The sequence below is a fragment of the Macaca fascicularis genome, chromosome 6, assembly GCF_037993035.2.
Source record: "Macaca fascicularis isolate 582-1 chromosome 6, T2T-MFA8v1.1".
Lineage (NCBI taxonomy): Eukaryota > Metazoa > Chordata > Mammalia > Primates > Cercopithecidae > Macaca > Macaca fascicularis.
Genome location: NC_088380.1, coordinates 35678706 through 35822884, shown reverse-complemented (window position 1 = coordinate 35822884; position 144179 = coordinate 35678706). Strand labels below are relative to the sequence as shown.

Sequence of the window (144179 nt, the reverse complement as noted above, 5' to 3'; positions counted from 1 at the left end):
TTCTGAAAATGACATCATGCCACAACTTCCTTCAAAGCAAAATGTTTTCCCAAAAATTATAACAAAAACGTATTTTTCATGAAAGCAGGCCAACTATTTTCAACTATTAACTTGTGCTGAACTCTACCACATGGATAAAGGGATTTCTAATTTGAAATTAAAGTTCGTTGCTAAAGTGGCAGGCTAGTTTCAGGTTGCAACTGGGAATTCTCGACTTAAATCATGACTGAATCAAGAATCAGAAGACTTCAAATATTTTGTGCCATTTTTTGCTAGAGTCCAAATCTATCCTTCCTACCCCTGCAAACTGGCTTCATCTATCTACTACACTATCTAACTATAGGACATACTAGAGGCTTATAATCTAAAATTATTTTTCCTTTTGGTCCTCACCTAAACCACATTTAGGCATATTTTAATTATATATTTTTTAACCTTAATCTATTAGTTTCATTTTACTTTAACATAAGTCTATTATGGGAGGAAACCAATTAAAACTACCAAAAGGTGTTCATATATGAATTGATGGCAGAAGAACAGGTGTATGTAATCATACATATAACAGGAAAAAAACAAAAATGAAAGAACAGTACAGTCTTTTTAATGAATGTGATCTATGTTTGTTTGTTTTTTTAGGGAAACAGGATTTTTTTAAAAAAATTTATTCCCATAGGTTTTTGGGGAACAGGTGGTAGTTACATGAGTAAGTTCTTTAATGGTGATTTGTGAGACTTTCTTGTACCCATCACCTGAGCAGTATACATGGAATCCAATTTGTAATCTTTTATCCCTCACCCTGCACCACCTTTTCCCTTGGGCCCTCAAAGTCCATTGTATCATTCTTATATTTAGAAACATTCTTAAGTAGGGCTTCGGCATTCTGGGTTTATACTGCATGGGAGCAGCTAATGAGTGCTCACATGATTTCTGCTGGCTTGTAAAGTGGTGATTTTCTCATGAGAGATAGCCCTATTGCCCATGAAATTCTTGCTGCTGCTTTCCCCAGGAGTGGCTCTGAGAATAATTGGACTGTATCCTGCAGGGGGAGGGTTAAAGGCAGAGGTATTGCCTTGTTGAGAACTGAGCTTGGTAGAAGGCAAATAGATTCCCAGAAGCATAACTCATAGCAGTGTGCCATAGTTACTACTGAGAAATTGCAGCGCTTTTGAAGAAAAGAGAAAAAAAGATTAGCTCAATTAAGACACCATCTTCACATCAATGAGACAGAAATAGAGAGGCAAAGAGTGAACCTAATATAGGTGACAGGTATATTCAACATGTAAAAACACTCTTCATTTAAAATTACCTTAGTCAGGTTCAGATGCCAACCATTAAATATGACTACCACTAAAGCAACAATGAAAAGAAACGTAAGAAGTAACATAATAGAATGATAAAACAATCCAATTATCTAAATATGTTTTGATTCCCTGATATTTATAATATAGATAATAATCATTAAACCTTGAATTTTATGGTGTCTCCATTTCTCCAACTGAGGCTTCTTTGAAGTAGTGATTTCAAATTAAATACTATAAATGGGCAAAGTAATTGATAACTTATACTCTGCAGAATGAGAATATTTGCCCCATCTTAGATTATTCACAGGCCCACTTGTGCTTATAGAATTAAATTATATTTCATCTTATCAACTTTTCTAACTATTCCTTGTAAATACTCACTTTTTTAACCTTAAGAGTAATGATTGTAATTTATTCAGTGCATACCTGGCTACAGATTACACTACAAGGCTATAGTAATCAAAATAATATGACACTGGTATAAAAGTAAATGCATAAACCAGTGAAACAGAATAGAGAATCCAGGAATAAAGCAAAATACCTACAACAAACAGATCTTTGAGAAAGCAGACAGAGATGTGCACTGAGGAAAGGATACCCTATTCAATAAATGGTGCTTGGAAAATTGGATAGCCACATGCAGAAAAGTGAAACTGGATCTCTATCTCTCAACGTATACAAAAAAAATAACACAAGATGGATGGAAGACTTAAATGTAAGACCTGAAACCATGAGAATTCTAGAAGAAAACCTAGGAGAAACTTTTCTGGGCAGTGGGCTAGGCAAAGAATTTATGACTAAGCAAATACAACAAAAGCAACTACAACAAATAAGAATAAATATATGGTACTTAATTATTATTTAATCAATTACTCTTATTAATTAATGGTACTTAATTAAATACTATCTTTTGTGCTTTTGTGTTTTACAGTGCTTTCTCATCAAACTTCTCCCTTCCTCAATCCTTCCATGACTATATTTTCCCTTTAGCATGTTCAAAGAATGAATATCCTTACCTGAAACAGAGGAGGACTTAATTTCAATGATCACATCATTCACATTTGTTCACATGGCCAGTTCTCATGCTGGTGAAGTTGTTAACTGGTATCTTGATTCAAGGGAAGTGTGCTGTGGAAGGTTATCTGAACATCTTCTGCCTCCTACCATTAGTGGTGGTAGCATCGTGCCAGGATTGAAGTTGGCTACATGCTCAACCACAAAGACTGAGGAGAAAGGGAGTATGGGCAATAATGTTTCCTGGTTTTCCCAAAGTTAAGGGTGGAGGTAGGAGAAGCCTAAGAATTTAAGAAGATGGGACAGATGTGTTATAATTCAGTTCATCTGCAGCTCTGGTTGGTAGAGCTTCCCAAAATGTACCTTGCAAATGACTTAGACTTTATATAAAATGTCTTACTTGGGAACAAGATAAAATAGGATGCAGGGCAAGATTTCAGAAGAGATTAGACTGCGTTCTCAGGGAAAGTTTGAGTTAGGTCCTTCCTCTGCCATTCACTAGCTTTGAATTTGGGCAAAGAATTTTTACTTTCGGCCCTCTGCTCGTATATCATAATGTTCATCCAACAACCATGCCACACTCTTAATTTTGTGTAGCTATTTTGAAACTGTGTTCAAAGTTTAGGTGCAGCAGAGGTTCTTTTTTGACCCAAAGATCACACAGACTTGGTCCAAATAGATGATGGTAATTGCATGCCTCCTACTGGAGACTGTTTTGAAGATGGACATGTTACCCATTTCTGGCCAATAAGACATAGAGGAGATCAACCTGGAAGAATTATGAGGAAATCTTCCTTGTTCTTGAAGAGATCCATTGGTAGAAATAGCCTTTTCTGCCAGTGCTCATCACTATAGGAGGATGTGATTTTTTGAACTGTGGCAGCCATCTTGTGATCAGGAAGGGTCAAGCTAGAATAATCAAAGCCTGCATCCCAAAGGAAGGACAGTAGAAGGAAGTGATGCTATTATGTTGACCCCTGGCAACATAACGAGTTGTTTCATTAACAGAGCTTGAGACTTTCTTATGGGAAATATTCAATTCTTCTCATTAGATAAGTCTGTTGAATTAGGTTTCCTATGGGACTTGACACCAAAGGCCTTTAATAGATAGACCAATTCTATAAAATGAGAAATCAATTATCTCTATCAGGGTTTTTTGAAAAAAGAACATGAGACATACGTATAAATAAAGATTTCATGAAGTGCTTTTCACATTGTATGTGCCCAATAAATATCATCAATGTTAGAATTAACAGCATTATAATTCTTACTTCCTAATGTTCCAAAGTAAGAAAGTTCAAACTATGAAGGTTAAGTGACTTGCCCAAGGTTACACAGTGAGCAAGTAATAAAGCAAGGAAGAGAACGTAAATTTCTAAACTTCCACAAGACAAGATGCTTTTCATCTAATGATGCTTTTCATTCTATGTCAGAGATGTACTTTTATGTGATTGCTGCCACTTTCCCAAACTCTAAATTTTTTAGAGAGTTTATTTTCTATTTTCTAAGGCTTCATGAGCTCTGTATTTTCTAGATTTCATTTTTTTTATTTTCTAAAAGGAAAAATGTAAAAGAACAAACACCATATAGGAGTACAAAGGGCATATGTAATTGCTCCTTCTTTGCAAGAAATTTGTTTTACTTTTCAGATTCTTTCATTTATCTTCATATTTTCTCCCAAAGAAGTCAAAAACAAAACAAAACCCAAAAAACTTCATTTTAAGTTCTGGAAAATTGAAAGCAAAAAAGAATCCCATTTATCATTTTTTTTTATATAATAAATACTTCATCTTATCTCCTTGGTTGTCAGCTGGCTTTTCTTTTTCACTTCATTATATTTTCTTATAATGAGAGGAGAACCAGAAAATATGCAGCTATATCCCAATGGTGGATATAGCTTGGAATATGGAGAGGGGTAAATCAAAGAATATTCAAGAAGAAACTATTCCGTATCACCCCATTTGCTTCCATTTCCTAACTTCTCCACAAATTGAAGCAGCAGATAATATTTATTGCTCCTGGTGATGTCATAGTTTTCTGGAAAAATTTATTTTAGAAGAGTTTTGTTTCTAATGAGTTGAAGAGCTTTGATTTGTGTGTTTTGCCCTGACCTTCTGGTTTCAGGACAAGGCTGGTTTTTAAGTCTCACAGTATTTCCTAGCAGATTTGCACTCAGCAAAGAATTGAAGCTTTCTTTGTCAACTTTGAAGCTCTATGTGTCATTGTGCAGTGAAAATAATGAAATACAGCATTATTGTTTTGTAGAGTTATCTTCCAAAGAAGTAATGTTTTCCCACTGAAGTTGAAAAAATAACTTTAGAGATTTATGGCATTGGCATTGCCTGAGAATTAGATGAGCTGGAAATACATTATTTCTCTTAGGTTATCAATAGCTTATATGGTTACTCAAATAATTTAATGTGTGCTTATTCCAGTTCCCTGCACTTTCAGAATCAGGCTGGTGGAACCAACACATGAGTTGATTTACCAGTGCCCCACGGCAAGAAAACCATGGGAAGAATAAAAATCTCCAACAGAGCAGATCACACCCATTAATATTTGCAGTGGTTTCAGTGATTGATTCTTCCACATCCACTCCATTCCAGATGTCTAAAGGAATAACAGTAATGCCACTTCTCTAACTAGTCATTGGTCTAGGCAAGGATATAGGTATATCCTTAGATCTACATTAATATACATGAATATAAATCTATATATATGGATGTAAATCTATATGATATGAATCATATATATGGATACAAATATAGATATAGAGATATATATGAATTCTATATATGTGTATGAATATAGATATATCTCTACATTTATATCCATAGTCACATCCATATATCTTAGATTAGAATTGGTTTGGATATGCATATAGATATAGAGACCTATCTATATTCTAGATACAGAGATATATCTATATTCATATCCATATATATCTCTGTATCAATATTCATGCCTACACCAATTATATCTATCTATCTATATCTATGCCTAAACCATTCATACACACACACACACACACACACACACACACACACACACACACACGAATTTCTAGCAAATGAGGCAAGAGGGAAAGTCAGTTGGTGATGGACAAGAGAGGATTCTTGGATGAATGAGACCTAGAGAGAGTATCTTAGGCTGGATTCCCTAAAGAAAAGCCTGAGATGTGGATTATTGTGCAAGATATTTGCTGAGGGTGTATTCCTTGGAGAAGAAGAGTGAGGGAAGCAGAATAGAGTGCAGGAAGAAGGCTAAGCAAGAGTATGTTCTCCGGTGGAGTATGGCTTCAGCCTGGTCCTACAGAAAGCTCTGGGACAAACACCTCACCATGGAGATGGTCCCATGTTGCGGCAAAGGACTGATCTTTTGTAACCCCGTGCTGGTCAGTCACTAGTCATTGGTTGGCTCCCTCTTTTCCCAACCCTGATAAGGAAGGGCATTGCCTCTCAGGCAAGGTGGGTCCTGTTTTGCCAAATGCAATTCTCACAACAGCTTAGGGACAAGTGTGCTGGCCCAGTAAGTGGAATCTGGACAAGGCACCAATAACATCCCTTACTGATGATATGTCTGAAGCTACCAGGTGTCTGAACACGGTGCCCACACATAGAAGAGGGCAGGTCAAACTAATCAGAGAGAAATAGAGTCAGAACCCTGACACACTCAGCATACTCTAGATTTCTTCTTATATGAGATAAATCGCAGAAGTTACTCCGACTCAAGAATTGTGTTATTGCCACCAAAATACCCTGACATGATACTTACAAAGAGGTGATATTTCGTATATCACTATTGTAATAGGCAAGCTGAAAAATAGAACATTCACACAGCACAGATAGATGATAAAATCAAAATATGTCTTCTCCCTGTCTTCCACACCTGTCTCCTCACATAGCTTAACTATTTTCTTTTTATGATTTCCTTCATAATACTAAATGATATGCTTTTATTTATATTTTTATCTCTAAGTAATATATATTGACTTTTTGCCTTAAAACTTGAGAAATTTAGCTTATTTATGTTACCTCTGCTTCCCTGCTTTTCTGCTAATATTTACTAGTTATATATAGGTTAATGTGTTTATTTTATCAGGTTAGGGTTTCAGAAATGCATTCATATCTTTTTTATGGATTCACCACCTTTGCATGATTTCTGACTCCCTAGATATAAGGTGAGAGAACATGCATCTCTGCACCTCCTTCCTGACCTCTCTCCTTGCCGATAGCTCAGAAATTTTCTCAGCTCTACCATCTTCATGTTGTTAAGATTTATCACAGTAATGTTTCCCAATGCTTTATTTCACCATTAGCCTTAGAACAGACCTTATTTAAGTTCACTACTCCAGGTCATCCTAAGGTGTAGGCTCCCAAACCCAGTGTATCATAGCAGTGGTGGCTCCCACCTGTAATCCCAGCACTTTGGGAGGTTGAGGCAAATGAATTGCTTGAGATCAGGAGTTCGAAACCAGCCTGAGCAATGTGGTGAAACCTTTATCGACCCAAAATACAAAAATTAGGTGGGCATGCTGGGGTGCACCTGTGGTCCCAGTAACTCTGGCAGCAGAGGTGGGAAGATCACTGGAGCCCAGGAAGTCAAGGCTGCAGTGAGCTGTGATCATGCCACTGCCCTCCAGCCTGGGTAACAGAGAGAGACCCTGTCTCAAAACAATAAATGAATAAATAAAAATAGTAAATAAAACATAATTTAAAAGTTAAAAGAAAAAGGAAAAAAAGAAAGAAATAGAAAAATACCCAAAACAGTTACAGAGCAAGAATCTTCCATGGGCATACCAAGCTTTCCCTCCCTTTCCTCATCACATCAAGCACTTCCTTTCCTGGGTACAAAGTCCAGTAAATAAACTTTGCCCATGCATGTCAATGTCGCTTTTCCTTGGGGTGGAAGGAACAGATGAAAGGCAGAAAGGAGCATAAGTCTTACCCAGAGAAATCAACATCTCCTTGTCTTGGTAATTTCAGGAATTCCTAGCACTTTTTATTTTAAATCTGTTAGCAATTTTAATCATAAAATTAAAAATGTGTTTGTTGTAAAATTACTCATTTACAAACATTTTATTTATTGTTTGTGTTCTCCATTACACTGTCAGCAACTCAAGGGTTGAAACATTATACTCTTAGAACGGTCTTCCATAATACACATACAATAATTAGAAACGTACAGGGTAGTAGAAAGAGCACTAGCAAATCTGAGGGTCAATGGTTCCCAGTTCTGCCACTTAAGTGCCTATTCATTAAAAGTACATTTTGCATTTCTCCTCTGTGCCAGAGAATTTGCTGGGTACTGAAGAATAGCTTATGTAACCCAAACATACAGTCTAAGTTTCACATGGCGAGTATAAGTACATTAGAAAAACCAATGTGTATTACTTTGGAATATACCAGTATTTTGGCTTATTGAAGCATAAAGCATGAGGCAATGGCTAAAGGGAGATGAGCTTGGAGAGACAGAGAGGGTCCAGATCATGGAAGGCCTAGAGTGCCAAACCAAAGAGCCTGAGTGTTATCCTGTAGTTGTATGGGAGTCATTAAAGATTTTAAACAGGATAGACATAGTTATTAAACAGAGTCCTGTATTGCAGATAGGAGAATGGCTTTAAGGGGAGGTGACCAGTGTCGGACAGACTGGAAACATTTCATTGTCCAGGTTTGAAGTGAGGAGAAACTGATCTAGGATGTAGCACGAGGAATAAAGAGAAGGAGAGAGATTTGAGGAACTGCCAGGAAGTGAAATTAGCAAAATACGAGACGGATTAATACATAGTGGTAAGTGAAGAATGGGAAAGTAAGAGTAAAAGAGTGAAAAAGTAACATCCCAAGGCTTCTAGCATGGTGACTGTTGTGACCACTAACCAATAAGACAGGGAGGTGATAAGCAGAAGAAGACAAGAGGATTAGAGTCAGGGAAAAACCTGTGATGACAAAGATAAGAGTGAAAGAGAAAGTAAGCGATTGAAAGATGGTACGCTGCTAGCTTTGATGATGGAGGAAAAGGAAACAGCCAAGGAATGCATGGGGTCCCAGGAAGCTGAATAAGGCGAGGAAACAAGTTATCCCCTCAGAGCCTCCAGAAGGAGTCAGCCCTGCCAACACCTTACTTTTAGCCCAGCGAGACTGATTTTGGACTTGCGACCTCTAGAACCATATGATAATAAATCTGTGTTGACTTAAGCAACAAAATTTGTGGTAATTCGTTACAGCAGCAATGCAAACTGAAACTTCCAAAAGTATGTATTGAATACCTACCATGTGCCAATGTGTATCTTTTAGAAACCATCATACTCATGGAAGAGAAAGAAACAGGAGGAAATTATTATAACTATACTGTGAGAGGGGCTGAAATAAACAGAAGTTTGTACAGTCAACTGTGGGGACAAAAAAGGCAAACCAGTCAATTCTCCCAAGGATAAGGGGCAGGAAGGGCTTCACTGTGGTGGTGAATCTCAGCTGAGTCTCAAAGGATGAATGTAAAAATTACTAGATGATTTCTGAGACTCCTTTAAAAAGCAGCACTCTGAGATCAGTGAACTCTTTTTACATGGAGTAATTAACTTGCAAGATATCTTGGGAAACAGGCAGCCATTCTGGGTTGAAGTAATGAATTTCCTCAATTACTTTTCTGAGCTCTTGTTAGCATGACTCCCATTTCTCTCCTCCAGATGATCCCTCTGGGTGATGACATTTGATATACCCTGTCATTCTGAACAACCCCAATAATTATAATTCCATTTTTAGTTCTTTGTTTTTCATTATTTATTAATGCATTAGTTTTCTACCAAAAACTGGGTAGCTCAAAACAACAGAATGCATTGTCTTAGAGTTTTGGAGGCCAGAAGTGCATAATTAAGGTGTTGTCAGGGGCATGCTCTCTCTGACAACTCTAGAGGAGAATCCTTCCTTGCTGCTTCTAGCTTCTGCAGCTTGCTGGCAATGCTTGGTGTTCCTTGGCTGGTAGATGTGTGACTGCAGTCACATGGCTGTCTTCTGCTTGTGTGTCTTCACCTCATCTCTCTCTGTGTGTGTCTGTCTCTGTGTGCAAATGTCCACTTTTCATAATGACACCAGTCATTGTGTATTAGGGCTCACCCTAACGACCTCATCGTAACTCCATTACATCTGTAAATATTCTATTTCCATATAAGGTTAAATTCTGAGGTAAGGTGGATTAGGAGCATAATGTATCATTTTTGGAAGACACAATTCAACACATAATAATTGATTACCTCAGTTTATTTATACTTATGAATGGATTAGAAAGAGCAAGAATATCAAAAAGCTACTTTGTTCTTTCCTAGGCAAAAGAGAAAATATAGAGTGGAAATTTGCCAGTAAATAGGTTAATACTAAAAACAAGAAGACAATAAATAGGATAAGATTAAGAACAAGAAGATAATGAAAAAATATGTAAGTAGTAACAAAATTACTCTGTTTTAAAACTCATGATAAATTTTCTATTTAAATGTTTTAAAGATTTTTTAGGCTCTTTTAGAAAATAGTTTATGATATCACCTGAGATTTTTATAAATGTAAGTTATTTCAGAAAGGAATTTGAATCTGGAATAATATAAATGCATATAGAATTGTTTTTATGTAAAGAAGTTAAAAAATTGATCATGAAGTGCAGAAGTTGTAGCAAAAAAGAGGAAGAGAAGACAGTCGGTGACATCAGGATATTCAGTTGCCTTTCTTCTCTTAAGTTCTACTACATGGAAGGAGGGATCAATAATTCAGAAAAGCAGGAAGTTAAAACTTTTGGAAACTTTATTCTTTCGGCAGGAAGTTATGAAAAAGGCTGCTAGTATGACACCCTGTGGTAAGTTATTCATCATCACAGCTGCAAGGAGCTCCAAGGAACTGCCAAGCTGAGCTGCTTAAGCGTTAAACCACCCTGACCACCCTGAAGCACCAGATCACAGCCAAGAAGGGAAAGATGATAACTCTACGTACATAAAATAGGGTGAGTTACAGGCATATGCTTATTGAGTATGTTTCAGGAATTAAGAATGGATGAGAAAGACACATTTTAATTTTCTTCCCCTAATCTGCTTTCTAGGGCCATGCATTTTCACTATTCAATGTGTATGCCTTTGTTTTATTTTAAAATAATGACTGGAATTATAGAAACATGGAGTCAACTTGAAAAAAGTTGTCAGACTATTTAAAAGCTGATATCACCACCGAAATGCTTTTTTTCCTTCTATTTTTAGTAGATCCTAATTGTCAGTGAAATAGCAGATGGTCTCTTGAATACTGGTTTCCTATGGCTCCTGACATTCCTTGACTCATGGCAACATCACTGAAATCTCTGCTTCCATCTTTACATCTCTTCTTTGCCTTTACTCAATCTCCCTCTGCCTTCCTCTTAAAATGATACATGTGACTGCATTTAGGTCCCATATGAATAGTCTGGGATAATTTCCTCATCTCAAAATCCTTAGCTTAATCACACCTGCAAAGAGTCTGTTTCCAAATAAGGTAATATGTACAGGTTCCAAAGATAAGGACTTGATGTGTTTCGGAAGCACAACAGCCTGGTATAAACATAGAGTTTGCAAAACTAAAACTTTGACATAATGATAATAAACATGCAGTACTGCGTGGTGGTTAATAAGGTCAGTTCTAAAGTCAACCAACCTGGGTTCAAGTCCCTGCTGTGCCATGTATTACTTGTGTGACTTCGAGCAGGTGAGTCAACATTTCTGTACTTCGCTGTCCTAATCTTTAAAATGGGGCCAGGCCGGGCGCGGTGACTCAAGCCTGTAATCCCAGCACTTTGGGAGGCCGAGACGGGTGGATCACGAGGTCAGGAGATCGAGACCATCCTGGCTAACACGGTGAAACCCCGTCTCTACTAAAAATACAAAAAACTAGCCGGGCGAGGTGGCGGGCGCCTGTAGTCCCAGCTACTCGGGAGGCTGAGGCAGGAGAATGGCGTAGACCCGGGAGGCGGAGCTTGCAGTGAGCTGAGATCTGGCCACTGCACTCCAGCCTGGGCGACAGAGCGAGACTCCGCCTAAAAAAAAATAAAATAAAATAAAATAAAATGGGGCCAATGTTCTCACCTCTATTAAAGGCATGTGAAAAGGAATAAACCAGACGATTCACTTAAAAGATTTAGCATGTGATTTTCACATGGCAAGGTTTCAGTATTGCCTATTGATAAAACTAGTAAGAACACTGGCAGAAGAGCAGAACTTTGTGAAACTGCCAAGATGATTCTCAATTATTCTCTTTAACTCTTAAAATTTTCCTCTTGGATCACAGAAAATGTCTGAGATCAGATGAGTACTTTTATTTGACAGAAAAGACATCAAAATAGCCTTTTTAAAATAAAAGAATTAATACACCAGGAGCAAGAGGGGCCACCGGCAGAAATATTAAATAGAAACAAATGGGGATTTCAGTCTAAATAGTTTCCCTTGTGGCAATACAAATACAGAATTGATTTCCAAGAAAGACACAAAAGCAAATAGCAGAAATGCTTTTAAATGGGCAGGCATTATTTGCTTAAAGGATGACTAAAGAGAAGCCGTAATTTCAGATTAAAATAGACTATAAGTGGGTGGATTATTAGTCTAAGCAGCTCTTTTTTAGTGTCCAGAGGTATGTTTCAAAAATTTAGAAAAAAATACTATCCTGGAAGCATAGGGTACTCTAGAATTCTGTCACGTCTTAAAAGAAACAATTTGTGGATCTACTTTGAATGGAAGACATTCTCACCAGCAGGCAGAGTGTGTGGTCCTTTCATTTAGGTAAAAATGGTTGCATGTGCATTCCTTTATTTTAAATTTGGAGTTGAAGAAAAATTGCGAGGACATCTAGGGGTTCAAATCTACTTCATATCAACCATAAATCTGATTTCGGAGAACTAGTCTCTAGGTGACGAGTAGTTGAGTATAGAGGAAGTCAATTCTAGAGGAAGAATTCTCTGGAACCACAAAATAGATACTCAGAATGATTGAATCAGCTAAATATCTCTCCTTGTCAATTTTATATACAAAAGGCTTGCATTCAAAATGAAGTTTAGTTTTTGCCTCCCTGCAATTATATATGAATAACAATTTTTATTGGAGAACAGCATCGACATGTGAAGCTTTATTTACTCTTTGCTGATACAGGAAGGAGTATTATTATCCCTTTCCAGAATTATCTTTAGCAGTTTCTATCAATTTCCTTGTCATTTTGAGTCTACCAAAATCATTTCTCTGGCACCAAATTCTAATGGGATTCTTCTTTATTGCTTTCCTATAATAGGATTGTTAACAAGCCTCCTGTAGTAACCATCAGCACACCTTTTTATTATAATCAACATTATTATTCATCCTAACAGGGGATGTCAGGTTGTGAAAAAGCCTTGTAATAACTTCCCATGTTGGCAGAGTCTGATTCAGTAGGTTTGGCATAAGGCTTAGGAATTTGGGTTTCTTAAAATCTCTCCAGTAGCTTCAGTGTTTTCTGGTGGTTTAATTACATTAATGTACAGGTTAGTAGGAGAACCTTCTCTCTAGAAAAGTGATGTGTACGACTCCTTAAGGAGACACTCTAATTCTGCCTCTTGTGACCTCTAGTGCCCTGGTGTGTCAATATTTATACCTATGTGCATGTGTGCTTGTGTGTACGCACGTGTGTGTTTTACAGTGCATGAAATAATGCCTATTTACTTCCAAACATTTGGAAAAATCTTGATTTAGACTAGAAGTGGAAAGAAGAAAGTGAAAAGTCCCCTAATAATCAAAACTTTAAAATTATTTGAGTATTGACTATAATTTCAATAACAAAGATTCTTATAACTAACAATGGAGTGATAGTCTAGAATATCATAGCTATCAATATTCTTAACCTTTTTTACTTCCTTCCAATTATGGGATTTATGAATTTCATGTATCTTTGAGGATGTTTTAAATTTTTTTGAGCAAACTTGCTAGTAACTACCAACAACAATAACAATAATCACAATAGCTGACACCAGTAAGTTTCAGGGACTATAGCAAGCATTTTACATATAGTTTATGTAAATTTACAACTACCTTATCAGAGCAAAATTATTACTATTTCTGTTTTATTGAGGAGGAGATTGAGGTGTTAAGTAACAAAGAAGTTAAATCATACAACTGAAAACTGGTTAGGTTAGGATGATCCCATGAAATCTAATTTTAAAGCTTAACACCTCCATTAAATAAATAAAACTATTAATATTTAAAGAAGTGGCATTTTAGAGCACAGGCTTATTTAAAACTTTGCAAATTTTTGCCTCAGGACATGAGGCCCTGAGACCAGATTGTTATTTCTTCATTCATCGATTTTTTTATACAGTGTTTACTTCCCAAGGGATTTCAAGTTGGCTTATGAGAGCAGACACGTATGCTAGAGATAAACAATCTAAGAACTGGAAGTTTGATCAGCAGCAGGGAGTATCAATAGCTGCCAGTAGAAGACCTAGCTGAAATGAAGCCACTGTGATTCAAAGCAAAGTTGTGACAACTCAGGCAGGAAAGAAAACAGCCTGAGTGTAGAGATTAACATTTGTGTTCTGAGTATAGGGGAAAGAGTTCTTGAGATACTAATCTTAGAGATTTTGCTTTCTTGCTGCTCTTTCCAATCTTTTCTTTCTTCATCAGTCTGGGGTACCCCGTGGCCTCCAGGAGAACTAGGGTTGTTGTAGCAGAAATGTAAGGAGAAAAGCAGTTATTTTCAGTAGTCATTTAGTCATTTTAAGTTCCACACTAGATTTCTAAGAATCAAAAAGAAAGTCTTGCTGGAGAAGTTTTCACATGGAAGTTATTAGAGATGCGTAGACATTGGGCTTCATCTCTGTGAGACCCCATAAGGCTCCTTGTCTAGGGGGGTGAATATCATGAACATGGAAGAGTTCACTGGTCTAAGGGAGAAGGTCCTGCCCCAACGGATCCTGGAGGAAGCACGACGAGGGTGACTTCTCCATCCTCTTAGACAAAGGAGTCATAACCTCATTCTTCAAAACTCTTTAAGTTTTGAAGGCCTCTTTAAGGCCTTTCATCTACAGCTGCTGGCATGTCTTCTGTGGCCCACCCGGCAAGAAGGACCCCTGCTCATGCTGCTGGAAACTGCCCCGTGAGAACAATATCCTAGTCATCAGCCAGGACACGGGGCAAGGTCCTCAATCCTTAGAGTGGGAAGGAGTGGCGCGGAATAAAAACTCTTAGCACAAAAGCTAAGGAAACCAACCCCACACTAGCACTGACATAGGAGAAATGCAGTGCTTCGATCTGATACACACCTACATGCACAGAGTAATACTGGAAAGACATTGAATATTACTATAAAAACAATGCATCCATTAATATTGCATTTTTCACTTAAAAATCACTTTCACATGGAGTAAGTAGGAGTCTTTTAAAAAGATGCAGACACACTTTTTAACACAAAAAAATTGTATTCCCTATTTATTGACCTTCTTCTCACAATAGGATATAAACTCATGAGAGGGGATATCTTATTAACTGAGTGTCTTATTCACTACCATGCTTGAATGTGATGATAGAATTATGTCTGGCACTTAATAATTATTTCCTGTGAACAGACTCTGTGACTAACCCTGCTATTAACTGAATGAATTAATGTGGGTTTGAAATGATGCCCTTAGGGTGGAAAAGAGTAATCCCTTGAACGTCAACTCTGGTCAACTGGTATTGTTTCCAGGGAATACAAAACAGAGAACTTTAAGCATGGATTTTAATGGTTATCTAATTGAACTTTAAACAATTTGAAATTGGCACCTGGCATAGCTGGATTCTGATAACACAGTTATCATAACAGGCACATTAGCTGGCACGGATCAGAAAATGGACCTCAGGTAACTGAAAGACTCAGTGATCTGAAGTATTTAGCATTGTCCATCTAAATGCCCAGAAATGTCTGCCTACCTCGAAATCATGGTTTCAGTTTTACCTACTGGATGTTGTGCTGCTCTTTCTGACAGTAATTTGTAGTTAAAGTTCAACTCTTTCTGCAACTTTTGGAAAATAAAGAAGGGTACTTGTATTAGTCTACTCTCACATTGTTTTTAAGAGCATATGTAAATATACGTGACACTGTATATTTATAAAGAAAAGAGGTTTAATTGACTCACAGTTCTGCAGGCTGTAGAGGACACATGGCTGGGAGGCCTGAGGAAACTTAAAACCATGGTGGAAGGGGAGGCAGACATGTCTTATACAGTTGGAGAAAGAGGAAGAGAGAGTGAAGGAGGAGGTGCTACAGACTTTTAACCAACCAGGTCTCATGAGAACCCACTCACTATCACAAGAACAGTAAGGGGGAAACATGCCCCCATGATTCAATCACCTCCCACCAGGCCCCTCCTCCAACACTGGGGATTACAATTCCGCGTGAGATTTTGGCAAGGACACAAATCCACACCATCAGTATTCATCTTCCTGTTTGCTGCTGAAGCAGAGAATGTGCATGCTGTTTGTTCAAAAATGATACATATTTATGGTAAAAAAAAATGCATAAATCTCAAAAGAGAAAAATTACCCAGAGAAAAACAGTACTGATAATATAGTACAAAACTTTCTAGAATACTTTCATGCACACAGATGCATCGTTTTCACAGAAAATAGTTATCTTATGCACACTGCTTTATAACTTGCTTTCCTCCTAAAATATATTGTGTGCATTTCCCCATACATACCCTTCTCCAGCCATACTGTTGTTCTTCAGTCATGCTCTTTTAAGAGCTATACCATTTTTCATCATAACGATGCACCTAATAATGGACTTAATTCTTTTCCTATTGGTGGATTTATAGGTATTTTCATTTTTAAATATAATATATAGATCTTGAATATATATATATATATATATATATATTTGAGACAGATTCTTGCTCTGTTACCCAGGCTGGAGTGCAATGGTGTGATCTTGGCTCACTGCAACCTCTGCCTCCTGGGTTCAAGCTATTCTCCTGCCTCAGCCTCCCAAGTAGCTGGGATTACAGGCATGCACCACCACACCCAGCTAATTTTTGTATTTTTAGTAGAGATAGGGTTTCGGCCAAGTTGGTCAGGCTGGTCTCGAACTCCTGACCTCAGGCGATCCACCTGCTTCAGTCTCACAAAGTGCTGGGATTACAGGCGTGAGTCACAGCTCCCGGCCGAATGTACATTCTTTTAATGATGTTTGTACAAATGTATACTTACATAGTTTGGATATGTTATTTATGGAGCAATTGCTGTCTTCTTCATCAATAATTTTTGTAATTTTGATTGAGTTGTGCATCCACATTAAAATAACTCATTTTTTAAAATTAGCTTTAGTGTACTATGCCCTTACTTCAAAAACATTATTTCTTCACTCATGAGCTTAATTTCATTTTATTGCTGTATCATTGGATGTGTTTCTTCAAGTTACTGAAGAATGATACATAAATGGGTGATGTACTTTATGAGTCCTTCCAAATATAAGTGTGAATTTTTATTGCCTTTATACATGATAATCTGTTTGGCCTGAGACAATGTTTGGTTATATCCTCCCCACCCTCCAACTATGTAAATATTGCCCTAAATTTTCTTGCAAATGTTTCTGAGAAGAAAAGTCTTAGCCCAATCTGAATTTTGGTTATTTATTGGTTATAGATATAGATGTAGATAAATAGACATAGACACAGACTGGTATATCTAGATATAGATATAAACATATATATAAAGATATGTTTTTTACCTAGAGGTTTTACAGATGTTAAAAAAAACTCCTGTAAATAAAAATATTGTCAGATGTACTTAGGTGTAGATTTCCTTTGATTAAGTTTGCCTAGAAGATAGTTGACTCTTAAAACTGAGTATCTGGATATTTTTTAGTTCTGAAAAGTTTCTTAACGTTGTTTCATATTTTTGCCCTCCCTTATAAATAATAATTGTCTTTTTGTTGTATTTCCCTCTCTCTATTTTGTATCTATCATTTATCCAGCCTTTGCGTTTCAAGAAAGTCACTCAAATTAGATCTCAACACCCTATTTTAGTTTTTTCATGGCATCATTTTGGTCTCTATTTCCTACAATGTGAGTTTTAATTTTTTATAATGCTTTAGTTTCTTGAAGATATTTTACTATATTATTCTTCTCTTTTTAAATATTGAACTGTTCCTTCTTATCTCATTCCATTCTCTTCTTATGTCTTTTTATTTCTGTTTCAAAGAAGCCACATCTAATTTAATTTGATAAAAGTGCCAAAATCTTCTTAAAATGTTCCTCTAAGATAATTAGATCACGATTTTCCACCAATGTGCTCCTCTTCTGAGTCTTCAGAATACGATTTCTTTTCTTTTTTCTCCCTCATTTGACCAAGGATATAGGTTTTTCTTTATTTTCTTTTGACCTTTGTACTAGTCAAATTCCACTCTCAGATTTGTACCTAGAGGGTAAGATATAGACAAGCCCCCGTCCAATTGCTATGGTTTGGATGTGAGTCCCCACCCAAATCTCATGTTGAATTGTAACACCCAATGTTGGAGGCAGGGCCAGGTGGGAGGTGATTGAATCATGGGGGCAGATTTCTCACAAATGGTTTAGTACCGTACCCTTGATACTGTCCTTGTCATAGTGTGTGAGCTCTCATGCAATCTGGTCATTTAAAAGTCTGTGGCATCTCACCCATCTCTCTCGGGCTCCTGCTTTCCACCATGTGATATGCCTGCTCTCCTTCAACTTGTGCCATAATTTTAAGTTTCCTGAGGCCTCTCCAGAAGCCAAGCAGATGCCAGCATCATGCTTCCTGTACAGCCTGCAGTAATGTGAGCCACTTAAACCTCTTTTCTTTATAAATGGCCAACTCTCAGGTATTTCTTTATAGCAATATAAGAACAAACTAATACATCAACTACCAACTACCAATTTTTGGTAGACTTTTTTTTTTTTTTTTCAGTTTTGTACTATTCTTCTCATCCCACAAATGACTGATAGTCTGAAAAATTGGAATACATGAGACATTATGTAGAGTTACTGGGAATTCTCCTGTCTTTACCCTAATGTATAAGCATTTGCACATAGAGACTATAATACATTTGGAGTTACTGCATTTAAATGGGCCTAGAATAAAAGAGGGACAGAAGCAAGACACACTTCTCTGTCTCCTAAAAAGCAAAGCCTAGGTTGGGTATGGTGGCTCATGTCTGTAATCCCGGCACTTTGGGAGGCCAAGGTGGGCGGATCACTTGAGGTCAGGGGTTTGAGACCAGCCTGGACAACATGGCAAAACCTCATCTCTACTAAAAAAAAAAAAATAATAAATAAATATATATATATATATATAAATACACACACACACACACACACACACACACACACACACACACACACACATACAAAAATTAGCTGGATGTGGTGGTGCGCGCCTGTAGTACCAACTATACGGGAGAGTGAGGCAAGAGAATCGCTTGAACCCGGGAGGCGGAAGTTACGGTGAGCCAAGATCTCGCCACTGCACTCCAGCCTGGGTGACAAAGAGTGAAACTCCACCTCGAACAACAGCAACAACAAAACAAACAAACAAAGAAAGAAAAACCAAGCCCTATGTGAAAGAGAGACCAACCCTGCCCTAGTCATCTGGTTAAAGCATTCATTCCCTGGCGACCTGAGTCAAAGGGCACACAATGGGACAGGTTAAAAATGTCCTGGTTTTGTTTCACTTAGTCTATATTTCAAGAGGAAAAGCTGGGCATGCCATGAAGTAAAGTCTATATAGGTTTTATCAACCTAAATCCATCTATCTTATTATTTTATGTAAGTTCTGACAATTTCTGTTTTCAGGGTGTGCATTGAACAATGTTCAACAGACATTCATCAAGTCATTGCAATAGGCTGGTGTATGATGACTTTGCAGTGGAGTGATAAATTGTGAGATGCTGCAGGACTAGGGCTAGAAGAGGGCGGGAAGTGATATTTCTTAAAGTCTCGTTTGAACTTTAACTTTTTTTTTTTTTTTTTTTTTTTTTTTTTTTTTTTGAGACGGAGTCTCACGCTGTTGCCCAGGCTGGAGTGCAGTGGCGCGATCTCGGCTCACTGCAAGCTCCGCCTCCCGGGTTCCCGCCATTCTCCTGCCTCAGCCTCCTGAGTAGCTGGGACTACAGGCGCCCGCCACCGCGCCCGGCTAATTTTTTGTATTTTTAGTAGAGACGGGGTTTCACTGTGGTCTCGATCTCCTGACCTTGTGATCCGCCCGCCTCGGCCTCCCAAAGTGCTGGGATTACAGGCTTGAGCCACCGCGCCCGGCCGAACTTTAACTTTTTATACAATCTGCAAATCTGCAGTCTTAAACCCTTGGTTTTGCCAGTGCAAAATGTGGATTCCAATGCCATAATATACAGAGATAATTATATAAAATTAAGTGAGATGCTAACCAAAAAACTCTATTGGTTTTCTATTGTTGCCATAACAAATTACCACAAAGTAGTTTACAAGAACACAAACTTGTTCTTATACAGTTCTAGATGTAAAAGTCCAACATCAGTTTCACCAGGATGAAATCATGGTGTTAGCAGAGTTGCATTCCGTGTGCAGGTTCTAGAGGAAAATCCATTTCCTTGCTTTCTCCAGCTTCTGGAGGTCTCTTGCATTCCTTGATGCATAACTTTTTCTTCCTCTTTAAAGCACATTACTTCAACCTCTCCTTTCATTGTCACATCTTGTTTTCTGATGCTGACCCTCCTGTCTCAATTTTATAATGACCATTGTGATTACATTGCCCACTGGACAAGCCAGGATAATCTTCCCATGTTGAGATCCTTAACTAAATTACGTCTGCCAAGTCCTTTTACCATGCAAAGTATCATATTCACAGGTTCCATGGATTAGATTGTGGACATCTGGGGCGGGTTGGGCAATTTTCTGTACCTCAGCCCTTTGCCTTACTTTTGTAGGTAGATCATAAATAGAATATTATTAAATACCATAGTCTCCTATTATCCATGCTTTCCTTTTCTGTAGTTTTAGCTACCTGCAGTCAACTGTGGTCCAAAAATATTAAACAGAAAATTCCACAAAGAAACAATTTTAAAGTTCTAAATTTTGCACTCTTCTGAGCACCATGATAAAATCTTGCACTGTCCTCCTCCATTATGCACATGACATGAATCATTCCTTTGTTCAGCATCTCCATGCTGTAGACACTACCTGCCTATTAGTTACTTAGTAGCCATCTCAGTTATCAGGCAGACTATCTCAGTATTGCAGAGTCTGTGTTCAAGTAACTCTTTAGTTAACAATGGCTCCAAAGTACAATAGTAATAATGCTGGAAATTCGAATATGCCAAAGAGAAACCATAAAGTGCTTCCTTTAACCGAAAAGGTGACCTTGGTGTTCTTCAGCTAGGGTTTGTTACTCTGCATGGTTTTAGGCGTTCACTGGGTTCTTGGAACACATTCTCCCATGGATGAGGGGAGACTACTGTATGCCTTCTCCCAACATTTCAATGTTGCTGGTACACATGTATTAGCTATCTATCACTGCATAACAAATTATCCCAAATTTAGTAGTTTACAATGACAAATATTCATCATCTCATGGTTTCTGTGAGTCAAAAATATAGGTACAGGTACAAATTAACAGTATACCTCTGGCTCAAGGTACCTCATGAGGTAGCAGCAGTCAAGGTATCAGTTAGGGCAATAATCTCATCTAAAGGTTGGATTGGAGATGAGATCTACTTCCAAGCTCATGTATATGGCTGTTGGAAGGCTTCAGTTCTTCATTTTTGGGCCTCTCCACAGGGATGCCTCCCAACATGACAACTGGATTTTGTCAGATGAGCAATCCAAGAGAGAAAAAGTGAGTATGCACAAGATGAAAGCCAAAGTCTTCATCTAACACATAATCTTAGAAGTGATATCATGTCACTTTGCCATATTCTAGTCATTAGAAATGAGTTGATATCTGTAGTGCCCATTCAAGAGAGTGGATATTGCACAAACGTCAGCAAGTAGGGATCATTGAGAGCCAGCTGAGAAGCTGTGTATCACTGGTACTCTAATATTTTGAACTGCCTGGATTTCCAGTGCCAAAATTACACAAATTATCTCTTCCTCTCTTTCCACTTGAGTATTTTTTTTATTTCACATATTAAATAATAATTCTAGGAAATTTTAAAATATATTTCAATGGAAAATGTTAACAATCTGTGCAATTGTGGAATTCATTTGTGAAGAATAATGTAATAATTATGGATTTTCAAGCCATCCTAAGAGTGTTTTTAAAAAAACACTATTTGATAATAATGGCTGGAAGGCAAAATACTAGAATTCAAGTTATTACCCTAAATTGAAATACGCTGGTGGATATTTTCTAATAATAGATAAATAAAAGTCAAATTGGAGAAATATGTCTCTTGCACCCTAAATAACAACTACAAAAAAGTCTTATGATAAAAAGTACCCCTGTATTTCCATCCTCAGTTGAAAGAACTACTTGATTATTTTAAATAATGGATAACACATAATGTACACTTCTCCCATCTCTTAATATGCTCAATTACAAAAAAAGAAATTCAACTAAAAATAAAGATATTTTAAAAGTTAAAAAGCTTTCTAAGAACTCAACACTCAGAAATAACAACTTTGATAGTTTTTGCTACAGTTTTTATCTCAGCATTTTTAATAGATGAAATTGTGCTACATAACTGATTTCTAAGTAAGTAAATACATATCATAATTCAAAAATAATATGAAAGTGGCTTAGTAATGGATTATACTTCACGAATATCTTACCCTTCAATATTCACTTTCTAATTCTACTGTCTGTGCTTTCTCACTTACTTCCAATTCATGTTTAGAGACCAGGGATGCTGCTACATATTCTACAGTGCATACGACAGCCCTCCTTGGCACCCACAACAAATCTTGTCTGATCCCTAATGGCATTACTGCTGAAAAATTCTAGTTTCATGTTATTCTGGATGTGGTACCCAATACAATTAGGAAAGAGAAAGAAATGAAAAATACAAATGTTAAAAAGACACACTTATTATTTGTAGGTGAAATGAACATATACTAGTCAACCCCCAAAAAACTATTTAAAATACTATTGATCAGGGAAGGAATAATTAATTCTATTAAAAATAGCCTAAGAGAAAATTGACATGTATTACAACTTGTGATATTTTAAGATGTATCAACTGCAACCTAATGTATTCAAAAAATGAGAAAAAATGTAAGCATTTATTTCTTTTATAACTTGTTACTTTTTATAATCATTTTCATTTTTAATTGTCTATTTTTTTGTCAACAAGTGTGATTTGGAGTGTAAGTTCTATACAGGAGGTTGATTTGGTGATGCAGCTGTAATGACAGGAAAACATTTCAGGTTAAAAGGCTATGCTAGGATATACATCAACATATTGCTTCCTTCACTGAGAAAGTCTTGCTGTGAAAAATGCCAGCTGACCTAATCAGTATGCTTACTGATGCAGTAAAAATTATGAATTATGTAAAAATTTACCATGGTTGTTGATCGTAAATGTTATTGCATAATGACACACGTGGTTATCAAGGGGAAGAAATTGTTTACAATTTTAATACTTCCATGTGACAAAAAATGCAATTTTTCAATTGGAGATAAAACATAAGAGCAAAAATGAAAGCTAGAAGCTTGGAAGAATCGTTTCTAAAGATCATTGTTACAAGTTCCATAATCTAATAATAAGTAACCATGAAGTACGTTAGTGATCTGAATACTGTACACTTGCAAGAAGTTATACTAAATACCTTCCAAATTTGATAAGATGTTTTGAATTTTCCTTTTGGTCAAAAGAAGATCCATTCTAGGTAATGGATTAGTTTTGAATCTATGTCTTTCCTCAAGTGATATTATAGGCTGGACACAGTGGTTCATTCCTATAATCCCAATACTTTGGGATGCCAAGGCAGGAAGATCACTTGATTTCAAGACTAGCCTGGGCAAGCACATGGTGAGGTTTTGGCTCAAAAAAAAAATTTAAACATTTTTAAAAAGAAGTGTTATCAAATGTATAACCTTAAAGAATAAGTTGTTAGAATTGAATACCAATGAAAAAAATTGAAGATAGATTGTGAAAATATAGCTTTATTTTCATCCTTTTGGAAAAGTTAAAAATTAATACCAAGAACTTGATGAAATTGCTTTAACATCTCATTTCCATTACCATGAACATACTTTTGAGAGACATGTTTCTCTACTATGAATCAGTAAAACAGTTTAGGCATACTTTGTCCCCATATGAGTAGTAGTATTGTGAATCTCACCCAGAAAAGACAGTGGGCAAGAAGAAAGCCAACTGGTCACATTAAAACCTTTAAATTAAATACTGATATATATATATATATCATGTGCATTCAATGTATGTATATAGATTTTTCATATGAAAAACTGTAGTGACAGACTAGATTTTCTAAAATTTTATTTCAAAGGAAGCACGGATCTTAAAAGACCTAAAAAGAGGGAAAAAATTAAGAAAATTCTCAAATAAATTCTCCCTCAAAATTTGCCAAGCCCTAGTGGTTTTAAAGATTAGTTCTTTTAAATTCTTAAACAACAGATAACTAGTATAACTAGTGAATAGTTCCGGAACATAGAGAGAAAGGATTAATTCCAACGACAAACAAGAAAACTTAATAAACAAGACAAATAGGTTAATTACAAAAAAAGTAAGTGTAATAACGCCAAAAAGGCATTTGATGATGTTGAACATCCATTACTGATTTAAAAAAATAGAAAATAGGATAAATGAATATTTTAATGTGCACATATTAACAGGGAAGTCAGATATGTGCGCACGCGTGCACGCGTGCACACCCACACACACACACACTTCAAGTCAAAAAGTCAGCATTATGCTGAATGAGGAAATGCTAGAGCTATTCTCGTAAGTCAGGAACAAATTAAGTTCTTCGCTCACCGTTGTTGAAGCTCTAATATAGATGCTATTATGGTAAATTAAATAACAAGCCCCCCTACTGTATGTTCATGCTCATGTATTACTCCCTGGAAGCTATGGGTATTTTATATTATATGGCAAAAGGGAAATTGCAGATGTGATTAAGGCTACAGACCTTAAATAGGGAGATAATCCTGGTTCATATAGGTGGGCCCAATCTAATCATGTGATCCCTTAAAAACATAAACACATAAACAAGAAATCAAAGAGATTCCAAGCATGAGAAGGCTTTGATGAACTGTTGCTTGTTCCAATGCGGAGGATCCACATGCAAGGACCTGATAGAGACCTGTAGAAGCCAAGAGTGGCCCTCGGATTACAACCAGCAAGGAAACAGTGGACCATAACTACAAGGAATTGGGTTTTTCAACAACCTGGCTGGGCTGGAAAATACATGCCAAAGCTTCTTGATAACAGCCCAGCAAGACAGTGCCATGATTTCATCTTTGTGAAACCCCAAGCAGAGACACCAACCTGGATGAGCCAGTCCAGACTTCTGACTCACAGAACTGTGAGATAAAATTTTGTGTTTTTTTAAGATGCTAAGTTTGTGTAAATTTTTATGGCAGCATTATAGACTGAATTGTGTCCTTACAAAATTCACATATTAAATCTGTAACCTCCAAAGTGACTGTTTTTGGAGAAAAGGCCATGTAAGGAAACAGCAAGAAGGGAGCTGTCTCCAAAACAAGAAGAGAGGCCTCACCAGAAATCAACTCTACTGGCTCCTGGATCTTGGACTTCCAGCCTCCAGAACTGTGAGAAAGTGAACTTCCATTGTTTAAACCACCTAGTCTGTGATATGGCGGTAGCCTTGGCAAATGAATACAGGCAGTGATAGAAAACTAACAGAGTTAGTAAGAGCTATCAACAGGAGAATGACCCTTACAATGTGAAATGTGTGTTTGTTTGTTACACTTAGTTGACAGTATACTTTTTCAACATAGAAATTTTATCTATGAATCAAATGTTTCAGTTCTTTCCTGACTTCTGAATTCTATGTCTTACTTAGAAGGCTTTAAATCACTACACTAGCCATCAATTTCTCCCTCACTCAGTCTAGCATCATGTTATTTATTTGTTTCAATAGGTTTTTGGGGAACAGGTAGTGTTTGGTTACATGGATAAGTTATTTAGTAGTGATTTCTGAGAGTTTGGGGCACTCATCACCCGAGCAGTGTACACTGTACCCAATGTGTCGTCTTTTATCCCTCACCCACCTCCCACCCTTTCCCCAGAGTCCACAAAGTCTATTGTATCATTTTTATGCCTTTGAGTCCTCATAGCTTAGCTCCCACTTATGAGTGAGAACATACAGTGTTTGGTTTTCCATTCCATTCCTGAGTTACTTCACTTAAAATAATAGTCTTTAGTTCCATCCAGGTTGCTGTGAATGCTATTATTTCATTGCTTTTTATGGCTGGGTAGTATTCCATGGCATGAATATATATACACACATATAATCTAGAGATTATATATATACACAACATCTTTGTTATCCACTCATTAATTGATGGGCCTTTGGGCTGGTTCCATATTTTTGCAGTTCTGGATTTTGCTGCTATAGATATGCATGTACAAATATCTTTTTTGTATAATGACTTCGTTTCTTCTGGGTGGATATCCAGTAGTGGGATTGCTGGATCAAATGATAGCTCTACTTTTAGTTATTTAAGGAATCTCCACACTATTTTTAATAGTGGTTGTACTAGTTTACATTCCCACTAGTAGTATAAAAATGTTCCTTTTTCATCACATCAATGCCAACATCTATTTTTTTTAATGTTTTGATTATACCCATTCTTGCAGGAGTAAGGTGGTATCACATTATGGTTTTGATTTGCATTTCCCTAATAATTAGTGATGTTGAGCATTTTTTCATACATTTGTTAGCTATTTGTATATCTTTTTTTGAGAATTGTCTATTCATGTCCTTAGTCCACTTTTTGATGGGATTATTGTTTTTTTCTTGCTGAATTGTTTGAGTTCCTTGTAAATTCTGGAAATTAGTCCTTTGTTGGATGCATAATTTGTGAAGATTTTCTCCCACTCTGCGGGTTGTCTGTTTACTCTGCTGATTATTTCTTTTGCTGTGCAGAAGTTTTTCAGTTTAATTAAGTCCCATCTATTTATCTTCATTTTGTTACATTTGCTTTTGGGTTCTTGGTCATGAAGTCTTTGCTTAAGTCAATATCTGGAAGGGTTTTTTTGATAGCATCATATTTTCATGGGAAGGTGCTAAACGAGTATTCTTCCCCTTCCCAAACCTGCTTTACTTTTCAAGGCTCTCTTCTATTAACTTGCTCTTTCTTGATTACCAGTTTCCCCGAACACCAAGAACAGCCCTTGGTATATGGTATTCACAAAATAAATTTGTCTCGACTAAAGGCAGTTAGTCTGGAGAAACACTCTATTCAATTGCCTTGTCTCAATTTCTGTTTTGTGTGTGGGGTTGGGGGTGGCATTATTTCTTCTCTCTGCTGACTGTCACAGGCATGAAGAAGGGAAATTCCACAATATACGTATTTCCTCTATAACCCATGATTATTGTATTGATAGAAAATTAAAACTGACATGTTGAGTGGGAAGCTCAAGCACTCATGTATCATGTGACCGATTAGAACAAAAAGGCACTCTTTGGACACTCCACTCCTGTTCAAAGCAATACCCAAGGAGTTTCTTCATTTCAATTTACCAATGAAAATTATTTCAAATCTCCATTCTGCTCCTTTTTTATTATTATTTTATTTTCTATTTTAAACAAGCACTCATTCATGGTCCATTTGGTTCTTTTTCCTGCTTTTCCTTGTGAACCACCTTTGCAAAATTAAAACAGTAAGAATAGTCTGACATCATTGACTCCATCTTGCTTCTAACCTCCAAGCTGTCCTTGTCAATCCTGTGTATAGGCCAAACTAACTTTTGGAGAAACTTAGTTTATAGTTTAACCTTAAAGCAAGGATAATAATAGCTCTTCCTAAAATTAAACCATCTTTGTAAAACTAATGAAAAGCCACAAAGTTAGGATTAGGACAGGAGCGTGCTAAGATGTAGGCATAGTTAAACGACAAAATAACCAGCCTTTGTTCTGGAATTCACAAGATTTATAACTTCCCCAATTACTGCTGTAGATAACATCACTATGACAGAACCTAAGATTGGCCTTTTGAGTTGTGGTTTCAGACTTTTACATTTCTGAAGATCAGCTGACCCCCACCTGGACTCCTGGTTCATGATTCAACCAGTCTTGTGGCCCCAGTCAGAGGTGGACCCAGCACAGGAGGACTGTTTCTCACATCCCTGTGATGACATCCTTGACTAATCAACAGCACCCATTCCTACTCTCTGGTTCACCAACTATCCTTGAAAACCTCAGTGATAACTCCAGTTCTCCAGCACAGGCTGGCCTTGCGTCAATTAAACTCTTCCTCTACTGCAATACCATTATCCCAGTGAGTTGATTTTGTCTGTGCAGTGGTCAGAAAGAACCCATCAGGTGATTACACTTGCTGTCTTCCCTCTGGACCCCAGGAAGGGATATGTTGTAGGCATCTTGCAGCCACTCTTAAGAGCTAATTTTGCATCTTGTCTCAATTCTATGTTCAGTGACTTCAAGTTGGTCACGGGAAATCAGTCATGGTGGGAGTCATGGTGCAAATGCTACAAATCCGAATCTTGTTTTCCCAGAGAGTACTGGCTCTAGGACTCAACCTGCAGCATGGGTTAGCCTTCTTCATGCCCTAGCCAGACACTCCTTTCCCTGTGAGAGAGGGAGAGAAAAGCAACCAAGAAAATCTGCTTGTCCTGTCACTAAGCAGTATTTACAAAGATTACTCAGAGGAAGCCATGAATGGCTTCTGGAAGTCCTTTATTGATCTGTGGGTTATTGCACTTTTGTGTTGGAAAAATTATTAGCAATGTTGGGTTTTTTTTTTTGATAAAATGAAGATTCAAAAGAATGATGTTAATTTTGGTAAAATAAAGAAAACTCTCAGCTTAAAATTTCATACAAGATCAATTTAATAGACTAAATATCTGTTAATAAGGCAATATTACTTATATTAAGTCCATAAGGAAAATTATACAGTGGTGTAACAAGTATATATATTCTTGGCATGAAAATCTTAAGTGGAAAAAGTAAATGGCACAAAAATGTGTACCTTATTATTGGATTTATATATAAAAATTATATATAAATAGAAAGGAAACATTTGGGGGCCTTTGAGGTACTGATAATGTTCTGTTTCTTGATTTGGGTGATTATTATATTGGTGTTCACTTTGTAAAAATCCATTGAGCTATAAATTATGATATGTATACTTTTGTATACGTATGTTCTACTTTAATACAAACGTTCACTTAAATAGTATCTAAAGATATGTGTGTGTGATTTCTTAGAAAAAAATCTAAAAGCATTCATTTAATAGTGCTTTCCTCCGGTGAGAGGAGTAGGATTTGGGAAATGGTGCAGGGGAATTTCCTTTGTTACCGTGTAAATTTTGTATTGTCTGTATGTTTTATCATGATTATGCATTTTTTTACAGGGATAAAATATGCCCCCAAAGAACTATTAAACTATCAGCTACCCATCCATTCACATTACTTTTAACATTGATTTTTACTCTACGCTTTCAGCTGTTTCTCATGTTCTACTTAAAGTTCCAGATGGAGGGAGGATTGCATTTTCCCCCCTGTTTTGAAAACACATTAGCAAAGGCAACACCTCTAAAATGTGAAGTCTATGTGATAGCCTCTTTCAAGGGAGTCTCTTTTGCAGTTGAAAGCAAGTAAATTACCCAAGATAATGCAAATTCCATTTTGTGAAATCTTTGTTGAGAGGTAAATGAATAACTGATCAAGGCACTATAAGCCTATACCTTGGTCCTTACTCTCCTCCTCCACAGACTTGGATAAATATTTTTTAAAGTTCTTGAAGGTTAGTGTGAGAAATTATTTGAGGACTAGAGATACAGTTATTAAGTAACATGTCCAAGGCTGGCATTGATGAAGGCTTCTGCAGAACCAAGAGAGTTCTTCACAAACCAAGTTGTACATATTTCTTGAGACTTCACACCTAAGTTTCACCCACTCAGGAGTAAGTTCCTAACCTACTTTAACTTAACCAGAGCTGTTACATATTGCTATGCAACAGTGCATGAGGCCAAATGAGGAGCTGAAACCAGCTTCTGCTGCCCATCATCAGCTGAGTGCCACATGGGCTGCCTTCACCCACAGGGGACATTATTTTCTAATTCCCAGAAAGCCACTATGTAGGTTAATGGTGGCTCTGACTGAACCATTCTTATAGAAAGTAGGACAATGTATTTGGCATTGATCATTTCAAATACCCTTTAAAATAAAAGTTATTTGAGAATATTACTTATTACTACATTGTATTAAGTTCATTTCCAACTCTGACACTTTCAGAGCCTTCCTAAGACTTTCAGTTACTTAATGTATATCAGGTTGGTGCAAAAACACACATGGAAATACCTAAAAACATTCTTCATTTCAGCATTGTTAATTTTTAAAGCTTTCCCCAGGGTTGCCTTTTTATATCTTTGATGCCTGAATTGGCAAAGCGAGACTTATTATATATTGTACTCTTTTCCCTTAAGGCAAGTCAATAATAAATGTATTTTTAATTAGACCTGGCAGATCTGGGCTAGGAGTCTGAAATTTGCATTTTCATTCTGCCTGTAGCCCTGACTAGAAGCTTGGAAAAATTTTCACTCTCCAAATTCTGTGCAATACGGCACTACACTCTGGGTATTGGGAACCTTTTCACAACTAACCTCTTGGTCAAATCCTAATCTGTGGAGATCATCATAGAATTTATGTCCACTCCAAACTCTGTACAAATTCCTAGGCTTTTACTTGTGGCTTAAGGAGGCAGAAAGAAGCAGAGAGACCTTATGGAGTCCTCTTCAGGAGCAGCTGATAAAACTAGAGTTACAAAAAAATTGGGGGTGGATTGTTGCCTGTAAAACTCTCCGATCTCTCAAGATCCCTGAGATAAAGCAAGGGGTGGCCAATGCAATACCCACTCTGGGAGAAGAATGCAAAAATGTGGTGCTGTGTTAAGATTCAGGAAACCGACCCTATTTCTCCAGGCATGGAGGTAGGGTCAGTCAAGAAAAGCAATTGCTCTTCAGTTTCTCAGACATTCCATCCTCCTCCTCCTGTCTGAGAAACATGTTTGGGGGGTGTTAGGAGTTAGGGCTCTAGGACATCTCACAGTTTTCATCTCCCTACTTTTGGTGTGTGATTGCAAAAAATCTCCTTTGTGTGATCGTCATGGACCAGAAAATTTGTGACCCATTCAGAAAAGGCCTGGGCTGCTGCTCCAACAATGACCCTGCTGCTGCCTCTGTGCCTGGGTCATCCCTAGCTTCCTCCATCTGGGGCAGGGCACTGGGCATCGATAGGTGCCTCAGGAAGATGATCAACTGCATTGTATGGTAGGCAGGAATGTGGGTATTCATGCTGCATTGACTGTAGCTACTTTGCTCTCACCCCCTACCTCCACCTCAGATTTATGTTGACTCAACCACTAGGCTGGGTCTAGGTCTTTAGCTGTGTAGGGCAGCAGTCCCCGACCTTTATGGCACCAGGGGCCAGTTTTATGGGAGCCAGTTTTTCCACGGAAGGTTGGGAGGGTTGGTTTTGGGATGAAACTGTTCTACCTCAGATCATTAGGCATTAGTTTGATTCTCATAAGGAACACACAACCTAGACCCCTTGCGTGCACAATTCACAATAGAGTTTGTGCTCCTGTGAGAATTGAATGCCCCCACTGATCTGACAGGAGGTGGAGCTCAGGCAGTAATGTTCATTCACCCATCGCCACTCACCTCCTGCTGTGGGGCCTAATTCCTAACAGGCCATGGACCAGTCCACAGCTCAGGGGTTGGAGATTTCTGGTATAAGGTACTTTTATCCATATCTCCTCCCCATCCCCCACCCCCAATTCACCTCAGGCAGCCTTTCTTTTATTTCTTTTCTCACCTAATTAAAGCAATCTACTTCCAGTCTGTCAAACCAGCTAAGATCAGCCTTTAATTCATCCCATCACCCCTGAAAATCAACCCACCCGGCTTCCAGTTCCTGCCAACTACCTCAAGATTTCTTTTAAGTTTTGTGCAGTTCTTTAAACCTTTCACTGCAGTATCAAAAGTCCAAAACGTGAGGGCTTGAAAATGAAAATGTAGTAGTCCTAAATATTAGTATTTCAATAAACCTGACAAACAAACACATAAATGTTTACATGCAGCATTCATGGATACTTGTTGTTTCCATATTTTCTCTATTCGTTTTTTAAATGGCAGCATTCTATGAAGGTAATAAACTCTATGGTAATAAAAATTGGGTTTGAAACCCTGTTCTTACCCTTACTTTCTTCTGTTCAATTAGGAGCACCATTTGCTGATCTTAGAGTTTGTTTCCTATATGTAAAATTGTTACCTATAAGAACAATTGTGGCGAATCGGCAAATCCATACTGGTCTGCAGCAACCTCAGTTTTTACCTCCTCAGAAGAAAGAATTCAACCAAGAGGCATAAGGCAGAGTAGGAGAGTGAGGCAAGTTTTAGAGCAGGAATCAAAGTTCGTTAAAAAGCTTTAGAGCAGAAACAAAAGGAAGTAAAGCACACTTGGAATTGGGGCAAGCAGGCAACCTGAGAGATCAGGTGCACAGTTTGACCTTTTGACTTGAGGTTTCATATGTTGGCATGCTTCCAGGGTCTTGCATTCCTTCTCCCATGATTCTTCCCTTGGGGTGGGCTGTCCGCCTGCTCAGTGGACTGCCAGCACTCGGGAGGGCTACACATGCAGTGTCTTTACTGGACTTGTACACATGCTCACTTGAGGTGTTCTTCCCTTGCCAGTCAAACATCCCTAAAAGGTCATATACCAGTGAAACTCTGCCATTTTCCCTCTTAATGCACATGTTTGAATCCACTTGCTGAACTCCTAAAATCTTATCAGGAAGCTGCTAACCACCAGTTTTAGTTTTTCTCTATCTATTGGGAGACTGCTTTTCCCTGGAGTTGGCTGCAACCAATTATTATTTTAGAGAAAAAGTTAACAACCATCACTTGATGGTCACCTGACGTTCCTGGTTGCAGGGCGGTGGGGAAGGGGGTGCTCTCTTGCCTTGTTCATGTCTGCCTGACTACCTATAGTAATAAGAGGAGGTTGTAATATTTACCTTGAAGATTTAGGGGGCTTTCTCTTAGAAAAAAAAATTCCTAAATACAATACCGGAACACAATACACAGAGATTTTTATTTTTCCAATTGAATTGCAATATTTTACTTTTGCAAATGTTGCGAAAATCTAGGACCATATGATGTGGTTAGGCTTTATGCCCCACCCAAATCTCATCTTGTGTTGTAATTCCCAGGTGTTTAGGGAGAGACTTGGTGGGAAGTGACTGGATTGGGTGGTGGTTTCCTCCATGCTGTTTTCGTGATAGTGAATTCTCATGAGGTCTGATGATTTTATAATGGTAGTTTTTCCTGTGCTGACACACACTCTCTCCTGCTGCCATGTAAAGAAGGTCCTAGCTTCCCCTTTACCTTATGCTATGATTGTAAGTTTCCCAAGGCCTCCCCAGTCATATGGAACTGTGAGTCAACTAAACTTCTTTTCTTTATAAATTACCCAGTCTCGGGTATTTCTTTACAGCAGTGTGAAAGCTGACGAATACACCATATGACCATGTAAACCTACTGCTGTGAGTGTTGGCTGCTACCTAGCCCCACAACTAACCTCCACATCTGGTGCCTGTAGTGGAATGACTTAAATGTTAGGCTCCATTGAAGCTGTCTTCCAGAGAGCATGCATATAGCCTCTTCACAAGTCCTGGCTTTTGTACAGCATGTGGTCTCAGTGGATTCTGAGTGCTCTAGAGGGCCCATCCCCTTGAACAAGGAAGACGCAGCAGGGTCTTTATGACCTAACCTCAGAAAGCTTCTAGTGTCCTGTCATCATACTTTGCTGGTAAAGCAGACACATACCCACTCATATTCTAAGGAAAGAAACACAGACCCCACTTCTCAATGGGAGGAGTGTCAAATTATTTGTGGTCATATGTTCAAATAGCCATAGGGGGCCAATTAGGAACAAATTATACAAAAGGATATACAAGTTGTAGAAAAACTTTTTATTGTTTTTCTATGACCTGCTCTGAATCATCACCATGTAGGTCCTTGCAAATCTCTGTTCTCTGTGAAATAATCTCTAATTTACAGATTCTGCTTTGGAGATGCTGAGGTTATTGTATAGTCTTGGAATTGCATTGGAAATGAAATAAATGAGAAGTCATTACAAAGTCTGAATCAGCAGTCCTTGGACAAAGGTCAAGTCTATTTTTCTACAAGCAATATTGAAAGCCTAAATGGCTAAATTATTGATGCCAAAGTGCTTCACTCTTACTAACACTAATAGTCTTTTAACAGATTTCTGTAACACAGAAATCTGTTAAATCTCCCCCAGAGAAGCAAAAAGACTTGCTACACTGAAATGTCAAGTCCATTGGTAAGGGGATGAAGAAAGTGGCTTAAAAATGTTAAAAATGTTTTTGTTGTTTATTTGTTTTTAACTTTTATTTTGGGTTTGGGGGTACATGTGAAGGTTTGTTACACAGGTTTGTTAAACCTGTGTCACAGGGTGGTTTGTACATAGTATTTCATCACCCAGGTATTAAGCCCAGTATCCAATAGTTATCTTTTCTGCTCCTTTCCCTCCTTCCACCCTCCACCCTCAAGTAGATCCCAGTGTCTGTTGTTTCCTTCTTCGTGTTCATAGTTCTTATCATTCAGGTCCTACTTATAAGTGAGAACATGTGGTATTTGGTTTTCTGTTTCTGTGTTCATTTGCTAAGGATAATAGTGTCCAGCTCCATTCATGTTCCCACAAAAGACACGAACTCATTTGTTTTTATGGCTGCTTAGTGTTCTATGGTGTGTATGTACCACATTCTGTTTATCCAATTTGTCATTGATGGGCATTTAGGTTGATGTTCGTGTCTTTGCTATTGTGAATAGTTTTGCATTGAACACTCATGTGCATGTGTCTTTATGGTAGAATGATTTATATTCCTCCAGGTATATAGTTAGTAATGAGATTGCTGGGTCAAATGGTAGTTCTACCTTTAGCTCTTTGAAAAATCACCATACTGCTTTCCACAATAGTTGAAATAATTTACACCCCCCCCCACAACAGTGTACAAGTGTTCCCTTTTCTCTGCAATCTCACCAGCATCTGTTATTTTTGGACTTTTTAATAGTAGCCATTCTGACTGGTATAAGATGATATCTCACTGTTAAAATTTTGAATAGATAGATAGATACAGAGTCAGACAGAAAGATAAACAAAAACAGGGAGACCAGAAAGACAGAGATAAAGTTTACATGCATGCATATACCAAAGCATTAAATTACTCAAAGTAAATATTTAAAATAAAAAATAATTTTTATTCACAATGTCTAATTTTATTTATTTATTTATTTATTTTTGCTGTGGTAGAAAACACATAATTTAAATTTTACTGTAATAATTATTTTTAATTATTTTAATTACTAGGCCATATGGTAGTTCTATTTTTAATTTTTTAGAAACCTCCATACTGTTTTATGATGGCAGTGTTAACTATATGGACACTGTTGTGCAACAAATTGCTAGAAATTACTCAAATTACAAAACTGAAATTCTATACACATTGAACAATAACTCTTCCTTTCCTCTTTCCCCTAGTCCTGTCAAGCACCATTTTACTTGCTGCTTCTAAGAGTTTGACTATTTTAGATACTTCATGTAGCGGGATTACGCAGTATTTGTCTTTTTTTGTAACTGGCTTATTAACTTAGCATAATGTCTTCAAGACTCATCCATGTTGTAGCATATGATAGGACTTTCTCGTTTTATAGGGCTGAATAATATTTTATTGTAGATATATACCAGTTTCTTTATCCTTTCATCTGTTGATGTACGTTTAGGTTTTGTGTTTTTGTTTTATTTTGATGAAATGACTTCACTCTAATACATGTAATAGATTTTGTTTTGTCTTTAAATTATTTTATTATGTATTTAAGGTGTACAATATGATGTTTTGTTATACATTTACATAGTGAAATGATTGCTACTGTCAAATTAACATGTTCATCACCTTCCATAGTCACTTTTGCTGTGGTAGGAGCACCTAAAATCTACTCTTAGCAAATTTTCAGTGTACAATACAATATTATTAACTATAGTCCTCATGCTGTACATTACTTCTCTAGACTTACTCATCCTACATAACTGCAACTTTGTACCCTTTGACCTACTTCTTCCTATTTCCTTCCCCCTTGCACCTAGTAATCACTGTTCTACTATCTATTCCTATAGATTTAACTTCTTTTTTTCGATTCTCCATGTAAATGACATCATAGAGTATTTTTGTTTCCATGTCTGGCTCATTTCATGTAGCATAATGTTCTCCTGATTCATCTATGTTGTTGCAATTGGCAATACTCCTTTTGTAAGGCTGAATAAAATTTTATTATATATATATGTGTGTGTATATATAATGTGTGTATGTATATATATAGATAGATAGATATACAGATTGTGTGTGTGTGTGTGATTAGTTCCCTTGTAAAAGATATCCCAGAGAGATCACTCATCCTTTTTGCCACATGACATTACAGTGAAAATGAGACCATCTAGGAAGGGGACCCTAGCACAGCAAAGAAAACAAACAACAAGATGAAATGTGTGGATGCATGTGTGTGTGTATATGTGTGTGTGTGTGTGTGTGACAATTTCTTCATTTATTCATTCACCACTTAGGTTGTTTCCATATCTTGACTATTGTGAATAATGTTTCAATGAATGTATAAGTACAGATATCTCTAAGAGGTGCTGATTTCATTTCTTTGGGGTATATACCTAACAGAGAAATGGCTATGCCATATGGTAGGTCTATTTTTAATTTTTTGAGACACCTCCATACTGTTTTATGATGGCGACACCAATTTACATTCCTACCAACAGTGTCCAAGAGTTCTCCTTTCTCTATACCCTTGACATCACTTGTTATCTTTTGTCTTTTTGATAATAGCCATCCTAACAAGTGTTAGGTAATAGCTCATTGCAGTTTTCATTTGCATTTTCCTGATGATTAGTGATAATGGGCACTTTGTCATACACCTGTTGGCCATATTTATGTCCTTTCTGGAAAAGATGTCTATTTAAGTCCTTTGCTCATTTTTTAATTAAGTTTTTTGTTTTCTCTTGTTTTGTTTTACTATTGAGTCATATGAGTCCCTTACATATTTTGAGTATAAACTTCTTATAAACTTATACAAAGTGGAAGGCAAATATTTTCTCCCAATTCATGGGATGCCTTTTCACCTTCTTGCTTGTTTTCTTTGCTGTGCTACAGCTGACTTCCAAGATGATCATATTTTCACTATAATCTTTTGTGGCAGAAGGGATGAGTGCTCTTGCTGGGATATCTTTTATTATAAGGGCACTAATCCCATTAGTAAGGTTATTAATCCCATTTGTAAGGGATTTGTAATCCTGTATATCACCTCCCAGAGGCCCCATCTCCTAATATTACCTAATACTCCCTAACATCTTGAAAGTTAGGGCTTCAACACAAATTTTTGGGGACACAAACATTCAGACCATAGCAAGCCTGGAGAATCTTCTGTGTATGCTTAAGAATGTATTCTACTGCTATTCTTATATATGAAAAACAGTCAAGCCAAGAGCCAAATCAGGAACAAACTCCCATTCACAATTATGACAAAAAGAATAAAATGCCTAGGAATACATATAACTAGGGAGATAAAAGATCTCTACAAGGAGAACTACTAAACACTGCTCAAAGAAGTCAGAGATGACATAAACAAACAGAAAAACATTCCATGCTCTTGGTTAGGAAGAAGCAGTATTGTTAAAAGCCCTATTGCCCAAAGCAATGTATAGATTAAATGCTATTCCCATTAAACTACTATTGAGATTCTTCGGAGAACTAGAAAACACTATTTTCAAATTCATATGGACAAAAAAAAAACAAAAACAAAAACAAACAAACAAACAAAAAACCTGGATAGGCAAGGCAATCATAAGCAAAAGGAACAAAGCTGGAGACATCATGCTACCAGACTACTAACTACACTAGAGGACTACAGTAACCAAAACAGCATGGTAGTGGTACAAAACAGACATGTTGACCAATGAAACAGAATAGAGAACTCCAAAATAAGGCTGCACACCTACAGCTGTCTAATCTTCAACAAATCTGACAAAAACAAGCAATAAAGAAAGGATTACCTATCAATAAGTGGTGCTGGGATAACTGGCTAGCCATATGGAGAAGATTGAAACTGGGTCCCTTCCTTACACTATATACAAAAATTAACTCAAGATGGATTAAAGACTTAAATATAATACCCAGAACTATAGAAGCCCTGGAAGACAACCTAGGCAATATCATTTAGGACATAGGCATGGGCAAAGATTTCATTACGAAGACACCAAAAGCAATTGCAACAAATCCAAAAATTGACAAATGGGATCTAATTAAACTAAAGAGCTCCTGCACAGCAAAAGAAACTATCAAAAGAATAAACAGGCAACCTACAGAATGGGAGAAAATGTTTGCAAACTATGCATTTGACAAAGGCCTAATATCCAGCATCTGTAAGAAACTTAAATTGACAAGAAAATAAAGAACTAAACAACCCCATTAAAAAGTGGGCAAAGGATATGAAGAGACACTTAGAAGACATACATGTCACCAATAATCATATGAAAAAAAAGCTCAATATCACTGATCATTTTGTTACAGGTGGGTCTTTGTTCTTAGAGCTCCCAAGATGGTGGTGGGCTGCTCCCAAGATGGTGGCAGCCACTCCCAAGATGGCAGCAAGCCCTTTTTTCTCTCACCTGAGGTTCGTGGCCTCATGGATTCCAAGGAAAGGAACCTTGGGCCATGTGGTGAGTGTTATAGCTCTATTAGAAGCCATGGGTCAAGGAAGAGAACCATGGAACCCAGCGACTAGTGTTCAGCTCAATTAGGATGAACCTGGGCACTTAGCCACGCAGGAACAATGGCAAACCTCTAGTCCAAATGGGAGTGGCAATGGGCACCTCACTGGATCAGAAACACAGCAGACACCTTGCTGGATCCAGAGGGGTGGAAGTCAACAGAGGGTCTACGACGGTGGCGAACAGCAGTGGTGGACAGTGAGCGAAAGCTCAGCTCAAGCTGGAACAAACACAGACCAGAGGAGTGTTCAGTTGCAAGATTTAATAGAGTGAAAACAGAGCTCCCATACAAAGGGAAGGGACCCAAAGGGGGTTGCCTACTCCCGGCTTGAATGCCTGGGGTTTATATCCCAATCATTGTCCCTCCCGCTGTGCTCTCAGATGATAGATGATTTGACTACTTCATTACCTTCCGCTTTTAGCCTAATTGATATTTTAGTGAGCCCACTTTACTACCTGACTGGTTGGGTGTGAGCTGAGTTACAAGCCCCGTGTTTAAAGGTGGGTGCAGTCACCTTCCCCAGCTAGGCTTAGGAATTCTTAGTTGGCCTAGGAAATCCAGCTAGTCCTTTCTCTCAATTTGAGACATGCAAATCAAAACCATAATGAGATACCATCTCACACCAGTCAGAATGGCTATTAGTAAAAAGTCAAAAAAAAAAAAAAAAAGATGCTGGTGAGGTCATGAATAAAAAAGTGCTTATACACTGTTGGTGGAAATATAAATTAGTTCAACCATCGTGGAAGACAGTGTGGCAATTCCTCAAAGACATAAAGACAGAACTACCATTCAACCCAGCAATCCCATTACTGGGTATATACCCAAAGGAATATGAACTGATCTATTATGAATAAGACACATGCATGTGTATGTTCATTGCGGCACTATTCACAATAGTAAAGACATGGAATCAACCTAAATGCCCATCACTGATAAACTGGATAAAGAAAATATTCTATATATATACCATGGAATACTATGCAGCCATAAAAAAAGAAAGATCATGTCTTTTGCAGGGGGGACATGAATGGAGCTGGAGGCTGTTATCCTTAGCAAACTAACACAGGACCAGAAAACCAAATACTGCATGTTCTCACTTATAAGTGGGAGCTAAATGATGAGAACACATGGGCACATAGAGGGGAACGACACACACAGAGGCCTTTTGGAGAGTGGAGGGTGGGAAGAGGAGAGGATCAGGAAAAATAACTAATGGGTACCAGGCTTAACACCTGGGTGATGAAATAATTTGTACAACAAAATCTCATGGCACAAGTTTACCCATATAACAAACCTGTACATGTACCCCTGAACTTAAAATAAAAGTTAAAAAAAAGAACATATCCCACTGTTGTTGGGTGGAGTGTTCTGTTTATGCCTGTCATATCCAATTAGTCTATAGTATTGTTCAAGTCCTTGATTTCCTTATTGATTTTCTGTCTTGCTGCTCTATTCATTATTGAAAGTGGGGTATTAAAATTTACTATCATTGCGTTACTCTCTATTTCTACTTTTAATTGTGTCAGTGTTTGCTTCATGTACCAATCTTATGGTGTGCTGCTTAGTTCATACATATTTATATCATCCTAGCAAATGGACTTTTATCATTATAAAATGTCCTTTGTCTCTTGTGACAGTTTTGGAGTTAATGTCTATTTGTCTGGCATAAGTATGGCCACCTTGCTCTCTTTTGGTTACCATTTTCATAGAATATCTTTTGCCATATTTTCACTGTGAGCCTGTGTATATCCTTAAGTCTAAAGTAAGTCTCTTGTAATCAGCATGTATTTGATTCTTCTTGTTGTTGTTTTGTAACACATTCAACTATTCCATTTTATTTTGAATGGGGAATTTAATCTATTTACATTTAGTGATTACTGATATGAAAGAATTTACTATTGCTATTTTTAAAATTGTTTTCTTTATGTCTTGTAGTTATTTCATATATGTTTTCTTCTCTTGCTGCCTTCTTTTGTGTTTCATTGTTTCTTGTAGTGACATGCTTTGATTCCTTTCTTATTTTCTTTTGTGCATCTTCTATAGATATTTTCTTTGTGGCTACCATGAGGATTGCATACAACATCTATTCAACTGCATACAAAAACTTTACTCCATTACATTTCCCTGCAACATACATTTTATGTTATCATAAATTGCATATCACAAATTGCATCTTTTTATATTTCATAGCCATTAACACAGTTTTATAGTTATATAATTTCTATGTTTTAATCTTTTAAACTCTATACTTGAATTAAAAGTGATTCATATGCTATCATTGCATTTTTTACAGGATTCTGTCTTTGTTTATGTATTTACTTTTACTAGAGAGCTTTATAATTTTATATGTCTTTTTTTTTTTTTTGAGACAAAATCTCTCTCTGTCACCCAGACTGGAGTGCAATGGTGCAATCTCAGCTCACTGCAACCTCTGCCTCCCAGATTCAAGAAATTCTCCTGCCTCAGCCTCTTGAGTAGCTGGGATTACAGGCACATGCCACCATGACTGGCTAATTTTTGTATTTTTAGTAGAGACAGGGTTTCACCATGTTGACCAGGCTGGTCTTGAACTCCTGACTTCAGGTGATCCACCCACCTCAGCCTCCCAAAGTGGTGAGATTACAGGTGTGAGCCAACATGCCCAGCCTATATGTCTTTATGCTTATGTTGTTGACTAGCATTGTTTTGTGTCAACTTGGAGGATTCTCTTTAACAATTCTTGTGAGACAGGTCAACTGGTGATGAACTTTCTCAGCTTTTATACTGGAAAGTCTTTATTTCTTCTTCATTTCTGAAGGACAATTTTGCTGGATATAGTACCTTTAGTTGTCAGGGTTTTTTTCCCCAGAAGTTTAAACATATCATCCCACTCCTTTGTGGCCTGTAATATTTTGGCTGAGAAAGTCACTGGTAAACTTGCAGTAGCTTCTTTGTATATCATGAGTTACTTTTTATTATTATTATTATTATTATTCTTTCAAGGTTTTTTTTTGTTTGACTTTTCAGTTTTGTTATAGTTTGTCTTGATGTGGGGCTCTGATTTCATTAGAGTCCTTTCAGATTTTTGAATTTCACTGTCATCTTATTTTCAAGATTCAGAAAATTTTGGAGCATTATTTCTTCACCTGAGTTCTCTACTTGTTTATATCAATGCCCTGCATCCAGAACTCCCATAATGGATATATTGGTTTGCTTGATGGTAAGTTTCTTCAGGTTTCCATAAGCTTATCCTATGCAAAGTTTTATGGGCTGGCTTTGATTAGGAAACTTTCCATAAGTTTCTTCAGCTATCTTTACTTTCTTTCATTCTTTTCTCTCTTTGCTCCTCTAACTCAATAATTTCAAATGACCTGTCTTTGAGTTTGCTAATTCTTCCTTCTGCTTGATCAAGTCAGCTATGGAACCCCTCTGATATATTTTTCTTTCAATTTAGTTACTGTATTCTTCAGATCCAGAATTTCTGGGTTTTAAAAAATAGTTTCTGTCTCTGTGTTGATATTCTGATTTCATTTATGCATAGTTTTATTGATTTTATTTGGCTGTCTTCATTCTCTTGTAGTGCATTATGTTTTAAGATGGTTATTTTGAATTCTTTGTCCAGTAATTTATAGATCTCCTTTTTTTTTTTTCTTGAGACAGAGTGTTGCACTGTTGCCCAGGCTGGAGTTCCATGGCATGGTCTCGACTCACTGTAACCTCTGCCTCCCAAGTTCAAGCAATTATCCTGCCTCAGTCTCCTGAGTAGCTGGGATTACAGGTGCCTGCCACCATGCTCCACTAATTTTTTATATTTTTAGTAGAGACAGGATTTAACCATGTTGGCCAAGCTGGTCTCGAACTCCTGACCTCATGATCCACCCACCTCCGCCTCCCAAAGTGCTGGGATTACAGGTATGAGCCATCACATCTGACAGAACTCTAGTTTTTTAGAGTTGGTTACTGGAATTTTATTTTGTTCCTTTGATTAGACCACATTTACTCGTGTGTGTGTGTGTGTGTGTGTGTGCATATACATGTGTGTGTATGCATGCGCTTTGTTATTTTTCTTGTGTGATTGGTGCATTTGAAAAAACAGCCATCTCTCCCAATTATATGGGCTGGCTTCGTATAGGATAAGAACTTCACCAATGAGCCTGGCTACAGAATCTGGGAACATCTCAACCTTTTTATGGGGATGTGTCTTCATTGGGGTTATGCATCCAACTTTCCAATTAGAAAGGTTTGTCCATTTCTTTTTTCAGGAGCTTGTAACATCTTTCTTTCTCTAGTGTTTGTCTGGGGTGCTACAGGATTTCTGGTGCTACGAAAAGCTGCTTAGCTCTCTTTTGTTCTCTATGACCCTAGGCACCTAAAATATGTCAACTCCATCAGGGATGCATATCAGGCTAGGTAGAAATCAGTCTCTCAGACAACACCCTGAAAAAAACAAATTTAACCTGTGTTCCATTCTTTTATTTTTCTGCCAAAGGAGTAAGTGTGAATTACATTTTTTTCTCCTAATTGTGTTGAGTCATGTGGCTTGGAGAAAGGAATGATGCAGTTGAAATCAAACAGCTTCTCTTACACATTTCAATGGGTGTGTCCTTGGCTTTGAGCTTACCCGGGTGTACTGTTACCTCTTAACTGGAATCTGAAGATCTCATAAAGACTTTTTGGACTATATATTTTTGTTCAGTTGGTGTGTCTGTAGGAGAGTAAAGTCTGAGGCTTCCTATTCAGTCATCTTGCTGTCAATCCTCTAATTTTATTTCTATCTTTCTACCAAATAGATAGGTAATTGTCCTACAGGCACTTGTAAGTTTATCTTTATATCTTTTTTCCACTGACTTTTAATGCTACTTTTGTAAATTCCCAGAGATGCACAGGCCTTTTCAAGGTCAATTAATTCAATTCCTTTCATCTATTTGCCTATTCCTTAACCAATATCACACTGTTTCAGTTACTAAAGCAGAATACTTAGTCATGATCTCTGTTAGAGTATATACTCCTACTTTATTTTTTATGCTGTCTTAAGTCTTTGTTGTATAACCATTTAAAATCACTAGGTAAAATTCTCCAAAAAGATTTCTTGAAATTCAGATAGAAATGGCACTGAATTAGTTAATTAATTTTGGTGAGTATTGTCATATTTACAATAACGAGTTTTTCCATCCCATGTGTCCGTGTACTCAGATCTTTTTCTTTTTGCCCTTCAAAAGTTATTTGTAATTGTCTCCATTCAGGTTTTACACATCTTTTGTTCAATTTATTTCTGAGTAATATATAATTCTTGTTGCTACTGCCAAAGATATCTAATTTTTATGACAGATATTAAGTGGCTTTACTAATGTGTGAAAGTACTATTAATGTGTTAACTGATTTTAAATCAAACCAACCAAAATTTTGCTCATTTTTGTAACCCTGTTTTAATATCATTATTTTTAATATTCTGGGATCTCAAAACCTGGAAGTGACTTGGGCATCTTCTGATTTCTGAGAGGACTTGGATAAGCATATCACAGAACAAAGTGCCAAAGCAAGTCAATGGTAAAGAAATGAGATCCGAATGTTCTTGTTTAGTTACCTATTCATTGCTGAGGTCCTCAAACTTTAGCTTACTTCAGAACCACCCACAGAGGTGCTGATGCAGTACCACCCATAGAGGTGCTGGTTAGGTCATATAATCTGCATTTTTAAGTCAACTAAGAGATTCTCATTAAGATAATCCTTAGGCCACATTTGAATAAACAGGGATCTATGGCATCTGCTGGCCAGAGGAGTCAGTTGCAATATAACTGATGGCATCTTGGTTATGACTTTTGCTAAGGATTTTTACTTAGTATACTGCCCTATTAACTTTTGCCAAGAATTAGGAAAGTCTATCTTTTTAGATTAAAAACATTTCCCCAATTATGGTCAGTTTGTTTGTTTTGTCATCCTGCCAACTGGGTCCTCCTTATTCTCAGTGTTAGCAGCTGTAGTCAATGCATTTCAGAGTTTCTTGTTTCTTGCTAAAATTGTTGGCCATGAACTAACTAATTAGTTGCCTTGCAGGGACAGGAGCTACAGTAGTATAATTACAGTCCTTAGCAAGAACATTAAGCCTGGTGTATTTATAAGTTCAACTTTGATATTAGTGTTGTGGTGAGCCTCATGTGTATTATAGGGGTAAGCCAAGATGAAGGGAAAAACAGAGAAATCCAAATGGATATACAGCTGATCCTTGAACAATATGGGTTTGAACTGTGTGGATCCACTTATGCATGGATGTTTTCCAGTGAATATACTAGAAATTTGTATGGAGATTTGCATTGGAAAAAACTTACAGATGAACTGCTTACCCTAGAAATATTGAAAAAAATAAGAAAAAGTTAAGTATGTCATGAATGCACAAAATATATGTAGATACTAGTCTATTTTACCATTTACTACCATAAAATGCACACAATACTATTATTTAAAGTTGAAATTCACTAAAAGTACTTATAGACCATTCATGGTGCCACTAGCAGTCAAGAGAAATATAAACAGAAAGATATAGTATTAAATCATAACTGCACAAAATTAAGTACATACTGTACTATCCTAATAACTTCATAGTTACCTCCTGTTGCTATTGCAATGAGCTCAACTGTGGCAAGTGTCCACTGAAAATGCCATGTGATGCTAATCATCTCTGTGTGAGCAATCACTCTAGTAAATTGTGAATCACAGTAAAAAGTGATTGCTTGCTGTTCTCACATATTTTTCATTATGGTTAGTGCAATACCATAAACTTTGAATAACACCAAGTGAACACACAAAATGTCATTGGTGATGCTGGAAGTACTCCCAGGAAGCATAGAGAAGTCGTGACATTACAATACAGGGTTGAATTTCTTGATATGTACCTTAGACTGAGGTCTGCAGCTGTGGTTTGCTGCCATTAAAGATACATGAATCCAGCACAAGGACCACTGCAAAACAAGATAAATTCATAAAGCCTTTGCTGTAGCTATGCCAGGAGGCATGAAAATGTTGTACTTTTTGGGAAATATGTTTTTATCTCATATTGAAATTGTCATTTTTATATAAGTATGGATTGATATCAGAAAGGCATACCTAGACACTAATATGCTTTGAAAAAGTAAAGTCACTATATGACAATTTAAAGCAAATGGAAGGTGAAGGATCTAAAGCTAGAGAATCTAATGCCAGCAAAGGATGGTTTAATAATTTTAGAAAAAATTTGGCTTTAAAAATGTCAGATAACTGGAGAAGCAGCTTCTTCTGAAAAAGAGGCAGCAGGCAGGTACCCAGATACCATTAAGAAAATTACTGAGAAGAAAGGATATCCACATGAACAGGTTTTAAATGCAGATGGAAGTGCTCTATTCTGGATATAAATGCCATAAAGGACATTAATTAATAAGGAAGAGGAGCAAGCACCAAGATTTAAGGCAGAAAGGGATATGCTAACTCTACCATTTTGTGCAAATGTAGTAATATTTATGATTAAGACTTCCCTTACCTATAAAGCTGCACACCTAAAAGCCTTGAAGGGAAAAGATAAACACCAACTCCAAGTTTTTTTTTTTTTTTTTTTTTTTTTTTTTTATGGACAACAGGAAGGCCTGGACAGTGACAACCCTTTTTCTGGATGAGTTCCATTGTTGCTTTGTCCCTGAAGTCAGAAAGCCCTTTGTCAGTAAGAGATTGCCTTTTAAAGATTTTTTGATAAGTTCAATAGCACAGTTGTGGAAGTGGTCTGCTTGCCCCCAAAACTAATGTCCATAATTCAGCCTCAAGATCAGGGTCCATAACGACCTTTAAGTCTCACTCATCACACGTGATACTTTACGGAAAGGATTGTCAACACTATTGAAGAAATCCCCAGTAGAGAGAATGTCATAAAAGTCTGGAAGGATTAAACCATTGAAGATACTATCATTGTTATAGAAAAAGCTATGAAAACCATCAATAAATAAAACAATACATTTCTGCTAAAGAAAACTGTTTCTTTGGCCGGGCGCGGTGGCTCAAGCCTGTAATCCCAGCACTTTGGGAGGCCGAGACGGGTGGATCACGAGGTCAGGAGATCGAGACCATCCTGGCTAACACGGTGAAACCCAGTCTCTACTAAAAAATACAAAAAACTAGCCGGGCGATGTGGCGGACGCCTGTAGTCCCAGCTACTCGGGAGGCTGAGGCAGGAGAATGGCGTGAACCCGGGAGGTGGAGCTTGCAGTGAGCTGAGATCCGGCCACTGCACTCCAGCCTGGGCGACAGAGCGAGACTCCGTCTCAAAAAAAAAAAAAAAGAAAAAAGAAAAAGAAAACTGTTTCTTGATATCGTACATGACTTTACCAGATTTATAACAGAACCAATCAAGGAAACCATAAAAAGATTGTGGATATGGCAAAAAAGGTAGGGGGTAAAGGGTTTCAAGATATGAATCTTGGAGAAATTAAGGAGCTAATAGACTTAACACCAGAGGAATTAAGAGCAGATAAGTTGATGGAGATGAGTGCTTCTGAGCAAGTGCCAGATGATGAGAAAGATGTAGAAGACGCAGTGTCAGAAAACAAACTGACATTAGACAATCCAGCAGAAGGGTTCCAATTATTCAAGACTGCTTTTGACTTCTTTTACAAGGACCCTTCTATGACACAGGCACTGAAACTAAAGCAAACAGTTGAAGAAGGATTGATACCATATAGAAATATTTTTAGGAAAATGAAGAAGCAAAAGGTAAGAGAAAATACAATATATTTCCATAAATTTACACAGTTTGTGCCTGCGTCTCTTGCTTACCCTTCTACCTCCTCCACTCTTCAATCAGAGACAGCAAAATCAACCCCTCCTCCTCCTCAGTCTACTCAACGTGAAGATGAAGAGGATAAAGACCTTTATGATGATCCACTTCCACTTAATAAATAGTAAATATATTTTCTCTTCCTTATGATTTTCTATAACATTTTCTTTTTCCTAGCTTACGTTATTGTAAGACTGTAGTATATAATACACACAGAATAAAAATATATATTAATCAACTGTTTATGTTATTGATAAGGCTTCCAGTAACAGTGGGCTATTAGTAGTTAAGTCTTTGGGGAATCAAAAGTTATACACAAAGTTTTGACCACACAAGGGTTGCCACCCATAAGCCCTCCATACACACATAAACACACACACTCACACACATATATACACTTCTATAATATGCACTCAACAGACAGAAATACACACACACATATAAGATGTATATCTTTCTATGGTTTTTGAAAATAAAAATATTTTATTTTTTAAACTTTTTCTTCACAAAATGACTTCAGGGAAAAATACTGGCATGTCTAAAAGCTGTGAACCAAATATCCCCCAATCATTCAAAGTGATGAGTAATGTCGTTCTTACTTGACAGTGACCAAAGAAGAGCGTAAACTGGGTATTTACAAATCCATGCTGATTTAATTGAACTGTGAATCTCCATTCAGTATCTTATTAAGTAAGATTGTTCATCTGGGCATTTTTGCTTCTTGGCACATATTGGAGTAAGCAGAGTCATCTGTTATTTTGTGATGTTCTTACCTCTGGTTTCTAAAGTTCTGAGAAAAAAACACAAGGAGGAGAATCTAATATTTATTGAGTTCCTAAAACATGCCAGACTCTATGTTAGGCATAATCCCATACTTTATCACTGATTTAATCTTCATAATAACCCAATGGAATAATATATTATTATAATCTCCATGAGATTATAAGATTGAAAAGATCGAGGTTAAGCAATTCACTCTGCTTGTACAAGGCCACATAGGTAGCAAATTATTGGGCCACCAACTGAATCTAAGACCATCTAACATAAGGCTCAGGTTCTTCATGTATTTCATCTCATTATCTTTTATATTAGGATACAAATCAGATTAGGGAACATTTATGGAGAGACTTGATCCAAAAATATAGTTCTCTTCATGTAAGAAGAACTCCTTGAACTGATGAATGAATGTATGTTCCCCTGTGTGTGGGAGTGTGTATTCCTTTGGGCTATTTCTATAGACTTACCACACATTAGTTAATTCTCCTCTGTGTTTAAAAGTGCTTGGGTGAAAGCCTGTGATAAGTACTGTGCTAAACTATTCTCTAGGTTGTCAAATAAAACCCAGATACTCTAAGAAACTATAGCAAGAACACAGATGGGACCACTGAAATAGGTTTCACCCCTCTGGAGGGTCTCGAAAATGCAAATAACTCATTTAAACAACAGCTCGTGAACTGACTTATGCCAGTTCTTCTCTAATTAGATGTGTACTTTCATTTAATGGGAGTCAACGGGAAGGAATAATATTTGGTGAGATCTGCCCTCAAGAATAAAAGAAGGCAGCAGAAGTTAAAGGGCAGTTTCTAGCTACCAATGTGCATGGGATAAAAAATAATTATAAGAGTTGTGTAAAGTGGATTAGTTTTGTAACTTCTTCATCCTTGAGACCTTGCTTTCCTCTACTTCTCCACAGTGATTAGTATGAAAACGTTAAAAACAAAAGACCTGTGGACTGGTGTAGCTTGTAGCCTGTACTATAGTGGCTTCAACTAAATTCTGACCATCACAGCCCTGACCTTCTGCTCAAAGGGAATGTCTAATGATGCTCTCCTTACAAACAGCTCAGCTTCTAGTTCTGCCCAAAGGCCTCAGGAGGAAACATAAGCTGTACTCTTGATAAAAAGAATATACTTTTGAATTAGTGCAGAGCAAAAACCTAAGAACATTTTGCAAGTGATTACAAAGGCCTGAAATAAGGAACAACATGCTGGTTCAGACTGCTGGTAAGAGAATATTGGGAACCCAAAAGATCAATAAGACTTGGAGGAAAAACTGAATCCAAAAATTACGAGACAATTTTCATAATAATTGTTTTTTAAACCATTTTCTTATACGAGAGGGAAATAGAAACTAATATCAAATGACACTGGTTCTATGAAGAATATAGTTATTCAGCATAAATTAAATATAAAGATAGAAAATATAGAGCTTTATTTTTGTTGTATTCAACTGTTTTGAGTTGAAGAATTCCTCCAGGTATCACTATAAGTGATTTGACCTGCTTCTGTTACTAATACAAAGAGCAAATCATGACAAGCAGTAATCCCTTAAAGCATTGGTTTCATGGAATTATTTTTGCCTGAATATGTTGTACTTTTCTTCAAGGGAGAAAGGAAATGAGGAGTTCTGATAAGTGTGTCTATACCCAATATTCCAGATTAGAGTAGGGATAAGAATCCCAAAGGATAGAATGGCTCAAATCAGTAGTAAGGACAGTAGGAAATCAGGCTGTCTCTGAGATGAGATTTCAGAGAGGAAAATAAATCCCTAGGAGTTGTCCTGGATCTAAAAATTGACCTCAGGGACCTAACAATAGAATGCTGACTGGGTGGGTCTGGATGCATTAAAGCCACCCAAATAAACACTGAGGTATTCTGACAGACAAATTTGAGTGAGTCAAATATTATGACACTTTTTACAATATTGAAAGAAGAATTCATAGAATGGAGAATCATAGAGGTCACCTTATGTCCATTCTTACTAGTGAGTTCAGTTTTTCCTTTACTCACTGACAAAAGGTAGGTAGTCAATCAAAAATTCCTTCACTCAGCAAACACTGAGTAAGAAACTTATTACCTACTTAGCTCATCTCGGGTCAAGTGCCCATCTCTGAACCATTCAATTGTAATGAGAAAGGTAAGGGTCATGATGTATGAACTTAGCTTTGATCATCGCAATTAGGATGAGGATGAGGGGAGGGGAGGGGACATTTCTTAGGTGTTGCTAAGAAGCAGTTCCATAGGTATCCAATGTAGCACACATGGTGATTTTTTTTTCAGATATCCAGATGGATGAATTTTCTATAAGGTTTCAAAGATAACATTTGTATTCTCTGTCTGGTCTTGCATTTGTAGTGGGTTCTCAAAAACAATAGCATTGTCTTCTCTCTAGTCTTCCTTCCCTTAATGATCTCATCCATTATCATGACAACAGAAATTGTAACTCCTCCATGTATTTCTTGGGGAAGATCTCTTTTCCTGGGCATGAAAGCATGATGAAAAGTATATAGATGAGGGTGTGAGAAGTGAAGATTGGCAAAGGACAAAGTTCTGGGGAAGAACAATATTTGGTGCACCTTTTGTCAATTGGTGATAGCTGCCCAGATCATTTTATTGTGAAGAATTCTCATTCTATATCTAGCCTCTGGATCAGTTGTAGGGGAAAGGGAGAGAGATGAAGATCAGTTGTGCCATATATTTGAACCACTTAATTGTCATCTCAAATGAAAAAGCTGTGTCGAGGGAGACAAGCTAGTAAAGGAGATGGATATAGAAAAATTAGGTAGAACAGAATTAAAATAAGGCCGGGTCAAGGAAAAACACTCTTATGGCATGAAGGAAGTTAATGATATAACACCTAAAAGTCTAAAAGTGATCAAGCATGATAATGTCAAATAATATGTCTTTTTGTATTGGCAAGTAAGTCATTGAAAATAGCTTTTGTGGAGTATTGATTGTGCAAACCTACTACAAGAGGATTGAGAAGCTAATGGATGATAAGAAAATGTAGACAACAATTGTAGTCTATTAAAGGAGCTGCCTGTAAGTGAGAAGGAGAGGCAGTGGCTAGACTGGTGTACAAAGTTCAGAAAGTTGTAATTTTTAGCAAGACAGAGGCAAGCTAGAGATGTTTCACATCTGCTGAGTGAAAAATGAACTATAATCTTTATTATGAGATTGTAATAGCTAAAAAATTGGAAATGACATACATAACCATCAATTTTTTTAAAGATAAATTTTGTATAATTATATAAGGAAAGTGGATTAATAATACTTTTTAAGTTAGTTGGGAAGTATTCATTATACCAGGTAAATCTTTATTCCTTTTGTTTGTCTGAAATAGTTTGCTATGAATTAAAACAATTATTTTTTGTTTTTAAAATAAGATAAAATAAATCAAGTATTTATAATTCTTATAAGAAGAGAAGCAGTGAGCCACCTCTATTCCTACCTGGAATTCTACTTCTTAGATGTCAACGTGTGCAAGTCTTAGTCTTGTTCTTTTAGAATTTACCCCATTTAAAAAAAAGAAAAAGATGCTGAGTACGTGATCCCATATAGAATTGCACACAATGAGAACATCACCTAATCATGAGTGTAGATTCCGCTTAAGAAAAGGAGTCCCTTTATAGTGTAGAGTTGTGGCTCAAATTCATCACTGGCTAAATTTCAGACCAATACTAGCCCTAGGAATGCAAATTGAGTGGCATATGCAACAAACTTCCACTAGATTTCAAAGATCAGATCAGGCCATATATGGGAGTGAAGAAGAAGGAACCTGCTGGTTTGATAGTGATGAGAGGGACAGGAAGCACAGCAATGTTTGAGAAGCACCAAAACATTGAGTCAGACAGAGACAATTCTAATAAAGATAAACACATGCAAAAAAGTGGCTTATATTATTACCAAATTTTGCTCTATAGATGTCCATCTCCATCCACTTAATGAGAACATGTGTTTGTTGTGTTCATTAATTCCTAATTGTCTACATAAGAGGCACTCAATAAGTATTTGTCAAATTAATGAATACATGCAAGAGTAGATGGAGCGTGGCAAATGCAACAGAATAATATGTTGCAATGCTATGGTTGGTTTTCCCTGAAAGGTTCCTTCATGAATATAAATTGAAAATAATTATTTCTCATCCAGGTTGGAGAGCTACAGAAAAATGCAGTATGTGCTTCCAGCAACTTCCCGTTGGTCTCAGTGGAAGTCAGACAGTATTTTTGTCAACCACGTGACGTCACCTCTCTTAGGAAGTTGCAGTCAGAATAATTCATTTCCCAAAGTGCTTACTGAGAAGAATTCCTTCAAAGTTAGAGGGTGAAGGGGCTTCATTCGGGGAAAACAGGATTATCTAGGGTATATGTTTTTAAAAGCTGTTACTTCAATCTTCTCCTGTTTTATCTCCCTTGAAGAGTCTATTTGTTTTGTCTCTTCCTTTTCCCTTACTCCACACACAATTTGGCTGATAGTTTCACACACAAGACTTTTTAATTATTTACAGAAAGGTCTAATGCTGAGACACGGGCATAGCTACTCATAACTTTTTCATTTGCAGATTAGTTTTATGTGTTTATGAGTTACTTCCTGAGAGTTCTCATCATATTTTGCAAGGTTTTTTATTCAGTCCCCCACCATTCATGCCAAGGTTTGAATTAGCAAATGTCTTCTTTAGTTTAATCTTGGTGGTTTTTTCTTTACCCTCTTTTTTTTACTGTGCTTAATTCTGAAGAGCAAATGTGTCCTAGTGCTTTATTCTTCTGGTTCTAATCCAACAACATGGCTATAAAGATCCGAGAAATTCTTGTTTGTGCTTTTTCTGGTGGTGGTATTCTATTATTTCATTAAATTACATCACTACAGTGGGTTGTGGAGAAAGCAGGGGTTAGAAGCCCTGTTTTTTATCCAAGTTCTGCAATTTACCAGTTCTATGAGTTTAGGCTAATCACTCAAGCCCACTATGCCTTAGTTTATTTATCCACCCAGTGAGTAAAATAATACTGTTCTTATACAGTTGTTGCCAAGTCAACTGAGACAGAAGGCTAGTAATGTCTTCTGAAAAGCACAAAGCACATAAATCAATCTAAAGTACTATGATGAGATGTACCTTTCCAATGAGGTTGCCCTGATCACCAGCTTACTTGTGCCAGCCCAGTCATCATTTCTCAGCACAGCCAGAATTATCTGCTGTTCGAGTCAAGCAGAATCACAGCCAACCCCTTCTTAGAATCCAATTATAAAGTCATTACTTAAAACATTATTGAACACACATATGTGCTCAACTCTTCTTGAGGAGTTGTAAATACAGTGGTTAGTCAAATATATGGATAAGTCATGAGCTTACATTCCAGCTTCCCTCATGAGCTTACATTTGAGTCAGCATAAGACGATAGGAAAAGGTAATTTATGTAGTCTATAATACACGCAGGCATATTTATATTTATACTGCAGAAGTGATGGTGTATCATTATCATTGCAAATTGTACATATAAATCAATTCTCCCTAAAAAATCTCCCATTCTCATTGTGTGCGTGCACACCTTATAAAACTCAGGGGCATTAAAAAAACAAACAAAAAAAACACAACATGGTGTTTAGGGTGGAGGTAGGGGGAATTTTTACTCCTTCAGCCAGAACCCAGCCTAAGTGATTTCATTAATAACCCTTTTATAGAAAGGCCACTCTCATCTGAGACACAGCTGCTATCTTCTCTCCATCCTGATCTCTTTCAATTGTTTTTTTGTGAAAGAAAATATGTTGCCTCTCATCCATGAATTCCTTTTCCTCCACAATCTCCATCACCCAAACAAGGTAATTATCTGTGTTATACTGTAAACATTTCCTTTACCTCTCATTCCACACTGGAGACAATATGTATGCCTCCAAACGATCCACTTTGGGTTTATTTAATCCTTTTGGTAGGATGCTTCATCCTTTTAACGTGGATATTGGTGGAAGACACATGGGTGGAAAGTTCAGGTCCTACAGATACCTCCTAGCAGCTGCATGAGTTTGGACAAGAGACACTTCTTCTGCGCCTCAGTTTCTTCACCTGAAAAATGAGATAATAGCGGCCGGGCGCGGTGGCTCAAGCCTGTAATCCCAGCACTTTGGGAGGCCGAGATGGGCGGATCACGAGGTCAGGAGATCGAGACCATCCTGGCTAACACGGTGAAACCCCGTCTCTACTAAGAAATACAAAAAATAGCCGGGCGAGGTGGCAGCGCCTGTAGTCCCAGCTACTCGGGAGGCTGAGGCCGGAGAATGGCGTGAACCCGGGAGGCGGAGCTTGCAGTGAGCTGAGATCCGGCCACTGCACTCCAGCCTGGGCTACAGAGCGAGACTCCGTCTCAAAAAAAAAAAAAGAAAAAAAAGAAAAATGAGATAATGAAATTATTCATCTGATAACATTCTTGTGAAAGTTAAATTAGCTAATGCATGTAATAAACTACCTGGTAAAGGATGGTCATTCAGTCAATATTAGATAGTAGTAGTATTTTTGATAAGGTAATTGCAACTGCCCAATGGGTTCCTCTTCTCTCTATCCCAGATAGAGCCAAATTATCAAGCCAGGGGAAATGCAATAAAGTGTTTTACACATACATGGCTAAATAAGAGACTGGGGTTCTATTATTACTCAAATCAGCTTCCCTGAAAATTCAGAGGATAGGGATTTTCAAGGATAGTTTGGGGGAAGCGGGGGGGTGGCTTGGCAATGGGAGCTTACTGCTGATTGGTTGGGGGTACAATCATAGGGCTGTGGGAAACGGTCCTTATGTGCACTGAGTCACTTCTGGGTGGGGCCAAAGAAGCAGTAGACGGGTCCAAATGGAGCCATGGTTGGCAGGTCCAGGTGGAGCCATCGGTAGTCAACATACAAAACAACCTGAAAAGACACCTCAAAAGACCAATCTCAGATTCTGCAATTGTTATCTGCAGGAGTAATTGGGGAAGTTGCGTAGCTTGTGACCTCCCAAATAATGGCTGGCAATAATTTATGTCTACACCTTGGTAAAATTCAGGCTTCTCTTATCCTCCTAGCCTGGTGGTCTCTCATTAACTTTACAAAAGCAGTTGAGTTTTGGGCAAGGACTATTATCATTTAAACTATAAACTAAATGTCTCCCAGAGCTTGACCCAAGCTCAGGTATAATTAAGGCCAGTCTGAAGACTAAAGGAAAGATCAGGAGTTGTTTAAATCAAATCTCTTTGACTGCCATTATTTTCTCAGTATTTTAATTTTTGCAAAGGTGGTTTCATAATTCATCTTAATTTGTATCGTATTCTTTTAACAGACTGCTTGGTGGCTCTAAGAGAATTAATAAAGGCTTGTTGGATAAATATAGACTCAGATTGGATCATTATTTTATCAATAGGAAGCCACATGATAGATGCAACATTTTGGACTCTACTATTTGTGATTTCAGGCAATTTACTTAATTTCTCTGGAGGACCTTTTCTTTGCTCATCAACAACACAAAGTGTTGGCCTCAATTTATTTCAAGTTCAAAATCATCTGAGAAGGAAAAGAAAAATAAACAAAAGTAAATATTTAAAATTATTCAGAGGAGAAACATGAATAAGAATAAAATAGAAGAGGTTTTGAGTTTATGTGGATAAGAGGAATAAGATGATCTCTTGAGTCATGTAAATAGACAAGAGCAATGGTCTAAACAACAATGATAGTTTGTAAGGTGTCTGGGTCATGGGAACCATGAAGGATGAAACAATTAGCACTAAGTGTCAATTTATTGGATTGTTGAGTGGATAAAATGACAATTTTAAAGTGCCTTGAAAAAGATAAAAGTGCTTTAAAAATGCGAAGCCATTTAACTCCTTCAATGTCTTCTTGGTTTTGTTTTAAGTTATGAGGCGTATAGTCACCCAACCTTTGTTTATTGTAAATTTAGTATCCAAAATAACTTACTTTGTTTAAACAGAATTTTTGACCTTTGCCATTGTTACAGAATTTAAAAAGCATTTTTCAGAACCAAACGGGGAAGACTAGCAAAGAGTTCTAAGTGCCACACAGTATTTGTGGGAGGCACCTTCCAACATGGCCCCCAATAATCCCACCTCCTGGTATTCATATCCTGTGTTATCCCCTTCAAATTGTACCACTGTTGGTCTACGTGACTGGTAGGACATGACGGGGTGATGGTGAATCACTTCAGAAATTAGGTTACAGAAGAATATGTGGCCTCCGTCTTGGTCCCTCATTCTCTTTTTCCCCTTAGAATATAAGTCAGATACTGTGTTGTCAGCCACACTATAGAGAAGCTCACAGGTGAAAAACTAAAACCTCTGGTCAACAGCGGGCGAGGAACTGAGAACTACAGCCAATAGCCACAGGAGTGAACTTGGAAAAGGATCCTGCAGACAGGTAACCTTTAGAAAGCCTTAGCCTCAGCCAACATCTTGATGGCAACCTCTTGTACTCTGAGCAGGAATTACCAGCCCTCAAAAATTGTATGAGGTAACAAATGTTTATATTGTTTCAAGCTCTAGGTTTGTGGCAATTTGTTATGCAGCCATGCATAACAAATGCAGTGTTCTTCAGACTAACACTGCTCTCAAAATTAAGAAAAGGAAGAGGTCAGTGAGGTCTCAGCTCATGTGGACAGGCAGATGCATTTCAGAGAGAATAGGCCTTGGTCTTGTTTCCTGCCTGCAGTCACATACTATAGTTCTTCTCTCCAGAGAAGCTTCTGTTGTGAGTTTCTTGTTATCTTTCCAGCATTTTCTGAGCATTTCTGATATTGATTTTGAACACTTTCAATACATATTAAATACTAATAATTTCTCCTTAGTATATATGGGGGAAGGAAGCATGTAAACTTGTGAAAAACTTTGTCCTACGTTATAAATGCATCTGCAAAGTGGATTTGTTTTTCGATCCTAAAGATGCATTTCTAATTTGTAACATCTATTGCTTGAACTTGTTCTTGTCATTCTGCTTTTCTATTTTGTCCAGATCCATAGACTCTTCAAAGTTGCATTTGGACTTGGGACTATTTCAAAATCACTTGAGCAATACACTTCTCTAAATGACCACTGTTCATTTGTTCAGCAGACTAGCTCTCATGAGTTAGTCTTTCCTCTCTTTCTGGAAGATATTTAGCTTTCATTGATAATTCATTAACTGTTTTTAACAAATGTGTAGTTAGCTTTCATTAATAATTCATTATTTGTTTTAATAGTTGTGAGCAGCCGAGGGTCCCTGAACACTGACTTTACCTTTTAGAGTTGAAAAGACCTTCAGCCTTTTTGAGTTGCAGAAAGTTTAATCAATTTAATTACTAAGGTTTTATTCTTGACTATTAGCCTCACAAGCTTCTGAGACTTTTTAAGCAGAGACTGTTAAGTTGTGACAGTTTTCTTTTTGGGAACTTATTTGTATCATACCTTAGCTTATTTATTTCCTTTTTTATTTTAACTTTTAAAAACATAAAAGACCATTTGCGTTAACACTCTAAGACTCAACAAAAATGTATTTCAGTCTCCGATATACAAAAGGAAATTTCTTTATTTTTACTTGCTAATAAATTTTTCTTTCAAATATGTTTCCACATTCCTTTGTCATAGTTCCCATGGTTATGTTTATGTCTTTTTTGTAGCCACTGTTTTCTGTTTAGCATGTGTTTCACTTCATTTTAAAGTTTACTACTAACTTTATTTTTAACCCCAGACCACAAAGCACATTTACATGATTTAAAACATTTACACACAATAATTTCAAAATTCTAACAGTCATAAAAGTCATGGCAGTCATGCTGTTTTACTTAATACACAGGGTGTACTTGTTTTTATTTGGATTTTTTAGAAGGTTATTTTTTTTTTGCCTTTAGCTATGTGTTTCTGAACTTTTATTTTTAATAGTATAATTAATTTTGCACATAGCTTTGCAGAACGTGCAACAAGTTACACAATTAAAAGAGATTTTCTCCAGCTTGCTTTCATTTCCTTTGCCCTGGTCTAATACTAACATTTCCTCCCAGGCTCTACCAATTTCCTCCATCCTAACTCAGATGACTTTATTTTTTGTTTCTGGCCCTTACTCCATGGAACCAACCACTAATAGGTTACTATCTATTATTTTCCAGGTTTTCTAATTTTATTTTTTCCATCTTAACATTCATCACTGGTCAATTTTGATCTATCTACCTAACACACAGTGCCAGTCTATCTTTCTCTGTGAAAACTGCCTGTGTGGCACATAATTTAGGGCTTGTATTAGTCACGGTTCTCCAGAGAAGCAGAACCAGTAGGAAGATACATCTATATATCTATATTGATATCCATATCATCTATATCTAATTCATCTATATATATATACACACACACACACACATATGCACACACACATATATAAAACAGCAAGAGTGAGAGAGGGAGATACTGAGTATGAGGAATTGGCTCATGTGATTAAGGAGGCTGAGAATTACCATGATCTCAATCTGCAAGCTGAAGAACCAGGAAAGCCAAGGGTGCTGTAATTCACCCAAGGCTGAAGGACTGAGAACCAGGAAAGCCAATGATGTAAATACCAGTCTGAGGCCTGGAGAGGATGAGATAAAATATCCCATCAAGCAGTGAGGCCGGAGGAAAAAAAAGGAGAAAATTCCTCCTTCCTCCAATTCTTGTTCTATTTAGGTCTTCAGTGGATTGGTTGATGCATAGCCACATAGGAGAGGGCAGTGCACTTCATGGGGTTCACCTATTCAAATGCTAATCTTATCAGGAAACACCTCCGTGGACACACCCAGAAGTGCTTAATCTGGGCATCCCTGACCAGTCAAGTTGACATATAAAATTAATCGTCACAGAGGTTGATAAATTAAAATCTTAACAAAAATAATAAACAGCAAGGAAAGGCCAATCTTCTGATAAGAAAACACTACATCAGTATAAAACATAGAAACAGGTACTGCTCCTAGACTCCTGGAGGCTATAACAAAGGTGGCAGCTCATGGTGAGAAAGCTTACATTTTGTAGTTCTCCCATTTGAATGTACTCAGGAAAATATAATACCACCTACCACCTGGAATGCTTGTAAGCGTTGCTAATACCTATTTTTTTTTGGGTGGCGGGACAGAGTCTGTCTCTGTCACCCAGGCTGGAGAGCAATGACACAATCACTACAACCTCTGCCTCCTGGGTTCAAGTGATTCTCCTGCCTCAGCCTCCTGACTAGCTGGGATTACAGGTGTGCGCCACCATGCCTGGCTCATTTTTGTATTATTAGTAAAGACAGGGTTTCACCATGTTGGCCAGGCTGGTCTCAAACTCCTGACCTCAAGTGATCCACCTGCCTCAGCCTCCCAAAGTGCTGGGACTATGGGCATGAGCCACCATGCCTAGCCAATGTTGCTAATTTCCAGGTCCAACCCCTAAAGACTCATTCAGTAATCCTGGAGTGTAATCCAAGAATCAGCACCCTGCAAGAAACCAGGTTTAGTCCCATGCTTTGAGGAAAGGACATTGTGATGAGAAACACAGAAAGCTCTTGTAATACGTGTATGCTTATAGTATTGAAACAAGGAGAAAGATAAATGTATGTCTTTCCTGCATGAGAAACGTAACCATCCCTCCTCCAGATTTTCTAGTAGATTCTACAATGAAGGTGAAATTAAAGGAACCATTTAAGTAACCAAGAGGAACGTATTTATGGAAAACTGTCTCGTAGAGAGTGTAAAGAAACTATTTGAATTTGCTTTGAAACATAGAAAGAAGCATCTAAAGAAAGTAAGCCTTGTTGACAAGGTGGAAGAATCTGAAATAGCTAAGAGCAAGGCCAACGTAAACCTTCCAAGGGCCATTCATTCTAATAATTGTGTCTGCTTTGGATATATAGCTGACTCTCATTTAATCTAGGAAGATATTTGAATTAGGCCTTTGCCTGTAGAACTGTGATTCTCATTATCAGCTACACATTAGAGTTATCTGGGAGCTTTAATAAATACAAATGTCTGAATCTCACTGACTGGATAGTGGGTTTTAATTGGTGTGAAGTATGATCTGATTACCAGGATTGCTGAAAGCATTTCAGAGATTTTTAATGTGCAGCTAGATTAATAACCACTGCTCTAGTTAACTTAGCAAGTACTGCAGCAGTATGAAATTAACCTAAGATTGACAGTAGAGTAATTCACAATACTTTGCATTTGCAGTTCATCATTAGCTGAAAGCTCAATATTTTCAGTGTTTCCCAGGCCCCTAAATAAACAAAGCTCTTATTTTGAGGATTTGTCACCACACTGTTAAGAGAGTTTTTATTTTTTTTAAGTGTCACTTTTGCAATCAGCCCTGTGTACATTCATTGTTCAGGGACAATTGCCTGATCTTTCACAGAGAAGCTTTTACTTCTGAAATTCCCAGATCCTTTCCCCAAAGTCCCTGTTCTGTGCACAGAACTTCCCTCCCCGCTCTAGCCTTGATAATATACACTACGAGATCAGTACAAACAAGACATTCTGAGTCTTGACGGAAGGATAGAATGTGAGAGAGGAATAAAAGTTTCCTTTGTGCAGAGCATTGGTGGTGGTGAAGGGATTCAATTTCCCGGTTGCATAATATCTGTGTAGTTTCATTTTCATTTTCACTTTTCCCTTGTTCATTCAACAAATATTTGAATCATTACCATATGCTACTTACTTTGTTGAGCATTAGGGATACAATGATGAATAGGACAGACAGGGCCCCATCTCTCCTGGAACTTAACCTCTAGTGGAGGATACAGGACAGAAAACAGAAAAATTGCACTACTGTGTAATTAATTTGTTTATTCACCCACTAATTCTTCATACAGTATTTAAACTGAGCCAGTGCCTAGAAAAGATGGGTGAGATTCAAGGATGCATTTTAGATACTGAAAGGAGGGTGGTGGAGAGTCCTTTCTCCTCAAATTTAATTTTATTAGAATAGATTTAAACATGCAGAGATTGTATAAAGCTGATTGACATTAGCCATCAAGTTTGATTGTGAAGTGGGTTGTACGTCTGTTTGGCTCTTTCTAAAACTTTGGCAGGGACCACTCAGTACTTGAGCTTTTGGTGCTGAGGTACTTCTAAGCCATGGACTTAAGTCTGTCTCTATTTGGAGGCTTTTTTTTTTTTTTTTTCCCTAAAACATGAAATTGTTTCCCAAAGAAATGAATCAAAATCCAAGCTGATTTTGCAAGTAAGAAACCTTAGAAGAAGGGGATTTTTGTCAGCCACTAATATAAAATCATCTGGGAATACAAGATTCATACTGAACTAGAATCTCAGGGACTGACAGGGGAACCTGCATTTTTAACATGGACCCCAGGACTAAAGTACCATAACGGTGGCCTCAGAGAATCTGGTCTGTCTCTCATTGACATTTTTCTTCAATCAATCCCAATCAGTGAGTCCTTATGGATTTTTTTCCAACTTGATTATCAAGTCGATAGGTTTCCACAAGGATTTTGAATAAGGTTATCTTCTTAAACTAGTATTAATAAATCCCATATATGATACATGGGACACCATCTGGTGAAGTAACAAAGGAACTTGTCTATAAATGTTTGAACTGAGGAGAGGGGAACATTCAAGGTCAGCCATCCAAAGCGAGTGAGGAGCAATTCAGGTGGGCCAGACTAGAATATGTTAGTAATCAAAACATTGAAGCCTACTCAGTGACATTGTAGTAGGGCTGAGAAAAGCCTGTGAACAGAAGTCTATTTATTCCTTCTCTCTAGTTTTAGACTTTATGGTGTCTAAAACAAACAAACAAACAAACAAAAAATCCTGTTATTGTTACTAAGCATTGACTGTCCAGGAGAGAAATAGAGGGAGAGAAAATAAACACCTGATAAAAAGATAAAGCCTTTTTTCTCCGAGTCAGAGAGGAGCCACCAGGCTTCATCATGAACAGGAGGAAGTCTTCTGAAGACTATCTCAAGACTTGGCTCGAGGTCCATAATCATTGCTCAGTTTTCTTACTGTAATCTGACGTTCCCCTGAGATTTCAATACTAAGAGCGTGCACTGGCCAGAACATCTGTGCATCCCAGTGCCCTTAGTGTTTATTTTTCTGACTGTGAATTCATATGCTGGCATGTGGTTTCTCCTTTTTTCTCTATTGAGCCTGGAGAGTATTGGTTGAGCCCCTGGCTCCATCAACCTCTCTAATTATGGTGGCAAAACAGAAAACAGAAACAGTTTCCTGACTTCAAACTTGAGCATTAAGACTCTATGGGACTACACTTACGTGAGCAGCTGGACTCATTCAATAACATGTCTAGGTTGTTTCTCAACAACCGTAACACATATGATAGACTTTTTAGAGCTCTTAGGAGACAAGTGTTTATTTTACAAAGAAGGAAACAGATTCAAAGAGGTGAAGTGGTGAGCTAAGGCCAGAAAGCAAGAACATGGATGGATAAGGACAGAAAACTTTTCATTCTAAGAGTAATGTTTCTTCTACAGCATGACAGCACCTCTCACAAACTGTGCTTGCCACAATGACTTTGTTTTCATCCAGTGATATGTCCACTGAGCTTTTGACGACAGTATACCTTTGTTAGTATGCAAATAGATAAAATGACTTCATAATTATAGAAGCTTAACTTACAGCAATTTTGTCCAAGGCCCTATAGCTTCCAAAACCAATATATATCAATGTATACTGATATACTTCTTAAGCCTAGCACAGATTTCTTCTTTTCCTTTTAGTCACCTAGAAATGTCCCTATCTAAGCATATTAAAAATCAGATGGAAGACAAACAAAACTCCTTTGCTTGAAAATGTGATCTCCCTCCTTTTAAAAATAATAAAAACTGACAAAATATTTATGTTCTATTAAAAGACACAGTCAACCTTTAAACTTGGTCTTTTCCTTAAAAAACACATCACCAAGTACTAAAAGGCTAGTTCCTATGAAACTGTCTCCAGCTAGAAAGGGAGGTCAAGATGCCCCACAAATGTGATTTACTTCCTTAAGGATGTTTAGACAGACCTCTTGCACACAGAATTGCCTTTAAATAAATAGCCATATAAAATTCATTTTGTCTGTTTTGCCTCAAGTTTGTTGTGCTTGAGGTTTATTTGCCTGCTGTTTACAGGGCTGGGGTATAACAGAAACCAGACCAGAAATCAACACATTTTTGTCTGAGCTCTCAATGTCATGTGTCAGAACAGTCACTGGCCTCCCACCAGTCTGTTGATTGGATTCAGATTATGACCTGCCTATTCGTTCCATTTAAATTACCCTGAAGGTATGAGCTCAACAGTGCTCTGAGACAGTGTTGGAATAAGCTTTGCAAACAGCCCAAGCTAGGAATTCAAAAAGGCCTCAGCAGTAGCCTAAGAAAATCTTTATTACAAAACGACTTATAGATTTGATGTAAAACATGCTTACAATCACTTTGGGAACAGCGTTTTCATGATGTATAACAGTTTATATGAACTGGAAAGAGAAAACTTCTTACAAATGATTATCCAAAACAGTTTTAAACCAAGGGTATCTCTGAAACAGTAAGTTGGTATAAACAATTATTAGGGATTTTAAAATGTAGACTGTTCTCCTTCATTTCACCTCTGATTTTGTGGTAGCTGCATAGCTCCCAGGCTAACATCTTCCTTTGTATAGTTGATACTACAATTTGTGTCTGTGTGTACCTGGCTCATGCATCTGCAGTGAAATTAATTGCCAGGGTAGGGACCACAGAAGCAAAAAGAGACTAACAGGAAAAGACATTAGTGCTTCAGAAGATAAAGGGCTTAGAATTCTACAAATATGACTCCCTCTGATTACAAAATGGTAACTTCCTACTTTTAGAACAACCAAAAAGACAGAACACAGAAATGTTAATAACAGTTGGCCTCATATTACCCAACATCCACATATGTTAGAAAATATCCATGTAATTAGAATTGAAGTCTCTGAATTGCAACAGCGCATCCCAACCAAAAATAGATGTGGCCAGAAGTCTACTAAATGGGGACCACCCATCCTTCCAGGTTCTACATGAAACTGAGTGGGAGTTTGGCCCAGAAAAAGTAAAGTTCCCTTTTAAAATTGGGGGAAAAAATTAGTCTGTAAAAAATTAACAACTGTTACAGAAGTTTTAACTATTCAACACAGAGATTGCATCTATAATACCTACATCTTGGTTTCTAATGCCATTCCCAGAAATGGAAACAAACAAGCTAAAAAACAGGGCTCCTTAGAGAAATGGCTGATCCAGGACTGGGATAGGAAATATACCGTATGAACCTGGAACATCTCTTAGTACCTGAAAAGTGAGGACATGCTCAACAAAAACCGAAACCCATTGATAGGAACATAACAGAGGGGAATGGGATCCAATGGAAAGAGCTCCCAATGATCAAATTTGAAACAACTTGAGCAAACAAAATACATAAAGTAGTATTGGATTATAAACCAAAATGTCAAATAAATATTCATGAATCTGTACTTACATGAATATGAATCCCAAATAATTTATGTACTCTACTCTCAAGAAAGTAGATCATAACTCTCCTCTCCATAAGTGTGTGCTGCATATATTAACTCCCTTCTCAAGAGTGCATTATGGTGGCCAGGAGTGGTGGTGCATGCCTGTGATCCCAGCACTTTGGAGGCCGAGGCGGGCGGATCACCCGAGGTCAGGAGTTCGAGACCAGCCTGACCAACATGGAGAAACCCCATCTCTACTAAAAATATAAAATTAGCCGGGCATGGTGGCACATGCCTATAATCCCAGCTACTAGGGAGGCTGAGGCAGGAGAATCGCTTGAACCTGGGAGGCGGAGGTTGCGGTGACCCGAGATTGTGCCATTGCACTCCAGCCTGGACAACAAAAGTGAAACGCCATCTCAAAAAAAAAAAAAAAAAAAAGGCATTATGGAGAGGAGTGGAGAGTACCTTTACAGTGGAGAAGCCCGACAACCGTACCACGGCCAGGTGATCAAGGCTAACATCATCAGTGATAAGTCGTACTGATAGTATACATCTTTGATATGATGCAGTGTGAGCTACATTTTACCTCTGTGTCTTCCTCTGCTGAACCCACACTCCTGAGAAAACAACAGACAAATTCTACAAAATACCTGGTCCATACTCCTTAAAATAAAAAGAGTCTAAGAAACTGCCACATCCAAGAGGAGCCAAAATATAATATGGTATCCTACATGGGATCCTGGAACAGAAAAAGCAGTACACATACACACACGCACGCACACATCCCTCCTAAGCCAACCTGAATAAAGTATGGGACTTAGTTTACAATACTATATCAATATTGGTTCATTGTTTGTGACAAATATACCATTTTAATGTAAAATGTTAATCATAGGGGAAGCTGGATGTGGGGTATATGAGGACCCTCTGCATTACCTTCATAACTTTTCTGTAAATCTAAAACTATTCTAAAATGAGAAGCTGATCAAAACTAGCATTTACTAAAAAGCAGAATACAGTAAGATAGGTGCGCAATGGGTAAGGAAAAGAAGGAATAAAGGGATATGATCAGGTAATGTGCTTGAGTTTGTTGTGAAGTTATAGAAACCTGGGGAATATTTCTTAGGGACAATCCCTGTCCTGGGTGTGTGCAGCACACTGATAGTCAATCTAAGGACATTTCAGCCTAAGGGCCATGAGGGCTCATGCATATATTTGCATGTTAGAAGACAGGAAGAGATGAATGCCTGGAATAGAATGCCTAGGAGTTCTAAGAGGGAAGAGTTGTGCTTTCTGATGTTAAGATTACAGGAAAAGGGTTTCTCTTCAATGCAGTTATGGAGGACTTTCAAGCCCCCAGTTCTCATTTCTGCAGGCTTGCTCTATTCTAGGGCTGAGAGTCTAATTCCAGGAGAAAGCTTTTCAGGGATCCTTTTCATAATCAATAAACATCTGTTGAGCATCTGTTGTGAAGCAGGAACTGGAAATACAGAAATGAACAGGCAGTGACTGTGCTTGCTCGGAAATAGGCAAGGGTGTTCTTTTGAATCCTCAGATTTCGATTGTCTGTGACAGAACACGGAGTTGCATTCAAGTTTTATCATCTGAGTAAGAGGATACTGTGTGCGGAGGCAGGGTTTTATGAGACCTAAATTACTATGAACACTTACTACACATGTAATAAAATTTTTACCTCAAATCTTCAAAAAAACAAAAGAAAGAAATGATCACTATGATGTCCTTCATGTCAGGAATCTCACTGAATAGTGGAGTGGGTCCATAGGGCAGCATGAGAATTGCTAAAATGGAATTAAAAATGGGCTGCTAAGGGGCCATAGAAAAGAAGTATCTAGATTGAACTTGGGGTCAGTGAAGACTTGAGCTGAGTGTAGAAGGATAACTTAGAAATAGGCTAGGTGAAGGGCTGGGCCTTGAGGCAAGAGGAAGCAGCTGAACAAAGTTTGGAGGCATAAAACAATACATCCTGGCCACATGCCGGAGCTCATGCCTGTAATCCCAGCACTTTGGGAGGCCAAGTCAGGAGGATCAGAAGGTCAGGAGATTGAGACCATCTTGGCTAACACGGTGAAACCCCATCTCTACTAAAAATAAAAAAAAAAATTAGCTAGGTGTGGTGGCCCTCACCTGTAATCTCAGCTACTTGGGAGGCTGAGGCAGGAGAATCGCTTGAACCCGGGAGGCGGAGGTTGCAGTGAGCCGAGATTGTGCCATTGCAGTCCATCCTGGGTGACAGAGTGAGACTCCGTCTCCAAAACAACAACAACATGCCCCACCTGAAGAAGTGCAATGAATTCTGCACAGCTGGAGTGAAGGGTGTCTGTGGGCAAGGGCAAGAGTTAAGTCAAAGGTGGAGATAAGGTCAAAGGTGGAGATAAGGTCAAAGGGTAAAGAGTGGGCAGAAGAATAAGGGCCTCAGAAGTGACCTAGGGACTTGAACTATTTCTAGAACATTATAATCATCCTCCTTATAGTCTCTTATATCCTATTTCTGTGTCTCCACTGGTGCTTCACAGTAATGTACTGAATGAAGTTCTACAAGACAAATGGAAGATGAACGTGAACTTGACTGTCAGAGGACAGACCACAGACTGATGTTTCACTGTCATTTTTATTGTACTATATAACTCAATTCTATCATAAAGATTATATTTTAAAGAAAATAAAACTCAAGTGATGAATGTGTGAAATTTCCACCTTATGAAAATAAAACAGTGTGTAGGAGGGACTTCCTAAACCAGGCAAGTTGTTCCATAGAACACTTTAAAAAATCCCTACCCCTAACTTTTGACATCCTCAGGATGAAGATCTGGCTATTCATATAATCGTAGGTTTAATTTCTCCCACAGATTGTGCATATTAATTTCTATTAATTTCTCCCACAGATTGTGCATATTCTTTGAGTGCCTTCAGGGTACAGAAAACTACTGTAACTCCAGCATTCCCTTAGCAACAACAGAAATGTTCTAAGAACTGAGACTGTTCTGCTTAAGGAAGAGAAGGCTAAGGGGTGATGTTTGAAGAAGGACTCGTGACTGGGGTCTGTCGTGGTTGGCCTGGAGAACACATGGCTGACGAGGGCTAAGCAGGAGCCCTGTTGGTCTAGTTTCCCTCACATCCCCAGTGCCTAGCAGATGGCCTGGCAAGAGTAGGCACTCAGTGAGGACTGCTGGATGGCTGAAGGATGTGGGACAGAGGAATGGAGGAAGGGACAGGTGGGGGCATTTGGGAAATGACGGTGCCAACTACACAAAGCCGGCCGTCTTAGGAGAGGTGGTGAAGGTCCACTGTCGAAAACCTAAATGGTGGCACAGCACAGATTAGCTCTGAGACCATGGGCTCTGAAACTTGGCTCTGTGGAGTTGCTTCCTGTCTCTGTCACTTTCTACCCTGGTATGGGTAAGAAACATACGTTTCCTCATCAGAAAATGAGGAATAATAAAATATATTATAATAATGTTTATATATTATGATTGTTGTGAGGATTAAATGATACATATACCTCTTAATTTGTATGTAATATATATAAATATAAGTATACATATTTTTTCAGCCTCTAACAATTCTAACAGTACCTGGCACACAGAAGTTATTAAAATACCATTTATATATTCGTTTTGAGGTGCCTTTCCTCTTCGAAACTTAGACTCTTGAACACTAATAGCAAGAAGAAAGGTGAGACAAGACAGGAAAATATAATTTTCCATCTTTTTTCACTCTTATTCTGAGTAAGGAGAAATTGAATGGGAACCATGGAAAATAATGATTACAGAAGTAAAATGCCAACAAAAAGTCAAAATGAACCTAGAAAAACCTGAAAGCCATGATGTAGCAAACCTCATAAACTAACGAGATTTTGGGTTTGGCCAGATGGGTTGATAAAAAGTTGAATTCACATGAACATGAAATGGAAGGATGGTAAGAGATGGCAGATTTTCAGCACATACCAGGGTGAGAAAAATAGTTTCTCACCTAAAAATGAATCTTCCTTGGCTTTAATCTTTGGAGAGAAGGAGAGATGCATAGAACTGAAAACCCTGTGCAGGGGCTGCTCTGTGCTTTGCTCTTGTGGTTGAATTCCCAGTGGTTTACTCATTCTGCTCTGGGAATTGTCCTCACTTCACACAGGTTCCAGGAACTTCTCATCGTCCCTAGAGAGGGAGCAGATTATCTGCAGCAGGTGGTGGTTGACTCCACAATGACACTCAGTTCTAGACTAATGAGGACCATTTCTCTCTTTATCATCCCACTCCTCACTCAGGCCGCCTGTGCCTTGCTCTCATTACATCCAGCTAACTTTGCCTGTGCTGAGAGGAGGTCTCTCAAGGCCAGAAGTAAGAATACTGTGATCCCGACTTGCTGACAAATCGCTAGTTCTTGGAATTGTTTGCCAGGTGTATTTGTCAAACCACTAATTTACCCTAAATTGAAAGTAAGATGGGGAAAGAGGAACAGCTGAGATACCTGATGTCCGTGGCTTCCTCTCCTCCTGTATTCCTACTCACAGTGTGGCAGAGTTGTGCATCTCAAAGAACACGGCTGCCATGGTCAGTGCAGATTGACCTCCGGTGCGCAGTATTTACATTCAGGCACTTGTAGTGCATACTGAGGTTGTCTCCCACATATCCAAACCATACCTCTCCACTGAATATTATGTTGCATTTGGGAGAATTGGAGAATTGACCTTAGTTTAAGAGAGGGCCTGCTCAGTTACAAGGTCTTTTATAGGCCTTTAATAGGAATTAGCACAGCCATGAACATACGACCCAATCTGGCACAAGAAGCGTTTGTTAGAGGCTGTGGCTTCACGGGACATGAAAAAGTCAGCCATCCTATAACCAAAGTTGAGAGGAATCAACTGATGCTGTGGATGGATGTATAGCAGAGGGGAAGCCCAGCCTTGATGACATTTATGAACTGTTGGATTAAACCTGAACTGCGCCATACCATAGAATATCCTTCTATGAGACCCAGTAAATGTCTTTGTTATTTCAGACCATTCAGTTTTCTTACTTGCTACTTAAAACATTCTAAAAATACAGAAATTGACTTAAAATGTATAATTTGTCTAGATGGCTTTTAAATTGTTACATTTTAATATAAACACATAGGATAAATTTTCTAAGACATACAGAGTTTCACATGAATGAGTGAATACATGAATGAATGAATGAATGAATAAAAGTTGGCCAAATCATCAAATTTTATTCCTTCATTCTATGAGCCTTAGTTGGTTGCCCGCTTTGGGCCTAGACTTGACCCTGAGGGTAAGTGGATCTATAACAACCTGCACTCAAATTGTTTACATCTGCTAGAAGATACAGATGCACAAAAATAACATGGAAATACAATGTGACAAATGTGATAAGAGAGCTATGCACAAATATTCCTGGATTTCAAAAATGTATTGGTGCCAGATTGTATCTTACAAGATAACCAGGGACTAAGTCAGTCAAAAAGAAAGCAAATGAGTGTTCCCAGCATTGGAGACACAAAACAAAGGCAGGGCATCCATCACTCCAGCTACAACATGAATGGCAATCCTTGGAGTTGTCCATTGCACAACCTGCACTGCTGTGTGCAGCAGCCCCCGGTAAAGACGAAGGAATACAGAAACCAGCGTGAGAACTCCTGGAACTACAAACTGTCATTCCTGCTGCAATGGTAGCCAGATCCTCCCAGGAGATTAGGTTGGAGAAGCACTTGAAAATATGCATTTTTCTTATAGAGTTATCTTATATAGCATGTTAAGGAAACTAAAGTTTAGTGTTTCTCTTAAAGTATTTGCATTAGAATCACCTGGTGAACATCTTAAAAATGCAGACTTGTAGGTCCAACACTTGGAGATTGATTTTATAAGTCTGGTGTAGGACCAGGCACCTGTATCTTTAAGTGGATCTCCAACAGAATCTTCTACTTCTCCAAATTGAAGAAACGGCGGTGACGGTGATGTGGTGTTGCTAAAGGGAATCATTCATGTGGTCAAATTTGTTTCAGAAAAGGTCCATTCCGTCTGAGAAATGGGTTGGGAGCCGACCGACTGGAGGCGGTTAGGAAGATGTTCAGTAATTCAGATAAAACATGAGGAGACCAATATGGTAGGAATGGAGAGGAGGTGACAGATTTGTACAGCTTCCTAACCAGGCCAGGTGGCCTCAGGGCCAGAGGAGCAGTATGACCCTCGCTTGTTCTGTGGATGAAGAGCTTTACCCTGCCCCCTGTGAGTGGACAGAGGATGCCAGAGGCCTGCGTGGCATCTCCTTAAACTGTTGCAGCAGTTGCCTTCATGGTGCCTGCAAAGGAGACACCTAGTCCAGGATTTGAGGCTGATGGCATCATAAAACACTGTGGTCCCAAGCACGATAGCACTATAAGCCACCCCAGGGGACCAAGAACAGGCAAAGCTCCTTGTCCTCAGGAATTCTTCATTTGAAGAAGGAGATATGATATATGGATGCTAAATAAACAGTTAGAATGCTAAGTAAATAGTTCCAGTGACTCTTAGCATTGTTGAAAGTGCCCGATGCTTTCACTTTCCATGGGTTTCCAGCCTCTTCTTCGTGTGTGTGTTGTTGTTGTTTGTTTGTTTTGTTTTGAAATGGACTCTCACTCTGTTCCCCAGGCTGGAGTGCAGTGGTACAATCTCAACTCGCTGCAGCCTCTGCCTCCTGCTTTCAAGGGATTCGCCTGCCTCAGCCTCCCAAGTAGCTGGGACTACAGGCGCCTGCCACCACGCCCAGCTAATTTTTGTATTTTTAGTAGAGACAGGGTTTCACCAGGTTGGCCAGGCTGGTCTCCATCTCTTGACCTCATGATCTGCTCTCCTCGGCCTCCCAAAGTGCTGGGATTACAGGTGTGAGCACCGCGCCTGGCCGGCCTCTTTTAACTCACAGATTTCAGCCTTTGCCCCACTCACTTATTTCTAAAGATACAGGAAAAAATACTGGTCAATGCACTCGTTATTTTAACCTCTAAAATAAGCTTTTCCATTCTTCTTTCCAGAATGATATTTCTATAAAAAACTACTAACATTATATTTGTTTATGGTTCTACCCAAAGGATAATAGAGTCTCATTGATGCATGTGAGGCCTTGTAACACTGTTAGAAGAAAAAGCTGCCTGGTAGACAAAATGAGGAGCTCAATTCAAAAGTTTAATTCTCAATTCCATTCCAAAGAACTATGAGCTGGATCGACATTAATTCCCACATCTCAGAGGGAGAGTTGGACGTTATGACACTGTTCAAGCAACTACACTTAATGAATGTATTTTATTACAACAAAGAAACATCAGCTGGAGCTATCTTCTCTAACTCCTATTCAGGCTGAAACACATTTTCATAGAAGAAGGTTTCTCAAAGTGTGGCCTTTGGATACACGTACGTAGGAAACTCCAAAGGCATTTATTGAAATTTCCAAGGCATTTATTCCAATTTCCTGTACTGCAGGCCTAAGAAAGCTACATTCTAGGGGTAGATCCAAAGCAGCCAGTCTCCAGATTTCTCCGCTGATTCTGTGCATACTAAAGCTTGTGAACGTACTAATGAAGATTCCAACACTGTTTACCCTCATAGCTCTGACACTTACACTGAGGAAACTCATTAACAAAGGCCAAGTTTCAGAAATGAGGATAATCTTAGAACAAGAAAACCTCTATACCTAAGATATTGGTGTATAAATAAATGTTAACTTTAAGGAACTTATAACCCAAGAAAAAGGATACAGAATGTGCTTTATTAGAAGGCAGATCCATAACAAGTTATGGACAATTTGAGAGCTGAGCCATATAACCTTTGAGGTCACGTTCCCCACATAATGTTCCTTGGAGAGTCTATGAGAAGCAGATCCTAAGGATGCTCAGATTTGATATTTTGAGGATATATCAAACTTGACGCTATGTATTTCCCTGTGAGACTGTACATTCCTGAAATACAGAAACTGTGGCTTTTGCATTTTTGTATCTTTGGAAACTTAACACAGTGCTTGTTAATAATAGATAATAGTGGACATCAGCAAATACTGAGCACATATCTGCCATTCAGTGAATATTTGCTGACATGAACTGGGGGGAAGAATCACTGTTGAAGAAGTCCACCATAAATGAGAACTTCACAAAAATGTGAAGTTCAATGAGATATGAGAGTGAGTTTACAAAATTGCATGCATTGTTGTTACTCAACGCATCCTTAACATTTCACCAAAAATATTTATCAATGTCACATTTTTACATTCTATCGCAAGTATTGCACACAATTCTATTCTCAGAGATTTCTCACTGTGGTGTCACTGTGGTGACTGTGCCTGGTGTCCTTGGTCATGTCCTCTTAGGCTACTCAGCTAATTACTAATTTAGTCATACTTATTTATATTGACTCTTCATAATACTGAACTCTGTTTTAAAAAGTGAACTTTAAATAAGCTTCTTACTCTTGATTTACTTTGCTCTCTCTCTTTTTTTTTTTTTTTTTTTTTGGTTTGTTTTAAAATGACTACGGCTTAAAAATATTTCTTTGAAAAAGTTCTACTGGAATATTAAGATACAAAAAAAAAAAATCTTCCATTGGTTATAGCAAAGCCTCTGCTATTTGGCATGCTGAGATAGAGGAAAAATGGCTTGAGAAAGAGAAATTGCTTTGACCACCTCTGAAAATCACATGTGTTAAAGAAAAGAGAAAACAGATTTTGGCAAGTTTTATCTCCCATTGTATTTGATCCTTTTGAGAGAGTATAGAAGTTGGAAGAGGATTTGAGTTAATTACTCTCACAAAATTTTTACTTTGGTTTCTAAATCAGAATTATGTAAAACACCCTTTACACATTGAAAGAGATTTGTACATTATTATGAATTATATAATAATATGAGCTAAAGACAAATAAATGAAAAACACATGGATTAACAGTCCTGTTGACTATGCATGTGTTAAAAAATTACAAGAAAAAATGTTGTGATACAATACATATAGAGATTTTACTAAGCAAAAACCCTATCTGGTATATAATTCGGAGTGTTGAAGAAACCCTTGGGATAAAGACTTTGAACACTTTTTCCACAGCTGTAATTTTTACAGAAACACAACATGGGCCTTTTTGTATATTCCATATAAAAATACAAAATATGGTTATTTGTGTGCAAAGTCTAAACAGAACAAACTTACTTAGAGTTATTGAACAGGCCTTCCAAAGTGAAATGGATAATGGAATTATAAACTGCCATGGCTAGAAAAGATCCTAGAAATGATTGATCCTCTCATATTGACCCAGGGCTGGAGATAATGGGCCTTGCATGAGATTATACAGCAGGTAAAAGTCAGAATTGGGGCTGGTTTGAAACTTCTAATTTTAGTTCCAGACAGAAAAGAATTATTGGTAATAAAAATGTCAAAAATGATTGCTATTACTCCAACTTGTATCTCCGTGAACCAAAAATTTACTTGTCATAGTTCGTAAAATCAGCTAAATTAAAATCTTCTATTTATGCAAAGTAACTATATGATGCAAATAGATTTTTAAATTTAGTGTGTTGTAAAATAACTTTGACTATTTAGTATTTCAGAACTTGATACTGGGCCAACAGCCACGTTGAAATGAAAGCGCTTGAATTGATTACACAAGACTGACTATAAAATGAATTCTAATCTAAAATAGAAATATGGAACATGGAGGCTGAGATGAGAAGTGACCAGGCTGCCACTTAATAAAAGTAGCCTTAGACAAATTATTGCTTTGAGCCTCCAATTTTTCATGCCACCTCCTAGGACTTAAACAATCCAAAGAAAGCATTGCATGGGAAACCACTCCAAAAATCATTAGTGTAACACAAATGCAATGTTAGTGCCACCGTTATATGAAGTAGATGCACAATATATATATCATACCAATTAATATCAGAGAGAAAGAGATGACATTTTAAGAAATTGGCTCACATGATTGTGGGGACTGATAAGTGCAGGCAAGTGTTGATGCTGTCAACCAAATAACAGAAAGAGATTCTCCAAAGCTAATGAGTTTGTTCAGTGTTGCACAGAAGATTTGCAAATCTGTAATATGCAGGCTATGGAAATCATAAGCATATCCAAAGAGGCTGAGACAAGGAAAAGCTTTTAAAGGCAAAAGAGAGAAAGTATGCAATAAGTTGTTTTAAAACAAAGAGAATATTGGTTCCAGGGGCTTATCACAGGAGTTGATGCCAGTTCATTAATGAAGACAGTAGATCAGGCAAGTGTCCTTATGCATCTGGCTAGCTGTCCTTGTGACTCATGTAGCAAGCTGTAGTTTAAAAAGTACTTGGCAAAAGTTCTTGTAAGGGCATTTGTGCATAAGGGCCCTGCAGAGAGTCTCTGTAACAGTTCTTACCATAGGTAGGTGTGCATAAGTGCCTTCCCACCTTAGTCTCCTGGCTTTATTTATTTTTTTGTTAGGGTTTGACATAAGTGACTCCATTTTGATTCTGACAACTTTCACAATGGAATCTTGAGTTTAAATTCTGCAGGCCAAAAGACTGGAAACTCAGGATTTCCATGTTGCAGTCTTGAGGAGAGTTCTTACTCCTTTGGGAATCCTCAGTCTTTGATCTTAAGGCCTTCAGCTAACAGAATGAAATCCATCTATCCACAGTATCCTGATTTAAATGTTAATCACGTTGACAAAATTCCTTCACAGAAACATCTAGACTAGTGTTTGACCAGATAACTGGGCACCATAGTTTAGCTACATTGACACATAAAATTAACCATCACGTCTATCTAAGAATAGAATTGTGGGATCATGTGGTAATTTTATGTTTAACTTCTTGAGAAACTGTCTAACTGTTTTACACAGTGGTTGTACCAATTTACACCTTCACTAGCATGTACCAGTGTCCAATTTCTCCACATCCTCTCCAACATTTGTTATTTTCTGTGTTTTATTAAAGACATCCTAGTAGGTATGAGGTGGTCTGATTATTTTTTAATACACCTTTGGAGTCACTAAATATTTGTTGTTGGAGTGCCAGTAAGATAGAAGAGGAGGTGCACACCTGTTATCCCAGCTACTTGGGAGGCTGAGGCAGGAGAATCCCTTGAATCCAGGAGGCAGAGGTTGTGATGAGCCAAGATTGCACCATTGCACTCCAGCCAGGGCGACAGAACAAGACTCTGTCTCAAAAAAATAAGATAGAATAGGTGCCTTTCACATGACATAGAAAGTAGGGACCTGGACTAGATGAACTATTTGGGTTGATGATTTAGGCATCATGTAGTAAGATTATATTTCAAAAATTATTGCAGTGTATATACTGTGAGCAGGGAAACACTTTTTCCTAAATTCTGGTGTTTCCTTCCACATCACACAGTTTAACATTCCTAACCAATCTGTCCTCTTTCAGATAGAAATAATGATTGAGCTTGAAAGAAAGTCACAGTCATGGGTCACTGAGATCTTGCCTTTCCTTTTTTTTTTTTCTTAAGAGCTAACTGCCTGTAAAGAGTTAATCTTGGCTCTGCTCCTCCAGGGACATGCCCCTCCTCTGCAGGTAGGGATGTCTCCTCAGTTTCAGGCTGACCAGTAGGTCTGCCTAATCTTGGGATTCAGTACGAGGAATCTCACATGCCAGCAGATGAATGCCAGATTTTCTAAAACAATCTTTTTACCAAAGGAGTTATTGGGGTCTCTGTCTGCTGTTCCTTTTGTCTTACCTTGAGTATTTTAGACTTTAGGTTGGAAAGCAGGAAATTTTTTATTGTATCCATTACTTGAAGACATCTCTATAATTCATACTATTATATTAATTTTCCTTTTATGATTAATCTGATCTTGCTAACAAGACAACACTCCATGCATTTATTAAATGCATTTTATGAACGTTAGAGATTCACTTTATTGATGGATACTATTGAATGGGTAATTAATTTCTAGGGGTTTAACATGTTTGATTATACTTCGTATCACACCAAAAGATGGATCAGATGTAAAATTTGCTTAAGTATTATAGTTGTTATTATATAATTTTTAAAAACTATTTTTGTAGGATTGGAGAAATGGCCTGGTATGAGATTTTCTTTTCAAAATTAAAATGGTTGCCTTTCTGAAACAAAATAAAACATTTTGATGACATAAGATAAAATTATGAGATTAAAAAACATAAAAAGACCAAAGGATGTATGAAATTTGTAGGGAGGTGGAAGAAATCTTGAAGAGAGAAGTGGGTTTGAGCAAGTAAATCTTACATTTATTCAGTTTGAATTGATCCTTCATACTGTTCTTTCTCAAAGCTATTGCCATTTTATTTGAACTGTCCTTTCTCTCATTCCCTTATATTATTTTTTCAGTTGCCACGGATTATACTTTTCTTGGTCTTTTATGATCCTTCCAGGTTGATAAGTAAGTGGGAATCTTTCCTCTTTGTCAATTTTTCCATTGTGACTGGCTCTTTACTTAACTAAGCTAATTTATTCTCTAGATAGATCATTAATAATGTGTGATGGCTATGTGTGTTTCAGAATATCCAGATAGTCAAGTATCCCATTGTGACTGTTTTCGCAAAACTTCAACTTTAGGTTTCTAAACAAATAAACATTTTTCAGAGTCAGGCAGTCTTCATAGTCATGTCACCTATGGATATGCCTGTCATACATCAAGTTCTTATATTTCAAGACCATTATAATTTTTTCACCATGGGTTATCCAAAGCATGAGATTATAGTAATTTTGTTCTAGGAACACTGTCAACTTAGGAATTAATTATAAGCAAAACAAAACAAATCAAAAACAAAATGAAACTCTCCACTTAGAGTTTTGTATAGTAAGGCTATGTATATTGAATCTAAACTGTGACTGTAAAAGAGTATTTCAACTTGAGCAATTAATTGTTCCCTATTGTTTGCTTTGAGGTTTGAAGTTCATCTTTTTTAGCTTTATTTTATTTCATTTTTTAAAGACAGAATCTCACTCTGTCACTCAGGCTGGAGTGCAGTGTCACGGTCATAGTTCACTATAGCCCCAACCTCCTGGGTCAAGTGATCCTCCCACCTCAGCCTCCCAAGTAGCTGGGACTACAAGTGGACAGCCTTTGACTATTTTCTTTCTTAATTTTTACAAATCTTTTGTAGAGAACAGGTCTCACTTTGTTGCTCAGGCTGGTCTTGAACTCTTGGCTTCAAACCATCCTCCTGTCTTGGCCTCCCAAAGTTTGGGGATTACAGGTATGAGCTACAGTGCCTGGTCTGAATTTTATTTTTATAATGTATTTTTAAGTTATTGTATTCATACATTAAGAAATAATCACAAAACCAACTTTATAACTTTATAGTAAAGATATAATGAGTTAAGACGTTTAAAGCATTATTTAGCAGCTATTATTATTCACCTAAACTTTGGGGAATAGATTATGTTATTTTTATTTAATGTCATAATTAAAAGTGTGAACCTCAGTTTTAACTCACACTTATCAGATACGTGAGTGTATTAGTCAGCTCCATAACCAAAATAGTATAGACCGGACAGTTTAAACAACAGACATTCCTCTTCTCATAGTTTTGGAGGCTGGAAGTATGAGATCAGGGTGCCAGCATTGTCAGTTTCTGGTGAGGTTTCTCTTCCTGGTTTGTAGTTGGTTGCCTTCTGGCTTGTGATCACATGACTTCTTCTTTGTGTTAGAGGAGAGGTGGGGGGGACACTGCTGTCTCTTTTTATAAGGGCAGGGCACTAAGCCCAGCCTGAGGGCTCCACACTCATGACCTCATTTAAACCTGTAATAATAACCTCCCAAAGGCCCCATCTCCAAATACTATCACATTGGAGGTTAGAGCTTGACATATGCATTTAGAGGGGGACACAAGTCAGTCTATGACAATGAGGCTGGACAATACTGACCCTCTCTAAACTGAATTTCTTCTTCTTCTTTTTTTTTTTTTTTTTTTTTTTTTAGATGGAGTATCACTCTGTCGCCCAGGCTGCAGTGCTGTGGCGCATCTCCACTCACTGCAAACTCCACTTCCTGGGTTCACGCCATTCTCCTGCCTCAGCCTCCCACATAGCTGGGACTACAGGCGCCCGCCACTACACCCGGCTAATTTTTTGTATTTTTTTAGTAAAGACGGGGTTTCACCGTGTTAGCCAGCATGGTCTCAATCTCCTGACTTCGTGATCCGCCCGCCTCGGCCTCCTAAAGTGTTGGGATTATAGGCGTGAGCCACCGCGCCCGGCCTCTAAACTGAATTTCTTAACCTGTAAAGTGAGGATTAGGACATGACAGAGTTATTGTTAAATTTAAATGATTTTCTCCTTTTGCTTGTGTTGTTTTGTGAGCATTGCTTTTGCTATAAGAGAAAAAAGATAAAACACAGGCTCCTAAGGTAAAAGGAAATGTCCCTCTTCTCTTCTTGTTGGTTTTGCTTTCAGAATCCCTCCTGATCTAGCTGTAATTCCCCTCTGCTCCTCTCAGGCAATGTGTTTCCTAGCCAAATTAGACTGGTAGCCATACTCTTAACTTGTGCGTTTTATATCTGTTTCTCTGAGATAAGCTATTAAACCAAATTCATCTAATGAAATTCCTCCTTCTGTATAAAACTTTTCTAAATCTCTTTGTAGAAATAAAGTCTCTCCTTTGAGTATTCACAGAATTTGGAGCCATTTCTATAAATATTATTTCATTTACTTTCTATTATTAGAGTTATGTACAATCATGATTTATGTCCCTGTTGGTCAAAGTTCTTTGAAGGAAAGACAAACCAGGTTATCTACTGTAGATTTAGGACATAGTAACAATTCAGTTTATAAATAAATTGATAAAACTATAGGGATAGGTAGTTCATTGGAATTTTCTTTTGTTCTTTTAATGCATGAAGAGATTGTCGTATTCACTAATAAAAATGAAAGACCATGAGAAAATGGCTTACTCAAGAGAAACAACTTTTGAGTGCTCAGTAAGCAGTAATTGTATAGTTGATGTGTTAAATTTAAATCATAGTCAAGTATTCATTAAAGTAAGTTCCCTGAGGATCAGCACCAGGCAACTCTTTATTAGCTTAGGTTGCTATTGCATATACTTGAATACAATAACAATACCTACTTTGGTCCGGCATTTAAGAGTTTACAAAATACTTCTATGTACATTATCTCATTTGTTCATCACATCAGCCCTGTGAGACAGGCAAAGAAAGTATTTTTATACCAGCTCTACAAAACAAAAATGTGAGTCTGAAATAATGACATTTGTCCAAGGTCACACGCTAGAACACAATGAAACCAGGACAAATGGTTCATCTTTTCACTCCTCGTCTGCTGTTCTTTAAACAGCAAGCTATCTCCTGCCACACAGCATGTCTTTAAAGCTACTTCATTTGCTTTGTATTACAGTTATGTACAAGCCATAATCCATGCATTTTGATAAATCAGACCAGTGTCACCACCAACCTCTTCTTAATCAGTATGTGAGATTTTGCTACACTCTAAGATTTTATTTGATTAAGCCTTCAGTGGAACAGATTTTATTTGATTGCAAAAATGCCCAGGAAAAACCCTAATATAATTACTGCAATACTTTTTTTGTTGTGTGGTTTTATATTGCTTCAGTAAACTGCTCTACTACATTTACCAATGTATTCAATTATAAAGACATATCAACTCCCTATTCTCTATTTTTTTAAAAAAATGAAACAGAAATCCAGGCAAATCGCTTCAATTTTACAAAAATTCTAAACTTGCTTCCCTCAAGAAAGCATCAATTAAAATGAACATGAAAGCCAGGCATGATGATTCGTGCTGTTATTCTCGCTGAGGTGGGAGGACCACTTGAGCCCAGGCATTTGAGACCAGCCTAGGCAACATGGCAACCCTCCTAACCCGTCTCTACAAAAAAATAAAAATAGCCAGGCATGGTGGCACATATCTGTGATCCCAGTTATTCCGGAGGCCTAAGTGGTAGCGTCATTTGAGCTCAGGAGGTTGAGGCTAGAGTGAGCGGTTATTATGCTACTGCACTCCAGTCTGAATGACAAAGCGACACACTGCCTCAAGCAAAAATAAATAAATAAATAAAATGAATGTGAAGTACAATGTATCTCAGACTAGTTTGTTTCTCACTAAAATTTAATAATTGATCAAAGTGTCTAAATTTTATAGACATTAAGCATTTCTCATGGGTATCTTTGCTAATAACTAGTTTGCTTAGTTCTCAGTTATTATTTACCTTTACTTTTCTTTATAAAATGCTGTTCAACCTTTGTAACCAAAATTACTGCTTGTTTAGGAAGTAATACTAATTACAACTCTCATTGAGGCATAACTTTGATTATATTTCCCCAAGGAAAACTCACCAGCATTTAGACTTTTTAAAATATCCTTAAACTATCCCAATTAAATACATGCATATGAAATTCATTAGATAATTTCCTCAGAAAAACAAAGTATAGTAAATGTAATTAACTAAATTTTGTTGTAGTGAATGCTGTGGTTTATACCATTTCACATGAGTCTAAGTTTTTTTGAGTTACAACCCTCTTTGCTTGGAAATCCTGAACTAACCTTTTAAACTTGTACAAGTACCAACAACCTCAGTCTGGCAGTTGTTAAGTGCCTTGCTCTGCATGTACAAGCTCTGGCTTGGCCTCTTGCCATAATGTCAATTAAGGCCTACTTCTTCGGTATTGGTGCTATATCAAGGTGCCAATTTATGATAAGAAAAGAAAGCCCTTCAGATTACAAGTGCTGCTTCATTTAGATTCTGTATTAGGCTGTTCTTGCATTACTATAAAGAAATACCTGAGACTGTGTAATTTGTAAGAAAAGTAGTTTAATTGGTTTATGATTCTTCAGGCTGTATAGGAAGCATGGCACCCACATATGCTTCTGGGGAGAACTCAGGAAGTTTAAAATCATGGCAGAATGTGAAGGGAGAGCAGGCATCTAACACAGTGGGAGTAGGAGCAAGAGAGAGAGCGGGGAAGGAGGTGCCACACACTTTAACAACAAGATCTCATGAGAACTCACTGACTATCACAAAGACAGCACCAACCCACGAAGGATCACAAACACCTCCCTTCAGGCCCCACTTCCAACACTGGGGATTATAATTCAACATGAGGGGTTTGGTGGGGACATCTATTTGGACTATATTATTCCTTCCCTGGCCCCATAAATCTCATGTCCTTCTCACATTGCATAAGATAATCATCCCCTGCCAATAGTCACCCAAAAGTTCAACTCATTTCAGCATCACTCAAAAGTTCAAAGTCCAAAGTTTCATCTGAGACAAGGCAAGTCTCTTTCACCTACGAGCATGTAAAATAAAAAACAAGTTATGTACTTCCAACATACAATTAGGGTACAGGCATTGGGTAAACATCCTCATCCCAAAATGGAGAAATTGGTTAAAAGAAAGGAGTTACAGGACCCATGCCAGTTCAAAACCCAGCAGGGAAGTCATTACATCTTAAAGCTTCAAAACAATGTCCTTTGACTCATGTCCCACATCAGAGCACACTGCTGCAAGAGGTGTGCTCCTATGGCTTTGGGCAGCCCTGCCCTGTGACTCTCCAGGGTTCAGCCCTTGCAGCTTCTCTCATGAGTTGGTCCATTTTCACACTGCTATAAAGTTTCTACCTGAGGCTGGGTAATGTATAAAGAAAGGAGGTTTGATTGACACAGTTCCACATGGCTGGGAAGACTCAGGAAATTTACAATCATGGCGGAAGGCAAAGGGGAAGTAAGGCAAGTCTTAAATGATGGCAGGAGAGAGTCCAGTGGAAACTGCCAATTCTGAACCATCAGATCTCATGAGAACTCCCTCACTATCATAAAAAAGCATGGGGGAAACCATCCCCGTGATCCAATCACCTCCCACCAGAATCTTCCCTCAACACATGAGGATTACAATTCGAGACAAGATTTGGAGGGGGGACCCAGAGCCAAACCACATCAGAGCTGAATGCCTGTGGCTTTTTCAGGTGCAGGGTACAAGCTGCTGGTGGATCTACCATTCTGGGGTCTGGAAGATGGTGGCTCCCTTTCCACAGCTCCACTAAGCAGTGCCCCAGTGGGGACTCTGTGTGGGGCCTCCAACCCCACATTTTCCCTCTGTACTTCCTTACTAGAAGTTCTCTGTGAGTGCTCTGCCCCTGCAGCAGGCTTCTGACTAGACACCTAGGCTTTTCCATACATCCTCTGAAATCTAGGCAGAGGCTGCTAAGCCTTCCCTCTTGCACTCTGCATGCACCTGCAGGATTAGCACCATATGGAAGTTATCAAGGCTTATAGCTTGCTTTCTCCAAGGAGGCAGCCCAAGCTGTACCTGAACCCCTTTGAACCACAGCTGAACAGCTGGGATGTAGGGAGCAGTGTCCCAAGGCTGCATAGGGCAGCAGGACACTGGGCCTGGCTCAGGAAACTATTCTTCCCTCCTAGCCCTCCGGACTTGTGATGGGAGGGGCTGCTGTGAAGGTGTCTGAAATACCTTTGAGGCCTTTTCCCCATTATCTTGAATATTAGCACTTGGCTACCCTTTAGTTATACAATTATCTCCAACAGGTAGTTGCTCCACATCCTGCTTGAATTCCTCTTCAGCAAAAGCTTTTTCTTTCTCTGACACATGGCCAGGCTACAGATTTTCCAAATTTTTATGCTCTACTTCCTTAAATATATATTCCAACTTTATTTCTTTGCTCCCACATCTGACCATAGGCAATTAGAAGCAGCCATGCCACATCTTGAACACTTTCCTGCTTAGAAATTTCTTTTGCCAGATACCCTAAATCATCACTCTGAAGTTCAAACTTCCACAGATCACTAGGGCATGAACAGAACGCAGCCAAGTGTTTTGCTAGGGCATAACAAGGGTGGCCTTTGCTCCGGTTTCCAATAAGTTCCTCATTTCCATCTGAGACCTCATCAATCTGGCCTTTACTGCCCATATCACCATCAGCATTTTGGTCACAATCATTAACTAATCTGCGAGAAATTCCAAACTTTCCCTCATCTTCCTGTCTTCTTCTGAGCCCTCCAAACTCTTTCAACCTCTTTTCATTACCTATTTCCAAAGCTACCTCTACATTTTCAGGTTTCATCACAGCAATGCCCCACTCCTTGGTACCAATTTTTTTTATTAGGCCATTCTTGCATTGCTATAAAGAAATGTTTGAGGCTAGGTAATTTATAAAGAAAAGAGGATTAATTGGTTCACAGTTCGGCAGGCTGTACAAGCATAGTGCCGGCATCTGCTCTGAGGAGGCCTCAGGGAACTTTTACTCATGGTGGAAGGTGGAGCGAGAGCCAGTATATCAACTGGCAAGAGCAGGAGTAAAGGCAAGACTTGGGGGAGGTAGCACACTTTACAACAACTGGATCTCTTCAGAACTCACTCACTGTCATGAAGACAGCACCAAGTCATGACAGATCTGCCCCCATGAACCAAACATCTCCTACCAGGCCCCACTTTCAACACTGACATTATAATTCAACATGAGATTTGGTGGGGATTTATATTCAAATTATATCAGATTCTAAGATCCTAGCTTTCCATTGTGTTTTCTGTGACATTGTATCTGCTATACAACAAAGCTGAAGCTCTTAAAGACAGAGTTCAAAAATAGTATAATGATCTTTTAGTTGGTAACTGAAAATAGGTGTGACCTAACCATAGGGCATTCCGAATGCTTTATTGTGGCTGGGTGACTTCAATAATACTGATATAGTTTGGCTGTGTCCCCACCCAAATTTCATCTTGAATTGTAGCTCCCATAATCCCCATGTGTTGTGGGAAGGACCCAGTAGGAGGTAATAATTCATGGGGATGGGTTTTTCTCATACTGTTCTCGTGACAGTGAATAAGTCTTATGAGATGTGACGGTTTCATAAAGGGCAGTTCCCCTGCACAGGTTCTCTTGCTTGTCACCATGTAAGACATAACTTTTCTCCTCCTTTACCTTCCACCATGATTGTGAGGCCTCCCCAGGCATGTGGAACTGTGAGTCCATTAAACCTCTATTTCTTTATAAATTACCCAGTCTTGGGTTTTGCTTCATAGCAGTTTGATAATGAATGAATACAGATACTGAATAAATACCTCATTAAAGCAGCACATAAAAACATTGGAAACAAAGGCTCTAACAATGTGGAGTTATCAGGGATCTGGGAAACATAGGCAGCAGGCCTGCCAGCCTGGCAACATGATGTCAGGATGACACTGAGGTGAAAAAGCTGAATCTAAACCACCATCTGATATTGCAACTAAAAGTTGTTATCTTTTCCCACTTGGCTTATTTAAATGCTGCACCCAAACCACATAAACTGAAAGCCTGTTATGCTGCGTGTCATTCCAGTGGAACATAGAAAAAATCTTTTGCAAACCAATTGTACCTTTGGAACATTATGGCCTTTAAAAATCTTCTCTGTAATAGAGCATACTCTAAAAGGGAAATGAATGCAGGGTTTTGGTAAAATATAAACTCCATCTAATTGTGGGTAATACTACATATAGACTGAAATATGGTAACACATATACAGACATGCAGTTGGAAATGGAGGTTGCTGTGTGTACTGTGTTATGTGAACAAACTAATTTAACAAATTTAGAAAGTATTGATGGCCAGGCATGGTGGTTTATGCCTGTGATCCCAGCACTTTGAGAGGCTAAGGAGGGAAGATTACTTGAGCCCAGGAGATTGAGACCAGCCTGGAAACCATAGTGAGGCTGCATGTCTACAAAAAAAAAAAAAAAGTTTAAAAATCAGCCAGGCATAGTGCTATGTGCCTGTAGTCCCAGCTACTTGGGAGGCTGAGGTGGGAGAATTGCTTGAGTCTGGGAGGTTGAGGCTGCAGTAAGCTGATCACTCAGCTGCATTTCTAGCTGAGTGACAGAGTGAGACCCTGTCTCAAAAAAAAAAAAAAAAAGTATTGGTATTACTCATGATGGAGGGTGAGGTGGGAGCCTGAACATCATATGGTGGGAGCAGGAGCAAGAGTGAGAGTGGTGGGGAGGCGCCACACTTTACAACAGGCTGCCATTTACATTGCTTCTCAGAATAGTAATCTATATTGATTCCAAAATGCTTTTCTAAATAGGAAACTCTTCTCAAACTTTAAGGATGTAAGAGACATGCATTTAAGACTGAACCACAGGCACATATAACAACTTCAAGGTCATTTGACTGAGGCATAGGTCTTCTAGAAATCCAGTTACCTTCATGAGATAAAGGAAATTGCAGGAACATGTGGAATTTGGTTATACTGGGGTAGCCTCATGAGTCCTTGTAAGCTGGTGGATAAAATTCAATTCTTGGCAAGTCATATTTAGATAGTCCTGCACGATTTTTACTACTAAATTATGTATATATCTTATTGAAGACCTCAAATGCCATTAGACATGGCTAATGTCCAAGGAGTCCCCAGGATGCCATTTAAGATAGCCCCAAGATGACCTTCGATGAACTCTTCCTCCTGATATTCATGGATATTGTGGAAAGGACAGGTGAGACTTCTGAGGCTAGGTCAATAAGATATTGCAGAATCTGTTTTGTTCTTGGATCACTCTAGGGAAATTCAGGTGCTACGTTATGAGGATATTCATATCTGCAGAGGATAACATGATGAGGAACTGAGGCCTCCTGCAACAATCAGCATTGACCAGCCAGCCATGTGAGTAAGCTATTTCTGGAAGTGGTTTCTCCAGCAAGTCAAACCTTCAGGTGACTGCAGCCCTGGTTGGCATTTAGGCCACAACCTCAGGGGAAATCTTATACCAGACCTGCTCAGTCAGGCAGCTCCCTGATTCCACCTCAAAGAAAGTATGAGATAACAAATATTTATTGTTTTAAGACACTAAGTTTAGGGGTAGTTTTTGATGCAGCAACAGAGAACCAATACAAATGTGCAACTTATTGCTCTTCAGAAACTCAGCTTATCAAATATTTGCTTCTGACCAAGACTCCCAGATCTTTTGTATAATGCTAAAGACTAGGTAGTTGAGGAAAACTCATAGCAAAAATGGGGATAATGCATCATTCCAACTCCACTGTAGTAACTTGGTCCTAGTGATGAGGAATAGAAACATCTTACTGGTTATTCTCATTTTCTGACACTCCGTGGTTATGAACAGCACTTAAAGACCACCTGAGTTGCAAGGACACTAGAAAGTGTTGTCTTGCAATGAAATAAACATGAAGTACTCCAAACATCTTTTTCCTGAGTCTTCTGAATTTTCAGCTACATCCCTGGGTAATTCAGAGATAAAAGGACCAGTGAGGTGGTAAATATTTAACAACAAACGGCTGAGGAGAATAACATGAGAAAGGTTCAATCAGGCCCCCAAAATTCAAGAAGGTTGACCCATTTGGATCTCAGTTCTGACCCTCACATAGAGGTAGCACATTGCAGAGTTGCAACAGATGGTGCAGAAGCTGGGCCAGCCAGGACCGCATGTCCAGTGGACTGTATGGGAGTCATAGGAGGTGTGCAGTGAAAAGTCAAAGATAAGATACTGTGAAAGGAGACTTGAAAGCTGAGAAATACCTTCTGCAGAAGTTGAATTGTCTACTACTGAAGGAGATGTAAACTTGAGGAAGACTTTCAAAGAATTACGAAGAATGTAGTTATTACCTAGAACATGGAAAGATTATAATACAGGAAGTTGCCGGAAAAAGAACTTTATGAGTATGTGGAAAGAAGAGGAGTATAGTCAGAATCCTTTAAAGAGGCTTGGGCTGGCACAGATGGACTCTATACTCATATGGAGAACTTCTCAAATATCTGCAAAGGAAAGAACTTGTGGAGGGTGGCTAGGGAAGATGCAGAAGAACATCGAAACAGCCAGCAGGTTTAGAACTTCACCACACAACCTCAAAATCCCCAAGGATTCACTTGGGGGTTGCATCTACAGAAGTGGGGTTGGCTGGAGGAATGACAAACACAGAGTAACCAGCAGTGTGGCCTTTCTTATTTTTCCCATTAGCATGCACATCAGATATTCAGAGCTAGTAAAGGACGTAGCAAAGGAGACCAGAATCTACAGCATCAATCTTTGTATTGACTAACCTTCTAGGACAAGAACACTGGCTTTAATGGTTCCTGCCCCCCTCCTATCAGTGAATGCCAGTTTTTCAGTAGCAAAGTATGTTAAATTGATTAAACATATACGTATAAACCCAGTTGATCAAGTATATGAAGACAACAAATAATTCTTTCACATGGTTGAGTACTTCCTCAAGAAAGAGTGCTCGTGTGTGATGTCTTTGGGACTCTCTTTGCTTTATTCTCTGGGATAATCCTGGCATATAGTTGTCATTCAATAAATACATGTTCAAATGAGAAAATGGAATTTTAGTAATGGTTGGTTTGATTGTGCAATTTACTTTTTGTCCCTTTGAAAGTCTTCACAGCTAACAAGGCTTTTGGCTTGGGGCTTTGGATTGGTTTGATTTACTCTTGCCACAGTTTCTGGAAATGCTCCAGCTAGAATAAACAATGATTTCTCCTCACCCCTAAGGACCTTGGATTGTTCACATGGAACTAGAGGATCTCTCCAGTTACCTCCAGCTCTGCTATAATTTCAACACAGTTTCCTCAATTTGCAGATGGAAAATCTGAGGATTACCCAGGGCACAATACTAGTGAAGAGTGGAAGTGGCTTTCAACACTGACTTTTGACTATAACCCAGTCCTCTTTCCATCCTACAATTTTTTCAGTAGCCTCATACCAGCCACTCTCCTGATTCCTGCTGATTTTGAAGTATCAAGCTGCTGGTAAGGCATGAGTTCTTTGTGAAATATAGGACTAGAGCATCAGTTTGGATTCTGTTTAGAACTGCTAAGTATGGCAGTGACTCAGAAGATTGGTTGACCATTCTGAGAAGTAATATTTTACTTCTCACACAAAGGTTGATGCTGTAGATTTTAGTCTCCTTTGCTATGCCCTTTACTAGCTCTCAATATCTGAGGTGCATGCTAAGAAAAAAAAATAAGAAAGGCCACACTGCTGGTTATTCTGTTTGTCATTCCTCTACCCAACACCACTTCTGCAGATCCACTGCAGGTACAGACTCAGCTCCTCTTTGTCTATCTCTATGCTGTGTGAGGCATAATGCCCGAAGCCTGCAATTCCTGGGCAGCCTTGTCCTCTATCTTCCCATTGAGTCAGTGGGATACTCGAGGTCAGGAGGAGAGAGATTGGGGTATTTCTCCCCTGCTCCTGCCCTGCCTCAGCACCACAGTTCTGGTAGCCCCTGTGACCAAAATTCTGGTCAATTAGCCCTCCTTGTCCTAGCTCCAACTCTAGCCCTCCCCTGCCTCTGGTAATAAGCCTCTACCCTGGATACCTTATGCCTGGGCAGGTGACAGTTTTCAGCCATTGCTAAATCCTGGGTTCCTCAATATCACTTGCTGGTCTCCTTAAACTGCTCTTAATTTCTTAGGATTGTTTTCTGTCAAGACTCTGCCGGATAGGGCTACTCTAAGAGAAACCCCCTCTAAGTCTTCAAATGGCATTGCTTTGTATCAGGGTTTTCAACTGCAGCAGTACTGGTATTTCGGGCTGGATAATTCTTCCTTGTTATGGGGCTGTCCTGTGCATTGTAGGATATTTAGCAGCACCTCTGACCTCTAGGTACTAGATGCTGATAGTAACCTTCCCCCAACTGTGACAGCTAAATATGTCTTTAGACATTGCTGAATGTCCCCTAGGGGCAAAATTACCCCCACTTAAGAACTATACTGCTTTATATTAGCCTTGTCTCTTGCAGAACTCTGCTTTCTATGTCACAGTTTATGCTTGTCATTCGCTAATACTTATAATACCATTTACAATTCATTTTTCATATATTGACTTACTTGAATATCACAGAACTCCTACAATATTGGCTCTGCTTATTTTAGTCCTGAATGAGACCAACAGTCAGGGAAGTTCCATGATTTCTTCAAGAGCACTGAGCTAGTAATTGGGAAAGTTAGAATGAACTCAAACCTTTGACCTTTAAGTTTCTTAGTGTATCCCAGTGGTTCTCAACAGGGAGTGATTTTTGCCTCACTGACCCCAACAAGGACATTTGGCAATGTCTGGAGACCTGTTTGGTTGTCACAAGTGCTGGGGAAGGCTACTGGAATCTATTGGGTAGAGACAGGAATGCTGTTCAACATCTTTTTTTTTTTTTTTTTTTTTAATTTTTTAATTTATTTATTATTATTATACTTTAAGTTGTAGGGTACATGTGCATAACGTGCAGGTTTGTTACATATGTATACTTGTGCCATGTTCGTGTGCTGCACCCATCAACTCGTCATTTACATCAGGTATAACTCCCAATGCAATCCCTCCCCCCTCCCCCCTCCCCATGATAGGCCCCAGTGTGTGATGTTCCCCTTCCTGAGTCCAAGTGATCTCATTGTTCAGTTCCCACCTATGAGTGAGAACATGCGGTGTTTGGTTTTCTGTTCTTGTGATAGTTTGCTAAGAATGATGGTTTCCAGCTGCATCCATGTCCCTACAAAGGACACAAACTCATCCTTTTTTATGGCTGCATAGTATTCCATGGTGTATATGTGCCACATTTTCTTAATCCAATCTGTCACTGATGGACATTTGGGTTGATTCCAAGTCTTTGCTATTGTGAATAGTGCTGCAATAAACATACGTGTGCATGTGTCTTTATAGCAGCATAATTTATAATCCTTTGGGTATATACCCAGTAATGGGATGGCTGGGTCATATGGTACATCTAGTTCTAGATTCTTGAGGAATTGCCATACTGTTTTCCATAATGGTTGAACTAGTTTACAATCCCACCAACAGTGTAAAAGCGTTCCTATTTCTCCACATCCTCTCCAGCACCTGTTGTTTCCTGACTTTTTAATGATCACTTACAATGCACAGGACACAACCTTTACTCCCCGGCTAAGGAAGATTCAGCCCAAACTATCAAAACTGTCACAGCTGAGAAACCCTGATTGTCTTAGTCCATTTCTGTTGTTTATAACAGAAGCTGCACTACATAAGTTATAAATGAAAGAAATTTATTTCTTACAGTTACGGAAGCTGGGAAATCCAAGGTCAAAGGGGACTCATCTGGTGAGAAACTTCTTGCTAGTGGAACTTTCTGAAGAATCCCAAGGCAGCTTAGGATATCACATAGAGAAGGAGCTGAGTATGTTCACCTGCTTCACCTGCTAGCTTCAGCCTCTCTTCCTCTTCTTATAAAACCACCAGGTCCATTCCCATGATAACCCATTAATCCATTAATCCCTGAATGGATTAATTCATTCAGGAAGGCAGAGTTCTCATGACCTAATCACCTCATAAAATCCCCACCTCTCAATATTGCCTTGTTGAAGATTAAGTTTCAACATGAGTTTTGCAGGGGACATCCCTCTATCATAGCACTGATTTATCCACTGTGCTTTGCTATATTTCTAAGCGGTTTTCTCTGGCTTATTCCTACATTTTGGATAGCATATTCCTCTGCATTTATAAAGATATATTGAAGCCATTCATAAATTGATAGCAGCTCACATTTCAGGAAACTTAAATCACTTTAAGTTTAATTTTAAAACTGTAATTTTCTACCTCTCTTCTATTGTTTTTAATATACTTCCTTCTCTAAAGTCTACGTCAGTGAAAAGTTTAGAGAGAAGTTCTTATTTTCTTATATTTGAAAAACAATATGGAAATGTGGGAAAAGGAAAGAGGAAAATTGGTAAATACTTTGAGCTCTAAATATGATTTTTATAACTGGACTATTCAGGAAATACTTATAAAATATTTTAGGGCTGCTATAAAAGTTTTAATATTTTCCAACCCTGACCAATACTTTACAGACAGGGAGAACAAAAGAAAGAATTTAGTGAGGTTGGAAGGGCAAAGAGGTATAAGATATGTGATATATAATCATTTTATTGTTTTGTTGCTTTAGTAGCCCTGGATTTGGATCTAAACTCAATTTTTTCTATTTGTAAAATTAACACACAGTAATGCTGACTCTTTTGGTGTGCAGTTCTATGCACATTAACACATAGAGAAATTTATAGAAAACACTGCCACCATCAAAATACAGGAGAGTTGCATCACCCTAAAGATATTCTCATGCTACTCCATTGTGGTTGTACTCTTCATCAACTCTTAACACCCATGGTAACCATGAATATGCCTTCATCACTATAAGCTTTTTTTTTTTTCTAATTTCAATAGTTTTGGGGGAACAGGTGGTGTTTGGTTACATGGATAAGTTCTTCAGTGGTGATTTCTCAAATTTGGTATACCCATCATCTAAGCAGTGTACACTATACCCAGTGTGTAGTTTTTTATCCCTCACCCTGCACCCACCCTTTTCCCTGAGTTCCCAAAGTCCATTATATCATTATTATGCCTTTGTGACCTCATAACTTAGCTCCTGCTTATAAGCGAGAACATATAATATTTGGTTTTTTATTCATGGGTTACTGCCCTTAGAATAATGGTCCCTAACTCCATCCAGGTTGCTGTGAATGCCATTATTTCATTCCCTTTTATGGCTGAGTAGTATTCCATGGCTTATATATATCACATTTTGTTTATTCATTCATTGGTTGATGGGTATTTAGGCTGGTTCCCTATTTTTGCAGTTGCAAATTGTGCTGCTATAAATATGCCTGTGCAAGTCAGTTTTTCGTATGATGACTTATTTTCCTCTGAGTGGGTAGCCAGTAGAGGAATTGCTGGATCAAATAGTAGTTCTACTTTTAGTTCTTTAAGGACTCTCCATACTTTTTTCCATAGTGGTTGTACTAGTTGACATTCCTACTAGTGATGTAAGTGTTCCCTTTTCACCACATCCACACCATCATCTATTGTTTTTTGATTTTTAAATTATGGCCATTCTTGCAGGAGTAAGGTGGTATCTCATTGTGGTTTTAATTTGCATTTTCCTGATAATTAACAACGTTGAACATTTTTTTCATATGGTTGTTGTTGGCCATTTGTATACCTTCTTTTGAGACTTGTCTATTAATGTACTTTGCCCACTTTTTGATGGGATTGTTATTGTTTTTTGTTTTTTTTTTCCTGATGATTTGTTTGAGTTCATTGCAGATTCTGGATATTATTCCATTGTTGGATGCATACTTTGTGAATATTTTCTCCCATTCTGTAGGTTGTCTGTTTACTCAGCTGATTATTTCTTTTGCTGTGCAGAAGCTTCATAGTTTAATTAGGTCTGATGTATTTATTTTTTGTTTTGTTGCATTTACCTTTGGGGTCTTGGTCGTGAAGTCTTTGCCTAAGCCAATATCTAGAAGAGTTTTTCCAAATTATCTTCTAGAATGTTTATGATTTCAGACCTTAGATTTAAGTCATTGATCCATATTGAGTTGATTTTTGTAGAAAGTGAGAGACGAAGATCCAGGTTTATTCTTCTATGTGTGGCTTACCAATTATCCCAGGACCATTTGTTGAAGAGGATGTCCTTTCCCTACTGTATGTTTTCATTTGCTTTGTCGAAGATCAGTTTGCTGTAAGTATTTGGCTTTATTTCTGGGTTCTTAATTCTGTGCCATTGGTCTACATGCCTATTTTTATACCAGTACCGTGCTGGTAACTATAGCCTTGTAGCATAGTTTGAAGTCAGGTGATGTGATGTCTTCAGAGTTGTTCTTTTTGCTTAGTCTTGCTTTGGCTATGAGGGATCTTTTTTGGTTCCTCACGAGTTTTAGGATATATTTCTACTTCTGTGAAAAATGATGATGGTATTTTGATGATAATTGTATTAAATTTGTAGATTGCTTTTGGTAGTATGATCATATTTACAATACTGATTCTACTCATCGATGAGCATGGGATGTGTTTCCATTTGTTTGTGTCATCTATGATTTCTTTCAGCAGTGTTATGTAGTTTTCCTTGTAGAGCCATTTCACTTCTGTGGTTAGGGATTTTATTCTTGTTTTGGCAGCTGTTACAAAAGAGATTAAGTTCTTTGTTTGATTGTCAGCTTGGTTATAGTTAGTGTACAGAACTACTACTGACTTGTGAACATTGATTTTGTATCCTGAAACTTTATAAATTTATTTGTCAGCTCTAGGAACTTTTTGGTCAAGTCTTAGGGCTTTGTAGGTATATGATCATATCATCAGCAAACAGTGACAGTTTGACTTCCTCTTTATCGATTTGGACACCCTTTATTTTTTTCTGTTGTCTGATTGCTCTGGCTGTAACTTCCAGTACTATGTTAAATAGAAGTGGTAGAAGTGAGCATCTTTGTCTTGTTCCAGTTCTCAGGGGGAATGCTTTCAATTTTTCCCTGGTCAGTATAATGTTGGCTGTGGGTTTGTCACAGACAGTTTTTATTACCTTGAGGTGTGTCCCTTCTACACCAATTTTGCTCAGGGTTTTAATCATAAAGTATTGCTGGATTTTGTCAAATGCTTTTTTCTGTATCTATTGAGATGACTGTAGGATTTTTGTTTTGAATTCTGTTTATGTGATGTATCACATTTATTAACTTGTGTACGTTAAACCATCCCTACATTCCTGGTACGAAACCCACTTGATCATGATATATTATCATTTTGATATGCTGTTGGTTTCAGTTAGCTAGTGTTTTGTTGAGGATTTTTGCATCAATGTTCATCAAGGATATTGGTCTGTAGTTTTCTTTTTTTGTTATGTTCTTTCCTGGTTTTGGTATTAGGGTGATACTGGCTTCATAGAATGATTTAGGGAGGATTCCTTCTTTCTCTATCATTTATAATAGTTTCAAGTAAGATTGGCACCAATTCTTCTATGAATGTCTGCGACATTTTTTGTTGGCATTTTTTTATTACTTTTTCAATCTCTCTAGTTGTTATTGGTTTGTTCAGAGTTTGTATTTCTTCCTGATTTAATCTAGGAGGGTTGTATATTTCCAGGCATTTATCCATCTCCTCTAGATTTTCTACTGTGTGTGCATAAAGGTGTCCATAGTAGCCTTGAATGATCTTTTGTATTTCTGTGGTATTGGTTGTAATATCTCCCATTTCATTTCTAATTGAGCTTATTGGGATCTTCTTTTCTTGGTTAGTCTTGCTAATGTGTCTATCAATTTTATCTTTTCAAAAAACTGGCTTTTTGTTTCATTTATCTTTTGTATTATTTTTATTTCAATTTCATTTAGTTCTGCTCTGACATTTGCTATTTCTTTTCTTCTGCTGGTTTTGGGTTTGGTTTGTTCTTGTGTCTCTATTTTCCTGATATGTGACCTTAGATTGTCTATTTGTGCTCTTTCAGACTTTTTGATGTAGACATTTAATGTTCTGAACTTTCCTCTTAGCACTGCTTTTACTGTATCCCAGAGGTTTTGATAAATTGTGTCACTATTATCATTCAGTTCAAAGACTTTTTAATTTCCATCTTGATTTTATTGTAGACCCAAGGAACACTCAAAAGCAGGTTATTTAATTTTAATTTACTTGTATAGTTTTGAGCATTTCATTTCGAGTTAATTTCCGGTGTTATTTCACTGTGTTCTGAGAGGATACTTGATATAATTTTGATTTTCTTCAATTTATTAAGACTTTTTTTGTGACCTATCATATGGTCTATCTTGGAGAATGCTTTGCGCTGATGAAAAGAATGTCTATTCTTCAGTTTTTGGGTAGAATGTTTTGTAAATATCTGTTAAGTTCATTTGTTGTAGGATATTGTTTAAGTCCTTTGTTTCTTTGTTAACTTTCTGTCTTGATTACCTGTCTAGTACTGTCAATGGAGTACTGAAGTCTCCTACTATTATTGTGTTGTCATCGATCTCATTTCTTAGGTCTACTAGTTATTGTTTTATTAATTTAGGAACTCCACTGTTAGGTGCATATCTATTTAGATTTGTGATATTTTCCTGTTGGATTAATCTTGTTACTTCATAATATCACTTTTTGTCTTTTTTTTACAGTTGTTGCTTTAAAGCCTGTTTTCTCTGATATAAGAGTAGCTTCTCCTGGCTGGGCATAGTGGCTCACACTTGTAATCCCAGCACTTTGAGAAGCTGATATAGGCAGATCGCTCGAGGCCAAGAGCTCGAGACCAGCCTGGCCAACATGGCAAACCACATCTCTACTAAAAATATAAAAAACTAGCCAGAATAGCTGGAACATGAGAGGTGGAGGTTGTAGTGGGCAGAGATCATGCCACTGCACTTTAGCCTGGGAGACATAGCATGACTCTGTCGTGAAGAAAAAAAAAAAAAAAAAAAGCTATTCCTGCTAGCTTTTGGTTTCCATTTGCATGGAATATCTTTTTCCACCTCTTTACCTTAAGTTTATGTGAGTCTATATGTGTTTGGTGAGTCTCTGGAGGATAGCAGTTACTTCCTTGGTGGATTTGTATCCATTCTGTATCTTTTAAGTGAAACATTTAGTCCATTTACATTAAACATTAGTATTGAGATGTGATATACTATTCTTTTCATCATGCTAGTTGTTGCCCGAATACCTTGGTTTTATTTTATTGCATTATTGTTTTATAGGCACTACGAGATTTATGCTTTAAGGAGGTTCTATTTTGGTGTATTTCAAGGTTTTGTTTCAAAATGTAGAACTCCTTTTAGCATTTCTTATAGTGCTGGCAGGCAGTGGCAGATTCTCTCAGCATTTGTTTGTCTGAAAAAGAATTTATCTCTCCTTCATTTATGAAGTTTAATGTCACTGGATATAAAATCCTTGGCTGGCAATTGCTTTGTTTAAGGAGGCTAAAGATGAAACCCAATCCTTTCTTGCTTGTAAAATTTCTGCTGAGAAATCTGCTATTAATATGAAAAGTTTTCCTTTATGGGTTATCTGGTGCTTTTGTCTCACAGCTTTTAAGATTATTTCCTTTATCTTGACTTTATTTTTTATTTTTTTGTTGAAACAGGATCTCACTCTGTCATCCAAGCTGGAGTGCAGTGGCATGATCTCAGCTCACTGCAACTTCCACCTCCCAGACCCAAGCAATCCTCTCACCTCAGTCTCCCAAGTAGTTGGGATTATAGGAATGCACTACCATACCTGGCTGTTTGTATTTTTTGTAGAGACAGGGTTTTGCTCTGTTGCCATGGCTGGTCTGAAACTCCTGAGCTCAAGTAATTGCCTAACTCAGTCTCCCAAAGTGCAGGGATTATAGGCATAAGCCACCATGCCCGTCCCCATTTTGACTTTAGGTAACCTGATGACTATATGCCTAGATGATAATCTTTTTGCGATGAATATCCCAGGTGTTCTTTGAGCTTCTTGGATTTGAATATCTAGATTTCTAGCAAAGCCACGGAAATTTTCCTCAATTATTCTCTCAAGTTTTCCAAACTTTTAGATTTCTCTCCTTTCTCAGGAATACCAGTTATTCTTAAGTTTGGCCGTTTAGCATAATCCCAAATTTCATGGAGGCTTTGTTCATTTTTTTATTATTTTTTTCTTTGTCTTTGTTTGATTAGGTTAATTTAAAAGCCTGTCTCTGAGCTCTGAAGTTCTTGTTCTAGTCTAATTGTTGAAATTTTTCACTGCAGTTTTTATTTCTTTAAGTGTATCTTTCATTTTCAGAAGTCATGATTGTTTTTTCTTTATGATATCTGTTTCTCTGGAGAATTTTTCATCCATATTCTGTATCATTCTATAATTTATTTAAGCTCTTTTATACCTTACTCTGGTATCTCCTTGAGTAGCTTAATAATCAATCTTCTGAATTCTTTATCTGGCAATTCAGGGATTTCTTCTCAGTTAGGATCCATTGCTAGAAGCTAGTGTGATCTTTTGGTGGTGTTATAGAACCCTGCTTTGCTGTATTACCAGAATTACTTTCCTGGTTCCCTCTCATCTGGGTAGCCTATTTCAGTGGAAAGTTCTGAAACTCAAAGCCTGCTGTTCAGATTTTGCTTCATGGGGTGATATCTTAATGTGATGTTCTCCTCCTTACCCTAGGAATGGGCTTCCTTAGAACCTTACTGCAATGATTGTTATTGCTCTTCTGTATCTAGCCACTCAGAGTGGCTACCAGGCTCTGGACTGGTGCTGGAGAATGTCTGCAGAGAGTCCGGTGATGCGATCTGTCTCAGGTCTTCCAGTCATGGATACCAGCACCTGCTCTGGTGGAGGTGGAAGGGGAGTGAAGGGAATCCTTGGTTGTAGATAGGTTTAGTGTGCTGGCTTTCTCAAAGGTTAGTTTTCCTGTGGACACACTCAGGATCCCTGTTTAGTCAGGATGCTGTAGGCTGTGGAATTAGCTGTTATTTTTTCCTTCCTGGGAGCAGGGTTATTCTGTCATGAGTTGCTGTAATGGCCTGAGTTGGTTGGCCTCCAGCCAGGAGGTGGCACTTTCAAGAAAGCACCAGCTGCAGTAGTAGTAGAGGAATATGAACCTGCCCTAAGTTGGCCAAGGCAAGTATTCTGATTTATCAGGCAATGGGCAGGGCCATAAAGCTCCCAAGTGTTTCTGTCTTTTGTGTTCAGCTACTAGTTCATGTAGAGAAATATCATCAGGTGTGGGCAGGGTTAGGCAGCTCAGGGCTCAGACTCTCCTTGGGTAGGGTTTGCTGCAGCCACTGTGGGGGACAAGGGGTGGTTCTCAGGCCAATGGGGTTATGTTCCAGAGGGGATGATGGCTGCCTCTGCTGTGTCATATAGTTCACAAGGGAAGTGGAGCATAGCCGGTAGTGAGAGGCGTCACTCTACTCCCACGCAGTTGGCAAGGCCAATCTCAATCCCACAGTGCTCCCATGAGAACTTGCCCCAGGCTGTGAGCTTCCCCACTGAGAAAGCAAGCATGGCTTTCAGACCTCATCCTTCCCAGTCTACCCACATTGTGAGTGGTGGCTCCTGCACTCGTATCTGCAGCAGTTCCCACTCAACCCCAATATTCTGCTCAGGAAAATTCATGCCCTGTCGATATTATGACTAATTTTAGTCGGAAGCTTTCTTCACTCTGTGGTCCCTCCTTAATTCTGCTGGCTGCCTTCCCTGAGGCCCCTGTGGAATAGAGTCAGGGTTGGCTTCCCTGGGCTTAAGAGGGAGACTGGGAGTACCTACAAGGCTCTTTCCACTGCTACTTCTACTTTTATAGTTCATGTGGTTCTCTAAATCTGTTTGAGCACTAGGTAAGGTTAAATCCTTCTCCTGTAATCTAGATGTTCAGATTCCCCAGCGGGGGTGTGTGTTTAGAGGCAGGTTTTCCCCCCTCTTGCACTTTGGGAGCTCACAATTTTTCACCCATCTTGTGGAATTTGCAGTGGCATGCCACTTCTTTCAAAGGATCTGTGAATTCTTTCAGTTTTCCTGGTACATTCCTGTGGTGGTTCTTGGAGCAAAAGTTCACAGTGTGTCTCCACATGCTGCTCTGTCTATCCAAGTGGGAGCTGCATGTTAGCCCTGTCTCCTATCTGCCATCTTCTTCCTAAAATTCTATACTATAGAAATTGAATTGCAAGGTATTTAAACTTTTGAGATTTCTTTTAGCAGCATTTTATTGTATGTATACACCACAATTTGTTTATTTTTATCCATTGAGAGATAATGGCTTTCCCGGTTTTGGGGGATTATAAATACAACTGCTATAAAATTTAGTGCACAGGTTTTTGTATGGACATAAGTTTTAATATCTCTAGAGTAAACACCTAGATATGAGATTGCTAGGTCATATGGTAAATGTTTGTTTAGCTTTATAAGAAACTGCCAAACTGACTTCCTGAATGGTTGTAATGTTTTCATTCCCATCAACTGTGTTCGAGTATTCTAATTGATTTGCATGCTCACTAGCACTTGGTACAGTCATAACTTTTTATTGTAGTCCATCTGATAGGAATGTATATAGTGACATCCCATTATAAGTTCTATTTCAAAAAATACTTCCCTTTAAAATAGTTTTATATTTACAGGAAATTTTCAAAGACAGTCCAGAGAGTTCCTGTATACTCCACATTCAGCTTCCCCAATTAATCGTATATTACATTAGTATGGTGTATTTGTCACAATTAGTGAATAAATTATTGATACATTATTGTTAACTAAAGTCCATCCTTTTTACATTTCCTTAATTTTTACCTAATATGTATGTATGCTTCAGGGTCTCACATAAGATACCACTACATTAAGTCATCAGGTCTCCTTAGGCTCCTTTTAGCTGTGAGTTTTTTGAATTTTCCTTATTTTTGATGACCTTGAAAATTTTAAGGAGTACTGGTTAGGTATTCTGTAGAGTGATCCTCTATTAGGCTTTGTCTGATGCTTTCTTATAACTAGATTAGCATTATGGAATTTGGAGAGGGAGGCCAAAGTACCATTTTCATCACATCGTATCAAGAGTACATACTACTGACATGACTTGTTGATGTTGACCTTGATCAGCTGAGTCAGGTAGTGTCTGTAAGGCTTCTCCACTGTAAATTTACTCTTTCTTTTACTCCTACATACTGTACTCTTTAGAAGGAAGTCACAAAGCATAGCTCACACTTAAGGAATGAGAGTTACGCTCCAATGCTTCACCTCCTTGAAGGCCAAGTATCTATAAAAACAAATTATTTGGAATTCTTCTGCATGGGAAATTTTTCTATTCTTTCCCCCTTTACTTACTTATGCATCCAATTATTTATTTAAACAAGTGTGGACTCATGGATGTTTATTTCATAGTTGGAGTTATAATTCAATACTACTTTATGTTGTTGCTCAGATTGTTCCAGCTTTGTCCAGTGGGAACTCTTTCAGCTGGCTCCTATGTCATTTTGTTTTTTTGTTAGGTTTGGTTTTATGTTTTTAGCACTTCCTTACTTTCTGACACTTCAAGATGTTCAAAGCTTATCTTTTATATTTCCTGCCATGGGTCTAGAATCAGCCATTTCTCCAAGGAGATCTCGGTTTTTAAATTAGTGTTTATCTAGTATGAGTAACCAAGATCTGGGCACTAGGTATGTTCATTCCTTCCAGGCCCTCTCAGCTAAGAGAAAGAAAAGTTTGTGTGTATACTGGTAGATGTATATATGCATATCTATAAATAATTATATGTTTAGCCATTTGTATTTATATTCAGCTAAGCATGAGTTTATACTGATATTTCCAACTCCAATCCGTTGCTACATCGATCATTCTAGTTTTCTACTCCTCTTGCTTATCTATAAGCCCCCCATTCCAACTGTGAGAAACCTGTCTTCCAACATCAGCCATCAATTTACTTTACTATTCATTTCCAGTGTACACATATAGTTATTTCAGAACTGTAAATCCGCAGCCTCATGGGAAGTAACTCTATTACTAGAGTACACTGCTTATTTATAGTTTCTTTTGCTTTTTATCTTACAGATTCCACTCATTTCCAAAGTCACTTAGGTCAGCACCATTTCCTCCCCTCCCCTTTAGTGAGGTTATTTTACACATTTGTAATACAGTTAGATTATTTTTGTCACATTCTGCATTCTTCCATCTTGGGATTCCCCAACCTCCTAAACGTTTCTTTCATTTGCATCCCTTAAGGTTTACTCCTTGTGCTGGAAAGTTCTGTGTTTTGATAAATGCATGTCATATATCTATCATTACAGCATCATATGAGAATAGTTTCACAGTCCTAGAAAATCCCCAGTGCTATTAACCTCCCTACCCCCAAATCCTAGTGACCACTGATACGTTTATTATCTCTATAATTTTGCCTTTCCAGATTCCCATACTAACGGAATTATAGAATATGCAGCCTTTTCAAACTGCCTTTGTTCACTTAGCAATATGCACTTCAAATTCTTCCACATCTTTTTGTGGCTGGGTAGTTTATTTCTTTTTATTACCAAGTAGTATTCCATTGTAGGGCTGTGCCACAGATTGTTTACCTGTTCACTACCGAAGGACATCTTTGTTACTTCCAGCTCTTGACAATCATGACTAAAACTACTATATACACATTCACATGAGGATTTTTGTGTTTATGTAAGTTTTCAAGTCAGTTGGGTAAATACCTAAGAAGAGAATTGGTGGTATGGCTGAGTATGTTTAGCTTTATAAGAAACTGTTAAACTGTCTTCCAAAATGGCTACAGCATTCTGCATTCCCATCAACAATGAGTGAGAGTTTCTGGTGCTCTGCATCTTCACCAGTAATTGGTACTGTCAGTATTGTGAATTTTAGCCATTTGAACAGTTATGTAGTATTACCAATTCCTCTTTTCTGTCCATTGCTGTCATTAATTTCAGTACTTCATATGCTCTAATCACCAAATACATTGCTACTATTATTGCTTCAACAAACATACATCTTTTAGAAGCATTAAGAATAATAAAAAAATTAGATTTTATTTTGCCTTCACTTATTCCTTCTTTAGTGTTCTTCCTTTCCTTATGTAGATCCAAGTTTCTAACCTATATCATTCTAGCATCTATGTCACATCTGAGTTTGGTAAGTTCTTTGTCTCTTCAGACTGTGTGTTTTCTTGCCTTAAGAGGACAAAACATGCCTTGTAATTTTTTTTCTTGAAATCCAGTAAACTCTAATACTTTTTAGCTGTGGATCTTGGATACTTCACTCAATTCTTCTGAAGTTCTGGTGGTGGGGGAGGATTATGCTTATATTACAAAATTATTGTGGGGATTGCTTAAAAACAAAGTCCCGTGTAGAGAGTGAGGCATATTTAGCCAAGGTAAGGTGCATGATCTGACATTTCTTAGAGGTCAGCCCGCCTGATCTTAGGAAGTGGCAGGTTCTCCCTCTTCATCTGGTTTTTATGACAACATTCTCTATTTGGGGATGTCAGGAGTTGGGGAGCACTGAGAATGGAGCACCGAGACCTATGTACTTATGAAAAGTAACTTAGTCTAATGGTTACAAATAAAGTATTCAACAAACCATCAGTTCTGAATACAGTCATCTGTTTTCTCACATTCAGTGCCAGATCATCTCTGAGAGTTATCAGAATGCATTTAGATCTTAACAACACGAGGTGTTCTATCCTGATGATTAATGAGATATGGTGATAGTCATGGTGGGAAATTGAGAGTCAGGAGAAAAGCAAATCAGACACCAGCATCCATTCTATGATTATTTGAATCAGCTCCAGTTAATAAAGAGTACAGTCACAAAGGAAGATATTTTGAAAGAGAAAATATTCAAATAGTCTCTGAGAAAACACACACACACACACACCAATCACAGTTATTTTTAGACTTCTTAATATGAATTTAAGTAATTTTAATATGTAGTTCTAGTCCTCTGTTTTTTAGTGGAAAGGAAACTATAGAGTTGAGGATTTGAAGAAAGTCAACAGAAATAGTAGGTTTACTGTTATTTATTTACTGTTAGAGACCACATTGTGTATGCAATTGAAATTGCTTTTGCAAAATTACATAAGAGAAATTTTACATAGTTGACTCCATCCATTTTATTATCTCTAAGCTGTCTTTGGTTATTCCTGGGCATAAACCAAACTAACTTTGGGAGGAATTTAGTTTATAGTCTAATCTGAAAGCAAGGATGATAATGGCCCTTCCCAAAACTAAGCTGCCTTTGTAAAACTAATGAAAAACCACCAGGTTAGGGCTATGAAAGGGGCCTGCATTCTGCTAAGATGTAGGGATAAATGATCACCAGCCATTGTTCTGGAGGTAACAAGATTCGTAACTTCCCCAATTACTCCTGTAAATAACATCACTATTGTAGAATCTGTGATTAGCCTTTGGAGATACCTTTTCAGACTACTGCATTTCTGAGACAAGCTGACTCCACCCAGATGGCGACTTTTGCCTCAACTGGTCCTGTGGCCTCTACTTGGAGGCTGATTTAGCTCACAAGAACTGTTTTCCACACCTCTATGGTTTCATTCTCAACCAGTCCACATTCTCCATTCCCTAGCACCCTGCCCACCAAACTATCCTTGAAAATCCCCTAACCTCTGAGCAGTCAGAGAGACTGATTTGAGTAATAACTCCATCTTCCATGTGACCAGCTTTGTGTCAATTGAACTCTTTCTTTACTGCAATACCATGGTCTCATTTAATTGGTTTTGTCTGTGCAGCACGCAGGAAGTACCCTTAAGCAATTACACATTGTGCTTCAATTTTTCCTAGTGATGAAAATAGTATCCACAGTAGGCAAAATAATTTCTCCCCAAAGATGTCCATGTCTTAACTCTTATATCCTGTGAACATGTTACCTTACAGGCAAAAAAGGACTTTAAAGATGTGACTATGTTGCAGAACTTAAGATGAAAGATTGTACATGATTCCTAGTGGGCCAAATCTAACCACATGGGTCCTTAACATTACAGAACATTTCCTGGTTGAGGAAGATGTGGTCAGAGGGAAATGTGACTGTGGGAGGATTGCCAGAGAAATGTAATATTGTTGACTTTTAAGATGGAGAAAGAAGACTGTGAACTAAAGAATGCAAGCAGCCTTTTGAAGCTGAAAAAGGGAAGAAAATGGATTCTCCTCTAGGTCTTCTAGGAAGGAATACAACTTGTTGATATATTGAGTTTAGCCCAGAAAGACTGGTGTCAGATTTCTAAGCAATGGAACTGTAAGAATAAATTTGTATTGTTTTAAGCCACAAAATTTGTGATAATTTGTTACAGCAACAATACAAAATTAATACAGCACCCATTTCAGAAATTAATTGCATTGTTTACAATAGTTCTATTGCTATTCAAAAGGAAAGACTTCATAGAATTTCTCCACTATTCAAACAGAAAGATTTCATAGAAGTTCTCCACGCAAATTTCTAAACCCCTGTACTGTATTAGACAAACTAGCAATATGATATTAATGTCTTAAAGGTAACACTGGTTATGATTTTTATTTATAATATTAAAAATCTCTTTGAAAAAATATCAACTTTGAAGCTCATAATAACCTGCCTATTTGCAAGTTTAGCAGTATACATGTGGTAGTTAAAATTACTTTCAGTTTTTAGGAGACAAGACAGATAACCATGATCTCTGAGTTGCAGAAATGTGTACACTCTGGTCTAGTTGGGAATCTTTTATATACTGTTATCAACTGGCTGTATGAGTCACTACATTTCTTCTTCAATAAGTTTCATGGTATGTTGAAAATATTATGAAGAGAAACATGGGAGCAGCAGTGCATTTCCTAGAACTAAAAACAAACAGCAAATGATTAGGCTCTGTATCCTATTAATCATATCAGAGACTGCAGAGGGATAGTATTTCAATATAATGTTTAAAAAACCCAGCACATAATACTTTAAGGAAATAGAAATTCTAGGCCTTTGTAGCAAATAAAAGAGACTGTCCAGCATCTAGCAATCCATACAATGAAAAGTTAGACAGTAAGAGCCATCCCAAAACTTCTTGACTCAGATATTGGTGGGTGGGTACTTCAGTAAATCTGCTCCAGGGAAAACTCAGCCAATTTAAACATGAAATAAGCACATGTGCCCCCACATCAAATGAGTGATGGCTTTATTTGCTGTGAATCCCCAAGAAGTTGGTGGTACCTTTTTAAGTGTTTCTCCTTTACAAATATTTCTTTTGGGAGAAAGTTACTAGTGGAAGGATGGACCTTGAGAGTTGCAACAGAATTATGGTAATTGAAATCTGCTATGAAACTGATTTCTTACACCAATTGGCATTGTGGGATCCTTAATATAGATGTTTCAATTATGGTAATTTATTGATTTTGCTTAAAAAAAGAAAAGATGAAAGCACATTTGAGCTCAATAGGAAATGTGACAAAATAACCAGCAATTATTTCCCCAAAAATGAAGTAACTGCAATCATGAAAACTTGTTTTTTAGAGCGAGTCAAAAAATTCCTTCTTTATTGAGAACACACAAGCAGTTCATTCTCAATTTTGTATTATATATTTTGGCAAATGTAAAATTTCCTCTACCATTTTTAGCTTGTTTTTGAGTCTAGATGCAGTTAAGGTTTTTCAGTACTGGCAGATAGTTGTATGTCAAATGGTATGAATTCAGAGAACTTAGGGGAGTCTTCATTTTTCACTAGATATCAAACACTGAAGCATTTTAGAAATTATCCTAAAGGTAAATGAAGTCCAATGTATCTAATACTACTTATATAGTTATTGCCATGGTGCTTAGCGTAATCGAAAATGAATTGTGTTGGCACACCTTAAAATGTAGAAGGAAATATAGGTCAGAGAACAATACCCTTCAGAAATTATATGATCTGGTCTTTAGGGGGCAGCAGAGGGAGCTTGCTTGTGAACAATAATACCAGTTACGAAGGTTCAAGCTACCTCTGTTCTCAATGAAATTGTGTGGCTGACTCAGATGTAACCACCAGATATTGATTGAAATGGCTATCGTCACTAAGGAAAACCATTTTCCAATTCCGCTGCCACCCTAAGCAGCATATAGCACTTTGCACTTATATTTCCTTTGAAGAATCTACAGCTGAGCTACAGAGATTTGCACTTAGTAAGAATTACACATTTGTAAGTGAAGAACAAATTCCAGTAAGTGTTCCTTTGATGTTTAGTAATTTCAAAATAAATGCCTTTACAGAGCAATGTAAACATCTGCTTTCACAATGGCTAACATTAATTAAGCACTTATGTGTGAGACGGTGTTTTAAGCATTTTATAAATACTAACTTCTAAGTACTGTTAAAAAGAATAACAATTGGGAGACCATTAGGCTGAGAGGGCTCCCACGCTTTGGGTTCCAACATAAGTGACTGAAAGCCAACCCAGAGTGACTGGTCATAGCTATGAAAAGGAAACTTAAGCTTAGCCATTTAGCTTAAGTTCAAATGTGTGATCATCTAATTTTTGAAGCAAAATCAACAAATTACCATAATTATAACAGCAATATTAAGGATCAGAAACTGCCAACTAACCTCTAATTAGGCACTTTCCATTTTAACCCATCAAATGTTCTCTTTGTCTGACTTCCATGAACACTCTACAAAACGTTTCCCCTTGGGTCCTCTCAGTGGTGCCCTAAACTGCTTATGGTATGGTGCTGCTCAATTCCTAAATCACTATCTGCTTAAATAAACTCTTTTAAATGCTAATATGTACGTTTATCTTTTAACATCACCCACAACAGCACTATGTGGTAATTCTTGTTATCCCATTTTGCAGATGAAAAAACTGGCTCAAAATGATTGCCGTTTTCCCAAGGTCATGCAGGTAACATATGATAGAGCCATATATTTGGTGTCTCAAATACAACAGAAAACTGTTTCAGTGGGGTGGCATGGGGTGGGGGCTTACATTGATTTATATTAATGCTATATGCATTTTGTCACTGCTACATTGCTGCAATCACATGTTCAAAGCCAAGAAACTCATGCTAAAGGTGAATTAGGTGAGATGCTGGTCTCAAAGAGCTCTTTGATTCTTCACATTAATAAATCAACTTGAAACTCCTGGCAGTTGAATGAATACATAGCCAGACTTTATAAAGATCCTATTTTCAATAGCAGCTTAGCTATGAGTTACTTGAAGACCAAATAAGTGGAGTTTTTCTTTTCTTTCTTTTATTTATTCAATAATTCAGTAAACATTTATAGAGCCTTACTGTGTGCTAGGAAATATTCTAGGTTCTGAAGATTCAATGATGGCTAAAACACAGGCTCTGTCTTCAGAAAGCTCATAGTCCAGTAAGGATGCCAGAGAAAGAGGTCATTTACAAAGATATGCAAATGTACTATGCCATATTTGAGCAAAGTGCTACGAACGTGCATAAGAGAAATGCCCAACCCAGCCTATGTGAGACGAGAAAGTTGTCTTAAATAAGGTATCGTTATTTTAACTTCTGGTATTTTAAGATCCTTAATAAAAACAGGCAAAAATAACAATGAATTTAAAAAAACAGATTTTTGGTGAGCATTACTTATGTATTTTACAGACATGGATAAGAACTTGAATGACAAAAATTAACAAACAAATGAAGTTCCATGAAATCCTCAAGGGAAGGGACAAATTTATATTGTCAATGCCTAGCACAACATCTAGCACCCAGTAAGAGGTTAACAAATGGGAACTGAACTGAATCTGACAGGCATAGAGTCCCTAATCTGAAGCACCATGTTTAAGAAAGACATGGATCACTTGGGAAGATGCAAAGACTAGAAAAAGAACAGTTGAAGTCTACATGTTAAGTCTTGATCCACAACTGAAATTTCTGAGTTTTTCTGCAGACCTAATGAATTTCAGGAACTAAAATCCTGGGGAAGAGGGTTTTTTCTTCAACCTGATCTGCTTCATCAAAAGGTCTTTTGTGGAGCATTACAAAACACAAGTTGTTAGGCATAAACCAGATTTATGTTTCTCACTTAAGCTAAAGAAGTCTAATATGGGATAAAATTGTTGCAAGTCTGAAAGTACTTATAATGAAGTTAGGAATCACCTGCCCCCAAGTCCATTTTAAAAATGAAAACCTAAGCTAGACATTTAAATTGAATTTAAAGTGAAGTTTTAAAAAAGAAAGAATTGAAATGTGTCAAGGCTCCACTCAGTCTTAACTGAACCAGATCTTTCTCTTTTCTTCGAGCTCTTCTACCCCTGGAAAATTTGCAAGTAGAAACTGAAGAACAAGGAAGAGGTTAAGTTTGGAAGATGAGATGGTACCACAAAAAAAGCCTCCGCAGACTCCTTGAAGAAATTAATGCCCACTAAAGAACAGAAATGTCAGTCCCTGCCCTACACCTCCTGCCTTAGTACTTACTGCCAACAAATACACAGGTAGGAAGAAAGCTCTCAACAGTCTGTTAAATGCCAGAACTCTCAAGGTTGAAGATACTCTCCTGTTTTAACCTTTTGGAAATAGTTGATTTACGAGGAAGATTCACTAGAAGTAGCTGTAGTTTTTTTTTTTTTTTTCTGTTCTTTCTTAAATTAATTTTTTGTTTGTTTAAAAGAGAGTCTTGCTGTGTTGCCCAGGCTAGAGTGCAGTTGTTGCATGGTCACAGCTCAGTGCAGCTTCAACCCCCTGCCTCAGTGTCCCAAGTAACTGGCACTACAGGCACATCACCATGTCACACACCTGGCCTGTTTTTTTATACCCTGTATTGCTTTCAAAATTGCTCAACTTTCAAGAAATAGAAAAGTAAAAAATAACTGAATTCCATAAAAACAAATCTGGCTATGCTAAATTATTACAGGATTCTAGCCTCGGGGCCCAGGATACATTAAACAAAACCCAACGTTCTCTGGGAAATAAACCATTTTAGCAAGAACTGAAATAATGTCATCTAGCTTCTGTGCTGCTTAAAAGCCACTGGTACTGTACATCAATGTGACACCATAGTGCTAAATGTGGCAAATAAATTCGTAACAACGTTGCAAGCTGGAAAGATGCTTCACAACTAAATTTCCTTTAGCTTGCATGTCCACACCTACTGTGGTTCTGTTCATACATGTCAGACCTGAGAATGTCAAGATTTCACAGGAGAATGTTACAGTTTTAGAGCTGGATATCAACTCAGAAAGCAACTGATCCCAAGAAACATTGTTAACCCATCTGCACCAAGAAGAGCACAGAAATGAAGAGTATGCATTTAGAAACCTATACAGCAATTTGACAGTTATTTTATCTTTTGTATCTCATCACCAATTTTAAAAACCTGGGAATTGAATTTGTATGTCTTTTGTTTTTAATTTTGTCTTCTGGTAATCTATTTTGATTTTATAAAATCATCAGTCCTTGAGAAATTGGGAAAAAAATTAAGTATTCCTTCCTCACATGGTTTAAGAAGAACTGCCCTTTTGGTCATACTGAAATACCCAGGGGACAGCCTGGGGCATGTGAAGTTAGACTGAGGAGCCAGGGTACAGGGATGCAGGGTCTCATCTCTTGTTTCAGAATGGCACACTGTTAACCTAAGTGTTGGGTGTCAGCAGGATAGATAATAGTACGATAAAACTGACAATGATAATATTTATATTGGGAAATAGAAAAGAAAGCCATATGCTGGAATAGTTCTCTCAAAGTAGGGAGAGAACTTATACTGGTTTTATACCTTTGTAGTTTTCCCTCTTCCCTAAATTGTCTACAGAGACAGGAGCTCAGCCTGAAAATGTAATCAGATGGAAGGAGAAACTGTAATTTCAAAGCTTCTCCCTGTGTTTTGTGCTGTGGAGGTGTGATGTAGTTGGTTCTCATTTAGCAAATCATCCGAGCTCAATTTGAGTAGGGGGTAGAAAATGAAACTCTAATTCATGAGAAATTTGGAGGTTTGAAGGCTAAGGTGGTAGGAGAGAGAGAAAGGTCTGAGGAGACAAACCCAGAGGGATCAGAACCTATCTACAAGACATTCCCAGAGGCAGAGGAAGACTGTGGGTTTAGAGCAGCGTTGTTTAATATTCCATCTTAGTGACCATGTTGTGCTAGTATATGTGGCTATTTCCCTCCATTAGCCCAAACCTTCCGTTGAAAGCTGGCTTTGTCCAATTGCTTTGTACTAATGGAACTCAAGCGGGGAAAGGAATGGAGTGTTTAGGTCTCATGTGCATGTTTGAAGAAAGCATTGGGTGCAGTTTACATTTTGAGGAAAATTCACAAGCTCACATGCAGGGCAGCAGTGGCTGAAGCAGATGCACAGAGCAGAGATTGAGAATCCAATGAGATCAGAACATCTCATGAGAAATGACCAGAGGGGCGATTCGCTGCTCCTGCCACTTCCCTGGCCAACAATCCACATAGATATTTGTGGAGGGGGAACTAGGTTTCTCACTGACCTTCAGACACATGCTTAAAACATGGATTTAGTATGTGAGAGGACACATGGGGTGATAATACCATGGGCATCAGGGGAGAAGCAAGCACAGCCTAGTGGTCTTACTTCATCAACTAATTCCTATATGCCAAGTATAAGAACCTTCCCCATGTCATCTCATTCATTCTTTAAAGCAAGTCCAGTGACGGAATTCTATCAGTATCTGATTTTGTAAGCTTTATTTTAACAAAGCCAAAATTGCAATACTGACAAACAAAAATTACTGATGGAGGCCAAATTTCTCTATCTTTAGATGAGAAAACTGAGATCCAAAAAGAATAATGAATAACTCACTCACACATGATAGTAGGTATCAGAGTCAAGTCAAAAAAGAGTCTGGAAACATTGCTAGATTTTAATTCTTTCAACAGAAGAGCAGAGGACTCAACAGCTCATCCATAAAGCATTTAAATATACACCTAGGATATTGATCCTAAATGACGGCTTTCTTCTCCTTCCTCCTCTTTCTCCTTTTCCTTCTCCCCCTCCCACTTCTTGTTACTGCAACTGCAGAAGAAAGATGTGCTCTTCTAGCTGATTATTCAGATAATTCATTCTGTAATGGCAAAAGAAACAACTGAAAGCAGCCCTGGGCACATCAATAAGCCTTACCTGGTGATTGAATACTTCAGAATATATACTTACTAGACTCTACAGTTTTGTGCCACATGTTAAGTCAGTATCCTCCTAATTGGGGAGTTTTGTCTGTAGGTCTTGGAACTAATTGAGCTAAATTCTGTGCTCCCAATGAAAAGGAGAGATGGTAAATAAACAATACCATGTGTGAGCCTAATTGGTTAGGCAATCAATCACAAGAAGTTTCCTCTCTTTAATAGAAGCTGAGTTTCCTGTTTGATAGACAAGACCTCAGTGCCACACCCTGGCTTTCATTAAGGCATGAAACATTGTCTTATTGTCAGGTGATTCTTGCTCTCAACCAGGGAAACATTCTTTCCTGGTAGTTCATAAACCATAATTTAGTTACACACACCATGACTTGAATAGTTTCCTAGACTCAGAAATGGGGAGTCTGAGTCTTTCTTTCTTCTGGTTTATACCTGACTTATTTTTTCATAGACTTGTAACAAAATTGAGACTATAAAGATTATCCTATAAAACCCCTTTTATTACCTGTTTTATTATCCTTAGTTGGATGAGAAAACTGCAGCTTGGTGCCTACTGTGTAGTAGGTGCTTAATGAATCTTTATTGAACCATTAGATAGACCCCAGCTGACGTTGAGTCACATGGCAGATCTGTGATGGAAAATCAGTCTTGTAACTTCTTGCTCAAGGCCCTTTCTACTACATTACTATCCATCTCCCTTCAGCCTGAATACACACCTGTCAGCTACTGCTACAACTGCTCACAAAGGGGAAATTCCACATAGAGAGAAGAGAGTCACAGGAGGAGCTTTGATTCCTAAACATTTGCATTGGTGTCTAGCTCAGGCAAATAGTTGAAAAGCACCTTTAAAAAGATGTTATATTAAACAGAAGTAGGGCAAATGAGAACACTTCCTTTCATCACACACACACACGTTTTCTTTCCTGAGTAGGAACCTAAGAGCTCCAGGTGGAAGAGGCACAGGCAGAGAACGGCCGATAGCAGGGCAGGTGGAAAGCAGTGACTGACATTTAGTTTAACCAGCCTTGGCAATGGTTTCAAGGGACACATCAAGCTCAAAGTAAGCAGGGGCTACAGGCAAGGTAAATGCTGTCTAATATTTGTATGAGGACTGGGAAACATCATAGAATTATTGCAACTCTCTCAGGAAGGGAGACTATGAGAAGGGATTGTCCACTTTTACCCACATCTAGGATGCCATGCCCAGCCCTTCTTGCCTTCCTCCCACCTCTGCCCAATAGGCTCCAGTCTATTCCAAAGGGGAATGTCTAACAGAATGAGTTAAGTATCAGCCAACTTTTTAAAAATGCCAGCCTGGTCTGCTGGATCCTTTTCTGCTTGGGGACCTCTTCAAATGCTGCTGATTATCTTAACTCTGTTGTCATGTTCACCACTCTGGCCATTTTATCCGCTCCCTCTAGACCTCATGGGTTTATGTTTCTTCCAGAAAGCTTTCTAAAGAGACAAATAACATCAGTCATCTGCATATTAAACCAGAGGAGATTTATTGTTGATAGCCAAAATTATACTAATATATTAATTAGTAATACTTAATAATATTAGTTAATTAAGTATATCAGGAATGCTATACTTGCCAGTAGAGACAGCCTGTCAGTGGCTTCAGACTGTCAGCATTCTTTTGTGTCACCCTTCTCTTATCTTTGCTGTGTAACTGTCAGTGGGTGCAGTGTCCAAACTTAGGAAGACATCCAGGGAAAGTGATTTCAGAGACTGGTAGGAATGGGATATTAGGAACTGTGGGCTCTAACACTGAAAAATCTGATAGTTTTCTTTTTCTTTTATTTTCTCTTTGTCTTTCTTTCTTTCTTTTTCTTTCTTTCTTTCTTCTTTCTTTCTTGCTTCATCTCTCTCTTCTTTGTTTCTTTCTCTTCCTTTCTTCTCTCTCTTTCTTGCTTTCAATAATAATCACTCCGACGGCATCCTTTCCCTTACTGTCCCAGAGGGAGACAAAAACGATTATCAGTGGCAAATGGTACTTGCAGCAAAGCAACACCAAGACCTGGCTTCACACTCAGGACAGAACACTGCATGTCTTCCTCATGGTTGCCAGTGTTCTACATGTTCAGAGGAACTTCTCTAGTAATGAACTATAGAAATGATCCCTGAAAGTATAGTCTTAAATCTAGACATTTCTTTTCTTGAATCACGGTCAATATTTCTAATGACCAGAAATGCTGTCACTCAAATTGACCTGCAGATATGAATATTAGTAAGTCTAAGTGTGCAAAACATGTGTTCCTCTAATTGCTAAGAAGAAGAGAGGTGATGAAACAGCTCTTGACACAATGCAGAAAGTAGGACAACTCCAAGACTGGCTAGTGACAAAATTTTAAGGATATTTCCTGCCATCCCTTTACCCAAAAACAAGAGATATTTTCCTGCTGATAAAGGTCAGGTGTTTGTGCCATTCTAGCATCCAGTTTTTGTGTCTGTCCAAGTGTGTGTAGGCTAAGTGTTTGAATCAGGCCCTGAGAAGTTTTATAAAATTCTGCCAGATCATGATCCATGAGCATAAGGATTATGCTGATTTGTTGACCAATGCTTTTCACACCATCTAGCACAGTGCCTGACATTTAGTAGGCCCTCAATAGACACTCCTTTTGCAAAGTATTTTTAGTATTTTTAGCGTACTTTTAGTAGAGATGGAGTTTCACTGTGTTTCGCCAGGCTGATCTCGAACTCCTGACCTCAGGCAATCTGCCCCACTCAGCCTCCCAAAGTGCTGGGATTACAGGCGTGAGCTACTACCTGTAATCCCCCCCCCTTTTTTTTTTAGCGAAGTCTCGCTCTGTGCCTAGGCTGGAGTGCAGTGGCGTGAACGTGGCTCACTGCAACCTCTGCCTCCCAGGTTCAAGTGATTCTCTTCCCAAATAGCTGGGATTATGGGAGCACACCACCACCACGCCTGGCTAATTTTTGCATTTTTGGTAGAGACGGAGTTTCACCATGTTGGCCAGGCTGCTCTTAAACTCCTGACCTCAAGTGATCCACCTGCCTCAACCTCCCAAATTGTTGAGATTACAGGTGTGAGCCACCGCACCGGGCCCTGAAACCTTCTTTAATATGATCTCAAGCCACCTTGATGAATTTCAACTTTCATCCTGTTTTATTTTGTTTATAGTTCTTATTATGATACAATTACCTTTTTATGTGTGGATTGATTGGCTTGTTTAAAATATAAATTCCATGGGGCACAGACTTTATCTAGTTCTTTGGAAGAACTGTGGTTCCTGGGATAGTGCATGGTGCATGGTAGGTTCCTAATAAACTTGTTAAATTAATGAATTTTTTAAAATGAAAGAATATGTTCTTCTAGGTGTACTCCAAGGAAAAGGAAGTTTGCAGCAAAAGCATTTCTTTTTTCTCATCTGGTTTAGAACTGGGAATCCTCTATGCCTTTCATCCCTCCTTTGTGTTAATCACATTCTTTAAAACATCTCTGTAGTTTCTGATATCTAATTGCCTTCTGCCTTCCCCTACCAATTCTCTCCCTATCCTTTGCTCTGGTAGAGAAGCTTGTTTTCCTCCTGTGGTATCACTTGCTGTTACCATGCTGTTAAGAGATCAGCAGCCCCAGTAAAAGCATAACCTTGATGGGCAGAAGGCATCAATATATTTTGAATCACTCCACTAAAAGTTTTCTCCGTATGGTTTCCACATCAGTTCCTAAGAGAACTGGAAACTAGTTACATATGCCCTACCTCTCTCACTCTCCAGTTTATCATTCAACATTCACAAACATTCCCACTCTTTAGCCTTGAGCCCTCTTAGACCACTTGGCCTCACTACCACATGCTTCAGTAGCCCTCTTTCAGCAACTTAGCACCCAAAATGGTTCTTACTTTTCGTTAGGGCCTTCGTTTTCATTTAGGTCAGTCTATTACTTTATCAAAGATGGAGGTCTACTTTATCTTTCTTTAATTAAAGTCAATCAATAATTAAAGTATTTTAGGGCCTCAATAGCTAAAGTTCTTGCTACAGCTTCTGATGTATTTTCATATTTAAATCAACTTGGAGGAATCTAGAATTCCCTTTAATAGTGAGTGGCACATATATTTACACAAACTTTTCATGATCCCTGATCTGCCACAGACTCCAAGAAGAGGAAGAGTTTACCATTTCTTATGTCACCAATTCTAACCATTAAAAATTAGCTCAAAGTTCACCATAAGTGTGGTAGACAAACATCAAACTGACAGATATATTCACCTCATGTCTTGGGAATCTCCAGGCCATCTTTACAAATGGCTTATATTATTTGTAGCTTGGTTTTTTCTTCACAAAGATTGTATGTTAGAGGACAAAGCATACTTTTTTGGTTTTCAATTGAACACATCACAAGTCAGACCAGTGTTATACAATGCACTGCTGAGCTAAAAACACAAATCTCGGTATGACTTAATAAAGTAGGTCTCACTTTTGTGTCCATCCCAGCGTGCCTAAAAGATATCGTATACTCCCAGAGTTAATGGTGACCCATTATGACAGTGCTTCCTGTGTAAGGAACAGCTTGAATGATTTATTCAGTTAATTCTTATTCTCTGCCCCCCGCCACCAAACACACACATCTCATACAGAACTGAAATGTAGAATGAATCTTTATTTATCTACCCTTATTACTGAATAAGGGTATAGTTGTTATTTGGTATTCTTTGATTCCTAGCACGTATAAAATAAATAGTCAAGTACCATTACTTAAACAATTTTGTGAGCAAAAGCCACATGCCACACAGTATCTGTGAGACTTTTAACAGAGTGACACTTTAACACTTTAGTTCATGATTTTAACAAGCTGCTTTTATGGGGTAAGAAAGGTCAATGCTTTTATAAGACCAAAAGCTTAAATGCAGCCAAAAAGAATTTTGAACTGGAAAGGTGATGGCAAGTGCTTCATGCCCAGAAGAGATCATCATTTGAAAAATAAAATCAAAACTATAATTGCTTGAAATGAATAATGAAATTTTGGGAATGATTTGGCTCATTTCAAGTCATTGTCATAATGAGAAGGCACTATCAAAATTACTCAGGGAATTTTTCCATTGAACATATATCTCTTCCCTCCAGCTTAGTATATCCTCATTTTCCAATCTCTATGTGTTTACTGACAGATTTTCCAAGTGATCATAGAGGCTCCTTCATTTCTACTCCTTCTCTTGGAGTGAGCATTACAAATTCAGTTGGCATTAACGCATTAGATGATTAAAAAGAAAGTCTGAGTGGCTACTTTGAGGCCATATAGCATATAGAAGAAAAAAGATGACCCCAGAATTAACAAATCTGCAAATATAGCAAAGCAGCAAAAATTTATTAAAGTTCATCACATTCCAGGTAGCACATAGTGAGCACTATTCATGTGCCAGCTAGTTTATTAATTTATTCTCTATTTATTCATGCAACAAATATCTATTAATTGCCTAAAATAGATGCTCTGTATACAGTGATATTCCAAATAGAGTTAGTCTACACTATTTTACAGAATTCCCCAGCGGAAGTAAACTCCAACTGTCCATTGTGGTGACCAGCTCATTAGTGTTTCCTTACTGGCTATTTGTTTTTCCTTGACCTAGTCTCCTGTTAGCCTACCTGTGTTTCCGGGACAACCTTACAAATGAATAATTTGAATGCAAGTACTTATATGAAGGCTTGCTTCCGGAAGAACCTGAACTAAGACACCAGGTGAAGTGTACTTCAAGCAGAGGGAAAGGGAGATAAGAAAGCTCTAATCCTGGCCAAGAGCTCAGCATAGAGGGGCAGAGAAAGGGCAGACTGGCCAGAGCACAATGAGCTGGGGAGTGCCCTGGGGGGGACTGAAGCTGGGAACAATGGCCAAATGCTGCCAAGTCCTGGAAGCTGAGGTATCACTTTCTATTGTTGTAACAAATTACCATAAACTTTGTGGCTTAAAACAACATAAAGTTATGATCCTACTGTTGTGGAAGTCAGAAGTACAAAACAGGTCTCTCTGGGCTAGAATCAGAACATTGGCAGGACTGTGTTCCTTTCTAAAAGCCTAGAGGAGGATGCCTTTTCTGTCTGTCTTTTGTCGCTCATAACCCCCTTCCATCCTTGCAGCCAGCAGTGGTAAGTGGGTTCAGCGCTTCTGACAACCCCTCACTCTCTCTACTGTTCCCCTTACACTCCTCAGAATCCTTGTGATTACATTGGGCCCGCCTTGATAATCCAGGCTTCTTTCCTCATTTTAAGGTCAGCTAATTAACAACTTAATTCCATATGAAACCTTGATTCACCTTTGCCATGTGACCTAACATATTCACAGGTTCTGGATCTTTGGATAGGGGACATTGTTGTGTCGACATTAACCATGGAAAGGGGCTTGAATTTTTCAAAGAAAGAGACAAACCGATGGAGAATTGTAAGCTGGAGAGTGATAGCATCTACTTTGTGTTTTTAAAACATCTTTTTTTGGCTCCTATTTGGTGAATCGATTGGAGGATGACAAGACTGAGAATGGGAGGATTAATTAAGAAATTATTGCAAAATTTAGGGGACAAGCAGTGGTAGAGGACTAAGATGATGGTGTCAGAGCTTTTTGGAGGTTCAATGAACAGAATTTGGTGAAGGATGAGATCAGGGCCAAAAGAAAGAGGAAAGTTTCAAAATTAATTCCCAGATATCTCTCTTTAGCATTTGAGTGAATGGAGATAATGGTTTACTGACGTGGAAACATGGGTTTAGAAACATAAAACATTCAGGTTTCAACAAGCTCATTTTTAGATGCCCGTGAAATATATAAACGAATATAATCAAGTGCATATATATGAGTCTGGAATTCAAAACTGAAGTCTGGATTAAAGGTATACATTTTTGAGTCACAGTCATAAGATAATATTTATCACTATGGGAATCAGTGCAGTCACCACAGAAGAGAGAAAGGTGAAAAATGAAGAGGACAGGACCAGTCTTTTAGGAGTAATACCATGTACCCCTGGAAATTATCTGTTCATTCTGCTATTCGTTGTCTGTCTTCTCCTCTTTCTATTTTTGCTCTCTAGAACCTCTGTGTGCTGTTCGAATCTTCTCATTCCATACCACGTGTCTCTGGTCCTTTTATCTTTTCCATTGATTTCTTTTTAGGCTGCCTTTTGGGTAATTTTCTCAGATTTGTCTTCCAATTACATAGTAGTCTGTGCCTAATCTACTACTTAACACACTCATTGAGTTTTGTAGTTGTTGTTGTTGTTGTTTAATTCGGTGACTGTACTTTTATTCCAGAAGTTCCATTTGGTCCTTTACAAAATTTGAGTTTCCTGTTGTCATATTTTGCTTTTCTTGTCTATTTGTTCTACGCCTTCCTTCATCTTATCAAACATTTACATTTTTCTTAAAGTCTCTTTTAGAACGTTTAATTTTTTAGTCCTTGGGGATACAATTGCCCCCATTTGTCATCTGCTACTTATTCCTCAGAGTGATTCCTTTCCTTAAGTGTTTTGTGATGTCTGTGAGCTCCATCCCAAGAGGGCTTATATTTGGCCGAAAGTTTGTGTGCCCTGAGCTGTATGCATTTTTCTCCACAGTTGTTTTTGCTCTGCCTCACTTAGCCCCTGGGAGTGCACCAGCTATGTATTAGTTTTAATGTGAAGAGTCTAAGCTTCGACATTATTTTTCATGTCTTGTTTTTTTCTTCCAAAGATTCCAAGCTGACAGCATATTTCTTTGCCTCCTTTCCAGGCTGGGAGGATTGGGGTTTTCTATTGCCCTTTTCATAGAGTTATGAATAGCTGGTTTTAGACTTGATAATCCCCACATGCAAAGAGTTTGTGGCTGGATCCCCAAACCAATATTACCTTATGGGAAGTAGAACCCCAGCCACAGCCACAAAGAATATATTCCAACCATTAGTCAATTTTTTTAAGAAAAGCTTTATTGAGGTGTAATCGATATACAAAAAGCTGCACATTTAATAGATACAATTTGATCGGTTTGGACATAGGCATACACCCATGAAATCATCACCACAATCAAAGTAATACACTTATTAATCACCTCCAAAAGTTGTCTTGTTCTTCTCTTGTTTATTGTTTCATTTTGTTTTGCTCTGCTTTTTGTTGTTATCAGAACACTTAACATGTGATTTATCCTCTTAACAATTTACCCCAGCTTTATTAAGGTATAATTGACAAATAAAAATGTTATATATATTTACAGTGTACAATGTGAGGTTTTGATATATATAGATATACCTTGTGAAATGATTGATTCAAGCTAATTAACATATCTATCACCTCACATATGCTTTGGTCATAAGATCCACTCTTTTAGCAATTTTCAAGGATGTAATATATTATTATTAACTACAGTCACCATGCTGTACAATAGTTCTTTAGAACTTGTTTATCCATTTAACTAAAAGTTCACCCCCCCTTTATCCAACATGTTCTCATTTTCCCTCCTCTGCCCTACCCCTAGCAACCACCATTCTGCTTTCTGCTTCTTTGAGTTTGGCTTTTTTAGACTCCACATGCAAGTGAGATCTTTCAGGGTTTGTCTTTCTGTGCCTGGCTTATTTCACTTAGCATAATGTCTTCCAAGTGTATCCATGTTGTCACAAATGGCAGGACTTTCTTTTCATAAGGCTGAATTGTATTCCATTGTATATTTATACCACATCTTCTTTATTCATTCATCCATCAGTGGACACTTGGGTTCATTCCATATCATAGCTATTGTGAATAATACTGCAATGAACTTGGGAGTGCAAATATCTCTTCAACATACTAATTTCATTTCTTTTGGATGTATTCCTAGAAGTGGGATCTCTAGATAATGTGGTGGCTCTATTTTTAATTTTTTGAGGGAACTCCATACTGTTCTCCATAATAGCTGTGCTAATTTACCCAAAAATGTACATTCCCTTTTTTCCACATCCTCACCAACACTTGTTATCCTTTGTCTTTTTGATAATAGCTTTCTAACAGGTGTGAAAAGATATCTCATTGTGATTTTAATTTGCAATTCCCTGATAGTTAGTGATGTTGAGCAAATATGACTGATTCATATATGTGCTGACCATTATATGTTTCCTTTTGAGAAATGTCTTTTCAGGTCTTTTGCACATTTTTAAATCAGGTTGTTTGTTGCCTTGCAATTGAGTCGTCTGAGTTCCTTACGTAGTTTGGACATTAGCCGTTTATCGGAAATATGGTTTGCAAGTACTTTCTCCTACTCCATAGGTTGTCTCTTTACTCTGTTTATTGTTTCCTTTGCTATGGAGAAGCTTTTTAACTTGATTCAATCCCATTTGTCTATTTTTGCTTTATTGCTTGTGCTTTTGGGGTTATGTTCAAAAAATTATTGTCTAGACCAATGTCAAGAAGCTTTTTCTCTATGTTTTCTTCTAATACTTTTACAGTTTCAGATCTAATGTTTAAGTCTTTAATCCACTTTCAGTTGATTTTTGTATGTGGTGTAATTAAATGTCTAATTACATTCTTCTGCATGTGAATATCCAGTTTTCTCAGCATTTATTGAAGAGACTTTCCTTTCCCCGTTGTGTGTTCTTGGTAACTTTGTCAATGATCAACTGACTGTAAATAGATGAATTTATTTCTGAGTTCTTTCTTCTGTGTCATTGATCTTTCTTAACAAATTTGTAAGTTAATAATATAATATTGTTAACTATAGGCACTACTTCGTATAGTGTATTTCTAGAACTTATTCATCTAAAACTTTATCCCATTAAACAACCCTCTCTTTCTTCCTCCCCTCAGCCGCGGCAACTACCCAAGAAGGAAGAAGTGAAATGAGCTGTATTTGTAGATGACGTAATTTTACATGTAGAAAACCCTAAAGACTCCATACAAAAAAAATTTAAAAACTATTAGAATGAATATGTGAATTTGATAAAGTTATAGGATACAAAATCCGCATACAAAGTCAGTTGTATTTCTATATACTAACAATGAACACCTAAAAAGGAAATTAAGAAAACAATTTCATATAATAGTATGCTTAGGTATGAAGTAAACCAATGAGGTTAAAGACTTGTATCCTGAAATTTTAATTCTTTCACATCTAGCTCCGCTATGCTACCTTTGAACTCCCTCTGCAGTAAATTTCCCCTCTTAGTTTACTGCTTGGCTGTGTATCCAAGAATTCTATGACTGGGTTGATTAAAAATCCCCACTTGTTAAGTGAGAAATATCAAACAATTTTTTTTTATATAGCTGCTACCAATTGTGCTGTATCCAATCCTCTTTCCCACTGGACATCTATCAGAAACTTTGAAAACTCCTCAATCTGATGTTATCACTTTTCAATTAATAAAATGATCTCATTTTTACTAATTCTTAAGATTTTTCATTACAGAATTATAATCTCGTACTCACAGCTCTTACCCTTCCTGCTAATGTGATGAAGCCAGCTTGAGACAGCTCACAAGAGCCTACTGTGCACATCTCTTTCCAGCTCAAAGTTCAGTGATGTGCTATTGGAGTTTGACATTGGCCATGATGGGAGTATTTACACTATGTCAATAATCAAACATTACAAGTCACATTTTCCTTCTAGAGAACCAGTTGTTAAACATTTACCAGCACACCATTGACCCGTCCCCTCAAGACTAAAGATGTGGGTCCATTGCCAGTTTCTGTGTGTGAAGGATGTTGAAGAGTAGGAAAAAAATATCATGGACTTGGTCTCCTCTTGCTCACCCCATCCCTCCTCTGTGGCTGGTAGTCTCATTTTGGTGCTGGAAGAGGGTTTTCCATTGCAAGTTAAATGTTTGCTTCTGTACTTCAATTTATGTCTTTTATGTGAACTTCTATATTGGTGGTCATGAATTTGCCATCACATTTCTGTTGGTCATCACGACTGACCTAGGCCTTTGTCTAGGTCTTAGGTAAGTGAGGCCCAACAGGTCCTAGTGATGTAATACAATCTCAAAGAGATTTCAAGGCAACACCCAACTCTTTGAGACTAGGTTACATATTAAACTGATCCCAATTGAGTGCATCCCACCTGAATTCCTCTGACACACACCTCTTTGCCTCATGTTGGAAAGAACCATTATATGATGCACCATCATATGTTTGTAACTTCTCTTCCCAACACTAGGCCTGAAAACTCGAATGGGATCTATCTTCCTTTCCTTTCATGAGGCAGTCCTTTTAGCTTTGCTTCCCAAACATGAAACCATGCTCTTTTCGCAATTTCCAACCATGAAACAAGGTTTGAGCTCCCCTTCTTGCACCTAGACATCACAAGCAATTCTCTCAGTTTGCAAATGCTGCTAACCCTAAACAAAGACCCCATTGCCTTCCCCAGTTCTCCTCTTATATCTCTCTTAGGCAATAGCATTCTATCTCTCCCAAGTGAGGACAAATGTCCAGTCTCATGTTAAGAATCAGATTTTCTTTTACATGGTCCTTGAAGAATGTAAACACTGTATTTTCAATAGGACCCTATTTCTGTTTACCACATCTTATTTCAATATCTCTGTTACATGTAATCTAGTAGCTCATGTTTTTTGAGCAGTGGGCATTGGACTTTACATGAACTCAGTATCAGGAGAGAAAGTCAAATTTTACTTCTATTTTATTGAATTCTGTATTGTTTGACTTCTAATATCTGATATGGTTTGGATATTTATCTCCCCAAATCTAGTGTTGAAATGTCATCCCCCAATGTTGGAGGTGGTCCTTTGTGGAAAGTGGCGAGTCATGTGGGCAAATCCCTCATAGTTTGGTGCTACCCTCATAGTAGTGAATGAGTTATTGCAAGATCTGGTTGTTTAAATGTGTGTGGCACCTGCCCCCCTGACTTTTGCTCCCGCTTTTTCCATGTGATGTGCAAGCTCTTGCTTGGCCTTCTGCATGGATAAAAGCTCCCCGAAGCTTCCACAGCAGATGCTGGTGCCATGTTTCGTATACAGCCTGCACAACCATGAACCAATTAAATCTCTTTTCTTTATAAATTACCCAGTCTCAGGTATTTCTTTGTAGCAATGGAAGAATGACCTAATAAAATATCAAGCATATTTTACTTTTATAAGAAAAAACTAAAGTAATAACATGTTCTTAATGCATCTGTCACCAAAGAGTAAAAGAAAGCAGCCTAGAGGTATTTTGTGTTTGGAAAAGAAGACCTAATATTGTAATTCTAAAACTAAGATATTGTATAAAGTGAAATGCTAGTTGTAATGTTTTGACCAAGTCAAAAAGTGGGTTAATTTTTCAATATGAAGTTATATAGTATACACACTTGGGATTCCACATTTTTAAAAATTGCTCCTTATACTTTTTCTTAGCCAATTCTTACATATGAAAGAGAAAACAGACAATTTAATTATGTATAAAAATTTTAAATTGCTGCTGAAAAAGTCTAGAAAGAAAATTATAGTGGTGGTGGTAGTGAAATAAAAAATGAATGGAGAATTTGATAGGAAAATCATGGATTCTGTATAGACCTTAAATCTTATATGTAAACTAAAAGTGAATTTAAGATAATAAGAAAGGAAAGAAAGCCAAAACGCCTTTTATACTATCAGCAAAGATTTCTAAGACATATCAAAGAGAGAGCATTGGTTTCATAAACTTAGATCAGTGGAATGAAATGATACACATGCCTCACAGAATGACAGTTTTAATATTAAGCTGCTATTATATTCATTAGAATAATGCTAACTTTTATTACAAATAAGGCAGAAATGTATTCTGGCCTGAAAGTAATATAGACATATTTGTTACTCATGCTTACTAGATGTCTGAAGAAAGGTTGATTGACACTTTTCAACATAATCATCCAGAAGCACAGAGTGATGGAAGCTTTGTTGTCTTCAACAGATGTTTTCCAGAGTCATCCTGGGACTCTTCTCTATCCCAGTCAGAGGGAAAAGGAGGAGTATGGAGGTCTATTTATGGAAAGTTTATATGGTCCAGGACTATGAGTGGAGCTTTTTTCTATTCATGGTCCCTGGCTAAAGCTCAGTCACAAGGACATTTTAACTGCAAAGGAAATTAGGAAATATGCCCCGTTTCCAGGGAGGAGAACATGGATTTGATAAGCAGCTAGCATCAGTAAGTATAAACTAGAATTGTCTCCTCTGTAGACTGTTTAAAACAGAATAGCTCTTCATCTAATTGCAATAATACGCGTGTAGTCCCACTTAAAACAAAAGTACGGACATCACCAAATGCTCTCTAAAAGACCCTAAAGTTCTCTGATTTTTGGAAAGATGTTTGTATTTTTGGGTTTTTAAAAAACACATAAAGGAAGTACAGGTATAGAGATTATGAATGAAGCAATGGGAAGTTAGAATGTCATGTTGACAGGGGATGTGGAAAGAGAAAATTATGGGGACACTAATAGGAAAAAATTGAGAGGGTATAGGGAAAGGGAAGGACATGAAAAGTAAGGGAGAATACTCTTATTATTCTGTGATATGCTGAGAAAGTATCAAAACAAGAATGAACAGAGTTCCAAGAAGTTACAAGAAAAAAATCACAACCCATTCAATACCACTTTTTCCTAACTTTGTAGAGATAGAGCAAAAAGATTTGCGGATAGAAACATGCACAGGCTCACAATGGAGAAGCGTCTACCACACTGGCCTCAGAGCTGCCCTGGGAAGTCAGCAAGTCAGAGCTGATGTTACTGAGACCCAATAATTGCTTGGTTAATATGTACTGAAGTCACCTGCTTATTGCAACAATTTGAGAGTCCTTACTTGATACTTTTATTCAATTTTAATTGTTTCACTTTCTGTCTCTGGAGTCCAAAGCAAATAAGGCACTTGATGATTGCTTTAAAAAGGTTTCTTTCCTCAAATAATATGAGTTTCTAGCTTTAAGAAAGTCATAAATCTTGGCGGTAGATGCACAAGGAGTCTGCATTTTGCATGCGACTTCTGGACTTGCCCATATCCTTGTTTGTTTAGAACACTGACATGATGATGCAAAGCCACACATACCCTTGTTAACAAAGGTCAGCAAAGCTGCTGATACAAGCTTTTTATTAACTTCTGAAGCCAGGTGTTTATCCTGTCTCCAGCTGCTCAGCTGAAGGCTTATTGCAGGGCATATCTGCTACTTTGTTTTGGTTAGGCTGGCATCAAAATAATTACATTCCAATGGGATCAGGAAAGACCGTTAAAATGGATCTTCAGTGAGAACATTGTTCACTATCATTTTGCAACCCTCTTCTCGATTGTGAAAGTCAGTGTAAGCTAACAGAACTGCAATCTTATGGCCTGGACATCAACTGAATGTTTGCAGGGCCCATGAAACGCATTTTGATTCCTTCTACAAGAAGACAGCAAAATGTAGATGAAAGACAAAGACTTCAGTTTGACACTCCTCTGCATCTCCATTAGCTCAAAGATAGCTGACCCAAACTTTACCTTTAATGTGTGGTCAATGGCAGTCACTGGAGTCAAAGTTAATGTTTTAGTATCATGACTTGGCTAGACTGCATATGACTTTTGCCCCAATTTTTTTTTAATAATGATTCAATTACCCTGTCCACTGAAGACATGTAATACAAAGAAAAAACTTACATGCTATTGGCTACTGATGATTGAAAGATAGTTGTCTGAAGACCCACAGAAGTTGGAAAAGGATCGGGAACTCCACTAAAACAGAAGATTTATTATTTTAATAATCTTCAATTTAGAGATCAGATGGATACATACATGAGCTCTATACATTCATCCACAACGTATAAATTGCTGTGTGTGGTTCATTTTGTTTTGAATAAATAATTCTTGAAATAGCCATCTTCAGAGATGGTTCCCAATGATCCCCACTTCCTAATATTCGTGATCTCTTACAGATTTCTCCTTTTTATCACATTAGGTTTGTGTGAACAATAAAATGCAGCAGAAGGCATAGTGTGATAGTTTTGAGACTAGATTATAAAAGACATGATGGCTTCCGGTAAAAAAAAACCAGGGTCAAACTACACAATCTTTTGATGTGACTTCAGCAAGATCAAAGCTGGTGCCTTGGAGTAATTGTTTAATGTTTATAAAGTCTTTCTTAAGGGTGTGTCTCACAGATACTCTCAAACAATAAATCTAAAACACTTAAGAGTTTTGTCCAATAGTTGTCTCAGCAGAAGACAAATGTAAAGGACTTTTGTCAAAGATGTTTGTGGGTGTGGCTTTTATTTAATGGAGTGAATCCCAGTGAGTTTCACAGAAAACTCACAAAGTCTTTAAGATTATCATATTCACAGAAACACCACAAGCTTGGACTGCAAGGGATAAAGATACTACAAAATGAAAAATAGGCTTTGGATTTCCACATTTGTATAAGCAATAAGGAGAGTGAAAAAGCTACTCACATGTGAACACATGCTACTTTTTATGAGGAAACGAAGGATGACTCAGAGGGTAGAATCAAGAGATTAATAGCATGGGGCTAAAAGCCATAGAGGATTATTCCAAAGTATAAATCCTAATCAAGAATCTGCCAACTTGTGCCCGGCGGATTTCATAATTGCTCTAATCTGGAGACGCCTGTGCTTTTTATTTCCTTCTTTATAAATGTCAGTATCAGTTGTCCTATGCCTGCCCCTGTTGTGTATTTCGTGTTTGGGGGAAAATAACTTGCTTCTTTTGTTTGTAAATCTTTGGATTAAAATAAACAATAATAAAGAATCTACGGTTATAGAATTACACACAATAAACCTCTTTCACAACTAAACCATATTTAAATGATGATATTCTGGACTCTGAAATCACACTGATATGGGATGAGATTTGGGGGCTTTTGGAAGGAGGGAGTGTATTAGGTATTGGGAGAAACTTGATTAATTGGGGGCCATAGAACAGATGGTGGTAGCCAGCCTTGAGGATGGCTGCAATGATCCATTCCTCCTCATGTTTGTGCCCTTGTGTAGCTCCATTTGATGTTTTATCAGGGTTGGTGTGTGTGACCAATAGAACATGGCAGACCTGATGATGTGTTACTTCCAATGCTAGGTTTTTAGAAGTATCATAGATTTTGCTTCTCTCTTAACCATTTGCTCTGGGGGAAGCCAGGTGCCATGTCATAGACAGTCCTTGAAGGGGCTCGTGTAAATAGGAACTGAGACCTTCTAACAGCTGTATGTATGAGCTTAGAAATGGGTATTTCAGCTCCAGTCAGGTCTTCAGATGTCTGCAGTCATGGATGACATTTTGATTATAACTTCATGAGATACTCTGAGTCAGAACAACCCAGCTAAACCATTAACATATTTCTGACCCACATTCTGTGAAATGGTAAATATTTGTGGTTTTAATACAGTAAGTTTGGAATATTTGCATGTAAAAATAGATAATCTACTATTAGGTCGGTGCAAAAGTGATTGTAGTTTTTGCCATGGAGAGTAATAGAATTAAAAAACACTATTTAATTCACATTGTATTCTGAGTAGCAGTTAACCAACCATCCTACACTTCAGCAATTGTCCGTAACTTACTTGTTCTAAAATAGTCTTATCTAAAGGTAGAGTATTGTGACTATGGAAGTAGTCCAGTCTAAGAATGCAATTATATTCATTACCACTATGAGGAACTTGAATAAGGGAAAGTGGTAGCCATTCTCAAATCATACATTTTCTTTCCAAGCAATATTTCGAGTTATTTTATTTGTTTTTGTCCTCTCAAATGATAATACATGTAGTAATAACTTTTAGCTTTCATGTATTAAGTTTCCGAATATGCAGATAGTTCCGATTTTAAAGCTCAACCTGACATAATCTGCTATTGGAGAGGAACTCTGATTAGGTTACTTGGTACCAAGCAAATAAAATATGAAAACGAGAAGAGAAATTAGTTTGAATTAGTATAACATAGATATATTGTATCCTGGAGACACTGGCAAGGGATATCATTGGCATATGCATACACAATGTGAAAAATCTAATCATCACTGAGGATGGTGATATTTCCTTAAAACATAATAGAATAGATTATACATCATATTTCTTTTGTAGGTTAATACTAAAAGCAGTTATTCAATTAAAAATTTTGGGGTTTTGATTGATTTTTTATGTCTGTGGTTTCACAGAATAAACTTATTTGATCACTCTTAAAAATGTGAAAGGGATAAAGTTTTTTTCAATTAGATATGTTTATATCCATTGTTCTTTTGAGGCAAAATGTATTTGGTTGCACAAATACAAGTGTAGCCTATGTTCTCTATACAGTCTAATTTGTAAGGCCCAAAAAAGATCAATTAGAAAAACAAGCCATTATTCTTTACCTTATGGATTTTAGTTTATAAAGATTGGATACTGAGAATTTCCTCCTCGTCCTCCTCCTCCTCTTCTTCTTCATGTACTTTCCTTGATGGCAGAGTAAACTGCTATCAGATGAAAGAGGTGATAGGTAGAATAATGGCCTCTCAAAGACATCCTTGGCCAAATCCTCAGAGTCTATGAACATGTTACATTACATGGAAATGAGGCACTAAGGTTGCAGGTGGAATTAAGTTTGTTAATCCATTGACCTTACAATATAGAACTTGTGGCCAGGCATGATGGCTCATGCCTGTAATCCCAACACATTGGGAGGCCAAGGTGGGACGATTACTCAAGCCCAGGAGTTCAAGACCAGCCTAGGTAGCATAGTAAGATCTTATGTCTACTAAAAATTAAAAAAAAATAATTAGCTGGGTGTTGTGGCAAGTGCCTGTGATCCCAGCTACTCAGGAAGCTGAAATGGGAGGACTGCTTGAGCCTTGGAGGTTGAAACTGCAGTGAACCAAGCTTGTGACACTGTACTCTAGCCTGGGTGACAGAGTGAGACCCTGGAAGAGGGAGGTATAAAAAGGAAGTCACATTTTAACAACATGACAGAGACTCAATTTGCCATTGCTGGCTTTGAAGACCAAGGAAGGTGATATGGTTTAGCTGTGTCCCCGCCCAAATCTCACCTTGAATTGTAATAATCCCCACATGTCAAGGATGGGGCCAGGTGGAGATAATTGAATCATGGAGGTGGTTTTCCCCCATACTAGTCTCATGGTGGTGAATAAGTCTCATGAGATCTGATGATTTTATAAATGGGAGTTACCCTGCACAAGCTCTCTTGCCTGCCACCTTGTAAGATATGCCTTTGCTTCTTCTTTGCCTTCCGCCATGATTGTGAGGCTCCCTCAGTCATGTGAAACTGAGTCCATTAAACCTCTTTCCTTTATAAATTACTGAGTCTTGGGAATGTCTTTATTAGCAGCATGAGAACAGATTAATAGGAAAAGGGACCATGTAGGCAGCCTCTAGAAGCTGGAAAAGACTCTACTGGTGCCTCCAGAAAAGAATTCAGCCCTGCTGACACCTCAGTTTTGGTGCATTGAGATGAATGTGGAATTTCTTACCTGAAAAATAATAACTTTGTGTTGTTTTAAGCCACTAAGTTTGAGATAATTTGTGACAGCAGCAATAGAAAATAAATACAGATGCTGTCAGGATATTGTAGAATACCAACACTTGGGGGAAAAAAAATAGGTTCTAGCCACATAGCAGACAGAAAGTAACACAGCTAAACTTCATGCCAATCACTTTGAATTCTAGATAAAATGTTACAGGCCTTTACAGTTTATATAACTAAGCTTTAATGAAAGAAAACAAAAATCTGTTGGGTTGAAATTTTTTAAAAAAGAATTTAAAATCAAGGAAGAGAAAAGCCCATAACCGGTGGGAATTTGAACCAGATACAAGTTCTCTATGAGTAGTGGTAACAAAATGTTCCAGGAGAAAAAAAGAAATGAGAAGTTAGCTTTAATGTGAGCATACAAGGGAAATTTTTAAATAATGGCTGACATGAAAGCTGGGGACTGAACAAGGAATGAAATTTCACCAAGTTGATGAGGGAAAGAAGAGCATTGCAGACAAAGTGAAGACATTCGGCATGAGGATGGAAGGTATATTCAAAAAACAACAGTGTGTTTGGTGTGGGATGACCTAGAAGCTTATTATTGTTTGTTAGTTTGTTTGTTTGTTTTTGTTTTGACTGGGTCTTACTCTGTCACCAGGCTGGAGTGCAATGGTGCAATCACAGCTCACTGCAACCTCTACCTCCTGGGCTCAAGCGATCCTCCCACCTCAGCTTCCTGAGTAGCTGGGACTACAGGCATGCACCATCATGCCCAGCTAATTTTTGTATTTTTTGTAGAGACAGGATTTCACCATGTCGTCCTGACTATTCTTGAACTTCTGAATGCAAGCGATCCTCCTGCCTTAGCCTTTCCAAAGTACTGGGATTACAGCCATGAGCCACCATGTCCAGAAACCTAGAAGTTTAAAAGGAAAAGTATATTGGATCCAGATTATGCAAAGTCTTGGATGTCTTGCTAAATAGTTTTGACTCTATTTTTATAAGCCAAAGATAACAAACCAGAAGCCATCAGGTGTGTTTTAGTTGGCTTCATAGTGCTTTTTTCTGTATGTGTTTAGATTATTACCATTATTTGTAATTTGAATTACAAAAATTAAAACATTAAAAAGACTGGGAGACAGACCTGACATAAAATTCTAGACATCCAACTTCTCTGTGGAAAACAAAACAAACAAACAAAAAACCTAAAGTGTAAACAAATGATTTGACCATCTTGCCACATTGGGTCTCACTGCAATTGGGTAGAATTGAGTAGTTGCTGGCCCTTTAGTCTGGGCATGTATTCTTCAGTTCACCACAGTTTACAAACTCTCCTCTTTCCCTAATGTGTTATATCTGTCCATTTCACCACATATTTGTACCTGCTGGACACACCTAGACATTTGTGTTTGTAACCCTTGTTGTCGGCAGGTGATTACCATCGAAGGATTTTTAAATATCAAATCTGCTTTAGAGGCCAAGATGGGTGGATCACCTGAGGTCAGGACTTCAAGACCAGCCTGGCCAACATGGTGAAACCCTGTCTCTACTGAAAATACAAAAAAATTAGCCAGACGTGGTGGTTCATGCCTGCAATCCCCACTACTTGAGAGGCTGAAGCAGGAGAATCACTTGAACCCGGGAGGTGCAGGTTGCAGTTAGCTGAGATCATGCCACTGCACTCCAGACTGGGTGACAGAGTAAGACTCCGTCTCAAAACAACAAAAACACAAAAATTTTGCTTTGGGAAGAAAACCTTGGTAGTAATGTTAAGATGCCCTCTGCATTCCTGTTGTACATTATATGTATTTCTGTATTCTTTTTCACTTCTTAAATACCTGTATTATTTTTAAAAAATCATTTGTTCATGGATAGCTCTACAAAATACTTCTCCCAGCCCAAAACTTCAAATCCTTTGCACATGTCCTCCATAAAGAAACAAAATATTTATACTGCACACCCATTCAAGTCTAATTTTAAAAAACATTTAAGATTAAAAATCAAATATTATTTTTCTTTCCAGAACTTGTTAGTAATTTTAAACCACAATGCAACATACTTAACGGCATTTCTTTTTAAACATTAGCTTATTAGATTATTTTATGAGAAAAATCAATTCAAGGCCTCAGGGAGAATATTATATTCTGTGTCTGAAAGCAAAAGACATTGAAAAACCCTTTTGTTCCTCTGGAGTTTGTGATTTCAACATAACCAACAAAAATAGCACACAGATTGACTTCCTACTTAATATTAGGCATTGTTTTGTTACTTTTGGACTGCAGCTGAAACGCTATCTAAACTTGAAAACGGTGGGTGAGTGGAAGTCCAGCACAGAAGAGGGTCAAGCCTGGTGACAGGCGGATAGAAGCTTTCTGAGCAGTGGAGTAAGAAGAGCCCAATCCCTAGGATCCCCCATCATGGCAGGCTCGTTTGGGGTGGAAGACAGTTTATTGCACTTAACACTGAGTTACAATAATCTGTTTATGTTGTTTGCATTCTTTGCCAGGCAGTGAAATTCTTATAAAGGGCTAGAGATGTTTTTCTCATCTACCTGTGTGATTCCCTGTTACCTAACATTGTTTGGCAAGTAGTAGATACTTAGTATTTATCAAAATATACTGAATGAAGGATAAGAATGGGTAAGACACTGAAGGCAGAATGATCAGTAGGTGGACTATGACGTCATCCTAGTGAAACAGGAAGAGGGCCTGAATTAGGATGGGCCTATGATGAGGATAAGAAGAATATCACTGTCAAAGGTATTCAGAAAATATAATTAATTTGTTTTGGGGGGTTCTATGGTTTGAACATGTCCCCCAAAGTTCATGTGCTTTGGAAATTTGATCCCCCATGCTGCAGCAGTGTTGGGAGGTAGTCATCAGGGCATAATAGGAACTGGTCATCAGGGCATAATGGTCGTCAGGGAACCAACCTCATGAATGGATTTATGCCATTATGGTAGTAGTGGGTTTGTTATTACAGGACTGGGTTGCTTGGAATGAGTCTGGCCCCCTCTTGCTCTCTCTTTCTCATTCCTCTGCCTTTTCCTCTCTCCTTCTGCCATAGGATTATGCAGCAAGACAGTCCCTACTGGATGTTAGTCCCTTGCTCTTGAACTTCCCAGCCTCCAGAACTGTGAGATATAAATGTCTGTTGATTGTAAATTACTCAGTCTATGCTATTCTGTTATAGCAGCACAAAATGGACTAAGACAGAAGGTAAAGGAAAAGAAGAAATAAAAAATGTCTCTTAAATCATCATCATACCATATGGGATGACTTCTCATGATCTATTATTCACCAATCCAAAGAGAGTGAGTAATTACCCCATCCAAGGACTTCAGCCTCCCCTATTCCATGGAGCATATAGTCACAAAATTTTTCTACTGGGAGGCAGTTGAAAAGCTCCAGGCTACAGATTGGAAGACCTGGATTGATCAAGTCTCAATTCTCCCCTTTACTTATCTATGGGTCTTGTACAAATAAGCAGCCTCTTCGATGTTCAGTTTCCTAATCTATAAAATGATGGTAGCCTAATATTGCTCTAATTTATTAATATGGCTATGAGAGAATAAACCTAGCTTATCTGAGAGTATTTTGTAAACCATGTTATGTTATACAAATATGTTACATGCCAAACTCTGCTAGTCACTAGGGATACAAGAATAAAATAAGGCATAGACCTCTAGCTACCCAGTTTAAAAGAGACTTTTAAAACATAGTGACTTTTAAAAATCACTTTTTAAAAGTGACTTTTAAAATACAGTTGAACAGAACATAAGAATATTTAGAAATGGAGATAAATTTAAGAATATTTAACCATGGTTTTATTTAACACTTTCTCAGCATTCTTCCTAGAAGAATAATTTTGCAATGAATATTTTGCAACCTAGGACTATGAATTGTAGGATATTAAAGGTTCTTTGGTGGAAGGGTTTATTTCCCCATTTGGAGGTTATTTTATTTGTTATGTGAACTGAAGTAGAAATTGCTGATGATATTACTGGATGGTTGATTTTTAAATAGGTTCTAGCCACACAATCTTTTTAAAGATTTTAAAACACTAGAGGAATGCTTAATAAACCTAAGTGCATTTTAAGTCACTTACAAGATTCTTCTAACCACAAACAGATCTTCTCCTGCGATGGTCATTATGCTACATATTTGGTCGTTCTTTGGCACTGAAAAATCCCCATGGAACAAAGATGGAAATAAGAAATAGTAATCCTATAAAATTCAATTAGGATGAACGTAGGTACTCAGATAACTTCCCTGGTCATCTCTGTCCTCTTCCACAGATAAAATACAAATACATTAAAATCCACTTAGTATGAGAGCATCTCTGATAATAATGTGTTATATTATCTTAGTAATTATGTGAGGAGTGAGAGTAGCTTAATTTCAAACAGCTGACCTATGTGAAGCTGCAGATAAAAATGCTATCAATTGAGAGTCAGGTCATGAATACATCTACTCTGCCAAATGAACCACGTTGCTTCTAAATGTATAATAGGAAAATAAGATTTACATTATTTAGCCACAGAGAAATTTAGGAAGAAGATTGAAAACAGATCTAAAAGCATTACCCCACCAGCCTCTGAATTTGTATGCCCCTGTTCATACTGGAATAATTAACTGCCCATTTCCCAAATATCAATACACAGTAAGGCAATGTATCTATAAAATATGGATGTGTATCTTTAAAGTGGAATTTTAAAAAACTCTAGGGGCACTATGGAAATGGAATATTTTGTCAAGGCAAAGATAAATACTATTGATTTGGAAATACAAAACACTTTACATTGTTAGGGACTACAGATGACCACCAATTCAAAGTGACAAAAGTGACTAGGAAGTTATTGGCTTAAAGTGATTAACAGAAAGTCTGAGAATGCTGTCCTACCAGAATAGGATGCTGGGGAAAGAAAATGGCTTTAATCAAAATCTCAGTAGATGAATCTATTTTTTTGTAGATGGAGTCCACTGTTTAGAACGGTACTTTTCGATCCAATACACTTTTTGAAAGCATACTAAAAAAATGTCCTTTGGTTCTATTGGGAAAAGCTACCTTTTACACAGAGAAAAGTAAGTAACATGCCAACGACAATTCCAGTGACAAAGAGAACACTGCCTGCTTCTATTACGTGTTCCTTCACTCATTCTGTTATTTATTCCCTTCTGTCTTGATTCCTTCATTAATGAGAATCAATTAATGAAAGTGCCTGCTGCATTTAGAAAAGCCAGAGATGATGGAGAGAAGCACAGAAAAGGAAGAAAAGTAGTCAATTCAATTCACACAATCTCACAGACAACAGAGACCAGTATGAGGAAGAAGCAAACTAGTCAAGCATGTACCGTAATGGGGTACAGAGGGAGGCAGGGCGGGGCAGTGTGCAGTCACCAGGTATCATCTAGGGAATATTTTCTATATGAATCAATTTGGGATTGGGGTTCTAGTTGGGTACACATAGACACAAAGGTGGCAATAGACACTGGAGACTACTGGGGTAGGGGAAGAGGGAGAGAGACAAGGGCTGAAAAATTACCTGTTGGGTACTCTGCTCACTACCTAAGTAACGGGATCATCCGTACCTCAAACCTCAGTGCCATGCAATAGCCCCCGTAACAAACCTACACATGTATCCCTTGAATCTAAAACAGAAGTTTAAATTATTTAAAAAATTGAAAAATAAAATTTTGCTGTTGATATTAAAAAGGAAGGAAAGGATTGGAGTTCTAAATAAAAAACATGATGGAAGAGACACCTGTGATTATGAGATGGCCAGCCAGAGCCGGCAGCATCATTTGTGGGATCCAGTGCAACATGTAAATGGGGTCTCACTGTTCAACAAGCAGGACAACATGTATTTTCCTTTCTTTTGCTGTCCCTCTCTCTCCACCTTCACGTGTTTTTTTCTTTGCTGTTAGCGTTGTGCTCCCTGAAGTGCAGGAATACCCCCAGGGACATTGCAGAACTTCACAGACTCTGGGACCTCCTTAGGCGACACCGCACGCAAAGTATATGCATCCAACCCTCCCTCCCCGGTGCAGTTGCCCAGGAGCCGAAGGGTGGCACACGGTCGGCTGCGGTAGCTGAGTGTGGCCATGGGAGTGTGCGGCTGAGACCCCAGTCCCGAGCGTGGGGAGGCCTTGGGAGGCGGACTACCCGTGAGCTGGGCCCTGGCACATGCTCCATGGTCCCATTGGTCTTCACTTCCAACATGAAATTTTAAAGATTAAATTAAGAATTTTCAGACTGACAGTGGAGCCTACTCTGGGTCCTTGTGAACGAAAGGCACCATGCAACTGCATGGTCACCCAACCAGCTCAAGAATTGCAGAATCAAGGGGGAAAAACAAAGAGGCAGAGTGGAAATTACCATGAACTTTACTGTCCGTGTAAGAAACTTTTTCAAGATTAAAAAGGAAAGGTCACACACAGTTCCATTAAAAAAAAAAAGAGAAAGAAAAAAAAGAAATAGAGTCATGTTTAGATGCACACCGGGAAACTTTGAAGGGTAAAGGGGGAAAAATCCTATACCTATTTACCTATTCAAGTACAAAAATAAAATAAACAGGTTGCATACAAAAGAACAAAAATCATCCTGACGTTAGATGACTGTCAATCCTAAAGATAGAAGATTATTGCAGAATATAGTTTCTCAACATTACTGGGAAAATGCAGGGGGCTCAAAATCGTTGTCTGCCAAAGAGAGACAAATTCGTTCAAGTAACATTCTCAAGAAACAAAAAAAGTTTGCTGCCCATTTATTCTTTCTGGGGGAGCAGGAGACCCTATTTAAAATGTACTCTATCTGGCTAAGAAATTAATCCAAATCAAGCCATCGAAAATGTGAAAATTGTTTTATATAGTGTCTACTGGTGGCTACTGAAAGAAATTAAAAATGTAGAATTAAGTACAATTTTTTTCCTAAATCTGTATTTAGTTTTGAGTTCTCCCAGAAGTAGGCCCAGAGACAAGAATTCCAGAGAAAGTATATTGATTTAGGTTGTCGAGAACAGGTAGAAGAATATGAAAGAAAAGAAAAGCAACCAAGAAAGGGTAGATTGTCAAGCCAGCTTCCAGGAGGGTAACTGGCATTTAGTGCAATGGGGCAATTTTGACACAGCCTGCAAAACGCACTCGGAGAGTTACGGCACCCCGAGGGCAGGAGAGCTGGAACGTTTATACATCAAGTCATTGGCTCACCAGTCATTGGCTGGGGATTCAGGAGCGGGTGCTTCATCTCTTTCCCCCCATTGCTTGGTAGATGCAGCGTCCAGCAGTCGGAAACCCGGAAGTCGGCAGGAGGGCACTGCAGTCGTGGAGTTCCAAGGGATGGTAGTGTACTGGCTCAGCTGCAGTCTGGTTATGACACTAAATGCAAGTAACCATGACCAATTCTGAAATAAAGATTTGGTGGTTGTAAAAAATGCAGAGGATAAACTGGCTTACAGCTCCAGATTAAATGAGTAATACTGGGAAGTGATGAAGCGCTGAGAAGACAGAACAAGGTAAATTTTTGCCAAACTCCCTATCACTTTATAGAGGAGGAACAATGAAAAGTTATGGCCTGTTGAAAATTATAAAAATGTAGGTTTGGTTTAACATATATTTGGCAAAATTAAAGGCAATAGAATAGAATTAAATATCATTTTCTATATATATTGTCATACAAAATAAAAGGAAACAAACACAAAGAAAATATAGCGCAAAGAAAAGTAGAGCAGAGGTTAGGCCATATGTTTCTATTGTAGCTATAAATTCCTGTGAGTTAACTGCTCTTTTCACACATACAAATGCATAAAACAATTTAACAAATTTTTTTTTTAAAAAAGGCACCTGTAGACCCATCACCCTGATCAATAAATAGAACATTGTCAACATCTTAGAGGCCTTCTGTAATCCATCCCTAATTACAACCCTTTTGCGTCTTCTTAAATATAACAAATATTTTTCATTATGTGGTCATCTTTTCCTTGCTTTTACCATTTTAGAATAATCCCTAAACACAAAAGCTTAATATTGACTGTTCTTGAACCTACATAGTCAGAATCATAAAGCTTCTTTTAGAGTATACTGTTTGTGAGATTTACTCATGTTGTAACATGTAGCTGTAGTTCATTCATTTTCAGTGCTATATACTATTCAATTATGTGACTCGATCAGTTTATTTCTTCATTCCACTGTGATGGACATTTTGATTGTGTCTCTTATTTTGTGCTACTATGTGTAATATTAGTGTGGTCTATGATATTCATATATATGATTGGTGAACATTTTTACACATTTCTGGTGGATAAAATACTGGGAATAGAGTTGCCAGGTCATAGGACATGTGTATGTTCCACTTTTGTAGATATTACCAAATTCCTTTCTGAAGTGTTTGCACTAGTTTACACCTCCGCCAGTCACAGATGAGAGTTCCCATTGCTCCTTCACCTTGGCTATTTCAGTCACTTTATTTTGATGTTGGTCATTCCAGTAGGTATATGATGATATTCCATGGGGTTAATTTACGATACCTTTATGACTCTTTTCATATACATATCAGCCGTTTGTATTTCCTGTTGTATGAGGTGCCTGTTTGACCTTCTTGCAAAAATTGTCTTCAACCTGGAGCTATAAAAATCCTAACTCAGCAATCATTGGTCATAGAGGAAATACTAGCTAAAATTACAGAACTTCTAGAAAACAGTCAAATTTATGGAAAGCAAGAAAATTAACATGAAAAGAAAAATTCAGAGTCTTCAATACTTAATTCAATAGGAGAAGAAATTAAGAAAAAGAATGAATTACTGACTAAAATACTGAAAAAAGCAAAAAGAAAGACTTTAAAACATGAAAGCAGAAACTATGAAGTTAGAAAACAGAAAAACAATAAAACAAAAAAACATACCCAAATACTGGTTCTTTCAGAAACCCAATAAAATATATACTCATTAACTACTTTAAGAAAAAAAAGTACAAATACATGAGATAGCAAGTAAAAATGAAACATGAGAAATGTAAATAATTATGAGAAAGGCTTTGTACAATTTCATACACATAAGTTGAAAATCTGGATTAATCAAATAATTTCCTGGGCAAATGTAGTTTGAAACTAACTCCAGATGAAGCAGACGATGTGAAAGGGCAAACATACAAAAAATAGGAAAAAGTAGGGAAAATTTTCAAAGGAAATGACTCCCAAAAGGCACCAGACCTAGGGAAATTATACTAAATCCTAAAGAATTCTAGTACATTTAATTAGAAAAGCATTGGAAAAAAGTAAACGATCTAAAATCTTGTATCAGTATTTGAGAAAGATTACAGGAAAAACAAATTTATTTAGAACAAAAGTTCTAAATAAAGCATTAGTAGAAACAAAAATCTAGGAGCAACTTGAAGAGATAATACATTACAATCAAGTGGAGATGAATTCAAGGAATGCAATAATGGCCCAATGTTAGAAAATTAATTCATATATCATATTACTGGATTTAAAAATACAATTCATATGATCATTTGCAAGCAAACTAAACAGGCATCTGACAACATTCAACAATGCTTTGTGATTTTTTTAAAAAAGATACACAATAAAATAAGAATAGATAGTTACTATGACAAATTATTTCTTTTTTTATTCAACTTTTATTTTAGATTCAGGGGATACTTGTGCAGGTTTGCTACCTGGGTATATTGCATGATGCTGAGGTCTGGGATATAAATGATCCAATCACCCAGGTAGTGTGCATACTACCCAACAGTTAGTTTTTCAGCTCTTCCCCCACTCCCTAGTCAGTGTCTACTATTGCTGTCTTTATGTTCATGAGTACTCAATGTTTAGCTCCCACTTATAAATGAAAACCTGTGATATTTGGTTTTCTGCTCCTGCACAAATTCACTTAAAATAATGGTCTCCAGCTACATCCATGTTGCTGCAAAGGACATGATGTCATTCCTTTTTATGGCTGCATAGTATTCCATGATGTGTATGTACCGCATTTTCTTTATCTAACCCACCATTGATGGACACCTAGGTTGATTCCATGCTATTGTGAATAATGCTGCAATGAACATGTGAGTGCATGTGTCTTTTGGTAGAATGATTTGTTTTCTTTTGTTTGTATACCCAATGATAGAATTGCTGAATATGACACTCTTTCTATGTCCATCACAGTATCAAAATTAATGAGAAAACAGTAAATTCAGGACAAGACAAGGAATCCAACTACTGCCACTATTATTTAGCATCTTATTGAAGATTAAAAGCCAAAGCAATTAGAAAGCAGAAATAAAGATATAAAATTTGGAAAGGGGAAAATTGACCTATTCCTAGTGCAGTTAATATAATTATGTACCCAGAAAACTCAAAAGAATAAGATAAAAAGTATTTGAATAATCAGAGATTGCATAAGTTTTAAAGCTACAAAATTAATTGTCTTCACACACATAAACCACCAGTCAGATAATATATAACATCTTTTAAAAAAAGTAAACATAATTATAATTTTACTTTGATTCTATAATCATAATAGAATCAAAGTGAAATTTTTAGAAATAAAGGTAACAACTCATGTGCAAGATGTATATAAAGAAAACCTTAAAAGTTTGCCAAAGCCACAAGAGAAGATTTAAAATTTGATAAATTAAGGACAAAAATGATTCAATGTCATAAAAATTTTAATTCTCCTTATGTTAACATATAAATATAGTATAATACTTATCAACATAATAATGATTTTTAATGTATCTAGGGTTTTTAATTTCATGTAAAAAATTAAAACCTAGGAATAGCCATGAAAACTCTAGAATAACAAACTAGTCATGATACAAATAGCCTTGCCAGATATTAAAATATATGATAAAGCCTCAATAAGTAAGACGATATTATACCAGAGCATAAGTAGGCAGACCAATGGAACCAAAGATAACTTCAGGAAAGGACCCAGATACATACAGAAACTTAGTATATGCTTAAGTGACATTTAAAATCAGTGAGGACCCCCGTATGTCCCTGGTGGTCTAGTGGCTAAGATAAAATCAGTGAGGAAATTGGGATAATTTAATAAAATAGTGCTGAGACAACTAGGTAGCCATCTGGAAAAAAATATGTTAGAACTATACACCACTGTTCATGAGAATAATTGCCAGATATATTGATTAAATTATAAAAAATCAAGCCATTATATATTAAAGAAAGAAATGAAAAAATTTGTCTATAACCTGGAGAGTAAAAGTAACCTTCTTATGATTCAAAACCTATAAGCCATAAGAAATGGTAGATAAATTTGACTACATAAAAATTTTTAAAAAGCTGCATTAAAAATACTAAAAATCAAAACAAAATTATAAACTGAAAAAAAAAACTGAAACTAACAGTTTTAGAAATTGTAAATTGCCTTAAAAATATGCTATATTTCTCATACAGGAAAAGTTCAATAGAAAGAAAAAACGACAGAAAACATAAAGAGTTCTCAGGAACAGAAATTGCAAAAAGTTCTCTGGCAAGGAAAGCTCAACCTCTACCATTAAAAAATGAAATTAAAGCTCTACTGGTATGTCAAACTTCTAGATATTTTCCAATTTGATGAAAAATGAAATTAAAGTTAAATCTTTACTGGTATTTCAAACTTCTAGACTTTTTTCAATTTGAGGGATTAAAACAGTATCTCTTGCCAAGATCATGGGGAAAAGCACTCTCATGTATTTCTATGGGAGTGCCAATTGGCACAGCCCCTATAGATGATAATTTGGCAATATCTGAGCAAATACATTTTTCCTTTTACTCAGTGATATGGTTTGACTGTGTCCCCACTCAAATCTCATCTTCAATTACAGTTCCCATAATTCCTCTGTGTCATGGGAGGAAGCCGGTGGGCAGTAATTGAATCATGGGGGCCATTACCCCCATGCTGCTGTTCTTGTGATAGTGAGTGAGTTCTCATGAGATCTGATGATTTTATAAGGGACTTTTCCCCCTTTTGCTCAGCATGTCTCTTTTCTGCCATCATGTGAAAAACAATGCGTTTGCTTCCCCTTCTACCATGATTGTAATTTTCCTGAGGCCTCCCCAGCCATGCGGAACTGTGAGTCAATGAAACCTCTTTTCTTTATAAATTTCCTAGTCTTTGGAAGTTCTTTATAGCAGCATAAGAACAAACTAATACACTCAGCAATTCCACTTCTGAGAATATAACCTAAAGACAACTTTGCATGTTTCTGTGGAGACTTATTCAATGCAGCACTGTTTGTTATAGCCAAAGATTATCCCAAAAAGCCTCTCAAATATTATCCACAGGAGAATGATTAAATACATAGTGGTGTATCTATAAAATTATGAAGATATAAAAAAGGAATGAGAAGATTTTGGTACTGAGATGAGAACATCTTTGAAATAGATTGGCGTCAGACAGTGTAGAGAAGGATACTTGAGTGGCCAACTATCCTAGTTGCTCAAAGTTAAGAAGTTTCCAGAGACAGAGGACTGTAAGCACTAAAACTGGGAAAGTCCTGGGCTAACAGACAGTTGGCAGTCCTCCTTGTCTAGCCCCTTTTTTTCTGTAAAAGAGGTGGGAATTAGAATATACACTCATATTCATTTGTATATGCATAGAAAACTTCTGGAAGGATACACAAGAAAGAAACAATGATGGTTTCATGTTTTATCTTTGGTGAGGATGGGGAACAGGTAGATGAAGGACTGAGATTGAAGGAAGTTGTTTCATTCAATGTATATTTTAAAAATTTAGACGTATGTGAATTTAATACCTATTCAAAAATTACGCCAGCAAATAAATATCCAAAAACAAATCATTCAGGAATGAAAAAGTAATCTGTTTTGTGGGAGGGAAATGTTCTTTTCTTAAGTAGAGAGCAAGATATCTGGGTAATTTATACAGTTGAATGACTTGGAAACTTTCTTGCAAAGTATATTTTTTATAGCCTCTGCCGACCTTCTTTTGGATCATAAATGTAATGCAGTGTACTGTCCATTGAGAACAAAGACTTACAGGCTGTCTGCCCTGGTCAAAGAGAGCCCTTAAATTTCTGAATTGCCCAGACAGTCTCAACATAGACTCATAAAGCTGCTGTCTGAAAGAAAATAAATTCTACTCAAAGCAAATCAGCCTGTGAGCAACCGAATCTTTACTTCAATTTGATTTTATTCCTTTTTTACTCAAGGAACTCTGTAAAACATTTTGTGACTTAGGAAAATTCTTTATAAAACTTAGATTTGTTTGCAAATTCATGTGTTTTTCAAAATGTTTGTTTTTTTTAACTCTTTCTGAGCATTAGAGTGTGAGGGAGATTTATTATTTATATATATACACCCACACACATATGTGTGCTGGTATGTATGGTTTTTATATGTTTTATATATTTTTGTAGCCTCTACCGGTCTTCTTTTGGATTATAAATGTAAGGCAGTGCATTGTCCATTGAGTCTACATATATATATACATATATACACACACACACACACACACACACATATATATATATATATATATATATATATATATATAATGAATCTCCCTTCCCCAGCTCTCTTTATATAGAAGTCCCACAATTTGCTGTTTGCAAGCCAGAGACCCAGGAGGGTTAGTGGTGAAGTCCCAATAGAAGTTCAAATATCTGAAAACAAGGAACTCTGGTGGTATAAGTCCAAGTCTAAGGGTAAAGGACGAATGTTCCAACTCAGTCAAGGAGAGAGAGAGAGTGAATTCTCCCTTTTTGCACCTTTTTGTTGCATTCAGGCCCTCAAGAGATTGGATAGTCTCCTACCAAATTGGGGAGGGCCATCCGCTTACTTCAGTCTGCCTATTCAGATGCTAATCTCATCCAGAAACACCCTAACAGACACACACAGAAATAATGGTTAGTCAAATATCTGAGTACCTCATGATTTAGTTGACACATAAAATTAACCATCACAGGGAAGAACAAGGGATGTATGTAAATGGGAAAGATAAAATCCCTGCCTCTAAGGAGAAGCAATAATCACAGATACACAAAAAGACCTATTGCAACAATCATGGACATGCCTAGGCATGGTCCAGTTAAATTGCCCAGGATGGCACAGAGTGGGAGATACTAGACTTGAAACTGGATGTCTAGTCTGAGGCAAAGTAAGCTGGAGAAGAGAATACAGGCAATGGTGTTAGTGCAGTATTGCAAATAGCAGCAAATACGTGGAACATGCAGCAGCAGGGCCTGCTGAGAGGCAAGTAGAGAAAGTATGGGCAAAGGAATCAAGGAGCAGGTGCTATCCGGAGATGAGAAGTAGGTCCCATAAAGTCTGTTAGTGGGAATAGGGCCTGAGCAGAAATTCATGTCTAAAAGTCTGTTCCCAGAGTGGGATGGATAGGTGGATGTACAGGCCAAAGCAAGGTGGATACCAGTTCTAGAAGGACCAATGTGCCAGGCAAATTTTCAGACTGGAAATCAGACACAAGGCCAGACAGAAATTAGGTGTCTCAAAACGTACCTTGCACAATGCACATATACATCTCAGGGGATTGTAGCCTGAACAACAAGCTAAAACTATAAACTTTCTAGGAAATAAATTGGAGGAAATTGTCATGATCCCAAGATTAGCATAAAATCATCAGCTAAGGCACAGAAAGTATTAATCATAAAAGAAAAAATAGATAAATTGCATCTTATAGCAATTTAAAAGTCTGCTCTTGGCAGGGCGTGGTGGCTCACACCTGTAATCCCAGCACTTTGGGAGACCGAGAGGGCAGATCATGAGGTCAGGAGCTCGAGACCAGCCTGGCCAACATAGTGAAACCCCATCTCTACTAAAAATACAAAAAGTTAATTGGGCATGGTGGTGGGCACCTGTGATTCCAGCTACTCGGGAAGCTGAGGCAGGAGAATCACTTGAACCCAGGAGGTGGAGGTTGCAGTGAGCCAAGATCGCACCATTGCACTCCAGCCTGGGCGACAAGAGTGAAATTCTGTCTCAAAAAAAAAAAAAAAAAAAAAATCTGCTCTTTAAAAAACACCATTAAGAAAATGAAATTGCAAGCCACAATTTATAATGCATATATATTTAATAAATGACTAGCATTCAGAATGTATAAAGAATGTTTACAACTCAGTAAAAAGACAAGCAACCCAAGAAAAATATGTGCAGCTTGAACAAAAACTTCAGGAAATAATATATGCTAATTATCAATAAACAAAAGAAAAGATGCTCAATGTTGTTAGGCATCAAGGTGATGCAAATTAAGAACACAATAAAATATCATGAAACCCACTAGAAGCATCCTAAAATAAGAAAGATGTATATGTGTGTATG

The 144179-nt window shown here is 37.7% G+C and overlaps 1 long non-coding RNA gene and 1 other non-coding gene across 2 annotated transcripts; both read right to left on the bottom strand.

Moving 5' to 3' along the window:
- Nucleotides 1-47610: 47610 nt before the first annotated feature.
- On the bottom strand, nt 47611-121004 carry LOC107129922 (uncharacterized). The gene is made up of 3 exons (XR_001491286.3): nt 120925-121004; nt 53728-53931; nt 47611-47887 (listed from the first exon to the last, which is right to left on the bottom strand). It is a non-coding gene; the product is annotated as an uncharacterized lncRNA (long non-coding RNA).
- Nucleotides 112474-112687, bottom strand: LOC123574328 (small nucleolar RNA U3). Its single transcript, XR_006699201.2, has one exon. It is a non-coding gene; the product is annotated as a small nucleolar RNA U3 (small nucleolar RNA).
- Nucleotides 121005-144179: the final 23175 nt, after the last annotated feature.